General features: G+C 35.4%; 1 protein-coding gene across 1 annotated transcript; it reads left to right on the forward strand.

Annotated features, from left to right (window-relative positions):
- Positions 1–5,496: 5,496 nt before the first annotated feature.
- LOC149785113 (1,4-alpha-glucan-branching enzyme-like) lies at positions 5,497–72,098 on the forward strand. Its single transcript, XM_089978882.1, has 15 exons — positions 5,497–5,649; positions 10,380–10,549; positions 11,879–11,994; positions 17,894–18,010; positions 19,857–20,001; positions 23,858–23,948; positions 25,274–25,483; positions 29,938–30,053; positions 34,106–34,236; positions 44,261–44,359; positions 47,111–47,393; positions 50,312–50,496; positions 55,810–55,943; positions 59,962–60,079; positions 66,608–72,098. Exons 1-15 carry the CDS (start codon positions 5,564–5,566, stop codon positions 66,653–66,655), a joined length of 2,049 nt encoding a protein of 682 aa, XP_089835008.1. The 5' UTR covers positions 5,497–5,563; the 3' UTR covers positions 66,656–72,098.
- The last annotated feature ends 57,568 nt before the right edge of the window (positions 72,099–129,666 follow it).

Here is a 129,666-nt window from a genome sequence, read left to right on the forward strand (position 1 = left end):
AAGGGTTCGGAACTACAATTTTATAGTTCACTGACCATTCGTCATCACCAGGTACCTCGGGAGGTCTCCATTTTTCATAAGAATTCCATTTGTAATGAAATAACAGACATGAACTTCAGTAGTTTCAGTTTCAGTAATGGCCTTCTGAAACAAACAGGAGATCTAAGGATTTTTTTCCTGTTCAACGACAAGTGATTGTCGTTTATCACCCTGATTAGAATAAAGAGAATGAGTCGTTAAAAGATGATCACCGTGATCAATACCTTCTGATTGATCCAAACAAGGAGTGAAAGTGACCTTATCAAAATACTGACCAATACATGTGTCAGCTAAAGGAATACTTTCCTTATCAACATCAGTCTCAAGAGGTTTCTTTGCCATAGCTCTGGTAACTGCACAAGCTGGAAATACATCAGGGAATTAGTTACAAATGGATTAATCACAACCACAACCTTGTCTCCAGCTGGGTCGTTGCCTACTAATAAACGAATGCCCTCAACGGGTAAAACAGAGACCATTCCGAGTCCTGAAACTAAGTCTGATGACAAATGTACACAATGGTGAGGAACATTAACAAGGCCACACTCTACTCCCTGAATAGGAACACTCTCATTAGAAGAAGACTTCTCAGAAAAAGGCAAAGTACCTGACAATAAAAGACTCTTAGAAGCTTCTAATATATAGGGATAGGATTTGCCAAATCACACAAGAGTGATATAGAACCCTTCGATAAAAATGGTTCACAATCCTCCATAATCAAATCAGACTGGGGTTTAATAGACACAACAAATGTATTGCTTTCAATTCATGACCGTGACCTTGATCTCTTAGAAATAAGAGCATTTGGAATAGGTCTGTGTTGATTATGATGCCTATTTTTCAACTTGATGCAATCAGAAATAACGTGTCCTTTTTTCTTGCAATAGGTACACGTTGGAAGAGACAAGGATCTTGAATCAAGCTTCTCTAAAGTTTGATTTTTAGAAGTTGTGCCAGTTTGAGTTTTAGAAGGGCTTGTATTAGGCTGAAATAATTTTCAACAAAAAGACTGCTGAGTAGAAGTCTTATTTACAAAAGGAACTTTATAAGTTAAAGAATACTCATCAGCAGCTCGAGCAGCATTTTCCAAGTTTTCAATCTGGTGCTCGTCAAGTTAAGACTTAATGTCCCTATGGACACAGTTTTTGAAATCGTCAAGTAATATTAGTTGTTGGAGACTTTCAGAATCTCGTTCAACTTTCTTGGCTAAGCACCATCTATCAAATAATTGCTCTTTTTCTCTAGCAAATTCGATATGAGTTTGTCCAGCTTCTTTTCTATAGTTTCTGAAGTTTTGCCGATAAGCTTCGGGGCCTAACTCATAGGATGCATTCTTTAACCACATCATAGTTACCACTTTGGCGATCTGACAGTGAATTGTAAATATCACTGGCCATGCCAGTGAGTACACATTGTAATAACCGAGTCAAATGCTCTCTGCCATTTCCAATTTTCAGCAACTTTTTCAAAACGAGTACAATGTTTGTCTACTTATTTTTTTCTGAAAGGGGGCACTAATCTAATATGCTTTGCAAGATCAAAACTTAAGTTTCGATCTGAAGTATGAATGTGCTTTTCACTTGCCATTTCCATTTCTTTCATTTTACATTGATATTCCCACTCTTTTTCTTTTTCTTCCATATCTGTTTTTCTTGTAACTGTATTTGCATCTGCGTTTCGTGTAACTGCATTTGTCTTTCTTTCTCTTTTTCTTCTGCTTGTAAATGCGTTTGTTTTTCTTTCTCTGTTTCCTGTCTCTCTCTCTCTTTCTCAAATTGTAACTTTATTTGTTCTTTTTGTAATAACGTTTGTTCCTTTCTTTCTCCAATTTTATTTGTTCTTTCTCTTTCTCCAATTTCATTTTGTCTTTTTCTTTTTCCAACTGTAACTGATTTGCATTTGTTTTTCCCATTTTTCTTTCTGAAGCTCCAACTTCCTCAACTCCAATTCCATTTTGTATTTTAATTCTAATTCCTTCATTTTTGTGTCAGCGTCTGATACAGACTTACTGTCTGAAACCAAAGCACTTTTATGCAAAACATTCTTTCCTACCAAATCCTGAACCAAAATATTTCTTATTTCCTGTTTCGTTAAGGAAGCCTTTACTTCAGAAAGATCATATTTTCTGGGAAGATGAATCAATTCATCGTTTTTGAAAAAATCTATTTGTTCCTGAGTAGGATTTGAAAGAAAGATTTCAACTTCTGATGTCTTTTTAGAAAAAGCTTGCCGATTTAATAAACATCTAAAAAACTAGAGGAATTAAAATTTTTAAAAAAAGTCAAATTATCCCGGACAGGCCACCAATTTCTTATGTTTAGGCTCGAATAAACAGTAACACAAGAAAGAGTGAAAACAACAAGCTTTGAAAAAATACAATAATTTATTTCCCTGGAAAAATTATGTAAAAATGAAAAAATATGAACTTGCGGCTTTATAGAATCAAATCCAAAAATAATCCAAGAATAGTCCAAGAATACAATTTTAGTAGTCCTAATAACAAAATGTTCTACTGATTTCACGTTCGAATCCTGACGAAGAATCCAAGAAGGAAGACGAAGACGTATGATGCAATCTGTAGTGCTGAAGTGTACAGTTCATTGCAGAAACAAGAATTATCACTCTGATTTCTGATAGCTGAATTTTTTATTTTTAAAATCTGTCCTTGTTCCACAAAGTTACATGAGCACACGTATTTTCCAGAAAAATATCAGAATTAATCCTTTTGAATCCAAGTAATTTTAAATAACTCCTAACAGCACAACAAACAACTAACAGTTTAACAGCCCACCTTCTACCGATATTAATTCTCCAAAACATGGGTTATATGGTCTTTCTAAAACGTAAACAAGGGTCACATGATCATCATCTGGAAGATTATAGAAGCAAATACTTGGTTACAGATCACGTTTACCCAGTGTAACCCTGACGAAAACCAATCATTTCAACTCTAAAAAATAAAATAAAATATTGTTATATCTTAAAGACAAAGTCCCATCATGACCTTGGAAACAACCAATAATTTTATAATAAAATAGAATATGTTTACGAAGGTTGCTACAAATTCTGAAACAAGGCCAGGATTTAGATCAACACCTGGTGTTTATAAACTAACAGTGACGTTCAAACTATTTTCTTAAAAATGTATTATCTCTAGTGAATAAATTTACATTACAATATCATGTAATGAAAAATAAATTATATTAAAACTGACAAACAATTAAATTGAAATAAATATACATTAGATCAGTTATAATTAAATCAAATATACACAACACGAGGCAGACATAAAAACACAGAAGTTATTTATGTTACTCAGCGATATACACAAATACCAAAAGTGATCAGAGATAACTGCAATATTTTAGTTGTGTTTAATGGAGTTGATACACATATTCTGCTAATTATTCATCTGACTTGGTGTAGTGGGGATATGGACATGATTCGATTTAAAAACTTCTTTTCAAAAGCACAATCTACTCCACACGGATTTATAACAATAAATTTACATGATTATCGATTGCGATATTGTATAGGTATTGATACAATATTTGGTTGAGGGATTGATTTAATTACTCATACATTTATAGCAGTAGAGGAGGTACGACCTCAATGAAATGTCCGGCGGGTAAACAAAACACACTTACAAATTTAGAACAACACGAACGACAATGATAAAGTAACAAAAAAAAAAAACCACTAAACCAATTAGAGAAACTCTCGGTAAGTTAGAGGCTTCGGTTTCGTGTTATTGACCTTATTTTTTATAGGTTTTTTTTCGTATGAGGTTTTATTTTTTCAAAAGTGACGTTTCAGCAAAAGGTCTGTTCACCTCCTCTGCTGCTTAGGGTTAACACATTGGAACCATGGCTAGCGAAGACGAAGGCGCACAAACAAAAGAACGCCACCGTAACACGAAAGTTGTCGAAGCTAGAAGTGACGTCAATGCAAAAGAGCCGAGTATTTCCATTTCTTGCAGGATACGAGCGTTGTTGGCGGCAGCTGCTGCCGCTGTTGCAGCGCTGATATGAATCTGACCTGGTTTCGCAGCAAAGTCGATTTGATCGAGTTAATAAAATCTAGTTATTGTTGGCATCGACTCAAACGAGCTTGTGAATTTTCAAGCTCGAACTGGGAACTGCAAACGCTTAACGTGGACATCATTGACGAAAAAACCAGGCCGGAATCACTGACAGTCGAGGAATCAGAGATGCCGGTGTGTCGGTTGCCTTCATCAATGACTACATTGATGTTGCTAACGCTGGGATAAAACAATACGTGGATGTAAGAGTCGCTAAGGTGCGTTCACCACTACGCATAGTAACTTCACGGAGTGTAGTTAAAGGAATATTAAAAAGTGATGGAGAGGAATAAACTACTCGCATAACATCTGGTCGATGTTTTTTCACTGATGTGGATGATTTTGATATACCTCAACCTCATATCTTAAAAGTGCGTGTCGCGATCTTATTAATTCATTTTATCTGGATATACTGGTTAATAGGGTTCAATAAAAATATTAATAAACAATCTCCATGTGACACCAATAAGAAAACCTGTATGTAGTCTCGATATATACGGGCACGTGTCTAAAATGTCCGCTGGATTTATACATACATAACTTCATAAGTGTTTGCCCATTAATTTGAAAGGTGAGATCATTCCCCAATGCATCGGTCAGTATTAGTAGTTTTGGGACTGATTTATGAGACTAACATTGGTCGAGCCGAGACCATGCGGACACAAGTGAAGCGTGCATTCGACAACTTGGGGCCTCCTACTTGCAAAAGACAACATAATAACAGTTGTCGAAATTAAAGTAATATTAAAGGTAAAATAACAAAGATTAAAATACACCAACGAACAGTCATTTCAAAGCAATGAAAAAAAGAAGAAAAAAAAAAACAATCTTTTGTTCAAAGTAGTTTTACACTAACGTCAGCAGCCAAGGTGACCAAATCTAACCGGAGTAAATTTTAAAAGAAAATCCCTTGAAAGTAAATAAAAGTAAAACAAAAACAATGGCCACAGGGCTACAATTGTCTGATTCCGTCTGCTAGAACAAAGTAGGTCAAACCACAGGTGGTCGTATCGTTGCTTAAAATTGACCCGTCATACATGTACTATAAACATATACGACAGGTCAATTTTCAGCAACGATACGGGCCTTTGTAGGTCAAACTTTATAGGTTCCGGTGTTTTTCAAAACTATTACTTAGCAGATTGCGAGATATGTATGTTGAAAACATCCAAGGTGTTTTGCTATATGATACCGCAGCTGGCACTAAATATTCAAAGACAACAGCGTCAGCATTGCCGGGAGTTAACACTCAAATGAACCAGCGTGTGACCTTCAAGTTAATCGGAATATCTTTGGCCTTCTCCTTCGAGTGCTAGAAAAACGTTATTCGAATGGCATCAGAAAGATACGAGGGTAGTCCGAATGACCTTCCGGAACAAAATAAGGTCAAGATCACTGGTTGGGATATACGCGTGCAGTTAACAGTTACGTGAAGTGGAAGGAATGGCATCAGTACATGTTCCAAAGATTGAAAATTTATTCTCTGTCGATCACCATCTTCGATATTTCGAAGCAGAAATACGAAGGAGGTAAGTAATTAGAACTTTATGGTATGCTCATTGCAAGTTTCGCGGTTGACATTGACATTTCACGTGTGCTGTCATTGCTGTGATGTCTGGGATGGGATGTAAGATACAAATTCTTATAAACTTGGTTTAGAGAACAATTTAGAAAAGGAATATAAAAAAAGAAGAAGTTATTTAAAGTGTCGTCGTAAAATACAAAATGTTATGAACTAACCTTAAAAATGCAACACACTTTAAGTGACGAAAACAATACTGGGTGAAGGCCAACGAAGAAACCAAGAGGTAAAGACTGCCACTGCTCTGCCATGGCAAAAATAGCTTTTTAATTGTACTACACCTGAATAATAGTTGTTGAAATTAAGAAGACAAAGCCAAGCCTTCAAGTGGAAAGAGCTGTCTTTTAAGGAAGAATATCTTTATTCACTTGTTTTTTTCACTCGATCCAAATTGTTTGATGTGGATGTGCACCTTGGATTGGTTAAATACTTTAATACGTTGAAGCTGCCGAGTAAATCTGAGACAAATGTATTTTTTCGTCACAAATATGACACTTTCAGCTTAAAATGTAGTAGCTATAAATATACGTAACCACGTTACCCTGTTGAAGTTTTCACACGTGTTCTTTTGATCCCCCCCCCCTTCCATCCACAATACACAGCTTCCTTTCAGCCTGAACTTCAGGGTCTCATTTAGGCCTAACTTCAGCAGCATTCATTATTATCAGTTCCTCAAGATGAAACATATTACATAATTAAGGCTGCCAGAACTGACCCATGCATAGATAACTTTAACATATTTCTTGAACATTTAACAAAACAAATCTCTTCAATCACAGGCCATTGAAATTCTATCAGTTTTAAGAAAATGGCAGAATATCAGGGGTGGAGTGGGGTGTCATATTTTTTTTTATTATGCCGTTCAAAGTAGTTTTACACATCACACCTTGCCTAACAAATGAATGTAAATTGTTTGTGCACCATGATATCATGACTGTATGTTCAGTAGTTGCAAAATAATCCCGATTTTTTGTAAATTCAACATGACATGACTCCATTTCTAAGGTCAAGGATGCTTTTTATATGTCTTGGGATATACCATTAATATTTGAATTCAAAATGTTTTATGATCTATTATAAACAGTGCAGTCTTTATTTATTTATTAATATATAAATGTATCAGAAAATACAATGGAAACTTTTTAAATTTGTTTTGATGTATTTGTAAACTCAGTCATGCAAATAGCAAAGGAGAATTTGATGCAGCCATGTCCTTGGGAACACAACCATGACTTTAAAAATGGAGTTGCATATATATATATATATATATATATATATATATATATATATATATATATATATATACCTCTGATATTTAACCTTTTTTCTTACTACAGTAATTGAATTTCTTAGGCCTGTGATTCAATTTAAGCTCCCAGTTTTTTTTATACCAGCCTTTTTTTCTTGGATCATGTGACAGATGATTCATATTATGGAAGGTGCAGTTAAATGCTCTTGGTTGTTCAACTCAGATACAAACTAGAGCTACAGTACAGCTTGCATGATTTGTCCCCCCTTGCTTCTTGCAGTTGTAGCTGACAGTTATCATGGATTGGACATCCTGTCAGTAAAGTGGTCATGATTTACCATTTGTGACTGTCATTGGCCTAAATAATCATGCACAAAAAAAATGACTTTCTCTCTGTCTAGGTTGCATTATATCCTTGGTTGCCAGTGAAAATAGTACTTGCATGTTAACGTTTTAGTCTCATTTTGCAAATAAAGAGTTTTGGTTTCATTTCAGATGTTTGTTTTATTTTTGTTTGTAAAATGTTGAGAGGCTGTTTATCATGTACTTGTATTGCTGCTGGTGATAAGTATCTAGGCAGTAAACCCAGCTGTGGAATTAATATTGTTACATAATGTAATTAGTATCTTTGACAACATAATATGATTTGTGTGATTTGGATTTTTAACATGGCTTTAATAATTTTTCAGTTATATTGCCATGATGTTTGCATTGTGCCTATTTGTGTCAGTTTATAGTGATGTTTAACACTGGGGCATCATGCCACAGACATATAGCATGATGTCCCACCCAGCCACATTATCCTGACACCAGGCAACCAGTCTAATACTAACCTCCTAATGCTGAGCACCTGCAAGGCAGATGTAAGTGACATTTGTATAACCTGCAACCTTCTGTCTCTGGAGCAGTCCACAACATAATGTATCATATAATGTACATTTGTTGTGAAATCTGATTTTAATTAGAATATATATTTGAAGTGACCTTGACTCCAGATAATGACAATGATGACCATACATATATATAATGGAACATCACTTTGACTGGTTCAGGAATTGAATTGCACAATGCCATTATTTGTACTTCGATTATAGTTACGAAGAGTAAAATGAATACATCAAAAATGAGGTTATGATGGGGAACTATACCATTTAATAATACTGACACTACCAGAACTGGTTAAACTCCTGTGTTGGAGATGTTGACTGCTTTATTCTAAATAGATTTAAACCCAGTTTACTCAAGGGCACAACGTAGTACTCAACCCTAGCTAATCCACTGCTGCGATTTGCACTAACACCATTTTGATCACAAGTCACTCACTGAGCACACTGGAGGTCATAGGGCCTATTCTATAGCCTAAGCAATCAGATGGCTACTTTCCATATGTTTTTAATTATATATCTCTCACACACCGCCATTTTCATGCCCCCCATTTTATTTCTTGATAAATAAGAAACCACTTTGATTGCTTGGAACTGGTTGGTTGCATAGTGATTATGGAGAAGATGTTCATTTGCTGTTAGCATACAGAACATTTTTCAGAAAAGTTTCAAAGATTTATGGATGAAAGAAAGGGCAAACAAAAAATAAATGGATATAAGACAACGTTGACCAATATGAGAATTGTTTAACATTTAACAAAATGGACATTATTTTACTAAAACAGGTACAGAATTACAAGATGCAAATTATGACAGTGAAGGTTACTATTTTATTTATTTTTTAAATTTACAGCTATTGTTAGACTGAACAATAAAACAAGTAGCTGATAATTCACAAAATCTCCCCATGTTAGAGAACTTAAAGACTATAAATGAAGTGTTTTTTTTGTTTTATGTACTAAGTAAGTTTAATATTTTATTTTTTACTCTGTACAAATAGATATGAGCAAAGTAGCGTAGTTCATGGAGTGTAAGGTATATATCAGCATAACCATCATCTCGTGTAAAACCCAATTTTGTTCTGTTAGTACAAAAGCAAACTGCTGTTGCATCCCAGGTTTTGTCGGTAATATGGATATACATTCGGATATTTCACTTTTCAACAGAAACTATCATTTGACTGTTGGTTGTGGAATCTGCCAGCCTGCCCTATAGGAACATCTTTTAGTAGATGCATGGGTGTTGACTTTGGTAAATTGTGAATTCACAATCCCACATGGGACATACTGTTTCTTGTGTATTCTGTTGTTAGGTGTGCATGCAGTGTATGATAAAGAAAGAATTGCAATATTTATTTATCTTACCTTTGACTCCTTCCCAGGTACCCCAGGGGATAGGTTCATACTCCTTGTGCTAAATGCCAATCACATTTTTGGCACAATTCTTTTTCTTGTACTTCAAGTGTCAGATTGAATTAATTCCAGATAGAACAAAGGTTTTTTTGGCAGCCCATTTGACTTCTTCATCAGCAGATAAGCTAATTTGCTGTACATAGTTAATGGATTTATTGGCCAATTAGGAATCGAATCTAGACCAACCTGTGAGAGAAAATTAACATTGCTAAAAATTTGGAAATAATTCTCATTAAGTACAAGCCAGTACTTGATGCCTGTGATCGCATAAACATATAGGTGGCACTCTACAGTTTCGTATTTTGCATAAGGTTAGAATTTTACAGAAAAAGAATTTCCCCAGCTTTCTTCACTGGTTATACTGGCTATTTAAAAAGACCTTGTATATCTTAGGTATAATTCAAAGAACCTTTAATTCCCTTTATTTTGGTGTATGATTGATGGGTGTAATTTGGGTTATAGAGTATACAGCTTGGCCTTACTCCAGATGTGCACCTTTCAAAAAAGTGCTAGCTCCACTTGGTCATTTTCACTTCCTGAACTTTAGAGGTAAATTTTATAAAAAAGAGGCAATAACTTGTTTTTACATTTTATATATTTGGTAATTCATTCATTGCACTTTCAGAAGCTGGTATTGTCTAGTCTGGCAAAATTCACTTTCCCTATTTTAATAGCTGCTATGGGTAGTGTACTTTAAGACTAATTCAGGCTGATTTTTTTTAGCACAAGGGACAGTCGTTTTAGTTAGCATGTGTGCTTAGATCATGTACAATTTCCAAAAGTACAATATCCAAAGAAATATCCACATTACATTAATGTAGCATAGAGGTATGCCAACATTCTCTCTGTTTGTTGTGCGTGTTCTAAATGCAAACAACTTCCCCTTACATACGTCACTCTCTCAAAAGTACATACTAGCTGGTACACACCCCCATATATAATCATGGTGGGGTTGGCATATGAGACATAGTGTTCATTAAAACGGAAGTTTATATTTAAGATGAGAGAATAATAAGGAATATTCTCTACTTGTTGAAATAAATTTAAGTTACAACTTCCTGCACACACAATGGGATAACTTTGTAAATATAGCTTTTGAAGAAACCCTAACCATGTAATCTTTTATTTACAGATATGGCTGTTTTAAGGAGCTTCTAGACAAGATTGAGAAGAATGAAGGTGGCCTTGAAAAGTTTAGCAGAGGTTATGAAACTTTTGGCATCCACAAAACTCCAGATGGTGGTATCATTATGAAAGAATGGGCCCCAGGTGCAGAAGAAATATACCTACGTGGAGATTTCAGTATGTATTTTGAGAATATCCTCAGATGTATGGTTGCATCTTTATGATTATGTTGTGCATTTCAAAGCAAAATTCAATATCATGTATACTGTCAATCATGGTTTTAACCTTTTAGTTGTTATGGGATGTGATAATGGAAAAGGACATACACAATTACCTCATCTAAGGAAATGTTTTTTTTTCTTCTTCAAAATTAATCTTTGCATTTTCTTTACGAAAATTATTTATTTGCAGTTCTGTTTCAAATTCATTCTCTGGGCCCTGAGTGACCAAGTGGTCTAAAGTGCACACTGTTACGGATCACTGCCATCTCCCCTCTGTCTGCATGGGTTCGAGTTTTTAGCTCTGCCAATTTGGGTATGTGAGAAAGCTTGCCGGTAGATTCTCGTGTGTCAGTGGTTCTTTCTGGGATTTTCCCAGGTTCTTCCTCCACCATTTATACTGGCCACCATGTATAGCTTATCTTGAGTTGAAAAATGGCGTTAAACCCTATAACAAATTCATTCTTAGAGTCAAAGTTGCTAATTTTAACAGTTATTTTTAATGGCTTTATTGGCAATATGATGCTGAGGAAGCAGCAGTTAAGAGCCTTTCCCAAGGACAAGCAGAGGGGGCAAACCCAGGATGGTTATGTAGGGGTTTTGAATCTGGATTCATTGGATTACAAGTTTGACACACTACCAGCTAAGCTCTGGTGGCCTAGTGGTTAGAGCATCTGCCTCGGATGTGGGAGGTCATGGGTTTTGATCCCCTGCTGAGTCATATCAGAGACTTACAAAAATGGTACTAACAGCTGCCTCTCTTGGCGCTCAGCATTAAGAGGCTAGCATTAGGACTGGTCGGCCTGGTGTCAGGATAATGTGACTGGGTGGGACATCATGCGGCATGATGCCCCAGTACTAGACATCATTATAAACTGTCACACTGCAAACATCATAGTGATATGACTGAAAAATTGTTAAAGGTACGTTAAAAATCTAATTCACACACACTCACTAAGCTACCATGGCCCCCCCCCCCCAAAAGTTAACAGTGGAGTCCAAATCAGAAAATTACTTTATGTCAAGCACAGACATTAATGGCTAGACTTGTATATCAAACTCCAACATGATGGATGGGGAAACGATTTTTATGTCAAGCCATGACATAAAGGGCTAGAAAAGTTTTGTATGCAGAGTTCTGACATAAAAGGCTAGAAAAGGACTTGTATATTGAGTATTGACATAAAGGGCTAAAAAAAAACTTTAAAACTATGTAAATCATGAGGGAAATTTTTTATATATTGTTTGAAGTTGAATATTTAGGGTTGGTTTCTTTTTTTCTTTTTAGATAACTGGGAGATGACCCAATACAAGTTTAACAAGCTGGACTTTGGAAAATGGGAGTTGAAGATTCCACCTCGACCTGATGGCACCTGTCCCATTGTTCATTGTTCAAAACTTAAGGTTAAAAAATGCAGTTAAAATTTTTCATTCTGCCCTTTCAAAAAAACCATGAGCAAATTCTAATATCTGTACTAATTTACACAGCCAGTATAAAAGCTATCTTTGATTACCTCCCTTTTTAAGCTATCTGTAATGGGAATGTGTGCATGTGAGCATCATTTTATTTTTGCATCAGTCTTCTGGTTTCCTCTAGATTCGTGAAATTAATGTGTTCAGAAGAAAAAGATGAAAATCAATCTATCTTGTCAGTTTTAAATGGATCATGGTTCTGAATTCTCTTACCATTACCTCTGGATGGACTGTGAACCAAAAAAAATTGAAAAGTTTGCATTTTTTGCTTCAAGATCTCTGCATTTACACAAGATGTTAGCAATGAATTACTTAATGTTATTAACTTCCTAACTGCAGTTCTGTTGGCTTTTAAATGCATGAAAATTATTGTCATTATAACCAATTACAGAGGCGTACTTTAAAAAAAAAATGTTGTAAATGATAGAGTAATGAAATTAGGTACCCATGAATATGTACTTTATACCCAAACCATGAGATTTGATATCCATGAAAATAGTGTGCTTCACAAGGGTAACTTTCACTGCCTTATATGCATAATGTTTATTACCAGTATTGGTGATGCCAGATGTTTTTAATATATATATATATATATATATATATATATATATATATATATATATATATATATATATATTACAGATGATATGTATTTTTGGAACCCCATTTATTGTGGTGGGGGACTTAATTCTCTGTACCTTTACTCCACAATGGAGCAATAAAATACTTAAAAAATTACCGGCATGGTGATGGCATATCTACCATGAAGTGGCTGTTTGGCATTACTGATTGACATTTGAACAGCAGCCAATCAGTGAAGACTACCCATAGAAACACCAATATGTCATGAGCAATTAACAATCAAATACCATCAGAGCAATCTTTTATCTTTATTTCGATCATATATATGGATAATAGAAATTAATTTTAAAAGTCTTGTATATTCCTTACATCTAGAAAACTTAAACACTGACTTGATGATGCCCACCTTCTTGACATTTGAATAGTCAGTGAATTATGACAATCATATCTTTTCAAGAATCAAGCGATTTTAATTTCTGTAAAAAATATTGGGACAGTAAAAAAATAAAAAGTCTTATATATTCTGTATATTTAGGGAAGGTTATAGACTTCTTTTGCAATATATTTACACTTTCATTTTATTCAAAGAAATCTTAACAAATGTACACACTGACTTGATGCAAGGTTTACAGTACCTAAGGGAAGAGTAAGAGTGTAAATTTATTTTGCTGTTTAATCATGAAAAGTAATCGTCGGGCTTAGACAATGAAATTTAGTTGACAGTGACTTTATTTAAAAAAAAGTAAAATATACAACAAAAATGAAGAAATTTGGAATTTATGAATTACATAATGACCCAGTAACGAGGCTGAATATACATACTTGTTCAGTTTTAAATACATATGTGCTGCAAGGCCATTTAAATTTTGGGGCTATTTGGATCTTTCCGACCAGGATATTTTTTGTTATTTCATTCATCGCAAGATAAATGTATTTCAAATAAGTAAGGAATGTCATAGTGTCCTTTTTATAATACAGATCTGAAGTTGAAATATTATTATAAAAATTATAAATGGTCTCTCCCTAATAAATATTATAGAATACTGTGATAGGATGTCAGAAGAAATATTACAATATATTACTGAGAACTTGTAAGGGCTGGATCACCCCCACAAAAAAAAGAAATGTACACTCACAAAAACAGAGTTACTTGTCACTTGAAATTTGACCATTGTTTTTTTGTGTGCATGTTTTTAGGTATTGTCAGGGCTCATACAGTCTTTGACAGTTTGGGAAAAATGAGATAGCATTTTCAAGGAATTGAAAGTTTGGGGAAATTGAGCAGATTACCCTGAGGTCTTTAAAAGTCTTTGAAAATTGAAATAAACCCAAACATTTTAATTTCTTTCCATAATCACAAATAAAATTGTCCCAGGTTGTTAGATTTGGATTTAGTCGAGTTTTACTGGTTTCTTTCTTTTGATGACCCATTCAGTTTCATTTTGTCATTAAACAATATTGTAGTATTTTGCATATGTCGTTTACTCGTATAACATAACTTGTATACAAAATGTTAGTGAAAATAGGTTTTGGAAATCTATGTTTGTGGTCTTTGAAAGTTTGGAAAAAGTCATTGAGTTTATCATTCAGAATTCTGTATGAACCCAGTATAATTGTGCGTACTTTGAGTTAATAGACATGTACTTTTGCTTTGGTGCCAGTTAGGGCCCTTTGGAAATTTGGAACCACCCCCATCCCACCCTGCTGCCCAACCTGATTCGACCCAACTCATGCATGGGGTGAGACCCTACTCATGCATGGGGTGACTATCAGAACTTGTGCAATACTGTTTCACATTAGTCAAGTATTAATGCGATTTTTTTTGTACAGTGTTTATTGTCTATCATTCATGATTGTTCTTTCCACTGCAGGGAGTGCAGTATTACTGAATTTTGTATGCTACAATGTATATTGTGTAAAATGCAACAGAAATAAGGAACAGAATGTATCTGAACATTCTGAAAGCATAGTGTAGAGAAAATAATTTTTTTTTTTTAAAGACTCATTGCACTAAATGCACTCGAAATAGATCAATAGTACTTTGTTAAGTTTTTGATTTGTTTTAATTAGAGGATTCCATAATATGCAGTGGAAAGCACTAAACCAATTTGAGATCAATCTAGAGACCAAACTTGGTATTACTGCTACTGATAGGTCTTGTAAAAAGTCATTCAGTCATGTAAATTTAACAGCCATCATTTTATTGATTGATTGATCGATACAGAGATATGAGGAATCAATCCCATGTCTTCCACTTAATCCATTTAGCTGCAAAGCAAGATAATATTATGTATATTTAATTTACATTTTTTGTTTGTTAGTGGGGTTTTTTAATTTTTAAAATAAATGTATTAAATGCTATTGAATGCAACATTGTACATGTATGTTGGACTTGAATTATTGATTTTGGTTTTGTTGTAAACATATTTTTGCAATCTGAGTCGTGAAATTTGGAAATTCCCTAGGAATTGACAGGTCTTCTGGTTTTATATTATACTTTTAGTAACACACTTCTAATTATAAGTAAGATTTTATTTTGTAAGCATTGTGAGCCTTCCAAAAGGTTGTTTTCCATTAGGTAATGTTTTTTTTATTTAAAAAAATGCTAATTGTGACCTGAGGTCAAGTAGAAGACTGTATAATCTTGTTACTTGAAAAAAAATGTATTGATGATTTAAGATATTGGCAGAATCAGTTGTATTATGTTTGTGTCCAGTAATTCATTTGGGCTGGAATTTATTTTTTCAGATTATTTAATGCAAGTGATTCTTCTCTGAAATTGAAAGTGTACTTCAAAATTAATGTTCTTGGAAACAGATACTTCAATTTATACTGTAGTTTCAAATAAGGATTTAATTTTTTGAATGTATTATTGTGATCCAACAAAAGACTGCTGGCACATCAGCATTATATGTCCCACCACTGGCACATAAACACCTTCAGCGTTGGATTAAGGTTATATTATTTGAAACAAATTTATGTCGTGATGAATGAAAGAATAAAAAATACCCCCATGACAAAAATGATAAAGGCCAGTCCCATACAGTATCAATGCAGTTAGAATTGAACTTATGTTCATAACTTTGTACATGTATATTCAGCCTTGTGACTGGATGATTGCTTTTCAAGGACAAAAGATATTCACATTTTAGAGTAATTTCAGGGTTTTCTGTTGTTTGTTATTTTCAACAGAAGTGGCTGTCATCAGGAATTTAAATGTACATACCTCAGAGGATTACTTCTCAGGTTTAAACAGGAGGATGACTTTGCACTGTTCAGAAGATCAACAAGGTCTTGTCAAGTCAGAGCCTAAGTTTGTTCAATTTTCTTTGAATGAAGTAACAGCTTAAACTTATTGCAAAAGGTATCAATGAGCCTTTTCTAAATGAAAAATGTACAGTAGTATAAGTACAGTTTTTGAGGCATGGTGACTGTTTTAATGTTATCTGAAATTTGATTAGGCATTATATCTATTACTTAATCTTCATATAAACTAGGAAATGTGTATAATCATCTGATAATGAACTTGATAAATTGGTGCCTCCATCTCTCTCCATAAACCTCTAAAGAGCATGCTTGCATGGGTCATACACAGCACACCATACCCATTTGATAGAGACCACATCCACTCCACAGTGGAATTCCTTCCCATCATTTGTCTCGGCAGCCCTTGGATCTGAAGGCCTGGATAGTTGACATTCTTTCCATCGATTGGAATGGTTTGGACACTTATGCTCACCCTCCAGCACAACTGTTTCAGAAGATGATTCAAAAAGCAAGAGAATTTGACTGTTACCTCATCCTGATCGCTCCACTCAAGTGGGAGAAATTGTGGATCAGCTGGCCTCATCAACATGTGGCTGAAAACCCCAGGAAAAAGATATATTTCCTTGTCTATTTGAGCAACCACAACGGCAGGCATTCCATCCCAATTGATAACCTGCACATCTGGATCATATTAAACAAACCCTCATGAGTTTTCTCATCAAGTGGTGCAGAGGAAAAGGAGAATTTTAGCACAGTGATGTTGGTACCAGCACATTATGTTGTTGATCCTATCAATACCTCAATAGCTAACATCCTGCTTTGGCTCTTTGATGAGAAACAGTCTGCACCAGTCATGATAAAAGACTCCTGTTATATGATATCAGACATGCCAAGTCATCATAGGAGATGGATATCAAATACAATTATTGAATCTCAAATTTTTTAGCTGACATGGTGGATCTATCATGGGTTCTAACTTGGTTGAATGAACACTGAACTGTTCTCAAGGGCATCATTGGTTTTCCTCTCATATAGTACCTGATTCCTATTTGCACTAGTTATGGCAGGCAGAATTAGTGAGATGCATGCTTTATCATTTGACCTGAACTTTAAGTTCCAACAGGATTAGATAGTACAATTTGTGTTGGCCCTGCTTTCATTGCTAATAACAGGCTCCTCCTCATGGGGAATCAGGCTTTCATAATGAAATCCCTGTCTACTCTGGACAATTCATCTCAAGGTCATCTTCAGGACCAAGGCAAGCTATGAGGTAGTACTTTATAAGGACTGAACTGGTGTGTTGAGGGAGATCATATTGTGGCGTGGAGGTCATCAACCACTTTCTCCATCTTTGATCTCAGAAATCTTTCATTTCCAAAAGCTCAGCTCGACCTGGTATGACCTGTAGCCATGGCACGAGTTACCATCCTTGGTCATAAGGATGTGGCTTCACAACTTCTGCTGGACTTGCATGAGAAAAACATTTTGCCTTTTTTGAAGCTGCTCTGACCGATTGATTCTATTCTCCAGCCCGGTTATATAGAAGCTCTCTCACATATTGTAGGGGACCTGAGATGGCCTCACTGGGATGAGAGGATGTAACTCAATCCACCTTTTACCTATTTTTCTAAGGTATTGTTATCGAATAATGTATTTGAATAAGAAACCAATTTTTTTTGTAAAGTATGTTTCTTTCATAATACTTAACTGATCTTAATACACATACACCCTCCCAGTCAACCAGCAGTTATATCCATATGGAGAGTGTGACTTCATTTCCAGTAGCAAATGAAGAACTTGTGGGATTCTGTACCAATACCTGTATCAAGGGGAGATAACTAACTGCACATTTTAGCCTAGGAGGGCTGGATTGGGAGGATAAAAAAGGTACTAGAAAAATTTGTGTGTGTGTGTGCTGAAAGAGGCTTTTCCTTTTATAGTGACTTGAGCATTCAGTCAAGATTCTGAAATTTTATTTCAGCTGGTTGTGAAAACCAAATCTGGAGAGCTGGTAGATAGGCTAGATCCGTGGGCATCATATGTCAATCGCCCAGAGAAGATACCCATTTATGACCATATCTTCTGGGATCCACCACAGGTCAGTTTATATTGTACATGTACATTTTAGATTTCATGAACTAAAATATTTGGGATATTAAATTAATGACAGTAGCAATGTCTGCATTGCCATCTTTCTGTCATTTGTTGACTATATAAGTTGTAAAGTAGATTATAACAATGCAACTTAATTTCCTCAAGCCATTTCTCAAAATTTAAATTGCTGCTCATTCTCCATCACATAAGACTACTTTTACAAACCCTGAAACAAGTAATTTGACCAGTGAAAAAGAATGAATGAATGCGAATGAAATACAGAATAAACGCAAACAAAATGACGCAGCTTGAAGTGGATGAAGAGCTGCGCTCATATACAGAATGCAAAACAATGACAGTATTTTGTGAATGGATTTGAAAACCTTTTTACCTGCTGCCACTAGATTTCTACAATCAAAAGACCATGTGCATGATAGTCCATGATCAGATTCTTTATACTAGCACAAGTTTTCACTTAGTTATTAGACATGACATTGTTCTTATAACTGCCATTGATGTAATAACATCGTCACTGTTTGTTGTGTCTGCACAAGTTTTATTTGAAGAAAAAAAATTGTTGACAAATACTCTACAGCTGTAATTTTTATTTATTGTAGTTGCAGTTATATATATTTATTTATTGTAAATTCAGTGCTGTCTTTTGAATTGTAGTTACTTTTTGTAGCTCTTATTTTTGACTATACAAAGTTGAAATCCAGACTTGGTAAATGATTATCCAAATGAATGTAACCAGAAATTAATGAAGAATGGAAGGATAAACAAAGTATTTAAATGCATTTCTGAGATCATAATTCAAAAACAGTGAGATGATAACTCAGATGTAAATATGGATGGAATATAAACGGAATGTAGAAAGAACATGACTGAAGTCTAAACAAAATGCAGATCTGGCAAAATTGCCTGTTTTCGGGTCTGTATTCTAGTGTTGTCTTGTAATCAGGGGGTGGGGTGAATTCCCTCTTACATACCACACTCTTGTCAATATGAATGGATGAGTGGATTGTTAGAGCTCTTGTAATCAGGGGGTGGAGTGAATTCACTCTTTCATACCACACTCTTGTCAATATGAATGAATGAGTGGATTGTTAGAGCTCTTCTAATTGGGGGGTGGAGTGAATTCACTCTTACATACCACACTTTTGTCAATATGAATGAATGAGTGGATTGTTAGAGCTCTTCTAATCAGGGGGTGGAGTGAATTCACTCTTACATACCACACTCTTGTCAATATGAATGAATGAGTGGATTGTTAGAGCTCTTCTAATCGGGGGGTGGAGTGAATTCACTCTTACATACCACACTCTTGTCAGTATGAATGGATAAGTGGATTGTTAGAGCTCTTCTAATTTGGGGGTGGAGTGAATTCACTCTTACATATCAAACACTTGTCAATATGAATGGATGAGTGGATTGTTAGAGCTCTTCTAATCAGAAGGTGGGGTGAATTCACTCTTACATACCACACTCTTGTCAATATGAATGGATGAGTAGATTGTTAGAGCTCTTCTAATCGGAGGGTGGGGTGAATTAACTCTTACTTACCCCACTCTTGTCAATATGAATGGTTGAGTGGATTGTTAGAGCTCTTCTAATCAGAGGGTGGGGTGAATTCACTCTTACATACCACACTCTTGTCAATATGAGTGGATTGTTAGAACATTTAAAAATAAATATCTGAAAATGGCAATTGTGTATAATTTTGAAATGTTTTTCATTTGGACAAGTGACCATTATTGGCCCATGAAAACCCCCTAAACAAATACTTGTGTTTGTGTTAGTTTATTCCTAACTTGTATGTCACATTAAACTATATATTCAATTTTCTGCAGAAATACCAGTTCAAGCATGGTCACCCTCCAAAGCCAGCAAGTCTTAAGATATATGAATCTCACGTTGGCATTTGTTCCTGGGAAGGGAAAGTGGCCTCATACAAGGAATTCACACAGAATATCATACCAAGAGTTTCCAAGCTCGGTTTGTAATTTGTGAATGGAACATTAAAACACAATTTGTTTAACCTATACACATTTATTAATTTTAGGTGATGCCATGAAAACTGGTTGAATTTGAAGGAAAAATATTGGTTTTATGTCTGTAAAATTCTTGAATTTGTTGAAAACTCCTTGAATGTTGGCCAGAACTTGATGATTTTTTTTAGAAGGAATACAAGACATAATTGAACAAAATGTAACTATTTAAAATATAGAAATTTTAGGAGAAAAAAAAATAGGAAAAAAATAATAAACAAAACTTATATTACCAGATGTAGTAGTACCCCTTTGATATAGTGCTATGCTAATTGCAGGGGCCCGTATCTAGTATTTATGTTTTGTTTTCTTTATTGATATAGTGCTATGCTAATTGCAAGGGCCCGTATCTAGTATTTATGTTTTGTTTTCTTTATTGATATAGTGCTATGCTAATTGCAGGGGTCCGTATCTAGTATTTATGTTTTGTTTTCTTTATTGCCTATGGTTTACCACATAGTTGTTGGCATTTACTGTTGGAAGAGATTTTCTTTGCATGGGGAAATTGTGTTATTTCTTTTGTTTTGAAGATAAGATTATAATGCGAGACATGAAAGTGGTAATAAGATGTTTTTAAAGCATTCATGCATTGAAAAACAAGGGGCATGACGGCTAAAGTGAGTCCTGTATCTGATCAAATGGAGCCTGCCTTAAATGGCATAAAATGCTGAATAAAACTGACAATTAACAGTAGTCTCTTTAAGGGTATTATTGTTATCTTGTCATGAATGAAAATGGTATATAAATAGATGCCAAGTATATTCTGTCTGTAATCTACATACTGGAAATACAATCATTATGTCAACACACATAAAAGAGCACAGTCTATCACTAAATAACCTTCTAAAGATGGTAAAAGAGCATCAATTTCATATTTGTATCAATAATGTATCATATTATAGGCTGTGTATGTCTGAATCTATTTACATGTGGCACAGGTGTATAGTTTTCATTATTTCACTGCTACCTGCAAATAGCTTGTAAATACATATATCGTGTTAGATGAAATATTAGTAGTGTTGCATTGCTGCTCGTTACTCAGGTTCCTTTGTGCATTTTCTTTATACCTGAAAATCTTTGTACCAAAATTATAATTAAATTATTATTAAATTATAATTAAATGTTTAAAATATCGATTCACCTGTTATGCCCCACCATAAATGTAGTTGGGATATATAACAACACACTTTTACATCCAGCAAACCATTTGTCGGGTAATGAATTGCATTCAGGTCATTCACACAGGCACTCCTGTGGTGCATTTTACATAGGAGAGCTTTGTTTCAATCCTGACCATTAGATATAGGCAGTCAACATTTTGGTGGGTCAAGACTTACCACCACAAGTTTTATTCATGCATTCTTTTCATATAGATCATTTCAAACAGTAATTACTTGTTTTCCTCTAATTTTTGGAACACAATTTATTTTGCTTTTTAAAAATTAGACAGTTAAGAAGATCAAAGGTAATATTTCTGTTTGTACACCACTCCCTCGATAACTCGTGCACATTGGGGTCCAGAAACATCGACCGCACTATAAGTGAGGCGCGAGTTATCGAGGGACCTATAAAATAAGCCGAAAACCAATAAAGTGATTGATGACATAATGGAAAAATAAGGGGGGGGGGTAGGCAGATTATACTGTTGAATACTCACTTTATAGTCGTTCTGAGATCAATTGTTATTAAATATCTCTTCATAACGGTGTACTTTATTATTTTCTCATAGGACAACATTAATTTCAGGATAAATTACAGTATATTGAGGCGATCATCGAAAACATTATACCACGTGGTTTGCTTTCGCTTAACATGTGTACCACTTCACACATTGTGTACTACGTCACTAATTTTTATGTTGAATTGAATACATTCTAGTTTTATTGTTTGATCCAAATTAGACGTTTTTTTATATACAAAAGATCGAAACTTTTCGAGAAACAGTGTCAATCGAACGATAGATAGATAGATTTGAATGCGATAGAAGTAAAATGGAAAACAAAAAGAAAAAAGGGTTAATCAGTACTAACATATTTAATTGGTCTACAAATTTAAAACAACGTAAATTAGAACAAGTTAATACTTGCCGTTTGTACAACGCTTGACAAATATCAATTCACTTTTTGGAAAAATCAGTTAATTTTTTTGTGTGTGTTACTCCATGGTTTCTCTGCCGCCGAGCAAAATCCCTCAGATTTCTCAACTGCATGAGCTTTACGTAGTCAACATTTTGGGTCTCCAGCCACCTTATGGCAATATCAAAATATTTGATTGCTTCCTGTGCAGAGGGGTGGGGGTGCAACATCTGCGTCTGCATCACTTTCAACACTTGTGTTACTCCAGTTAGAATCGTCTTCTGCTGCAAATTTGTTCGCTATAGAAATAATTATAGTTTCATCTGACATGTATTCGGCTGTGGGGCAATCATTGTCAGCACAAATCCACTCCTCCAAATCATCAAGAGAAACGCCCATCTCAGGACCATGAGTCTGAACGAATTTCTCCCAAACAGCCTTGGCATTAATGACATCAGTTTCACTGAAACATTCAAAGTCACTATCATCGTCGTTGTCTGTTTCTGTTTTGCTTTACGTCAAAGGCAGCTCCAAGACCCTTAATCCAGCACCCGAGGTCTCTTGTAATCGTTTTTTTTTTTTTAATGCAACAAACACTTCCCCAAGTTGTTGATCAAAACAAAGCCGGCATGTACATGTAATTAGGTTCTCACAGAAGTACTCACGGGTTTCGATGTGACGGTCGATTGACTCTTTTCATGTTTTCAATGAACAGAATATGTTGTGATTATAATGTTTACACTGAAACAGAATTAAAAGATTAGAACGTGACTTTCACACACGAAGACATTTAATTGGTGTTTATTTCATTCTCTGTTGCCACCTGTTAGCATTTACTAGAAGTTTTCATTGATCGCTATTTCACCAGACTGTTTATTTACAGTATAATTACAACTATTTATCATAAAAACTTACATAATATATGATTTCTTTAAACAGAGGTCTCGCTAGGATTTTAAAACTGGGTCTTTCTGCCTCTGAATTCAATCACTAAATATCAGTACATTTTCTCACTCGGCTGCCAGTCAACGCTTTTGAACTAGCCGCCTAGCTGTTGCATCATGTTCTTTTTTTTTTTTAATGTACTCTTATAAAATGGCAACAGTACATCAAAGAGTCTTTCAGTCACTGAATTCTGTCATTGTAAATATCAGCACAGTTAAGTGATCAACACATTTTCCCACAAAGCAGGTGGCTGAAACAGGACTGGCAAATCTTTGAATTTTCCTATTACATGCGTACGGAGGACTCCCGCCTCAGTGATTTTCTGCGTCCCAGATCAAAAATTGGCATCCAAATACGCGTAATTAAGCGTTTTCGAGATCTCTGAAATTAATTCTTCTTTAGAACCTGCAAATTTCAAAATATGGATTATATTTTTACGGGCATTAATCACCATTTTCGATGATAAAACGAGCAATGTATCAAGGTTTAATTTATCAATTCTTATCGTAATTTTTTCATGTTCAGCATATTTTAAAGATATTTTAAATACATTTTCTCTGGAAAAAATCGGGAGCCAAGACAGACACCGTGTTATAAGCGGGATCGCGAGTTATCGAGGGAGCAGTGTACTATCAAAATATAAATTTTATCAAGTGTACCCAAAATTATAACATAATATGCTAGTTGAAACAAATTAATTTTTTTGAATTAGATTGATCTAACCTTTCACAAGGATGTAATTTTTATTTTAAAAATGACATTGCTGTGTCTAAACCATTACAGGGTATAATGCAATCCAGATGATGGCCATTATGGAACATGCCTACTATGCTAGCTTTGGTTACCAGGTTACCAGCTTCTTTGCAGCCAGCAGGTAAGGGCAGAGCAGTTGGGTGTTCCCCAAGTTACCCCTAACTATCACCAACTGTCCATCAGTTATTGTTGATTTGAAATCTGATTAGGCTCCTATCCAAACTTAACTCGGAACTGTTATTTACTGACCCATTTTCTTTCTTAAACCAGTCTGACAGAAGATGCTTGCTGTTTGAGTTTTAGACACTAGGACAGTTTACACTTTATAACATGTATTACGAGTCTGTGCTCTTAAAATAAGTAACAGAAAAGAGTGAAGACAACAAGCTTTGTAAAATTTAACAAATAGTTTATTTCCCTAGAATGCAAAGTGAAAAATGAGAAATAAAGAACTTATGTTATTGCGAATTAAATTCAAATATAATCCAAGAATTAAAGTCACAAGTCCTAGTAATACAAAGTCCTGAATGAAACTCAGTTCAAGTCCCAAAGAGATCCAAAACTGAAGGCAACGATGTGTCTGTTATAGTCTACAAAGTCCTTTTGTGTCAACAGTCTCTTGTTCAATCACAGAAATATTATTCCAGGGTTGAATTCATTATAAATTCAAGTGAATGTCTTTATCCAAGATTTTTGTCTGTACACTTTTGTATTTCCAGGGAAAATAATCACTTGAAATCAATAATTTGAAGAAAATAAAATTCAGCCCAAACGGGTCACAACATAATACAGCTTACAGTGTTAGATGTTAAAGTATAACTGGTAAAATCCTCAGTCATAAGATAATATAGTTCTCTGTTTGACCTTGGGTCACAATTTGCATTTTCTTAAAACAAGCATTACCTAATGGAAAATCTTTACTTCTAGAATGATCTAATGAGCCTTGTTTATTTACAACACACTAGCCTACAAAATTTACTTAGGAAACTCCAAATCATGACCATGATCAACATATTTATTCCTTTGTTTGCCTGAATAATAATCCTGATAATAAGCTCATACACATAGAGAATAATGAAGCTTTTATTAGTTGTTCACATAAATGAAATAAAAATAGTAACAAAAGTCAATCAGGTCAAGCAGAAATGAACTCAATTTTGGACAAGGTCAAGTCCAGCAAACAATATTACATTACAGTAACATGTAATGAAAAAAATTTTTTAAAACTAACAGGCAAACAATTAAATTAAATATACATAACACGTGTTATAAATTCAGTTTGTAATAACTTCATTTTTTCCCCCCTCTAATTGGTATGAAAGTTTCACTAAATACCAACCATTTTTTGAAAAATATGGTCATATGCTTCGCATGCAGGCCCAGGCCTTCTTGTTTATCACTGCATATCAAACTTGTGTATTTCAGTTTTAGTTATTTTCATTTCAGTCGTTACGGTTCTCCGGAAGATTTGAAGGAGTTGGTAGACACAGCACATGCCAATGGCATTGTAGTTCTGCTTGACGTGGTACATAGCCATGCTTCCAAGAATGTTGTAGATGGCCTGAATCAGTTTGATGGTACCAACACATGCTTCTTTCATGATGGAGGCAGGGGAACTCATGACTTGTGGGACTCTAGGCTCTTTAATTACACAGAGTATGTAACTTTTGATTCTTCATATTTCTACAATGTTAGACTTTTGAAGTCTATAATCAAGTTATGCCATTTGTCAATAATAGCACTGAGAACAATTTTTTATGTAACAAAGGCAACATGTGCTGAGTAATCTCTTGTCCTGTTTTATCTGTTAAATAGAGTTAGCTGCATTACATCCAGTACTAGACAAGTAAGATTTATTTATTGTTGGTGTTTATAACATTAACATAAGTTTGTACAGACTTGGGTTTTTTATTGTGCGATTATTAAGAGACAATAAGGTGGAAAACATGCAAACAAACCGTACACATGTACCACATACAAAGACTTCATCACATTATATATCTTGAGATGGGTAATTTTTCTAGTTAAAAAAACTGGAATGCAGAATGAACACAAATGAAATGATGAATGCAATTTGAAGGAAACAGTGCAAATGCAGAATGAACACAAATAAAATGATGAATGCAGTTTGAAGGAAATAATGCAAATGCAGAATGAACACAAATGAAATGATGAATGCAGTTTGAAGGAAACAGTGCAAATGCAGATTGAACACAGATGAAATGATGAATGCAGCTTGAAGGAAACCGTGCAGATGCAGAAGAAACAAAGATGTAATGATGAATGCAATTTGAAGGAAACAGTGCAAATGCAGAATGAACACAAATGAAATGATGAATGCAATTCGAAAGAAGTAGTGCAAATGCAGATTGAACACAGATGAAAAGATGAATTGCAATTTGAAGAAAACAGTTCAAGTGCAGAAGAAACACAGATGAAATGATGAATGCAATTCAAATGAAATGATGCAAATGCAGAATGAATGCAGATGAAATGATGAATGTAATTTGAAGGAAACTGAAAATGCAGATTGAACACAGATGAAATGATGAATGTAATTTGAAGGAAACAATGAAAATGCAGATTGAACACAGATCAAATGATGAATGTAATTTGAAGGAAACAGTGCAAATCCAAAATTATTACAATTGAAATGATAAATGCAGTTGGAAGGAAACAATACAAATGTAGAATGTACATAGATTAAATGATGAATACAATTTGAAGGAAACAGTGCAAATACAGAATGTACACAGATGAAATGTTGAATGCAATTTGACGGAAATAGTGCAAATGTGGAATGAAAAGAAGTGATGAATACAGTTTGAAGTAAACAATATAAAGCAAAATGAACACCAATGAACTGATTAATGCAATTTGCAGGAAACAATGCAAAATGAATACAAATGAAATGAATGCATTTTGAAGTAAACGATACAAATGCAGAATGAACACAAATGAAATGAACGCAGTTTGAAGGAACAGTACAAATGCAGAATGAACACAAATGAAATGATGTATGCAATTTGAAGGAACAGTGCAAATGCAGAATGAACACAGGTGAAATGATGAATGCAATTTGAAGGAAACAATGCAAATGCAGAATGAACACAAATGAATGATGAATGCAATTTGAAGAAAACTGCAAATGCAGATTGAACACAAATGAAATGATGAATGCAGTTGGAAGGAAACATAATATAATGCAGAACATTAAATGATAAATGAAGATGAAATGAAACATGAATGCTTTTTATAAATGGATTTGAAATCCTGTTACCTGCGTTTTTGACTGACACTCAGTTTCCATGGTGGAAGGCTATTTTGAATGGTTATGTGGGGTCAGATTCTTCACACTGTCAGACATATTTTCATTACTTACAAGCCATGAAATTGTTTCAGCTGTAACAATCACCATTGATTGTTATGACATCATTGGCCTACTGGTAACTGTACAATTTTTATTTGAATAAAGCATGGGAAATAAAATTTGCTGATAAATATTCTACACCTATTTAAATTTAATACAGTTATGGTTATATTTTATTTATCCTAAATTCAATATTCATTGTTCCCATATTACTGGGAAATCAATGAAAATTCAGGTGAAAGAAGAGGTTTGTTTCCAACAGGGAAAAGCCATTTAGTTCGCAAATGTTGTTCCAGTACGGGACTAAAATGGAATTTAAACCATTATCATACATAAAATGTATAATTGCGTCATAACTGCACTGATAGTGATTCAGTTATTGAGTTCTTACATGAATTTTCAAGTTTGTGGAACTGTTTTGTCATTTGAGGTCTGTATCATTTAGTTGCTTGCCTTAACCATATTTGTATAGCCAATCTTAAGTGCTCAAGTGATCTGATTGGTCAAGTAGACTGGTTATCCCATAGTCATCTACATACCTGTTACTTTTCTTATGTAGACCAGTCTAGCATCACATTATGCCATCTTGTTGATATGTGGAATACCAAGCCTTGATGTCCTGGGTAGTTCTGCTGTATTTTTACATAAAAAATATGGGTTTTGCTTAGTATGCATGAAATAATGTAAATAATTTTGAGATTTGCTATTTCTAATCTTGAAAACTACTAATGCATTTGACTTTTTGGCCTTATTTTCAGAGAAGGTAAATTAGATCTTGCTTGCAGATCTTCAGAACTTGTTTTGTCATCCTTAATAAACCTAATTGCTCTTTCTCCAGGATAACTTAATTTTCTACACATTATTCTCCCAGCAAAAAATGCATACTAAAGGACTGTAGTTAAAGATTGACATAATAAATAAACGGTAAATTGGTAGCTTTTTCCTAAATGTTAGTTTTACTACTTATCAGTAAGGAACATGGTCTTTTATTCCAATATTCATCACATGCCACTTATAGAAAAGTCAATATAAGAGCCAGCTAATAAAGGCAGGAGCTGTGGTTGCTAAGTGCTTTGGATGCCCCACTCATAACTGAAAGGGAGTGGATATTTGACTCCCAGCATTTTATCAGCTGGGGTTGTAACCTTGGACAAGGTACTTCATTCCTATTGCTTCAGCAATTAATATCCTACTTGTGTTTCTGTGCATACAATGCCAAAAAAAACCCCAAAACCAAATTGTTTCTTCTTGCAGTGATCCAGGCAAATTTGTCTGTCATTCTGCGTATTTTGTTGCATAGGTAGGCTAATTATTCTCATAACTGTTATGTTTCTGTTTTTTAATTACCTTTTTACCTATTTTATCTAGCTGTTTGAACATTTTAAAGTTTTTAAAAATAAATTCCAGTGACAAATGTAGTTCTGAAAACAATAAATTGTGTCATATACCAAAGTCACTTTATAATGATGTTGTTGGGAGCCAAGAAGCCAGTCTGCAAGTTATCCGAATGCTTGAAACCACATTATTTGATATTAAATGCAGTGAACTCCATATTTGGCTGTATTTTTTGTTTTCTAACCAGACCTTCTCACATCACCCCAATTATGGTCATATTTGATCCATAATTAAGGTTGGTTTTGATGATTCACCTATGTTTTGTTCCAACCATTTGGATGTAAATGCATAAAGTTTATAACAGCTTGTGTAAAATGAATTAAACATGATGCTTTGGTTGTTTTGGATGGTGTAAGTAAAAAAATGCATGTTTATGCTTAAGATCCTGATTCAAGTACTTGTATCTGTTATTTTGGACAAGGTAATGAAACTGAACTGATGTTTTGTTGATGTAACTTAAAGTAGCTTTAAATGTGTTTTAAGCTGAATCCAGGTTGCATTTTTGCTGCTGTACACCTGTCACATGACCATATCTATATCTACATTGCAATCTGACTGAAGTGTTTGTTAATTGTGGGCTTGTAATTTAAGTTCTTTGACCATATTGTTTTCATTGCATCTGATGATTTTTATCGGTGATTTGCTTGATCACAGTTCATTACATGTCATACTGTGTAACTTTGTATGGCAGAACTGCTATTCAAACAAGAGACAGAAGATGTGAGACCAAACATGACTTGAATAATCATTTTTAAGAGCAGTGTTGAAATTTTTCACCTGAAAGAATTTTATTGTTGTTTATACATACATGCCAACCATTACGCTTTTTGCATAATCATTACGCTTTTCTTCACTAAATTACAATGGACTATATGGAATACGCTTTTTTCGTACATTAAAAAAAAGTTGTTGTTGTCACTTTTATTATCATCTCGTTAATTCCACTCATATAAATTTGAGAATGTTCTTGAAAAGGTGACTGCTGCGTAAGAATAGCATAAGAGTACTTTCCTTATTAAGTGAAACGCTTTACGTTGTGAGTTGTGGATGTTATATGATGGAAAATGTTAAAGCAGATGGATCTTTTCAAATTTTAATAATTCTGTTATCAACAACTATAATAATTCTCATTCAGATTAGTGTAGAAAAATTCAGAACCCATGTTTATACAGCATTTATTTGGATACAGGGACCATGTTTCATAGACCACAGCCAAACCAAGTGGTATTTTTGCTCAAGCCTGTGTACATATACTTGTATTCTTATTTTTAATTTCTAATTTTGTTGTATGCCTTTCAGATTACATGTTGTCAGTAGTGTGAGTTTTTATACTCTATCTTTGCAGATGGGAAGTTCTGCGATTTCTCTTGTCCAATCTGAGATGGTGGATTGAGGAGTATGGCTTTGATGGCTTTCGATTTGATGGCGTCACTTCTATGCTGTATCATACACATGGCATGGGTAAGTTTAAAATGAAAATGTGTAGCCATTTAATAAACTAGCAGAAATGGATCTATAGTGTGCCTGAACTTTATGATGACTTCATATGATGCTGCACACACCAAAGCATTCATCACAGTAACACATGGATGTGTGTAAATTATTCTTTGTTTTGATTGACATCATTTTCTTTCTTTTTTTTAATTTGAACCCATTAGGAAGTTTTTTTATATACCAAAGCATGGTTATTCAAAGGAATCATTTTAAATGATTATGTCAGGTTGTTTTGTTACCTTGTGTATTTTGTCAGTGTTAGCTCTAATGGTCATAGACCAGATGAGCTTAAGGGTTGGCTTGTTGTCCATTGTCTGACATCTTTCTTTCAATTAACACAAGTTTGTTATCACTATTCCTTCTAAATTGCTTGAAGGATTGCCATGAAAATTTACATGCACATTCTAGTTGATCAAAAATGAAAATTGTGCTGCTCAGATTTTCATTATGGCTGCCACAGCATCTACCTTAAAAATGATATTGCTACTCCTTCTGAACAGAAAGTAATATTAATATGGGGTTTTCACCAGAGGACTTTTAATGATATCTAGAGGGTCCTAAATTAAAATAGTTCCAATTTGACATCCAATACAGCCATCATAGTGGTCATTTTGAAACTCTTTTCATTGCTCCTTATGAATCTGTTGTCATGTCAGCATGGACATTTCTTGAAAACACTTCTTAAGATGTCTCTTTGGTCTTAAATGAAAATAGTGTTAATCTCACATCTGATATGGCCACCACAGCAGCCATTTTGGATATCTTATATTAGCTGCTCTTTCTGAATGGAAAGTTGTATCAGTAGGGGGTTTAGACCAGAAGATTTCTTATGATGTCTAGTTGGTTCAAAATGAAATTGGTGCTGGACATTCAGTATTGCCACCATTGTAGCCATCTTGAAAATCTTTTATTGCTTCTTCTCCTATGTAGAAGGTCATAAAAACAAGCAGTTTTCACCAAAAGACTTGTGCTATCTAGTTGGTCCTGAATGAATATGGTGCCAGTCTGATGCACAAATATGATTGTCACTGTGAACATATTGCCAGTCTTAGCACTAATTCTCCTATGTGGATCTTCATGTTGACATGGGGTTTTCATGGAAAGACTTCCAGTGCCATTTAGGTTCTAAATGAAACTGGTAATGATCTTGTATTTAATATGGCTGCTTCAGTGTCTGATATGAAATTTTGTTGCTCAAGAATGTCAAAGATGGTATCAGGATTCAGCAGTTAAAAAGGAAATTATCTTATCTTGAATTTGGGGAAATTCTTTTCAGACAGTAGTGTGTCAGTCCCTTCATGGGACTCATTTTCTGGAGTTTTCTCTTTTTATTAGCTATTGGGCAATGCCATTCTGTTTACAGCATACAATTTTTTCAATACTAAAGCTTTCATGTTTTTTTAACTGGATAAGGTATAGCAATTGTGACATTTAGTGTTGTTCTGATTATCAATTATAATTGATCATCAGCTGGTTTAATGAACCAATAAGATAATTTATTATGAAACTCCAAAATCAGTTTTGTGGAAAGGGAGACTACTATTTAGTTGCATGAAAAAATAAAAAGTTAGGAAAACTTCTGAATAAAAGTTAAGCTTTATAGGACTTCTAATCCACTACAGTCAATCTGAATTGTTTAATTATTTATTCCCATCACAACGTATGAATATAAAACCATAAAATACTTCATTGGTGCAAACTTTCAGTAATTAGGAACATATAGTCCTGATTACATGACTTTGCTGTTACATTGTTGAGTTAATAAATTAAAACAAATTTTGATGATTTGTTTCTGACAGTTTAAATGTAAAATCCTTTGTAGTATTTGTAAATAATGAACAACAGGAAAACCATATCCTTCTGTACTTTAAATTATAGATACATCACATATGAATGAAATGATTTTGGGGGATTACAACAGTATATCAGTTACATAAGATTGATAGCCATAAAAAGTATCTTTCATTTAACAAAGTTGTAGAACAAAGATAACAATAGAAAAAAATGTAATATTATTATCAGGTTAAGGTATACATGTCATTAAAAGAGATTACTCCTGTACATTTATTAAAATTTACTCTTAGTGACCAGTTATAATTGATTATAAGTTGGTTAAGAAGAACTGATTATCAGTTATGAAATTCTGACTGATTCCCATCTCTAGTGATATTGGTTTTAAAATAATAGAAATTATTAACAAGTTTAGTTGACTTGCAGGATCTGTACATGCAATAACAATACCATGTCATTGTTAAAAGTAAATAACTTGCCCATGAGTTTAATTCTTGTGATTACATGCTATCCCAATCATTGTGCCAACTTAGGAAAAGAGAAAAATAAATGAAGTTTTATAAAGTAGATTTGACTATATTTTGTTGCCCTTATGACAGGAATGCCCCAAAATTTACCCTGGGCTAGATAAATCCAGAGATGCCCACGATTCCAGATTTTGTGGAATTGTTTCAAGTTGTTAATGATATTCTGTATTCCAAACTGTGTTTACAAAGTTCAGGAAAATAAAAATTGGGTGTTAAATTTTGAACAGGAGTTGTTATGTAGATACCAGTCAAGAGAAGTATGCTTTTGCATTATTGTTTCTGACTGCTACATATAATACAGTTTTAAGATGTAACAGTCAATGTAAACTAGAAGAAACCAGTAAATTTGACTGTAAATATAGGAAGAAAGGTAGCAGGGATGAGTAGAAAGGAAAGATGCATATAATTTATAAGGAAAAATGTTTGTGCTTATGGTTTATATTGTTTTGCCAAAATGTTGAAGGAATAAAACTGGTGGTGCACTGGAGTTGGAGGAATTGATTCTTTTTTTTTTATAACTTCATTGTTACTGACTGTGTATATGTATGTACGCCATCAAAGGAAGATACAACATGCTCATAAAAAAAGTTAGTTACTTTAAAGAATGTATTATACATTCCAGACATTTAAAAATTCACTTAGACTCCTGATTTGTATGCTGTAGGTTGGCTTTTCTTTAAATCTGTCTTACCCTTTGGGTTGATTGGATCACATTTGCCATGTGATAATTATGGTAATTATATTAGTTTATTGATGTGGTTATTGAATGAGCTGGTCACTTCTGTGTGATGTTTGTCTTGACATTTTTCGTGTCTAAGTATTGGGACACCAAAATGCTATATTTTTTTACATGCTTAGAAGTCTTGGAACATGAAGAATTTTTTTTTATAATCCCAAGATTTACAGTCAACAGAGTAAATGTAAGGTAAATACTGAACTGTGGCTGTTCGCCCTTCTCCTTTTTCCCTATTCTATTCCCCACTTATTTTGGTGATAATGGTGGAGCTGCCCCACTTAGATAATATCCTGGCAGCATCTGTGTAATGTACAGAGACATTTCACTGTGTGTGAAGCTAAAAATAACAGCAGTGGGAGAGAAATGTACAGCTCCCACATGAGGTTGAGCAGGTTAACGGAAATCCAACCCATATCGAATAGTCACATCATCACCCAACCCATACTCGCATGTGGACATTGGAAAGATTCTTTTCATCCTCATGTTTTTTTATGACTGTCTTTTATACTGCTAACCAGATTTCATATATTAGTTATCCATATTCTAAACTTATGCACAAGGGATATTATTTTGGCTATCCTCCCAGAGGCTCCTTTGAAGAATCCTGAGGTCAGAATATATTGAAACTTCCATGACAGTTACTTATTGAGTATTTTGTTTGTACAAAACTACATGTAGTTATAGCTGAAAGATTCCAAAAAGGTACATGTTATTTGGCATATTTTAGGTTACAAACCTGGTATGACAGTTTGGGATATATTGGGTTTGGGAGGGCTTTGGGTGAGCATTATCAAACAGACATGGGTATTTGTGATGCCAAATGATCACAGTTGCTTTGACTTTTATTGAAATAAACTGGCTAGCATGTATTTGGTTGTTGATATTACTATACTTTGTAAAATCCTGCATGTTACACTCCATTTGTATATATACTAATAAAACTTAATGTACCTTAATCTTTCCAGGCCATGGTTTCAGTGGGGACTATCATGAATACTTTGGTCTGAACACTGACACAGAATCTTTGGTTTACCTCATGTTAGCAAACTACATGCTACATACCCTGTATCCAGACTTCATGATCACTATTTCAGAGGTAGGGATTATAATGCATGGACATTTTCACTTAGTTAATTGCATTTTGCGGTGTATAATATTTTGAGGCATGCAGTTGCTATGTGCATATTAATTTCTGAAATATTTATGAAAATCAACCAAGTGCATGAAGATCATGTCATTTTCAGAACCCCTACCTTATCTTTCACGCAGCGGTTTAACTCCCTTGGATAGGATAACACCACCTCCACAGTGCTGTAAATTTGGTGGTAAAATGTGATTGGAGTAAACTCTATGCCTTTAATAACTGGAACAAACTAATTTTAGATTGCATTTGCAGTGGTCTTTTCTCTATAGTGGCCTTAAAGAGAATAGAAAGATTTTAGCAAATATGTGGAAGGAAAAAGCCATCAGTTTTGTACTTGCATTGAAGGAGTACAAAGCCGATAATGTTATATGATAGCATGCTTCAGACGTTATAATAAACTAATAATGTCACATTGAAGTGCATACATGGCCTGGTTCTTTGTTCCTTGTCTTTGAGTTGATTTCATTCTATCACTTGTGAAGACCTCGTCAACTTGCTCATGTACTAATGCATGGAGACTGTATAAAGGTTTAGATGACCCAAGGGATATAACTGTCTTATGGTAGCAATTTATTTCGAAATGGTATGAACTGGGAGGAGCATAGTTGTACCTTTATTTCTTCATTGAATTCATTCTACATTTAGAAAATTGCCCTCTTAAATGGAGATAATTATCCTTCCTCCAGATTTTGTTTTTTAAAAAATACCCTTTATTAGACCAAATAAGATGATTGAATAGTTGAGGGGTCTGTGCTTTTATTTGGTTTGGTTTAGTTTGGTTTGATGTTTTACAACACAGCAACACAGGTAAGTTATTTACTGGCAAGATGATTGGAGTAAAGTGCCATGACCATGGATACTATGGTAGCCAAACCGTGCTGATCGGATGTTAGGATTTGAACTTGCACCATTCCCATTTCAAGTCTAGTATGCTAACCATTGAGCCAGTGTGGCTTGTTGTTTTAGCTGGTAATCAAGGCTAGAACAAACTCTGCAGACCTGCATTTAATGGTGTATTTGTTATTGCAAACTTGATGTACACTGCTTGGACTAAGGTTTGCATTTGCAGAAAGAATTATGAGACCTCATTTTGCCAGTATGGACATGTTTATATCAGTCTTTGATCATGTTTCCCACAAAGAAGCCAGTAATGCGAAACTTAGCATTATTAGCAAACACACTGAGATACAGGTAATAAGCCATAAATCTTTACAAATTCTAGACATTTTAAAAAAATTGATCAGTCGAATTGTGCCTTTGTGAGGTAGACTAACAGTGTTTTTTGTGTTAAGATTCTTTGTTTTTGCACGTCATATACTTGCCGGGTATATCATACCATGTTATGCAGGTAAAGCACTATTTCTGCATCCAACACATTACCTGATTGCATTCAGAAGTTAAAAATAAACTCAGCAACCCAACAAACTTTCGCCAGTAACCTCCCTTTACTACCACTTGGTAGCTACTGATGTATTAGATGTTTACTTGTTAAAGCTGTTTACTATTTTAAGCATTTGCTGCAGTTTGTATGTTAAGTATTGCACAGCACTGCCTCTAGATTTTTATCATGTGCAGCTTGAATACCCATCAGTCTGATTTTGATTCTTAAGGTATTAGCCACATCTATTGGCAGCCATAGTTTTGTTTTTAGTTTATTATGATGTTAATTGTTTGCAGTTTGAGGACTTGATTTTCTGACCTTGTAGCTTTTGTATCATTGGTACGTGCTATTGTGTTTTTTTGCAAACACTGCTTGAATTTTTTCTCTTGTTATTAACAAGTTCATTATTGTCATGGTGAACATTTGACAGGTTATTTCCCATTGTTTTTGTCATTCTTGTTATTTCAGTTACACAATGATGACCCAGTGTTCTAAATGAAAGAAATTTAAGGTCAGGCAGGACATACACAAGGCATTCTGTGCTTGTATTTACTCATTAACCTCTGGAGGTTTTTGTCATTTTCACCTGAAATCAAGTAGGAAACACATTTTGTGGGCTATTTCTGAATACATCCTAATACATCGACTTCCAAGTGATTTTCCATTAACCTAATTTCTATTTGTGTTAGAAAAATCATTTTTCATTGGCTGTTTTGCTCACGAATGAGCAGAAGAATAAAAGGTGGAGTTCTTATTTTTTTATATTTTTTTTTCTTAACGGACCCATCATTTTTGTATTGAGACCACTCTTTATTCCAGATGCCCATCTTATCCTACTTTTTGCAAAGGCTCATCTGTCTGTGTGCAGTTCAGACTGCTCTGCTTTAGATCTGAGACCAAAAAGTCTAAAACCAGACACAAAATCGGATTCCAACCATGGTCGAATTTTGGGTGGAAAAAAATCGGGTCCAAAAAAATGAGGATTTTCCCTCTATATTTTGTGGTGCAACTAGAAGTTCCAGATAAGTTGGTTTCAAGGTAGAGCTACAGCTGTCTACCTTTCTATAATACCACCCACTTTAGTGTATCCTACATGACCTTGATGCTACAGAGCTCGGCAGTGGGCTACTACCTCCTGCCATGTAAATGCAGCGCCAGGGATTAATGAGTTAAATGTTCATTAGCTTTACCATGCAATGTTTGCACTAATTGATGTGAGGGATCGTAGTCCATTTTCCTGTGTACAAATTTGAAAGCAAGGAGAACTAGGTAAAGTCAAAGTTTGCTGACTGTGACATTGTTTAGTCTTCATTCTTAGACATCAGTAAATACCATAGTGAGGAATGCCACAATCTAAGATCATGAAAACCATGTCCACAATGACTTTTACATTCCACCAGCTTGATACTAAGCATCAGTATGAGTCAGAGATGTCCACTTGCTACAGGTACTGCTTGAGTCACAAAGGAGGAGATTAGAAGACTACATAGGAGTTGCTGACTTAGGGTAGTTTCTATCCTTCTGTTTTATCAAGTCTCTTGAAGACATGCTTGGAGTTGAGCAGAAATTGTTATCCTCATTTTTGGCAACCTAGTGGGTGTAATTCCTCCAGCAAGTCAAAGTAGGGCCTGAGTGCCTGTAAGTCTGGGCACGTATGAGGTATAACACTGACCTTTCTTGCATTTTTTATCAGTCATCTGTGCTATATGCTGCTACTTTGATTGCTGACTAGCCAGTCCAGCTGCCTAGATAGCATTTTGTTACAATTAGCAATCATATGACGGGTGAATTGGCAACTGGTGCAGAGCCATCAAACTGGTTCATCCTTTTTGCCATCCAGTCCATCCAGCCTGTGATTTGTCCAACCATCCAGCTGCTTGCCCCAGCAAGACAAGCCACATCAGTTTCCTGCTTGGCCGCATGTCCAAGCAGTGGGCCCAGTGTTCTTGTCACATGCTTTTTTTTCCAGGTACCGTGTTATGCACAGGAATGTCATGAACTTATCTATGTAACTGAAAAATCTTTTCTGCAGACATAGATGTCATGACTGGTGAGGACAACCCCCATAGTGAAGGCAGGGACATCTTTGATCATTTGTCCCATTGAATGTACAGAATTTAGTTTCATCCCATGGAATGAACAGAATTCAGTTTCAAAGAGGCGGTTGACAAAATTTGCACCCAGTTAGTGCTCACCACAGACCTATGCAAGTCAGACCTATAAGATTTTGTCTTTTGGTAGACAGGAATAAATGCCCTTCATTCTGTCTGCTTCCAATGTTAGTGAAGATTGAGACATAACAAGGGTTTTATTTCATGTACAAATGGGGGTAAATAGCCTATTGCAACTGAAATTCATGAAATACAATCTGGACCAGAAGGTCTAACTGTTGATCAAAAATGACTAGGTTCACTTCAGCATCAAAATGACCCCAAAAATTCAGCTTAATTTTTTTTCTCCCTAGATAAAATGTTACAATACTGTTAGGAGCTTAAATTGGTACCCCTTTGACATAATAGGCATGTGCAGACATGATGTCATGTGATGAACTGGTAGTGGAAAACTAAAAGGCACAATTATTGGGAGGATATCTGGACAATATCAGTTAGTAATTGGTGGCTAAGGCATAAAATAACATAAAGTATAAGAATTAAATCGAGTCACAAATGTAAGCTGTATTAAAATTAGAATGATTTTTCTTCCTGCTCTTCAAAAGATCATCCTGGGTTCACACAATTGACACAAATTTCAAAGGTTCTAAAACAAAATCGGGAAAAATTAATAAAATGTGAATATTTTCTTGATTATGAAAAGAAATATGAGAGACTTATATAATATGTTTGTCTCTAGAAATGTGACTACATTAGGCAAAAACAAAATATGTTTCCTATTGCACTGGTAGGCAGGTTGGATTGTTGTTTTTTTTAAAAAAAACTTTTTAAACATTGTATATGTGTTTAATGTAAAAAAAAATTAACCATAGGGGAAAAGTGTGCTGTGGTAGCCAATGAGAAATGGAGACTTTTGGCTAATTTGAAGCATACCTTTTTTGTGCCTGGTGTGGTTTTTGTGATTATCAACCATTTGGCACCTCAGCAGAGACTTAAAAACTTTAAGGCAAACTTTTGAAAGAAGTTTTTATCAGTTTGTGTTAAAAGATCAATTTTGTTAAATAAATGTTTTTTTTAAGTTAATAAATATTCAGATTTATATTCCCTAATGAAAATGCTGATTTTACCATGAAAAGCTGTTGCATTTAAGCATTGTTCTTTGCTTCTGTAGCCTGCATATAAGTGGTATGTATCAGCTTGTGTGAAGATGTGAAATATACATGTATGTTACAAACCATTATTTTTCCTCAAAATGATATGAAATTGTTCAGTTGTCAACTCATGTAGGGAATTTATAGACAGTGCAAGAGAGCAGTTCTGAGCAATATATGGTGAGATCAATGCTGTTTACTTGCCTGAAGCAAACTGAATACTGTTAGTCACATTTGAGTAAAACATGTAATAAATGACTCAAATGTAGTAAGAGCTGAGTTCAAAGCATTATTGAAAATAAAATTAGAACACACACACACACACATACTTTGCTAAACTGAAATTGTGTTGTAAAGTTACCAGTTCATATTTTGTATGCTGGGGTATCAGGATCAGAACATGATCACGTTTTATTTTCTTTTTAAGAAAAGAAGAAAAAATACTTGCACATGTATAATTCTATCCATGGAGAGTGTAGCAAAAGTAATATGTGCAAAATTCGAACAGCTGATACTTAAAGCCCCCCACCCACCCCCCCACTGCCATTGGGTTAGAATAATATATGACATAAACATTGTAACACTTAGATATTTTTCTAACATGGTTAAATGACCTTCAAAATCCTAAAAGAACACTAAAATTTCATTTTGACCTTAGAAACCTAAAAAGGCTCTAAAAACTACTGAAGGAAACCTAAATAAAAAACCTTATAAATTTTTAAAAAAGATGAATGGCTCCACCCTGACCCAGTAATTTTTTTCTTCACATATTTGTTTGGTAGGCTAGCCTAGCTATCAAGAAAGTGTGCAAATTAAAGACATCTGGTCCTTTTATTCTATAATTCATTTGATTGACCCATAATGGCATCTTGTTTTTTCGATCAAAGTATAAGCATTGTGTTTGCTTCAATTTTTGATCAGTTCAGAGTCTGTTTGCTTCCACCTCAAAAAAATTTAATGTTTTGCTCACCATGGAGATAATCTTTTAATGCTTTGCCTCTTAAAACTCAACAAATTTAAAACCTTTAAAAACTAAACAAAAACCCCTCAAATTTGTAACCTGTTTGAAAGTTACAAAAGCAAAACCTTGGACATTATAACACAATATGAATCTAATATGTAATATTCATGTATATATATCCCATGCAGTTGTAACCACAACAATGAGAATGTGATTGCAAAGAAGTAATTTGACTTTGTTGTATTGATTGCTTTGAAATAAAAGCAGAGTTGTTAATGATTATATCAATAATGCAAAACGAGTTCAGTTTTACTGCTAGTTGCCTTGGGGAGGGGGGTGCAAGGAGGAGAAGGAATTGGCATTAAATGAAAGAGGTGACTGAATGTGGGTACCAGTGGAAATATTACATTATATAGCCTTGGTGTTGTGTTTCTGATATAATGTGTACGTAAACTGACCTTATAGAAAACACTTTGTTAGGCATCACCATTTTTCCATTATTACTAACACCACCTGAAAAAAATGTAGAAGAATGAAAGGAATAAAGCACTATACTTCCATGAAGTGACAAAATTTTATTCAAGTTACAGAGGGCTCATGCCTATTTCAAAGTGATACAAATGTGTTATTTGTTCCAAGCAAGCAAAATCATGACAGCATACGACACAAAACTTTCCTGAAGAATTTCGTGATAAAAGTCTTTTGTGATGATATTCAATGCAACTAATGTGGGAAAATATACTATCAGACTGAAGACTCTTCTTGCACAAAAATTGATGATAATAAAAGGTCACATAGTGAGTACCTTTCACCAAGTCCAAAATGCAGCAAAATGAATTCAAATTCACTATCTGTGAACCTGTCAATACCAACCATCTCCAGTAGTCATGCTTACTGTTGCATCTGCAAAGCAAAAGGACCAATACTACTTTTTGTTCCAACTAATGCCAGATTTAGACTGTTTCCCCATAAGAACATCTTGGTTCCAGTGGGGTCAGATATTGTCCTGGTGACTTGAATGAAAATGGTTTTAAAGATAACGGTTTAGGAATCATTCTGGTGTCTTCTGAATAGAGCCACTCTCTCAGAGTTGATACAAAGTTTAAGATATACAGCTCTGAGAAGATAAGTGAAAAAACTTACTTGGATTTTGACAACGTGGATGTTCTCAGTATTTCTGACTATGTTACCTGATCAGTCTTCCAAAATCATACTTTAGCCATGTATGTACTTTAGTACTGAGTTTGAAAAAGATTCCTGTGGGAATATCTTGGTAGCAATATTTTTGTTCAAGCTTAAATCAGGGACATCAAAGAAAATACTTTTCACCATCTACAGTATTTTAAAATCAAGCGTTTGGCATGCAGTTGCTTCAGTAATGAAGGTCCTCTTTTTCCTCTACACATAGATGTTAACACATAACATGCCGTGAAGTTATTGCAAAATATACCAGACATCTTGCTAAGTATCTCTTTGGTAATAAACAAAATACTCATGTTTTACAAGTTATTGATGAGTCATAATTAATATCCAGAAGAGCAACAACTTCCAGTTTCAAAGGCATTCTTACAGTGTTCACAAAGTTTGGCCACTAGTAAAGCCCATGATCATTGTCACAACTATTGGATACTTTTTGACAATCTTAGGTCCATAACTGGCAGACACAAAATATAATGTTTTTTTAAAAAATAATTCTCCAATTCTTGCATGGCCTTGGCATGAAAACTGAAATTCCATCATAATAATTTGCGACTTGTTTCACTTTAATCTTATTTCAAGTTACATGATGAAGCATTTAAAGGATGGGGCTAATTATGATGCTCATCTGTATTAAGAAAAGGGTAATGTCATTCATTGTAAGATACAAGACAGCCATATATCAGCAAAGAAGCAATTATTAAGGATAAAATATGCCACATAATTCTGTAAGTTTGGAGTGGGTACGCAAGCTGTGGGAGTCCATTTCCATATAGTATCTTGTGAATGCAAGTTATTTACATTACAGTCTTGTGGTGTTAGGAACTAAGGAATATTTTTAAGAGATGCAGACAGAGTAAAATTACTGATGCATAGTTAGGACAGTATAACAGGAGAGTAAATATTTCCAAAATGAATGAATTGGCCAGAATTATTCCCACCCTCTTTCAGCCTCTAGAGCATTTTGTTGTGTTATATACATTTTAATTGGTCTCTTACTTGTTTGAATAAATACTGTTGAGATATTGGAAAGTCTACTTGTACTTGTGTCCAATTATTCATCGGACAATTTTGTTATCTGTACAAAACTCTGTTCACTTCTCTGTGCATTTTCCTGTTTAACCTTTTAATCTGACCATATCTTTGTCCATGTATGGACCAGTCCATTTAACAGTTCACCAATATCTCTGTATGTCCTTCCATCTTTCTACTCATCTATAAATTAATATGTCCGTCGGTTCCTTTTTTAATTCATTTGTCAATTGCCCGTTGACTGTTCACTGTTTGCCAATCCATCCCTGTGTCTGTTTATCTCTTCATGTGACTGTCCCTCAGTGTTTACAGCCATTGACCCATGTCCAAGCTGAGTGTTTTCCTTGCTCTTAATCCATTTTTCTATGTACAGGTTCATCCTATTTTTATCCGTCTTTGTGTTTTTCTGCCAATATAAACAAGCATCTGTCTAATAAAAAATTTGACTGTTTATGTCGTCATGTTTTTATCGTTCAAGCCTGAGATGTATTAAAAATGTAATACACCATGACAGAGTGCTTTTCTATATTTGTACCTCCTGTTTCGCAGTTTAAAAGAGGGTTGTTAATCAGACAAATGAAATTAATAGAAGAATCTATAGATTGGAAAAGTACAGTGTTATCCTCTATGATGTGCATAATGCTTACCTATTGAAGTACATACATACATACACTGTACATAATATATACAACAATATAATTTTTTCAAATAAATGAATTTGTTTCAAATGCTTTTCACTTAAAAAATACAACTTAAAACACAGGTGTTTAATTGTTGTATTGATAACTTTCCATCTGGTCATACAGGTACTACTTCATCTTCCATAGTAAACCTATGCAAACAGAATATTAATAAATCTGTAACTTTAAATGTCTGAATGCTTATCATCAAACCTATATTTATCAGCACAGACATATCCTTGGTGATGGATTCTGGGTAGAGAAAACTATTAGAGTCACATTATTTTCTGGATCTACATTTGTTTGAAACTTGTTTATGGCTTTGCTGGATTGACCTGGAATTTGGGTAAGAAAATGGCCCTTGTTTCCCATTTCTGGTATATTGACAATCAGTTGTGCTGCCTTCTCACAAGGGGATCATTGTATCTTTCATATAGGGACTCCCTCCATATTTCCCTTGATGGTTGACCCTGGTCAGGTTGGACACTCATGCATATGCATTTCCTCCTCCTGTTACCTATTCTCCTAATGTTAAAGTAATTTGACAAAGTGCAGTTCTTTAGTATATTATATGTCTCTTGAGAATACTTGCCTGATCACAGTGCTATTAAGCCCCTCCCCCCATCCACCTCCCTTCAAATGTGAGGATCCTCACTGGTGTATCACTCAGTTTAAATGGAAAACATCCAGTGATTGAATGTCCACCTAGCATTGGATGGGAAGTTAATTGGTGAGAGTTTCTCTTTTCCAGATGGTATATGCACTGGATATACTATGCCTTGTCTTTCCAGAAGGGCTGGATTTTAGGGGTGTCAGAATTCTGGAACAAAATATCTTTTACTTGTGTTTGTTTTATTTTAATCCTTTTGTAATTTATCAAAGAATTATAAATTACTTTATATTGTTCCAGTGCAAACACATGTATACAGTATCCATTAACTGTCAGTTTCACTCACTGCCTAAATCAGTATGTGTTATAATACAGTATAACCTGTCTTTAGGGACCACCCCTTCTGCCAAAAAAATAATTCTCTCAAAACAGGTGGTCTGTCATAACAGGTCACAAGATTATATAATCAATAAATCAGTACATTGCGATCCTGGTCCCTTAGGACATGTGGTCTCTCATAACAGTGGTCTCTCAAGACAGGTTTTACTGTAGCTGTAATATCTGTAAGGAAAGAGAGAAAAGAGAAAGTTTTTAAGTACTAGTATTATTGAAAATGAAAGAACAAATATTGGGTAAATATCATTTGAAATATCCCCTTCATTTTAGTCTGTCTATTCAGCTGTCTTTCCTTCTTTCAGTATATCTATGTAACTTGTGTTCATGAAAGAGCAATCATTCTATAAATGTCATAAATACCATTATTGGCTGGTCCTCTAATTGGAGTCTATGTGCAGATATAATTGTACTTTAACCATTCCTTCTAAGATGCACACTAATTTTTCTTGCTTATCAGGATGTATCGGGTATGCCAGCTCTAGGCCGACCAGTGGAGGAGGGAGGAGGAGGGTTTGACTACAGACTGGCCATGGCTATCCCCGATATATGGATTAAGGTTAGAACACTTCATTGGGGTGGATGGGCATGGTGTTGTTCTTCTTGCAGTAAACTTGCTAAAAATGCAATTGAAAATTTCCACTTTTCGGGTTCTCTAGAAAGTAATGACTTTGCAACAACAATTTTTATTACATTTTGTATTAAATGGATATTCATTACTTTTTATAGTAAAAAGATGTTCATTACATTTTATTAGAAGTCTCTTAAAATGATGTTATTTACTTTTTATATTAAAAAGATGTTATATTTAAAATATGTTAGTTACAATTTATATTAAAAAGATGTTGATTGCATTTTATATTAAAAAAGGTTTTAGTTGCATTATATTTTTAAAAAATGATATTTTTATTAAAAAATGTTCATTACATTTTATATTAGAATGATGTTATTTACTTTTTATATTAAAAATGTTTGTTACATTTTATTATAAAAAGATAAAATGTTCATTTCTTTTGCCAAAATAGCCAGTTTCAACTGGAAGTTGAGATTTTCTTTCTATCTGATATAAAGTGCATTGGATTTTGATAGAAATTACAGTAATTCTTGAAAATTCCCAAATTTTTTAAAATTTAAATGTCACAAATTTATAGACATGTATACTTTTGATGCTTACTGATCATGTACCTGAATTTATATGGGGTGAAATTTTTGAGATTTTGAACAAGGTTGTGGAGGTTCACAAAATCCATCCATGCAGAAATTTCAAGTTGTAAATTAATGGTAAGTTAAGTATCTCATTAACAATACACACCTGCAAGTGATGATATATAGGAGATGTTCAAAAAATTACTGTCTTTTAGTGACAACACTAATGGGGAAATCAGCCATGATACAAAAGAGAAAAATGTACAAGTCCTAACAACACGGCAAACTTGCCTTTTTCCCATGGTGTATGTGAGAATGGTATCGTAAAAAAATATGAAATATGGGGAAAATATCTAAGCAGACTGGCATTAAAAAAATATGAAAAGTGGCATGAACGATGTATTGGCACATGTAGTATTAACCTTGTTCCTCTGTCCGTTTATCGGGGCCCCGAGTGGCCGAGTGGTCTAAAGCGCTCTTCGTTACGGATCACTGCCATCTCACCTATGTCTGCGGCGGTTTGAGTCTAAGATTCAGCCAATGTGGGCATGTGAGAAAGCTTGCCAGTAGCTTCTCGTGGGTCGGTGGTTCTTTCCGGGGTTTTCCGGGTTCTTCCTCCACCATTAATACTGGCCGCCATGTATAGCCCTATCGCGCTGAAAAATGGCGTTAAACCCCACAACAACAACAACTGTCCGTTTATCAGGGGCCCCGAGTGGCCGAGTGGTCTAAAGCGCTTTCCGTTACGGATCACTGCCATTTCACCTCTGTCTGCGCCGGTTCGAGTCTCGGATTCAGCCAATGTGGGTATGTGAGAAAGCTTGCCAGTAGCTTCTCGTGGGTCAGTGGTTCTTTTCGGGTCTTCCCGGGTTCTTCCTCAACCAATAATACTGGCCGCCTTGTATAGCCTATCGTGTGCTGAAAAATGGCGTTAAACCCCACAACAACAACAACAACAACTGTCCCTTTCTCGGGGCACCGAGTGGCCATGTGGTCTAAAGCACTTACTGTTACGGATCACTGGCATCTCACTTCAATCTGCATGGATTTGATTCTCATGGTTGACCATTGTGAGTACGATAGAAAGCTTGCAAGTAGCTTCTCGTGGGCCAGTGGTTCTTTCAGGAGGTTTTCCCGGATTCTTCCTCCACCATTTATACTGGATGCCATCTCTAGCCTATCTTGTGCTGAAAAATGGCATTAAACCCTATAACAACAACTGGCCATTTATCCATCAAGCTTTGGTTATATTTTACGTTTAGGTTTGTTTCAGGCACATTTCAAGCTTTTTAGCTCCACTGATTATAGATCAGAAAAGCTGTTGCAATGACCTACCATCTGTTTGTCCAATGTCTGTCTGTTAGTACAAGTTTGTAGCTTCTCTTCCTAAACTTTTGTGAAGAATGCCATAAAACTTTACGTCCACTTTCATCCAAAGGTCAAGTTGGTTCCTAAAGGAAAAAGTGCCAGTCTGACATCCAACATGTTGGCTGCTTTGGAAATTTTCTTATTGCTGCTCTTATGAATAGATTGTAATATTAACATGGGATTCTGAATTAAAAACTGTTTTTGGAGGTATTAGGTCTTAAATGAAATTGATGCTGATCATGGAAATCCTCCATGCAGCTTAGGAGGAGTAGCATTAACAAACTTTTTTCCTGGTTGAAATTAATTTTTCAAGGTTCACTTATAACACTGAGTGGAATCAAGAACATTTTGGCTTTGAAAGGTACATTTTAAAAGTCAAAAGCTGTTTCCTTTTTGAGACTCTCCCGTCTGAATTAGACATATAACCAAGTGCTCAGCCATAGGATGTATCTGAAATGACTGCACTCGGACATCAGATATGGTTGCTACAGTGGCAGTCATGTTATCACTAATGCTTCTGAATGGACGGTCATATCAGCCTGGGTTTGCAGGGAAAGGTCGACATGGTGTTTGCACCAAAAGATGTTTTATGATGCTGAGTTGGTCCAAAATTAAATTAGTCTCCATCAACACTTAATCTTAATAAGGTACTTTCAATTCAGGGACTTAATTCTTTTTCCTAAACATGTGATTGGTCAGTTTTTCATGGATGATTATTTAACATTTTGCCCAATATTGATACTTCTTAAGCTTCCATGGCCTAGAATTCATAAATGTAGTTGTTTTTTTGTTGTAGACTTTGAAAGAATCATCAGATGAGGACTGGGATTTGGGAAAGCTGTGCCATACATTGACTAACCGTCGATATGGAGAGAAGGCCATTGCATATGCAGAGAGCCATGACCAGGCGTTAGTTGGGGACAAGACTATAGCTTTCTGGTTGATGGACAAAGAGATGTACACTCATATGTCAAACATGTCCCCACCAAACCTGATTATCGAGCGTGGTATCGCTTTGCATAAGATGATAAGACTCATCACCATTGGTCTAGGAGGAGAGGGGTACTTGACCTTCATGGGTAAAAACTTTTTGGAACCAAATTTCTTTTAAGTTTATTTAAAATGTATAAATATTAACAAGAATATTGCTGTCAGGTCTAAAAATTATTTTGTGATGCATCTGATTTGGGAATGTTAGAAAACATGGATAATGTGTATTATAGAAATTTGTGTCTGCTATTTAAAATTCTTATAAGCTTTTTGATTTACAAAATTGCACATATTACACACTATTTAAGCAATAAAAGCATACAGTAATTTGTTTTCTTTTTTTATGAACAAAAATAGGGAACCCAATAGCATTTTGAATTTAGTTAATTTACAAAGTCTTTTCATTGTGTGTTAAAAGTGGTCAAGGTAAGAAAAGATGGGAATTGACTGAAAACAGATGGTTTGGATGCCAAATCAATCAAATGCTGCTAAATTTAATGGCATTTAAAAAATTTCTGACATTAGATTAAGAAATAATTTACACATATTCATAAATACTGGATTAATGCAAAAGGATAATTCAAAGACTACATGGACATAAAGTTGTAAAAATATACATAGGATAGCATAAGGACATTAGAACACATCAATGAACAAATTTGGAAGGTACAAATGCATTTGAATGTTGTCGTTGTTTGCATTTCATAATGAATAGTATTTTGGTATGTGCATGTGTACATATCAGGGAAATGGTGAAGAAAATGCCCTATCTCTTGGTGGCTTTTGTGAATCTTTGAACTGCAAAAAACATAACCACACTTAAAGAATAGCAAGGGGTAATGACTGCTTTGGTAGCTCAAGTGGTTTGAGCATCCACCTTGGATGCGGAAGGTTGCAGGTTCAAACCCATGCCGAGTCATACCAAAGACTTACAAAAATGGCACTAGCAGGTGCCTCACTTGGTGCTCAACATGAAGAGGTTAGTATTAGGAGTGGTTGGCCTGGTGTTAGGATAATATGACTGGGTGGGACACGATGCTATATGTCTGCAGCATGATGCCCCAGTGGTAGAACAATATTCATATGCTGGTGAGGAACGGATTAAGGTCAGAAAAATCAACAGATTAAAGCATATACAACTAGAGGTAACATCTTTTAAACATTCTGATTTCATTAGGACTCCAACAGAGTGTAGCTGGAAGAAAGATAGATGGATATTGTAGTTTTAGGTGTATAGTGAACTATGGCCATTTCCTCCTCTCCCTCCTTTTTGTTACACTCCCCTCCCCCATATTTTCGTAACAAGTGGGTACCCCACCCCCCCATTAGATAAAATCCTGGCAACATGAAGTGAAAGCACTGGAGTTGCAGCTGGAGAAGAAAGTGTAGAAGCTAAAGGGCAATGGTTAACATCTGGGTTACAATGACTTTCTTTTTAAATATTATTTCCCTTTCATATTACATTTATTTGTTTCTGTATTGGTTTTGTATTTGTTTCGTGTATTTAAATTAGTAACTGAAGCGTAACACTTGATAGTGTGAATAGTCACTGAAAACTGGTCATTGAAAAGTCATTGAATTTCAGCTTTGATCTGTATTAACCCTGTTTCATGGAATATTTCGTTAATTACGTTTTGTGTTGTGCTAGTGAGTATTAATTTTAATTTCATTGGATTTTATTTGATTTGGCTTTCTTGGACCAATCTTTTCATATGCCTGTGTGGACGTGATATTTAAAGAATGCCTGGACATTGTGTTTATAACACTTGTGGGAAGAAGCTGATGACTTCAAAGCCTGGATAGGGCCTTCCAAACTTAAGAATAAAGTATCATGTTGGCTATGCGGGTCATTAAACTTGTCACAGGAACCCTGCTCATGGATTGAAACCTTTGTTGTCATCTACCCATCCTCATGATTCACTTGACCCAGTGTGATCTCATACTCTGAGTATTTTTAAATGGAGTTAAATTGCAAAGAGGAGATAAATGGATGGACATGTGAACTGATCTGTGGATGGACATGCTATTGAGCAATCACAATATATCCTCAAAATTTGGATATTATTATTTCTTTGGACAGTGTGTGTAATTTAGACAAGTCTCTGCATGCAGGAATGTACCATGTGAAGCAAAAATAGATTTACAAAGACGGAATGTTGTTTTTGATGATATGTGGTGAATATCAGTTATTGAGACCAGTCTCTGTACAATATAAGTTATTGAGGCAAGTCTCTGTACAATATCAGTTATTGAGTCAAATCTCTACACAGTTTCAATTATTGAGACAAGTCTCTGTATAATATCAGCTTTTGGGAGAAGTCTCTGTACAAAACAAGAATAGACATGGACTATTAGAAAGTGGTAATGGACAAAAATTGAGATATAAATGTACAGTGAAAACAATAGTCAACCTCACACTGTTGATTTGGTTTCTTCAGGAATTCATTTGATAAAATTGTAAGACTTGATAATATTCTGATTAATGCCAATTCAGTGTTGACTCCCTAATTTAAGCTTGCAAAGTATATGAGAGCAAACTGTATTTAAAATTGCATCAGTTAAATGCATGTTTCAGTATTTAAAATAATTGCTATGAAAATTCTTTGCAGCTTATGCAAGAATTTGACTACGGAAACCTTGATTTTGAGTGTTTGAGAGTAAAATAATTTGATTACAGTTGTGAAGATTTGATTATAGTTATGCAAACTGAGTTTTAATGGTGACACATTCATGGATGGGGTAAAATTGAAGTTTGTGAGAATAAAAGTAGCCTTTATGTTCTGCCCAGTCATCCTATTTTAGCACCTTTTCGAGAACTTCTCTGATACTGTTAAAAATGTCATTACTTATGGTCTTTTGTCCAAAGGCCATGATAAATGGTGTGGCATAATGCAAACCTTTATGTTATAAAAACGTGGATTTTTATGCCACAGATTTTGTGGTTAATCAAACCATATTGCACATTTACACTCCCAGATGTGTTCACCTTGTGATTTTATCATTTCAGGTAATGAGTTTGGGCATCCAGAATGGCTTGACTTCCCACGTATTGGTAATAATGAGAGTTTTCACTACTGTCGTCGACAGTATCATCTAGCTGATGATAATCTGTTGAAGTATAAATATCTGAACCGTTGGGATCAGGATATGATCCACCTGGAGACCCAGTACCAATGGCTTAGTCACCCCCAGGTATGTCCTCTCATCTGTTGTATACTTTCTGACTTTATACCTACACTCTTGTATGATCCGGTTTGTTTTTGCAGGTTTTACAGTGCGTTTTTTATGCAAGTTATATTCAGACATTTACATAGCGTTGTGTTTGCTGTTTTTTCCTTCAAAATACATCATTCCTAAACATGTATCATTTTCATAATTTATGTAAGACTAACAGTCATTCATGGTTTGTTATTACAAATATTTGTAAGAACAGTAACCCTTGTGCTTAAAATCTCCCATGTGCACCTGCAAAAATTTGAGTACACTTGTGAAGAGCTCAGAACCCACAGAAATTACCCTTGGTCTTGCCATCTCCTCTCGTATACTGGCAAAAATGTGCACATATCAAATCATCTATTATCTGTATGTATATATTAATTGGATTAGTGGTATATATTTACACAAGAATGGATTAATGTACCATATATTCTCTAATTAATGTCCCCAACTCTAATTAATGCCCCACTCTCGTTTTTTAAAAACAGAAAATTTAAAAGATGCAGTGTAACACCAATAAAAGGGTTCCTGAGGTTCAGGTTATGCATTACAGTTTCACTTGGAACAGAACACCAGTTTTGATCCATTGATCATTTTAACTGTGTTGTTATTTGCAATGACTGAATTCAGTGGTAGAAAGACCCACAGATTTACATGTGTGGGCGGGGCCCCGAGTGGCCGAGTGGTCTAAAGCGCTCTTCGTTACGGATCACTGCCATCTCACCTCTGTCTGCGGCGGTTCGAGTCTAAGATTCAGCCAATGTGGGCATGTGAGAAAGCTTGCCAGTAGCTTCTCGTGGGTCGGTGGTTCTTTCCGGGGTTTTCCGGGTTCTTCCTCCACCATTAATACTGGCCGCCATGTATAGCCTATCGTGCTGAAAAATGGCGTTAAACCCCACAACAACAACAACAACAACAACATGTGTGGGCATGACAAGAATACATCAGAAGAACAACTCTAGCTTTTTTTATTGTGCTCTAATACCCCCCCCCCCACACATCTGGAAAATGTAATGTCCCTGGGGGCATTGATTAGGGAATATATGGTATGTACATGCATAAAGGCATGGCTAGATGTATTAATCACTCAGTTACAGTGTCAAATAAACAGATTTTATTATCACAAATAAATTATTCTATACATTTGTCTTTTAAATACATTTCCTAATCACATTAACATTAAGGATATTATCATTTTTGTACAGTAATGAATTATTAAAATAATCAGTGAAGTAATTGATTACTTGAAATATAAAATTGTAATTGTAATCCATTCCTACACATAAAAGTAATTAGTAATTGTAATTGATTACAAATTCTGGAAATGTAATACAATGTTCTAATTACTTTAAATTACAATTACTATTTCTCATAGTTACAAATAGCAACCTAAAACATAACAGCATGATGAGAATAACATGTGATAAGCAACAAGATTATTCTTGTGAAATTAGTTCTGCAATATTGTATTCACTGTGTTACACTGAATTTTTAGTGTGAAGAATATTGTTCTATGCAAAATATGAATTAACCAGTGAGAACTGTGAGTTATGACAGTCTGAACAGAAGTAATATATTGTTCTTTAATTATCTGGGGGAAAAAAGTAATTGTAATTGGTTACATCAATGTGAGAGAGCAGTTGCAATTGCAATCAAGTACTTAAATTTTTGTATTGTAATTGTAATTTTAATTCATCATCTTTACAACAGTAATATATACAACACCAGATATAAGCCAACTACCTCCTGAATATAACCAAAATTTATATTTCAGCATATCTCATCTACGTAATGGGCAGTAACTCTTGCTCATGACCTGAGTTAAATACTTTATATATCTGTATTGTCCTTGTGAGATTTTCCACCCTTATCTTTTCTTTGTCCACTTCAGCAATAAAGAAGACCATATGTCCTTGGATCGAATGGTGAACACACTGTAAGATAAGGATGATGTTTAATTTAACCACTCTTGACACAACTCACCTGTGTCTTCATTGTTCCACTGAAAGAACAACACAAAAAATACAAAAAAATGCATAAATCAACAATGCAGCATAGTATCAAGTCACTAAAACATCACCTGTTACTGAGTGAGCAAACAATAGGCAGTGTATGCTAAGACATGAGTGACAACATTGATCTATGATAGGATGTTGTACCAAGCAGTCTAATTAGACAATCTCTGAGAATGTGGAAAGTTCACGAAAATGTGGTAAAAAAAACTAAAAAAATAATGCACATCATCTTTAGAGGAATGGTTAAAACATAAATCCAGATTTCTACATGGAAGGTTAAAATTCACATTGATGTTTGCATGGACGGAGAAGAGGTTTTTCATATGATGTTGACCATGACAACAAAGCTTAACCAACCCCATGCTTTTTCTTCCTCGCCCCTTCCCATGGACCTACCATCAGAGGGGGAGAATCTCGATATTCTACAGCACTGGATATGGTCACTCATTGACAGAGGGCAGTGGAGATTGTGATAAAACCACAATCTATGTAGTTTTATTCAAGGCTTTCCTCATACAAAAAGCTAATAGCACATTGATTCTGATCTTTGACCAGAGTAAGCTTAATCTGCCAAAGTTCAAGGTGAAGACAGTGAGGTCAGTATGACTCTTCATCAGAAGGGATGAATATGTCTTCAGTCTCGATCTAATCAATGTATATTTCATGTCCCTGCCTACCCAATTTAAAAAAAAAATTATTTTTTACTTACTGCAACAAGGTTTATCAGGTTCTAGTTCTTTTGTTTGATCAGAACAAAATGAACAAAATCATGGTTTGGATTGTCACCCTGTTCCAGCCAATTTCATCTACAGCGATGACAACATACTTGGATGACAGCCTTCAGAATATACATTAATTTCTATTCTTCTCAAGGGCAGAAATGTCCATCTATCCCATTTGAATAATCTCAGTTTTCTCATGAACTAGGAGAAGTCTGACTTTCATCGATCCCAGTGTTTTGTCCACCTGGGTATGGAGTTTATCATGAATCTCGACCTGGTTTGACTCCCTCATATTCACATAGAGATCATTGAACTTGTCAAGTTCATATCCATTGTTACTTTTAGCGAGAGAATTCTTGCAACTATTCAGATTATTCAGTGCAGCAGCAGAATTGATCCCACTGAGTCATCTTTTTTATGCACCCCTTACAGATGACCTTGCTGGCTCATTGGTGCCAATTGTCAGTCCACTCAATCAAAAGGTTAAGATCACAAATGATGTACAATCATTCCTGGGTCAGTTTTGCAAATCCCGGTTTGTTCATGACATGAATTCCTTTAGAGAAGTTCCTTTCAGAAGTGAAAGTATGTGCATATGCCAGTACAAACAGTTGGAGAGCTTACCTGTTGCCAGGCTTCAGTATAGTTGATGACATGTGGGAACCAGGGGGACTGCCTATCTATATCAGGTTTCTTGAAATTAAGGCTGTCATCAGTTTCTTTCAGTTCTGGAAGGACAAACTTTAGGAAAACAGTCCTGATTATGTTGGACAATTATAAAGTGGTAACCTACCTACTCAAGTGGGGCATCAGATCACACAACCTATGTATTCTGGTTTGGAGTTTCTACATTGGTGTAACCAGCTCCATATCAACATACAAATCAAGCACATTCCTTGTAGATTTGATGTCCTAACTGATCCAGAAAGGGTTATGTTATTTATATGTAATGGTCCATCCATCATTTGTATTTCATTGGATTTGCGCATGTTGGAGACGTCCGAATATAAAACCTTTTGCGACAAGTTTCAATCACATGTTGCTCACTTTTGTCTTCAGTTCCAGACTCAGAATCTTGGGCTGTGAACATGCTTTAGTTGAGAAGGATTGTGAGCCTTTGCCTGCTCACCCACAGTTTTGGAACCAAAATTAATACACAAGTTGTGGGGTCAGACATGCAAGATGATTCTGATAGTCCCTCTCAGATGGGACAAGTTCTGGGTGAATGAGCTATTCAGTCTCGCAGTAGATTTGCCCAGGAAGATTCTGGTTAAACTGTTCTGCCCCAGCTCAAACTGTCATCTCCTTCACACCTAGCTCTTTTTAGGACAGCCTTGGAAAGAGAAGGAATTTAAACCTTTGATTGTAGAGAGATTCTTGAAAGCAAGAAGGCCCTCCACTCTGAACGCTTATGAGGAAACGCAACATATTTTCACGAACTAATGCTAAGTCAGTAATATCGTGCCTCCATCCTTTAATAGGTAAACTTTTTTCTCTCTACAAGGAGAAAATGTTGGCCCCAGTTTATATCAAAGGCTACAGCTCCATGGTGTCAGATACATTCAGGCATCATGGCAGAAGAGATATCACTAGTGATAAAGTTTTATCAGACCTTATTTGCCAAGTTTGATTTGAATTGATCAAAATCTCTCGCCTTATTTTCAAATTGGAATTGGTGCTTGATTTTATCAATTTTTTTATTCTGATAAATTCAAGCCATTTGCCCAAACTTCACTGAGGCTTCTATCATTCAAAAAAAAAGTTTCTTGGTAGCCTCAGCTTCCTCGTGCCAAGTGCATTATGTGCCCTTTCAGTTGGCCCAACCTATCTTCAGTTTATATCAGATTGTTCAGTGGTCCTCTTGTCACAACCAAGCTTTGTGGCAAAAAAATGAGATGCTGTCAGTGGGCAATCAGAGTGTCATCTGACAATCCTGCTCATCTATAGATGTGTCAAGAGCAGCAACCATGCAAGATCCTGTCCATGCCCACAAGCACAACTTGAAGCAAAGAGAGGCAAGTCATGGAACATGCAAATGACTTTTCTCTTTGTGAAGGGTGGGAAGCCTCAAGCCCTATCTTTTTGGCTGTAATGGGTTGTATGCTTGGTATACTCAGAAGTCTTAAAAGATCCGAGTTGCCTCATAAGGATTTCAGCTTTAGAGGGATTTTTTTGACCCTCACCTTCGAACACGACATTTCAATACCAGACAGCATAGACACTGATGATTGCATTTAGGGTAAACATTCTTGAGTTCTGTCTCAGAGATTTAGCTGTGCTGAGACAAATTCAGAATCTGGTGGGTCTTGTGAGTGGCAGCCCAAATAATAATATTACCTTTCATGTTTATGATACAGACAAAACTTTAATTTTTAATAGGCCTGGATTCAGGGAGTAGTAGGCTTACACCCATAGTGTTAATATTATCAGGCAAGTATTCTCAGAGAAACACAATTTATTTAAAAATTTGCTTTTTTCATAAAAAGGATTGTTTTGTAATTATTATCGGTGGACCTGAGTTTGATTTTATTAATTTTTATAATATCTTTCAGAACTTTATAAGTCGTAAGCACGACTCCGACAGAGTAATTGTATTTGACAGAGCAGACAAGCTGGTCTTTGTGTTCAACTTTCATCCAAACAAGAGTTACACTGACTACAAAATTGGAGTGAATATGCCAGGAAAGTATCCTTTTGTTTTAACACTGAAGGTTATAGCGGGTACAGAGTCAAACATTTTCAGATTGCTTTTCTAAAAGAGTTACAAGATGGCCGCTATCACTTAACTATCTTGAAGCAGCTGTTCCGTTTTTTTGTGCCATTTTCATGATATTTATGCTTGTTGCCTGTCTTTATCTATGTTATTGTGTTCATTATGTATTGACTGTTCAATTCGTACATGTTTCTTCATCTCCTTGTTGTGGAAATGAGAACAATTAGACTTTTTCTCAGCTGTCTTGCTCCACTGTTTTTGAACAAACCGCCATCACGTGATACTCGCCAGTCAACCCATTTATGCTATGATGGACCCTCATTAATTGCTTTAAATGATCACTCCTTGGCTCTCCACACTACATTGTACTCTAGACTAAATGAACTGGGACTGCATTCATCATTAACTCAAAGTAAACAGAAGTGGAAAAAAAACGTCGTTTCAAAGCTGGCCGGCGTAGAACAGGAAGAATTCCAGTTATCTCCCTTATTTTGGCTCAACAATTTAAAAAAATTTGACCATTAATTTAGATAACCTAATTCAAATCCCTATTAATTCATCAAACTTTGTGTCAACTATCCAAGAGATACCTCGGCGTATTGCATTATTCAATGCCCAATACAGTAGGACCACCGGAAAAGCACACAGAAATAGTTAATTTCATCAACGACCAGAATATTTACGTCTTTTTCCTGACAGAAACATGGCTAAAAACATCAGGCGATGAGCCCAAGTGTGCGGATCTAACACATACTGGTTACTCCATCAAGTCGTTCCCCCATAACTCTTGCGGAGGTGGAATTGCTGTCATCACAAAGAACTCCATGTCTTAACCACACCACAACATTCAATTTCAACCACACATCGTTTGAATTAGTCCAAACCACACTCACACTGGAGCAAAGGTCAGTCCATTTTTTCCGCCTATACCGCCTTCCTCCTAGTAGAAAAAACAAGCTGACTGAATCTCTCTTTTTGGAGCAGTTTCCGAATCTCCTGGAGTATGGAAACCTGATTATTCTTGGAGATTTCAACTTTCACTTTGACTGTCCCGGAAACCCAAACACATCAAAAGTCATAGATTCCATTAATGTTTTCAACCTCAAACAGTCAGTTAACCAACCCACCCATAAACATGGTCACATTTTAGACTGGATTCTTCATAGACCTGATGATAACATTCTACGATCCTCCCTGGTATCCCATGACCTTGCATCAGATCACCTCTGCATTATATGCCATCTTGACGTATCAGTCCCTAACCCTCCACCTTTATTTGCTACTAAGAGAAACCTCTGTATGATAAATAGAACCAAACTAATGCATAACATCCAGGCAAACCTAACAACTTGCTTACCTCCTACACCAGAACAACTCGATAACTGCCTGCGTTCATTGCTCAACAAATATGCCCCAGCTACCAAGTGCAGAGTATCAATTCAAAAGTGTTCTCCATGGTATAGCAGTGTTAGGGACCAGCTTCGCACTGCTAAAAGAGACCGCCGTAAAGCTGAGAGGCTTTGGCTTTCGACCAGACTCACTATTCATAAGCAAATCTATGAAGTCGCTAAAAAGAATGTCACAAATAAAATCCATGCAGCGAAATCAGCCCACTACATTACTAAGATCATGGAAAGTTGCAGAGAACTCTTCAAGATTACTAACAAGCTAATGTCAAGGAACAAATCTACACCACTTCCAACTACCTTCTCTCCAGTCGACCTTCCAGACACATTTGCAAATTTCTTCCATGACAAAGTACAAACCATTTGAGATAAGCTTGACACCACAACATCAATTGACTCATCATCACCATACAGTTGGGATACAGAATTTGAGCGGCAACCATTAGCAGCGTTTGAACCTGTCTCTGGATTTCATACGTACAATCCTGATGAAGAGTGCACCAAAGTCATGTGAACTTGATCCAATTCCAGCATCACTGCTGCTTGAGTGCTTAGATCCAGTATTGCCTTCACTAACTGATGTTATTAATACCTCTCTGTCATCAGGGGAATACCCATCATTTTTCAAAACTGACATTGTAAAGCCTCTGCTGAAGAAACCAACACTAGACCATAACGATTTAAAGAACTACTGCCCAGTTTCTAATCTCAAATTCATATAAAAAATCTTAAAAAAGGTTGTTCTATCCCAGCTTGTATCTCATCTGAATTCAAACAGTCTTTTTAGCAATATACAGTCTGCATATCACCTTTGCCACAGTACTGAAACTACTCTTCTAAAAGTAGTTAATGACATTCTCTCTGCATTGGATAGATTACAGTCCTCACCCTCCTTGATTTGTCTGCAGCATTTGACACAATAGACCATGATATATTACTTCACCGTCTCCAGCATGTATTTGGCGTTCATGATACAGCCTTACTGTGGTTCAAGTCCTACTTGGTCAACAGGACACAAATTGTATCTGCAAATGGAATGCACTCCAGCCCAGTTGATCTATGTTGTGGTGTTCCACAAGGGTCTGTTCTTGGACCTGTTCTCTTCATTCTATACACTCAAGTGTCATAGATCATCATCCAGTGTCTCACCAGTGGTATGCTGATGACACCCAAATATACAAATCTAGCCATCCAACTGAAGTTGATGCTACCATCCAGGGTGTAGAGAGGTGCATTTCTGATGTGAAATCATGGATGACATGTAACAAGCTGCAGATGAATGATGATAAAACTGAGGCCATTCTGATCACAACACAAAGACTTTCTCAGTCACATCCTTTACCTCAAACAATAAATATCAGCAACACCAACATTAAATTCACACAATCAGTATGAAACCTAGGTGTTACTCTGGACAGTACTCTCACATTGCACCAACATGTCATGAACATATGCAAGGCCGCATATCTTGAGCTGAGACGCATCGGCTCCATTCGCAAGTATCTTTCAGTTGATGCCACTAAAACACTTGTGTGTTCATTAGTACCTTCAAGACTGGACTATTGTAACTCAATTATGTCTGGTTCATCTCAATATCTGCTCCAGAAACTTCAAAAAGTTCAAAACACAGCTGCTCGGATCATACTAAGAGTACCACGATCAGAGCACATCTCCCCACTGCTCTGTACCCTACACTGGCTATCCATTCGATCCAGAATCAAACACAAAATTTGTTCTCTGTGCTACATTTCACTGTTGGACTCTAGTCCAACATACCTATCCGACTTCACCCATGTGTACACACCAGCAAGATACTTACGCTCCTCTTCTGACAATCGTATACTCATTATTCCGACTATGAAAATAAAGTCATATGGACAGTTCTTTTGCATACCAGGGCCCAGCAACGTGGAATGAATTGCCCACTGAACGTAGACACAAAGATACAGTGATCCCATTCAAGAGTGCTCTCAAAACTCACTTATTTTGACTGCAAGAACAAACTTAAAGACCTAATAATGTTTCCTACCTTAAATATTCTCAGCATGTTTTTTTATGTTTTCTAATTTCATGGTGTTTGTTTTTGTAATCATATCATTATATTATGTTATAGGTGTTGTCTAATGTTGTAAAGCACTTAGAGCTTCTAAAGATTAGGCACTATACAAAGTCCTCATTATTATTGTTATTATTATTATTATTATTACAACTGAGAAAATGTTTTCTCGATGCATTTATGAATAAAAGATGAATAATTGTGCAAATCATTGCATGTTTTAATTTAGTTGAATTTGATATTTTTATGTGTAGATGTTGAAATGCTATGCAACTGCATGTATGTAGTTAGAGATGATTTCGTACATTTGACTGCCCTCACACAGCACCCAATCCTACATATGACATTAAAATTGTTTGATACACGTTGATTGAATTATATGTATTTAAATCAACATTATGTAAATCTGATTGTTCACATTCATTCCTTTTCCTTACAAAAAAGGAAGCAAGGTTAATACATGATGCAGACTACAGGCTGTGCATGTGTGAAACGTTATACCATTCATTGTGACCTTAACAAACCTTAGATACAAGATGGTGTTAGACAGTGATGCAGAAGAATATGGTGGGCACAAGAGACTCGACCACAGCGTTGATTACTATACCAAAAATGAACCGTGGGACAACAGGCAGTGTTCCATGATGGTAAATACTAGGCTCCTTATTCTCATAACATGTTAGCACAGACCTTGAACTTTAGCTCCAAATCCACATGTTTTATTTATGCCAATAAATTGCAAATATAAGAACCAAATATTTGCAAAATCCCCAAATGTTAAAAAAAATTAATTTTATTCTGCATACAATTTCAGGTGAACTTTGCATGTCATTGACTATACATTATATATCATAGGATTATATGATCAGGGTATCTATTGATGTGTTAATTTTACCTAATTTTACCTAATCACTCACAAAGTAAATAAAGTCTGAAGGACTCATGTTAACTTTGTTACTGAGTAGGTATCAATTTACAAATTAGTAAATACCCAACCATAATCATTTAACATTTAAAATTCCAATTATCTTCCTTTCTGTCATCATATTAGCAGAATTTATGAACAAAGCATTCGAATGTAGATAGCTCATAGTTTTATTTCATTGCCCACTTCATACTGTACCAGAATACGCAGCTCCGTCTTTGCTAGCCAAGAGTCATCGACTCATGTAGTATTACAGGGTAGAGTATCAGAGTAGGTCATGGCAGTAATCTAAGGAACTTGGTATGGTCATTTTATTAAAATTTTGTTTGGTTGTTGTTGTTTAAACCAGGCTATTTTTTTTCTCAATATTATGTTTGTGTATGGCACATGTTTTTTTATCATTCATTGTTTTTGCTTTCTATGTATTTTGATCTTTCAAGAAGCAAAAATTATGTCCAATTTTAGTGAGATTCTCTACTCGTTGTACTACCCTGATCCGTAACAACAGCTGGTGGAGCATATTGTCAAAGCAAAATGTAATAATTTTTTAATGTAGTTTGGCTTGTAAAGCCTTGGTCTCTTTTGGCAAAATGGGTGAGTGTTGGAGTTCAGGAAGGACTGTGCAATTTCATTGTTTTAATTTCTTATGGGAGATTTTAATCAGGAGGTTGCAAATTTTGATAGGAAATCATGGGTCGGTGGATGGGGCTTATTATTAATATGGTGTAAGGCATTGGCATAGATAAAGCTTCACATAAAATGACCTGGAAACTGGGAACCAAAAGTCTGCAGAATTTACCAGTGTACATAGTTCCAGATCAGTGATCATTTATATCCATTCAGATTGCACAATACTCAGTCAGTTCATAACAGTTCGACTTATTGGGATATGTTATCTTCCACAGGCTAACTGTGTACTGTAGTTGATGAGTGGTCTCATTGCTACATGCTTTTTTATGTGAGACCTCTCCTGTAGTTGTTAATTAAAATAATTATTGATGCATGAACTTGCATATGGTGGAGAGGTCCCAAGTGGTCTAAAGCGCTCTCCATTAACGGATCACTGCAATCTCACCTCTGTCTGCGTGGATTCGAGTCTAGGATTCAGCCAATGTGGGTATGTGAGAAAGCTTGCCAGTAGTTTCTTGTGGGTTGGTCGTTCTTCCCAGGGTTTTCCAAGGTTCTTCCTCCACCATTAATACTGGCCACCATGCATAGCCTATTGTGTGCTGAAAAATGGTGTTAAGCCCCACAACATTATCCATCCTCCATTTAATAGTTCTTTTGTTAATCAGAACTACAGGTGTAAACAAAAGGCTTATGTTTGAGCTTTAACATAAAATGCATGAAAATAATGTTTTCCATTCATTAGTTAGATACTATAATCTCAAACCCAAACCTAATTGTTGACGGAAGCATGTAGCTGTTATGGCAGTCCTAAACTAACCTTGATGTCTGATTGCTGGAGGATATTGACTTTCTTATTTACCTTTTTTCTGCTAGGAGTGAAAAAATGTTCACATGTTAAGAAAGAGCAGAAGCTATTTTAAAGCATGAAATCCTGAGTATGAAAATTATTTTGTTCTTTTTCTTTAAACAGCTTAATTGCTTGCTCTGTTTCTTAAAATTAAACAACTATGTTGATGTGCCTTTTGCAAAGGTGTAGTATAGTAACAGATTTATTCATACTATTTTGATCTTACTGTCATACAACCAAAACAAGCTCCGGAATGTTTTTTTTGTTCATTCTCCATCTGTCTACATTTGCTCATTACAACTCTGGATGGCATATTTTGTATACAACTTTAATAAAAGCAAATTCATGCATATTACTAAAGTGGTCTTGTCACTGATTGGCTGAGTTTTACAACTCTGGAGGCCATATTACAGTTTGATTTTTATCAAACTTGAGATATGGGCTTACATCATCAAGATCTCGGATGAGATTGATTATAAGCGAGATGTTTGATAATGAGTGAGATCACACAACAGCACTTCAGGTTGTGATTAAAACAATCCTTTTTGTGACTAAAATTCAGAATTAGTGAGTGGGAATGGTCAAATGGATGCCCTTGGGTGACCTTCAGAATCATAACCAAGCATCTGGAAAATGACATCTTCACTACCTAATTAAAGTTGGTACCATGTTTTATACTACAGACATTTGGCATATGCAAACTAATTTACAGTATAATCCCTTTCAGATGTGGAGAATCGGGTTCCTATAGTAAGTTACCACCTCTGCATATGACTAGTTGAGTATTCAATAATGTTAAAGTGACCAGTCTAATACTTTACCTGTAGAATCGGCCTAAATTAATTGCAAGGATCTGGAAAAGTGAAGACATGGAGACAAAACCAGGAAATTTAGTCTGCAGTAAAATTACTGTCAGTCCTACTTCACAACTGTAGATTTGGGTAATCCTTTTTAAAATAAGCTATCATCAGAAGAAATTGAGTCACTAAGACCCTGTAGTGGTGAATTTGATGCCAGACAACATGTAGAGAGATGGTTTAGACAAAAACAGCTAATAATTAATTTTATTGGCTGGTCTGTGGCTGAAGAAGGTGGTGATTCATGTCAGTTTTGTCCGACAAATCTAGGTATACTGTTAAAAATAAACTTGTGCCTGTTTATAATTAGTCATTAATTTCTTTGACTAATCTGATTTTGATCAGACTTGGCATATGGGGTTGTATAATTAAGAGTGTTATTAAGTGAGGGTTTGGTTTGATATCGATTTTGGATGAGTTTGATTCTGAGCACAATGAATCATCAGGTATGTTTCAGTCGAAAAACACTGGCCAATACAGAAGCATATTTTTTTTACATAATTTCTGGCTATGGGTTGGTTGTTAATAAAACAATGTCTCTGACTCTTTTTCAGTTGCAAGTAGGACCAGCTCTCAAAATGAATCTTTTTACTAAAATCTTGTTTTCATTATCAACCAATCTGTGACAGTCAAACCCATGAATACTCTTTTTTTGTCTCTTTTATGTTATGGTTTACAAAAACTCTCAATGGCTGTATGCCTTTTTTGACCATTCTGACTGGACACTGTAAAATACTCTTCAAGTAACAGAAATACCATGGGATAACCAGAGACCAATAAAATAAAATAAAATGGCCAAGTTTTATCCACTGCAGGGATGCGGCCAGGATTTCAGGATTTAATTTAAGTTTTGTGTGTGTGTGATCTCCAATGAGGAGGTGGTGGCAGGAGGAAAAGCCATTGTTCCATATCTTCATAACACTTAAATATCTGTAACACTTTCTTACTGTTCCACTCTGTTAAGGCTTGACTGATATTCAAAATACTCAAAAAGATATCATCTCTAGTCGTATAGCAATTATTACTGTGTTGTAATTGAGCATGGTCATGTGATTGTAGTGGGGTCTTGGTCAGGATGATAGAAAGACCACAGGCTTACTCCATATTTGACAGCTAATTACAATTTTGTCAAAAGGATTAAAACTTATAACAATTCAGTTGGACTTGAGATTATATACTTGATTCAGAATCAATGAACAGGTTCTAAAATTGATGTGTTTATTTTGGAGCCATGTTTCTCCATCACAGTCAAGATCTGAATATACCAAAGGTGAAATTAGTACAGTTGCAACCTAAATTACTATCATGTTGACTTCAAATGTTATTTAATGTGAGACTTTAATGACAGAACTCATAGTTATGATTAATGATACTGTGAGAATTCTTGATGTCTAAAAATTGCACAAGAAAAAAACAACATCATATCAGGAAATAAATACCACGGGGAACATACTGATAGGAATACGCAGAAATAATGATATTTAATGGAATATGTAGTGACAATTTGAGTGCTGGTTCTACAACTTTGTGAAATACATCTTGTACAACTAATCTGTTGTTTCTAACAACACTCTGTAATATGACAATACTTACTGCTCACATGAAGTTGACGCACTTAGTCCCTTGTTAATTAATAGTTTTAGATTTTACAACACAGCTACGCACATTTTACCTGTTGACAATAATAATACATGATCCCAAATATTGAGATAGCAAGAAAACAAGTTAAAATGTTATTAAAAGTATTGATATCAGTAAAACTAAAGGAGATGGTAAAAAAGAACCAGGACAAACAGATTATGAATGCAGTAAAGAATCCATATATCAGAATGACATCAAGTATTTTTTCATCAATTTCATCATTAGTTAATGACACTGCTTCACAATGTTGTGTACTAGATAATAGTAATCCAATTTGTAATAGAAACAACAAATGATGGCTTGGAACTAACTGCCAAAAGGTCCTCAGAAAATATCACCATGCTCAGAATATTCATATAAATAACCAAACATAAACAGGACAAATTTTGTCCCTCTTGCTTTGAGTTTACACAGATCAATCGGTCCCTTATGTTTAATGTCATTTAGTTGTTTGCACATAGAGAGTGTGTACTTCATTTGGTAATACATCTGCAAGTTAGTCCCATCATTCTTTTGTTGCCATATTGGTTCTGCCAACAAGAGATCTACATACACTTAATTATGTTGTATGGAGATTCTCTGATGAGTCCTATGAACATTAATCTGTTGATTGTTTCTGAATTTAATATGTTCCTCCTTCTCTGTGTAAAATTATTATTCTGTGCTGAGAACTCCCTTTCATTGTCTGCTGTCTGAAAAGGCAAATGCATAACTAGCTTGAAAAAGTTACTGTTCTTTATGTTTGTGCAATTTTCAACATCTCACTGGTATTCTCTTGGATATCTCTGTTCCAAAAAGAAAAGACTTAACAAACATGAACTCTGCCAAAGATTCACTTCCTTGAATCAGTGCTTTGCTGCCTCTTATGCCAGATTTTTCTCTTCCATAATGCTGTATTAGGGTTTTAAGTCCAACATTCCCATAGATTGCTTGTTCAGACATGAATATCTTGAATATGCTCTTTTTAATTTGTTATTTCCTTATTTATTCAGTTTATCTGAACACTCAACTTAATTTAGCATAAAATCTCTCGGTACTAAATGTGTGGAGAAAGGAACTAAAATTACACATAACTTTTAAATTGCTTGTATTTAGGATCGGTAGTTTCAAAATAACACTGCATAGTAGGTTAGGCCTAACAGGCATCCTGTCCATCCAACATGTACATCAGACTCACACTCTACATTAATTTCAGGCTCAAAATCACACACTGGTAATTCCAGTGGCATTTTCCCAATGTCCAGCAGACTGATATACATGAAATTCATTGTCATCATAGCTATCACCAGCCAGTATTTGCCGATTGAAAACATGCTCTGAAAACAAACCCTGTTGTGATTCAGCCATTTTGTTGTCCTGTGTAGCCTTTATTTAAAACACGCATTTGTAAAACTTCCATGATGAAAGTAAGGTTACAACGACCATAAATGGCTTGTTTCAGGGTCTAATGAACCAATCAAATTTATTCTAACTGCCATTCACGTTGAACCGAAGTATCCAGCTATTTTAACGTTTGCACATTAAGCACTGTGAGACTGCTACTGGCAGCATGAGTTACATTGCAACAAGCACTTTTAAAGTTGAATAAAAATTGCATACTGCGCAAAGCACATAATTTATATCCACGTCATTGACATAATTTGTGAAATGTGTATAACTGCTTTAAAAGTATACAAATTTGTACAAATTTGGTGCACTCGCATGTATTGGCATCATTTCTGACCCAATGTTTTATTCACCTGAGTTAGACTACTAGGAGTGCATTAGATGTGCAATTTTCAATATATATTCTTTTTCTTTCTGACAACCCCACCAGCGATTTCTCATTTTGTTAACACAACCCACAACAGAAGTGATTTTCCTAACCAACCTTCCACTGTCAGAATCAAAATAGTTTGAAACACAACCACCTACAGCAGTTTTTTTGAAGTGTCTTCACTGGGGGGGAGGGGGATATATGTTTTACTGGAACAGTCCTTACTGAAATGGCCAGCTGTTAATTTATATAAGGCACTTGAGTGATATCAGGCCAAGTTGGACCTCTTTTTTAAATTCAAATTTTTTGTATTCATATTCTGGAAAATCTATCTTACATGCCCTATGTGTCTGTATGTATGTATGTATGTATATATATATATATATATATATATATATATATATATATATATATATATATATATATATATATAAACTTAAGTTAACTGCGGTCTTAAGAGTTGCATACATTGATACTTATAAATGTAGATCTTTGCAGAAATTTGAATTATATTTTCAGATCTACATACCCAGCAGAGTGGCCCTTGTGTTTGCCAAAGTTGACTGATGATGGTGGAGTCTAGAACACAAGTCAATCGAGCTGATTATGGCAGATGATTTGGATATATTTTTTTTAATGGACAGGAATATATTCTTTTGAGTTGTGTTGCTTGTCCTGTCAAGACTGTATTAAGTTGTTCATGTATAAGTCAAATTTGAACAGCACATACCTTGATCTGCCATCACTTTATAAGATGTCAGATTGGGATCTATGTTGTTTTTTGCTCTGCCAATTACTTCATGCAAACTGCATAGACCAAGATCTGCTGGTACATGATGCATTGGCAGATCTTGGCCTGTGCAGTTTACAGTTGGACTCAACTTACAAGCGAGTATATATGATACTGGAGGCATTTAATGCAGAAACACGGGCAGTGAACTGTGGTCCAGTCATCAGTTTGCAGGATACTATCTTTTTGTTGTAACAGAAGCATTTTCACGCCAGTGATACATTACAGGTACTACTTTTTTGTTGTAGAGTTGGACATAAATGCATTGTTTTTTTTTTCTTTGTAAAAGAAAAGAGAAACTCATAAATTTGTATGAATTTTTAGATTTGCTAACATGAGGGACTTTCATGCTCAGTAGATTGAGGCAGAATGGAGGATTTTAAGTCCAGAGGCTAGGGCATTAGAGATGCAGAGAATTACCAACAGTGTATTTCTATCTAGCTGTAGGACTGGGTAGTGAATGTTCCTCAATAAGACCTCAGTAATTAGAGGTTGTTTTTTTGTAGGTGCAGGGGACACCAAATGTCACTAATTGCATGTGGATATATATATATATATGTTTGTTTAACCATTTAACGGCACATGTTGGAGTGTGATTCATAGTATATAGTCACTCTATTGATATTGTAATTTGACCAATGGTATTAATATTCTTCAGGCTCAGGAGATAAATAAACACATCTGTGCATCTGTTTAGCAAGCTTGCTAGACCAAATAAATAGTCTGATGAGGGGGCAAACTGTAAGGTAACTTAAGTCGGTATCTGATACAGTTATAAGAGTTATCTAGACAGCATATGTAAAATTAGGAACATAAAATCTTGTGAGGCAAATGTTTCCAGTGTAAGGATTGATAATGAGATAGAAACGGGTATAGTAGAAGTTTCCTGCTTCTTTAAAAGTTATGAATCTAAAATCTGCTACCCACTACTGTGAAGGAAGTCATGAAAATGTTTCAGAAAATTCCAGACTGAAAGTTTAATAGTTTATCTTGAATTCAAGGCAGGAGCAAGAAAAAATATTTTTTTCCCACCACTACCATGAAAATTCATGCCTGAATAACCAATTTTTAACATTGGGTGATGCTTGAATACCTTTTTTTTTTAACTAGAAAATATCCCTATATTGGCTTCTGTTTTTTAGCATGAAGAAAATCTTGATCAAAACCGGTAAATGAAACCTTGGTACATTGCTTGTTGTATCATTAAAAATGGCATTATCTAGAAATTTGAATGAACATCATGGAATAATCAACTTCTATTATATTTTATAGTCTCTTTCCAAAAACATTCTCAGAACACTAAATATAACAATATTCAATTAAACTTTGATGAAAATATCAATAATTCCATCTGGTGGCTATACTTTAATAATTAAATACCAATTAAGTAAGTTTTGTCAAGTGAAATTTGTCTATTTGTTCTGTTTTAATTTGGTTTCATTGTAATTTTCATAAACTCAATATGCCATCTTGGATTCAAACATTAAAAATGTCAATCTGCTATTACAGCTATGTGTACAAGTGTTTCTTTGAGAACCTAATTAAGTTCCAGCCATGTTTTGGTCTCTGACTTGTAAAAGTGTTTGTTATATTGTTACACACTTGGAAGCAGACCTGCTTTGTATTATCACTTTTATTATGTCTTTTGTGTCAAATCAAATCAGAGGGGTGGAATAAAAGAAAAGTTACAAGGCATGCAAATTCCTCCAGTGTTCAGAGTTTGCTGTCATGATCATGTGTAAGATTTGCTTTTTTCAATTGATGAATCAATCACTTATATTGTTATGTAAGAAATATACATAAAGCACCTTAAATTTAACTTCATTCACAAAGTTGATCAAATGTGATAAGAGATAAAAATGAGTACTTGGTGAATAATAAACATTGTTAACAGATCAAGATTCCTGAATCGGTACTCTGCAACTCCTCAAGGATTATAAGAAGTCTTTCACTTGCGGTGGAAATACGGCATCAGTATTTTACTAATAGAACAGTAATAAAGAGTTTTAACATGGATGGTTGTTTCACAAAATAAATGTCCCCCGTTTTTATCAAAAAAGGAATCTTTTGTTGTCAGTCAACAACAACAAATAGCATCGATGTAATACACAATGTTTACACAATGGTTATTGGAGTAAAAATTTTCACAATCTTTCAGATATTGAGTATCTTGAAAGTAAAGGTAATTTATACAAAAACGTGAACAACTTCATTAGAAGAGCTCATTATTGTCAATTATTCCCAATCCAATTATAAAATAAGTATTCATCCTTTAAACACATATAATTCCAGATTTTCTCGATGTCCAATGGTGATTGCATCCCTTTGTAATTTTTGGGAGTTGTACCACATTTAAATGTATGGATTGCAGATGTTTATGAATGTAAAAGTACATCTTGTCCATAATGTTGTTAATGTCAAGTCATTTAGGATTTCATTAAGTTTACATTTAGTATGATTCAGTAGCCTTGTACTGCATAATGAGAGTGGTAGCTGTATTAAGAATTTCATTAAGTTTACATTTAGTATGATTCAGCAGCCTTGTACTGCATAATGAGAGTGGAAGCTGTATTAAGAATTTCATTAAGTTTACATTTAGTATGATTCAGCAGCCTTGTACTGCATAATGAGAGTGGTAGCTGTATTAAGAATTTCATTAAGTTTACATTTAGTATGATTCAGCAGCCTTGTACTGCATAATGAGAGTGGTAGCTGTATTAAGAATTTCATTAAGCTTACATTTAGTATGATTCAGCATCCTTGTACTGCATAATGAGTGTGGTAGCTGTATTAAGACTTTCATTTAGTCTTCATTTATTATGAATTAACATGCTTGTACTGCATATTTTAACGACTGTGGTAACTGTATTAAGAATTTCATTTATTATGAATTAACATGCTTGTACTGCATATTTTAATGACTATGGTAATTTTGTTAAGAATTTCATTTAGTCTACATTTAGTATTCATAAATGAAATGGGTAATTGAACATTTAAAATAGTGTAATATTACAGTCCAAGATCAGTATCCCATTGCACTGGCATCCATTAGAAACGTGTATGATCTATTCATGAAGTTTATTTAACTTTCGTCTTTATTTAACTTTTGTCTTGCCTGTGAAGCAGTGGTGACTCACTGGGGTTATCTTTGTGATAACAATGACATCCTTGTTGTTCTATTTTCATTGTAAAGGTGACCTTACCCCTTGCAGTGTCTGTACTTACCAGGGACAGAAAACTAGGTCACAGTGATTTGTATTGTCATGGCAGAGCTGGCAAGACACCCCACTCTGCATCAATCTTGTCCAAGTTGCATGATTGAAGAGAATAAATGCAGGAGTGATAACTATTGTTACTGTTCAAAAAGTAGTAAGTTAGGAACAGCCATAGATGGATGCCATGTTAATTTTTGCACACAATTTTAATTTATAATTCAATTTTTGAAAGCTAATTAGTTACAGAAAGGTCCTACAGTTCCACTTGATAATTTTTTAAATTTTTTTTAGATATTTTGGAGGAAGTTTTGTAATTTTACTGGTTTGTTTTTTTGATTACTGTTGATTCTTATTTAATTGAATTCCCAGTTGCATGCATAAGTAATGTAAAAGTAGTATTTTCAGAAAGATTCTTTTGTTGATACACGAGGATTTTTTTTATTTAACCAGTGTTTAAAGTCACTATTGAATTAAGATGGGATTTCACAGAGTAAATCTGTTTTGGTTTTAACAGATGTTAGACTAGGCAGCTGTAGCTTCTCAGTCCATTATATATGGTCATCAGATGCTTCAGGCTTGTTTTGTAATTGTATGTGAATTATTCTCCAGGTTGCAAATTGATTCCATCTGCAGGATTAATGATGTTTGTCTCTGCAACCATTCCAGCATCCACACACTAGTTAAGTTCGTGTTAACTCTTTTTCTTAGACAGAGACTGGGAGTGGCAGAGCGGTATTAGGTGTTGCCATTACAAATCAATCACACCTTGCCTCTGTCCATGTGAGTTAAGTCTTGGCTCTGCCAGTGTGGATTTGTGAGAAAGCTTTCCTACAGCTTCCTGTGGATTTGTGGTTCTCCACAAAATATACTGTCCACCTTGTATAGCCTATCATGTGCTGAAAAATGGCATTAAACCCCACAAAACTAAACCAAACTATTTTAGACATTATTTCCCCCAGACTCATTTAGCTTGATATATAGATAACATGATGGGTAGTAATGCATGCTTCAGTAAAAACTTAGTTACTGTGACCTATATTTCTATTTATCAGTTATCTGCATCAGGTTGTTTGTATAGTTCAATTTTGTCTTTTATACTTTAGTCACTAGTCAGATAAACAATTATTCCGACTACACCATTTAATACAGATGACATCATTTAATAACTCTGACCACACCATTTAATGGTACTAAGGTGTCAGTTTTCTTATATGTATGCTGACCATTGGATAATTGCTGAATAGTTTGTTGTCATTCAAATTGATGAAGAAAATTAAAGTATAACGTATGTGTGTTCATATTGTATTGTGCCACTGCTTCAAAGAGTGGACATTTAGAAAACAGTCAATTCACTAGAAAATTCACTAGAAAAGAGATGATTATTGCAAATACAGATACACTCTACAATATCATCATCATCATCATTTCATTTTAGTGTTAGATATACATGTAAATCAATGTGACGGTGTTCATGAAGTATAAACAAAAAAAGTTTTCAAGCTTTTGAAAACATTATCTAAACTGGAAGACTTAATTAGCATTTATGAGTCAACCATGTTTCTGGCTCAAACATGATTGTTAGAGGAGTTTGTTAAGAAACATGATGCATTTAGATATGATATGCAACAACAATTTGGGCCGTGAACATAGTGAGACCTGAGGAGTACTGTACTTAAATTTGCTTCCCTTTCTGTGAAATGGACCTGATTGGCACAAGCTCCTGACTAAAGGAAGTCTCACATACTACAGTAAAATCCAGGTAAAAAAATAGCCGCCATGAAATTTGTTTCACATTTTATCCATGCAGAAAGTTTGTTAGTAAGACGTGGAGGGCATCATTATGATAATATTTTATAGGCTGTTTTTGTAAATGTTCACCTTTGATCATGAGTATTTGTGATGTGGCTGTGCATGTGTTCAGCATGTGTGTAGTGGGTCTTTATTTTAAACTATAGTATATCTCGCAATAATATTTCATATAATAAAGAAGGCAAGAAAAACCTAAGTGTCATGAATACTTGTCTATTTAGTAGCTGTTGTTGAACTTGATAAAAGTGAGTTGACAAGACCAATAATAATATATCAGCATGTTGCAAAAGAACAAACATGTTCATTTCTTAGGATGAATGTTTGGTCATACTAACAACATGTATTAAAAATCTGCATGTATGTTGCCATTTCATTTCCCCCCTGATCGTTGTATTCACAATTTTTTTGGTATAAGTTTTTTTTTTATTACAAAAGATACATGATAATGATAGGAATATGAAAAGGACATGAGTGATATTGATTACAACTGGACTGTGTTCTTGTCCTTTTTCTATGTTTTGCTTTGTGTTTCATTACACATTATTACTTGATGGTTGTATCATGTTGAGGCAGTTGTAGTGGTCACACCGCGGCAGTTGACCCAGGCTGTGGTGATATTGCTGTTGGTGTACACAAATGGGCCTCATGGAAATCCTTTGCTTGAAATGTTTATGGGTTTAATATAATATTAATCCTGAATCACAATTTAAAAACGGGCATCATCTTCAAACTTTATATAGACTTGCCATTGTATTACTTTTGAAAGGTAAATTATTTAGGAAAGAGAAGAAAGCTTGGGATACAAATAAGGGTATTTTCTTTCCTTTTGTTCAGATTGCTTTCCATTTTGTTTTGCACTTGGGGAAAGGAAGAATATGGTTGAGTTTACAGTCAAAAGGTCAGAGATCAAGGTCACTGTGCCTAAAAGAAGAAACATAGTTTCCACACAGTAAATTAGTTCTACATCACATACCTGGACAAACTTTGTTGATGGCTTGCTCTTAAGGTAAGGAAGAAGTCCATCGATTTTGGGATCAAATGGTGAAAGTTAGTTTTTACAAAAAGACCTGAACCAAACCTTGATGATACATGTATTTGGCATTTTGAATACGGAAAAGCCTGTCCGTTCTGGGGACTATCAAACACGAGTCAGGAATGTAATGTGCTGTTTAACAGTACTCTCATTTTGTGTCCTGTTCTTGTTTCTTCTTGAAAACCAAAGGATTATCAAACCACTTGTACTCTTTATGGCCCCAAAGTCAGGAAACTGTTGGAGCACAAGAAGTTGTGCTCAAATTTCAAAGCCTTTGATCTCCTATAAAATGCCTCCAAGTGGGTTGAGAATTAAAAGAAAATTGGCTTTATACAGTAATTGATAGTGTTATTGCATACAGAATTTCGGTATTACTGAAATGCTGAATGAAATTTAATTTGTGACGTTTTTATTAAAAGATTTTGTGCTCAGTCAATTCCTTAACTGCAGGGACTAGTTAGGGTCATGGTTGCAACACATGGTGGTTGAGAATATATTTGCCGCTAGAAGGGTGCTTTGATGTCAGTGTCATCTGAACCTTTGTAGGTGTACGTTGACTTTGCTGATTGATACATGTGCACATTAATTGGATTCTACCTCGTATATATTATCACTGATTTAAATCCAAATAAAAACAAGCCCAACGAACTAGACTGTTTGGAGTCTCAGACACTCTTAATTGTAATGTGATTGATATGTTACAATGCCAGCCTCATGCTACCTTGTAACGTATTCAAATTTTCACTTCCAGTTTTACTTTTTCATCATGTGTGTTATGCAAAATCTTTGAGTTCTGTACAAATGCCATTGTAGAGAAAAGATTGAAGGAAATTGAATGTGATGCAGTTGCCAAAGCGTATGGTTTTCTCCAGTGGCATTTTACCATCAAATTTACGTCATTGCGACAGTGATGTTATTGTATTCAAGAGAGGTAACCCACTGTTTGGAGTATAATATTCCACATTAGGAATGTGGGATGGGATCAAAGAATTTTTCTCCAAGTTGATTGTTCATGATCATGTAGTTCATAGTACACCATAAGATAACATCAGTTTCTTCAGTTGGTGTGTGTGTGTTGTCTTACTGGGACAAACTCTTAAGCAGAAGACTGTCTTCCTCAATACATTTAATCACTCAGCAGCTAGCACGTGTTCTCTCTGTTATCATATTCTAACAGAGTACATACATTAGAATTGTACCGCTCCGGTGGCCTAGTGGTTAGAGCGTCCGCCTCGGATGCGGGAGGTCGTGGGTTCGATCCCCGACCGAGTCAAACCAAAGACTTACAAAAATGGTACTAACAGCTGCCTCGCTTGGTTAAGAGGTTAGTGTTAGGACTGGTTGGCCTGGTGTCAGAATACTCTGACTGGGTGGGCCATCATGCTACATGTCTGCGGCATGATGCCCCAGTGCTAGACATCGCTATGCTGCCACATTACAGACAACGTAGCGATATGACTGAAAAATTGTTAAAGCTACGTTAAAAATCCAAACCACATCACAACACGTTCGAACAGTGCACGGGGATAACTTGTACATCCTTTGAATTGGACAAATATAGGACTTGCAATACTGATTATATGGAGTCTTAAAGTGGGTGAAGATGATGTAGAATATATATGGGTTTGGTGGTCCATAATTGGTTAATAATGAAAAGCAAAATTTTAGCTACAGATTAGTTTAAGTGCTTTTCCTGTCTAACTGAACAAAGATCAAGACGTTCTGTATAATATTTTTATCGACGACTTTGGAACAGTCGGTAATGACTGTAGCACCTGATTCATTTGGTGCAGAATGGACAAGATTTCTTGCATATGCTTATAAAAAGAGTGGCTCGTGGTATTTCCTCAACACAGAAGTTTGCATCAAGGATGAGTTGATACTGATAAATATAGGTTTAGTCGTGAACATTTAGAAATTCAAAATTAATTTTTTTTTATATCACGGTGTTTCCATTGGTTTATTATGGGAATTGACTTGGGACTCGTAGAATATGATCTTGAATTGCTTTCGGACAATAAATCCCTTCCATTACTTCATTTTTAAAAAAGAAAAATCCACCACATTAATCATTCTTAATCTGTTCAGGTCTTGTATATTGTCTTTTAATGCTGGATTTATGTAATGGTTTCTTTGCGAAACTTCACTTCAAGATTGCGGGTCAGAGCACAGCCTTATTTTCTTGTTGTTCATCATATCCACCACCGCGCTAGAAATCAAGTCTATTTTTCTTTTTATGGTGTAAAATTCCAAGTTTCACCAGCTGTTGGATTCTTGACATTTGAACAGGTAATGAAATTTCCTTACTGGCAGTTTGACTGGCGGAGCTTGTTCTGCCAGTTTAAGGTGTAGTTCTTTCAGAAAAGCCTTCTTCATTAAATGTATTCATATTCGGATACGAGGTTTTGTGTTGTCTATATTTTGCTTATTTACAGTAGTAAGTCTCTTTGACTTCACTGCTTGGATTCCAAGCATGATCTTGCTTTCAGTTGAACAGTTACGAAGCTTAAAGTTTAAACCTTCTTTGGATTTGTAGTGTATAATTGTCTTTTACATTAGACTCTTGTTTCACTGTTATAATTGTATATAACAAGATTCACTTGGCTTTTGTCCAGTTGCCTCAGTTTGTTCATTATGGCATACTGTCTTATGATTAGTTTTAGAAACTTAACTGTTGAATAACAAACTGAAATTTGACCTGACTATCGCCTAATGTCATTTTGTCACACAATTTATATCGGTATGGTTCTTTCCCAATTCACTTCGACTTAAACACAACTTCATCTTCATCAGTACCACTGTCAAAACCTGTATCATTTAAAACTTGTACCCCTTCTTTCTGTATTTCTTTTCATGTGCTTTCCTCACTTGAAGTTTTCTGCTTGCACTTCACTGCAAAAGGATTCCTTAAGGCCCACTTTGCACATATTTTCCGCCAGCCGGGCAAGCCTTCTTCGTTTTTTCAATACACACAGTTCTCTCTGGCTCTATGTGCAGTTAATTCGGAACTTTTATATCTTCCTTTGAGCTACATACAGCTCTCTCCTATAATTCATAGTTTACATCTGTTGTTGAGATTGTTTTTTTGTTTGGTTTGCGCGATAGATATCAATACAAGTTCGCCAAGTTAACTTCTTGTCTTGGAACTGTTTTCTTCTGGTGCTGTTGTCGCTGATGCAATTGGTTATTCTTTCTCTCTACAGAATCATCAAATTCAGTATAGTTACATATTTTTACTAGTGACCTTTGTGCCGAGACGGAGGCATCAATATTCTCTCCTGCTTCCTGATTTAGACTGATATTGTATGATCATAGATTTCATTCGTTTCTCACACTACTTTTCAGATTCGTCTGATACTTTTTCAGGTTTCTCTTTATCTTCAACACTTGAAATGTAAGGGTATGAAATAGTTATAAGACGTCTGGTCCTAAACATGAAAGAAGCGCTTTGGTGTTTTTCTGCCAGCTCCGTAGCTAGCTCGTAGTTTAACGAAATTCTATTGAAATTGTTCCGTGTTCGCTGACAGATTTACCAACAGCTCCACTGTCAGCGGGAAAGAAATTGACCATGAAAATGCAGTTGCCCTGCATCTGACACCATGTATCGTCTTGCTGGGACAAATTCAGTACGAAGACAGTCCTGTGCTCAGTACATTTAGGACTCACAGTACTAATTCATCTCCCATAATAGACCCATATAATCATATTAAAAATTCAATAACTTTTCATTTCGGTGTGTAATTGATCAAATCTATATTTTATTCAATTATGAAACATTATTGGATAGTATATGAATCGTGTCTTGTACTATGTGCTGTACTGTATACGTCAAAAATATAAATTCAAAAATTCTGTATATTCTGTTCTTGATGCCAGCTTTTCTGTACAGAAAACAATATGACCTGCGGCATTTTCTGCAACTAAATGTGTTGAAACGTGTACAGTTCTACACAAAGATATCGGGTATTACGTTCAGTAATAAGTTTTCCAAACTCAAGTCTAAAATTACAGAAATTCTCTGTGACACATTATATCTATTTTTGACAGTTACAAGTAGGAAAAGTTCTCGAGGGTTCTCTTTACTTAAATATTACTTTCATTATCAGCCAATACTGGACAGCCAAAGCCATGTATACTCGGTTTTATATTCGCCCATTTCTAGACTGGTTTGCAGTCTTCCATGTCATTAGTATAGTCGAGTCCTGTTCAAAGTTACCGAATTTTTAATATGATGTTTGCATAGTTTTACTATTGGAGCTGAATTAGTACAGTGAGTTCTAGAATCAATCGGGCCATGATGTGACTTTCTGAGATATTGTTTAATAATTATAGATAATGGATATATTTGTGAATCGGGTGTTGCAGGCTAGCGGTGTTCTTTAAATTGATGTGAGGTATGAACACTTTCCATCGTCACTTCACAGCAGTGGCGTACTAAGGGTAAATGGCGTCCGGGGCGACAATAATGACCCAAAGTGGTTTTTGAGCCCCAAGACATCTGGTGCCCGGCAACAGCCCAGTCCGCGGCCCCCCACTCCACCCCATCCCGTTAATATGCTTTTGCTTTATTGTATCGAGCCAGTGAACCACTATTGGTCGCCTGCGAAACAGAGTTAGCCACCCATAGCGGTAGTCATGTGGTTTCAATAGTAGAATGTCGCACAAACTGCGAGGATGACAACCGTTCTGAATTGCATCAAGGTATTAAGTACACACTGTTTTTCATAATCATCACCGATCGCTCCGGTGGCCTTGTGGTGAGAGCGTCCGCTTCGGATGCGGGAGGTCGTGGGTTCGATCCCCGGCCGAGTCATACCAAAGACTTACAAAAATGGTACTAACAGCTGCCTCGCTTGGCGCTCAGCATTAAGAGGTTAGTGTTAGGACTGGTCGGCCTGGTGTCAGAATAATGTGACTAGGTGGGACATGATGCTATATGTCTGCGGTATGATGCCCCAGTGCTAGACATCACTATAAACTGTCACACTGCAGACATCGTAGCGATATGACTAACAATTATTAAAGCTACGTTAAAAATCCAAATCACACACACACACACACTCATAACCATCACCCAGGGAAAGGGCTTGCGTTTGCACTGTGAGCATCACGTGCTGTCAAAAATAGCTTTCGGACGCGAAAAATGCATGTATACATTTGGAGTTGGGATGCATCAACTTTTTATTCTATTGACCTTTCTATGAACTGGTCTAATACATGTAAATACGCATTACTATATATTAGGGTTGTTTAAAACAGGTGGCTACGTAAGAGAGGTTTGTTTAAAACAGGTGGCTTCGTAATAGCGGTGATGATTAGGACATCTTCGAAACTCTATCAACATAGCATTGTAAGGTCATATGTGCCCTGATTCTAGCTAGGCATGTCTGAAATTGCAGGAAGACATTTTTTTATGTTATTGCAAGTTTTCTTTTTCGAAGAAATTAAGAATATGAGTCATTCACTGTTTATTATAATTGTCATTTTCGACTGTCAGAAACTAGTCTTGCGATTTCTAAGAAATTAAACGCTGATATAACAATTGTAGTCCTCGCTGATAATGAATTTACTATTGTTCAGTTTTTGTTTAATCTGTGTTTTCTGTAAAATTCCCCAAGGCGATCGGTTCTATGACTGCATCCAGGAGTCGCAATTGTGAAAATCCCACTAAAATAGAAAATCTCAGGCAAATATTTCGAATATATGCAGGCTTAATCATGTAAAATACAAAGATCAGGTGCTAATTTTCATGAATCTTGTGAGCTTTATTTTAAATATATGCAGAAATTACCAGTCGTGCGGCAGTACAGTGTTTCTATTCAGGACCGCTGAAAATACAGTGGTTCCTGTGTGTCACACTGAACTCTGATTGGTTATTGCATGGCTTAGAGTGTAACGGTTTAATTCACGCAGTACTTTGATTCCATTTTTCACCGTTTCTTTTGAATGAATAGTCATAGTAGGAGAGGAATGCCATATTCGGTTGAATAAACGATGAGTTTCTTTAAGAAATCAGATATCTCTAAGCACATTCAGCTAATTTTGTTTGGTTAAGATACACCCTAATTCAACCATCTTCGGGATTTCTCGGCTACCATTGCTCTTGAACCGAGAAAAATAGTTGTAAGGGGCCGTCCATTTAGTACGTACGTATGGAGGGGGGATGGATTAACCCAGATGCATACGCTTGCGTGTGTGTGTGTGTGTGGTTGTGGTGGTGGTGGGGTGTCTACTGATAATGTACGTACGCATAGGAAACGGGGGGGGGGGGGGGCTCGATAATAATTTGTCTAATATTTAACCTGTTCGACTGGGTTCAGTTGGCGTTTGAATTTTAGCAGACACTAGACAAAAGTTTTAAAGTTACGCAGCTTATTTCTTTGATGCAGCAGACATTCAGCTTCGGTGTACTATCCGTTTGATTAAACAAGTTAATATTATTAATCCTTGATCGTTTCTGCGTGGATCAAAAATAGGCCGTTTTATATAATGGGGGTGGGGTGGGGGTGCGTCAAGCGTACGTACGCAGGTGGGTGGGTGTGTAAAAAAGTACGCATGTGTAGAGGGAGGGGGATGGGTTAAACTTTGCCAGATTTTTGCGTACGTACTAAATGGATGGCACCTAAACAGTTTGACAAAAGAAACTACTTGATTGTGGCATAATTTATATTGATAAGAAAAAGGCGCCACTGTAGGTTTAGAATGCATGAAACAATTAGACTCGACGCCGTGAGACAATTAATCTTTGTGAGATATTCCTGAAAATGTGGTTTTCATTTTCACTGTCAATAATGATGGAAGAGAAGTAAAAATATGCTTGCAATATAGTAGACATAAAGAAGTTATGCTTTGCAGCATTGTCAATATAGGCTGTCAACTATGCGAGATAATCTTGAAAATTTGTCATCCTGTTTCCCTGATTATTATGACAGTAAGATGTCAACATTAGACACCCCCTCCACCACCAGGCACATCAATGTCGACATTCTTACACGGAAGGACTATGATCAACATATACCATAATGATAGTAATGATGACGTATAATGTAACACAGAGCTGTTCCTCTTCTTTAAAGATTGGGAACACATTGAACCCTGTCTTGGATGAACGGTTTGTTATTGAGTATTGATATGCTTCCATTTTTCAATATTACGAGTATGTGACTGTGTGTGTGGATACGTGTATCTGTAAGAAAGACGGACAAATACATGAAGGGTTGAAAATTATGTAACATTGTCTACTGTTTTATCTTTCTGCAATTTGGCCAGTGTTTCTTTATAAAAGCTTCATTTATTTTTTAAACATCTTGAGAGGTTTTATATTTAGATAGTTATCATCACTTTGTGTGGCTTTTGTATGGGCACATATCTTAACCTCATCTGACTAAGTCAAGGTAAATGTTAACAATATTTGGATGTTTTAAAATGTGCCTTGTAAACATATATTAGGCAGGTTAGACATATATTAGACAGGTTAGACATATTTGTATTAGGCAGGTTATATATATATATATATATATATATATATATATATTAGACAGGCTATACATGCTTATAGTAAGCAGGTTAGAATACTTCTATCAGGCAGGTTAGATATACTTATATTAGGCGGGTTAGACATACTTATACAGGTTAGACATACTTGTATTAGGCAGGTTAGACATTTATATTAGGCTATACATACTTATATTAAGCAGGTTAGACATTTATATCAGGCAGGCTATACATAGGTTAGAATACTTATATTAGGCAGGTTAGACATTTATATTAGACAGATTAGACACACGTGTATTAGGTTAGACATTTATATTAGACAGGCTAGACATACTTATATTAAGCAGGTTAGACATACTTTTCCTCAAAACGTTTTGTAAAATGGTATGATACTGCATTTTGTTCAGGGTTGTATTGCCCCAGTGATTGTTTCAGAGGTAACTGATAAAACATTATGTACTGTAGCACTCACTGTTGTTCAGCTTTCCTTTTCAGACACATTTTAATGCCATATTGAGAGGCTCCAGCAATGACCAGATCGATCGTGCCCTCGCTTCTTTCTTTTTCAACTTGAAGAGTTGCTGGTGTCCACCTTTACTGAATCCTCGACCCAACACTGTAGTTTCTGAAAATGTGATTTTTATGTCAGCTAAAAAACTGCTTTAACAGATGACACTTCTGAGTAACTAAGATTGACGGATTATGTAGGGTGTTATTCATTGTAATAAAGGAAATCTGCAGTTAAATAAGACCATAATGTGCTTGCACCCATCCGAGGTTGGAAATATTACGTTATAACATTGTCTGTATCTTCGTCAATCTAGCCATTACGCATGCTTGTCTCGCCCATAACTTTGTAATGGTTGTGGAGATTTCACGAAACCTTGCCCAAGCATATATTACGATTAGATAGTATGTCGTGTATCATAAATACACCTTCTACCTCAGGTTCAAGGTCAGGGCAAAGGAAAATGTAATTCTGTTACTTGTATTATTGTCCGGCTTATCACTTTTGAACCAATGAAGATAATTTAATGAAATGTTTTACTAATTTATGTAGATTAGTCATGCTTGTTGTCTTAAGGTGAAGGTCATATCAAGGGAAATTTAATTCTTTGACTTGTATACTTGTTCAGAGTATGGATTTTGAACCACTGATATGATGCATAGATGGTGCGTCAAATGCCATAGCCACATCACGTGCCTCAGGTGAGGGTCAAAGCAAGAAAAGATGTAATTACCTGTATCCTTGTTGGAGTATAGTTTTTGAAACTGTGAAGATATCATAAAGGAACTTGAAACAAAACAGATGAATATATACTGTGTGTTGATAAGGCCATAATGAAATATGAATTCATTGCCTCACAGCTTTTTCAGAGAATGGTGACGTAGCTATGAGGCTAATGTTTTTGGCCCTAACATTACACCATAAGAAGACCATGTGTTTGTTATACGTGCAAGGTTTCTTAATATCTTTGAATGCTGGCATTCACGCCAATGGAAAACGTGTTAGTGCTCATATTCTTCTCACGTAGTTATTCTCCAATATTTGTTATTGAGCACTTGGATAATGATGCGGAGTTCTCTTGCGCATTTATTACAAATGGTGGAATAGAACCCACCCACTCACCCCTCTCTCTCTCACTCTGAAGATTATGCTGTTTAGAGCACTAATGATGAATCCCTTTTGGGTGTTTTGCATCTCTTTTGGGTGTTTTGCTTTTATCTTGAGATTTTTCTACATTTGCTAATTGAGGTGTATTTCGCGGCCAATTCGTTTCCAGAACCTAGTACATCATGATACTTAACCTCTTTACAAAAAGCATCTTGTCTGGAAGAATACGCTGACAATGTATATACCAGTATGTTGTCCAATACAATTTCATTAACTGGTTCTCTGCTGTGTTTGAAGGGCACTGCCAGCCTCACCTTTAGGAATTGTCTGACTTTCGTGTATAACAATTCACGCACCAATAATATTATTGATTGAAAATATTTGCCGAGTATTTTGTTCCCTCAAAGTTAATCATAATAACCCTAATTTATCACACTCAGGCAGATATGTCTGTGTGTCGGACCAATGGAATATCGGTCTGTATGTGTAAACTTTTGACTGACTTTAAATGCCCATGCAACAAAAACAAAGAAAATTACAAGAAATTCGTAAACTTTTACGTTGAATGTATAGATACTGGATTATGGATTTTGATTTTGTTTATTTTTTATTAGTTTAAAAACAATCAACCTGACTGGAACAATGCATGTGTTGTTTATCTCTAATACAACTTTATAAAGAGCTCAAGTTTTGTAGCCCTTTTATGACACAGATTTATGTAATGCAGGCTGATAACGTTATGATTTCAAGTCGCCCTTATCATGAGTACATTAACATTAATTATGATGTCTAGCTGCCCCTTAATGAAAACGGTGCTGATCCGGTATCCGGTGTTGCCAATACTGCCACCATCTTGAAAATGTTGTAATCGTTTCTCCAGATGAACGAACGTCATTTCAATACGGGGTTTTCACCAAAAGATTTCTTATGTTGTCTAGTTGGTCCTAAATGAAATTGGTGCTGGTCAAAACACCCAGTATGGCTAACATAGCAGTGATCTTGAAAATCTTGTTCTTGCTACTCCTGAATAAACACGAGGCTGTATTGAATGACTTATTATGATGTCTAGTTGGTCGCAAATGAAAATGATGCTGATCTGAAGCCCAATATGTCCACTATGGTCAATATGGCCACGATGACCAATATATCCGCTATGGACCGCTATCTTGAAAATCATAGTACTCCTTAAAAAAGTCATGTCGATATGAGCTTTTCACCGGAAGACTTCTGATGATTGTCTAGTTGTGTTCCAAATGAAAATGATCTGACTTCCAACATTGTCGCAGGATTCATCTTGAAAATCTTGTTATTGCTAGTTTTAGATGGCTGGGTCATATCAGCATGATTTTTTCACCAAAGGTCTTTGTGTTGTATCTAATTGATCTAAATGAAAGCGTAGTTGATCTGACATCCAATATGGCTGCCAAAGCTGCTATATTGAAAATCTTGAGATTGCTACTCCTTAGTAGATACTCATGTGGAGATGCATTTTCACCAGAACACATGTTGTTGATTGTAAATCCAAAAGGTGCTGATCTAACCTTGAATATGGCACAATGGTGTCCATTTTTCAAATCATATTTGTTCTCCCCGGAGACAGATGTTCATATCGACATTCCTTATTATTGTTCCTAAATGAAAATGGTGCTTATCTACACCCAAATGGCAACCATGTTGAAATATTTTGTCATCCCTATTTTTCCTGAATGGATGATCATGTTCATATTGCGTTTTCACAAAGATGCGTTTAATGTTTCTTAGTTGGTCGAAAACGAAAATGGTGTCAATCCTAACCAATTATTGCTGTCACAGTGGCTGTGTTAAAATGGTTTCTATTGCATAAAATATAAACAATGGTTTCAGCAAATGGAAATTAAAAAGAATAAATGGGGTTTTATCGTGAATTCCAGGAAATGCGTTAAGCCATTTGAGTATTAATACCATTGTTTGAGTTTTGTTTCATTTCTGTTATGCCAAGTGAAATTTTTAGCAAGTTTGAAATATTAGGTCAATAGGAGTTACATATCCAACCTTGTTAAGTTTCATCTTGTGGAGTTCGCTTTGTTGAAACCCAATGAGGATTCTATTTATAAAAGTAACAATCTTTGTGTCAAGAGACCGAGTTTACTTGTTACAAGCTTCTACAGGATAAAGTGTGGTCAAAGATTGTTGTGATGCAAAACAACATTACAAAGAATACAAAATGCTGATTTACAGATTTCAAACTTAAGAGAATGTGACACTGTTTCAAAAAAGGTGCAGATTTAAATATTGTCTTTAGTGATAATATTATTGAAATAAGCAGCATCAACCCTGATAGAAAGATGATGAAAACCGTGCATAATAAAGAGGCTTAGTTACGTACAGAGTTTAGACAAATACACAAATCTGCATTCTGCTAAATTTAACTAGAAGTTAATTTGACGATACAAGGACAAAGTAATTAGCTAAAAGCAAGTTTTGAAAAACAATTTGGATTCAGAACATCACATGGTGACAGTGCATGATGTAGTTAGGTGTGAATAAGCTAATGAAGATATCAATACTTGACATTGATCTGAAATCATTCCTATCTGTGAAAGTATTGAAAAACTGATGCAAATTGTGAAGAATAGAAGTACTTTCTGAATATACAGTGAGCGGTATTGTAAATGCCAATATAAAGTACAGTCGCTTTCACAAACATCAAATCTGGAAACAAATTAAAAGGGGAAAATTAAGAACAAATATGATGAATGGAAAATAATAGTTGATAAAACAATGTGCACGCACATTGCACAACCAAACTAAAAACAAATTCCCTACAAAAGAGTTCATGTTAATCAAATGGATGACGTGTGGCAACATGTATTATCAACGTGCAAGTATCAATCATATAAGAATGGATACAAATCCATTTTGACATTAATGGATGTGTTTTCAAAATATGCGAGGGTCAAGAAAGTAAACAACAGAAGGGAAGATGACGTACACGATTCACACGAGAATGGGTGTATTTACAGTAGAGAATGCTGGGCAGTTTATCCTAGATAAACGGACTTCAGGTTGAAGAAACAACCAGTACAGTACCTTACCTTCATACCAAAACTGAATTTAACGCATTAAATTGGTTCACATACCTTAATCAAGTTAATATACCAATGAGTTTAAGAGGATACAAGTTTACTGTACTGAAAAAGAACATAAATTTGAAAGCAATTTAATTTGATGATATGCAGCAAGTTTAAAATTACACAATGGCATAACTGGAAACACATGATGGGCTATAACAAGTACTTCTTTGATAATGGGCAAAAAGAACATAAATCTTTTTATAGAGATTTTGAGGAATCCATATAAGTTGATACAGCTAAAAGCTAACGTAAACATAACTATAGGGCAGGTACTGTGGAGTACTGGAGAACATTACCAACTGATCAATTGTATGGTAGACAAAGATCCAGCAGGATGGACATACTTCTTTTTGCAAGACAGTAATGGACTGACAGATGAGGGAATATCTTGGTTGACTCAAGGTATACTTAATCTGTTGATGTTCAAAATAGAACATTATTATTAAGTCATCGGCGACGGTATCAGACATTGTTTATAAGTCGATGGAGTTATACTTTTAGGACAGTCAAGTTAAGACACAGAATAGAACATAAAGGTACAATCCCAACAGTACATAATAGATTCAAAATTGAAACTGGACTAATGCTGTTGGAGGTGATAGTATCTCTTTGTTGGCTTGTGACATGGGTAAGAACAGGAATAGTATCATCGGTTACAGAACAGTTCGCAGCAAAACAGTAACTTGTTTAAGCGGGGGTAAAACCAATGGTGAGGTAACCAAAAGGGTATTCCAAAAGTTGATTAACAGTCAATGACAGTAAGACAAGAAAACTGCAGAGGGTAAGGGCAAACATGAAGACAAAGTTTAGTACTAATTATATACATAGGAAGGACATCGATGTTGTGCAAATCACATTTCCTATTTCCATAAGATCATCTAACGTTCAAAAGACCCATGATAATTTAGAAAAAAAAATGACCATGTAATTAATAATTTATTTCATATTTATGGTTGTGTCGGCTGCGTTGGATTACTTTTTGAAATTAGGTACGAACATTGATTCCTTTAGTTTTTTTGTTTTATACATCTGACCAAAATACAAGTAAGAAACCAAAACATTTTCTAGCGCTATTTAGTAACCATCCTCTCACATTACCAATAATGTCGGGTGCGGCTGCTGCTGCTTTTTTGTTTAGGCCAGATGAAATAAATGGCTAATTTATTAAACCTGTTGTAAGTGAAGTTTCGGAGTAGGAAACTATATCCTACTTAATTTGACATAGACTGCAGCTGTTGATATTGTCCTTTCAATTACTGTAACCATTGCTACTGTTGTTACACCCTTTTATATGAACAGCTGTTTTCTTCCTTTCACCAACTTTTAAACTGAATTTTTCTCAGTTGTTATTCAGAATCTGTTTTATTTGTCCAAATGCTTTGACGATTATATCTATCTGTTCTAGTACTGTAAGTTTTTCACTGATGTCCCTTTTCAGCTCTTTGTTTCAGACATTTCAAGATTAGGTCCCATGATTTGTCCAATTTTACAATCTCTGCTGAGGTTACATATCACCCTAATTCTCATTCCTTTTGTGTAATAAATACTCTTTCTACGTCAGTTTGAAGTTCTTCATTTTGAATATCTTCTGGTATAGCCTCAGTTTCTCTTGCGTGCTGGTGAAGGGTTCATTTGTGTCTTCTGTGTGCATCTCTGTGTCCTCTGAACTTATGTTATTCTGATAGCAATTGATTGTTGCATTGAATATTCTCTTTTAATATTGGTTGCACAATTGACTTTCTAAGATTCTCCAATGTCTTCTGTGCCGCTAAGCCCATCTAATATATCACTGAATTCTGATGTCACAATGGCAGGAGGAACAGTTCAACTTTTCCAAGGACTTCATGTTTTTTTTTTCTCGGTATCTCTAACTCTGTTATTTATTCTCTTAAATCCATTTGTGACAGAATATCTTGTTTGTTTGCTTCATTTTAATTCGTTAACAAAATGATAACGCTCAGGCTTCTTTGTATATTGTACTACGTTCGAACATTTGTATACCATCAAATTGATGACTTTTACTCTGTAATTCACCCATATATAATTCCTTCCGTTTAAATACATACCTACCGTATATTTCATGACCAAACTGGACACAACTTTGTATACATATCGCCTCAATAGTAACTCTATCTTGACTCTATTTTCTGATACAAAAGTTAGCAAAAATTTAAGAAAATGCACTTTCAGGGTGATCTATTTATTTCAGTTTAAAATCTTCACCACCTTTATCCATTAGCACGATTTCAATGGCGAATACAGTAAATAAGTCTCTTGTGAAGAAAAAAAAATGATTGTGAGTCAGTTTAATCTGTCGGTTCTGGACAAGGCTCTCCCCATCGAGGCTATGACACTTCGTAATTTATCTCAGACTGAAATAGATCCATTTATCCCGAAACAGTATCTGACACCGAAGAGTACAAACAATAACTGAACATACAAATATCAAATGGAAAACACACAGAGATAATCGGCAAACGTATGACAGAAAAATAATTTTAAAATCTCTAAATCAATGATTTTGACATTTACAATACCTACAAATGTATTCATAACTAAATCCGGTAAATTGACATTGGTGGCATTGTTAGATTTAACAGTAAACGTAAAATAAACAAAATGACACTGGCGTTAAATGGTACCACTAAGAGAGTTAGCATTGAAATAAAAGCAATCATAGAATCATTAAAACTAATCCAAAAACGAATATTGGTGCTAAGAGCATTGGACTTTTGAGTTAGAATGGATAAACTGAGCAAATAAATCAACAAACACCCAGTCGTTATGAATATTAAACAAGGACGGGGTTGTTACAACATTTTAATACTAAAACTACACCTCAAAGATTGCTTGAAGCATCTGAATTTATATAAGCTTACTTACGTTGTGATGAATACTTTATACACACAACAGATAGTTCACAATACTACGTAATTAAAATTAAAAAGCCAGGAATTTATATAATTTGTGCAAACATATGTATTGAACCTAGACCTAATAAACTTATTTTGTCTTATATTACCGGAATAGAAACAGATAATCAATGTTTCGTGTGAACAACCATTATAAAAAATAGCATAATCTGTACAATATAAGATAATATCTGATTATTTATTTTGGAGTAAAATAATATTATATTTTTAGAAAATGTATAAATAATGCAAAGCTGCCGTTTTAGGACACTTTAGATTCAGGCGTTGCTCACATCAAGAAAAATGCTCGGTACATTATCAAATACTGACACTCTTAAATACACAAATAGTTACTGCAACAGCTATGATTTTGAGGAGCTCTTTTATGCAATGGAATAGATTAGAAACACAAAAAAAACCACCAACAACACTTTTGTGGAGAATTATTAGATACAACCTGAAAATAAGATAAATTTGGTCATTTAGTACTAGAGAAACCTGGATCATGCATTTAGCTTATAGGCTTGGACGCATAGTGGTGATGGTAGATATGGTTCCAGTTCAGTTTCAGTTTTGCCCGTCACCCCTGCTGGGGTATAGACCACCCACAAAAGATCGCCAGAGACTTCTGTCCTGTGACATCCCCTCGAGCTGACTCCAAGTGTGACTCAACTTAGTGATGTCCGCCTCAAGGACACGTGGCCAGGTGTTTGTTGGTCGGCCCCAGACAGGCCGATCAAGATATGGTTTAAATGATCCAAAAAGTTGATAGAAAAAATAAAATAAAATGATTAATTAATTAATTAAGTTTGGCAATCTACAGATGGACAAGTCAAATATGAATACAACTGCTTTGCAATTGTGATGGGTATGAGCATGTACGATGCTTATAGTTTTATGTACGCTTTATAAGACAGTAAATATGGAAGATGTAGACATAGGGTATATACATAACTTCGTGTAATTAACAAGCAGGAGAAAATGCCGCGGGGAATTAAATATCTAAATTGAGCACTTCGCTGTATCACCCATACAACCAGCAGCATTAAACGAGAACAAATTTTTCAATTTTTGTACCAATATATTTGTTAATTTTCACGAATGTTAAAGAGGATTTTAACATTAGAGGGGTAAAAAAAAACAACTAAAGACTATTTGTAAAAGACGTATCCATATCTTACAAAAGCTACGATATTTCAAAAAGTTCTAAGATATTAAAAGGAATATACAAACACGTGTGGTTACCTGTATCCATTAGAACAGAGCATGGAACAAAGTATCGTCAGTAAACACAGAGAAAACTGAGATATAGAGCTGCCATCACCCAAAGGCTCTAGTACTGAATCTATACATTTTAAAGTCTATTATTAAAAGGTGGTTATGATACCACTTGACTTTCAGATGCTAACAGACACAGAGAGAGAGAGAGAGAGAGAGAGAGAGAGAGAGAATACTAGACATTAAAACATTTTCTTGATGGTTAGGTTATTTAATATTCTCTGCTATTTTTATTTGTCTCCATTGACTTCATTTTTCAAACTTATCTCTTGATTCTCCTCGCAACATTTTATGATATATTATTATATATCTGTGGCTACACTGTTAGTTCAATTTATAGTATCCATATGATAGAGCCCTTATGTCATCTCACTAAATATAATTTATCGTCATAAAAAGTGACGGAGCAATTTGTTGTTTGATGTGGTACTTTTTGTTATTTTATGACCTGAGTAAATCATTTCCTGGTAGTTTGTTGTATGTTCACAAAAAAATCTCTGTACATGTCTTCAGTGCTAACATGTTTTTAGGAGGGTCACGACAGGATTTTCGTTGAACACGATTTCGTTTCTCGTGTCACTGTACAAATTTGTCATAACATTAGTGCACCACGAATCTGTGCTAATCATGAAAACTTCATCCTATTCCCATAACGCGTTGCACATTGTTATAGTAGAATTCATAGACTAAATATTTTGATAATTCTAGTGAGTAAATCCACCACATACAGGTACCTGTCTAGCACTCAGTCATCATCTATTAATGTCATCCTTGTCAACGATATATCTTGTTGACATTTATAAGTTTTCATCTGGACGTGTTTAAGCTGGTGTTCTTTTCCTGAGTTTTTTCTTGTGTATAGCGAAGATTGTTTTTTTTATCAATCTGACACAGTCTTGATCAAAATCAGTGTCTACTTTGGGTCTCAAACGTTTAATGAACACAAATTTAAAAAAAATACAACTCTGTTTATCAATGTTATACCCATGTGCAGGTAAATCTGAAACATATATTTATTTTTGTAGTATAATGTACACTTTAGACAGTTTATCCTATACCATTGCAATCATTTATCAGTTTGTTTTATAAGGGGGAAAGGGGGAAACTCAATTTTTTCTGGATTTAATTTTTCTGAAGCAGTGAAGTAGTCATTGAAATGTTAGTGTCGATGTATTGGTATCTCCAAATCCACTTCTAAGATCCACCATGTGTCGCTAACATCAGGAATGCTTTTGCAGATTTTCCTCTAATTTGTCCATTTTTACATCCGAAATGTTAACTGGCCAGTCATTAAAGTCACCATCATATTTTAGTTTTCAATGATCAACAACATAATATGTTTTTATTTGCATTTACTATTTATATAAATAACATATCTAATACCTGTATCAATCTTAAAAAACATAATGTACCTAAACTGTTTTAGTGTTTCTGTAATTTGACATCAGTTATAATTTAGCCAACTGCTTATTCCTGCCCAAATTTAAATTACATTTGGTAAAATACCAAACAAACGATCATTTACATCATTTGATTCACTAAGTTTCAATTGTTTATAAGTCTTTTCTGTGGTAAAATTCTCTCTATTCAAGCTTTCTTCATCCTGTGTTGGCGTCTTCATAACCCTGACAGTCGATACATGATGATACTTTACAGAACCAAATTGACGATTTTTCAAAATATGACTTTTTCAGCTATAGTTTAGTGTTAATGAAAACGTGATATCAATCTTGGCTATTACCATCAGAAAATCATATCTCTTGAAAGAATCTCTAAGCCTTCTATAAATGATGTTTGCAATTTTCTTCTTCATACCTCTCAATTCGCATTAGAGGCTCTGTTTATAATTTTAATGACACTTTGTATTAGGACGATCATACAAAGTAGCAGTCCTCTCTGGTATATTTACTTCGCAAACTTTCAACGTATTTTCTTAGCAAAAATATTTTACTATAAGCTTTTTTTTTTTTTTACAAATGCTTTTTGCAAAATCCCACCCCATTTGGTAGTACAATCGAAAGCAAAATTATTAGTGAAGCCGTATTTTCATTTACAGATACCCCCATTTTGCAATCAAATTTTGAGATCCTTTTTAACTGATTGTTTATTTTTGTATATATCGTTTTAGCATACAGTACACAAGATCCCGTGTCATGAAATATCGTACGTTAGCGGTATGATTTTTTTTTATTCGCATTGGTGCTTTTCAAACACGTTGATATTCTATGATCTGATTTTCATGTGGCCAACTTTTAGTACTAAGGTAAACCCAGTTATATAAGCAAAATATTTGGGAGTAAACGAAATTCGGTTAAACAGCCATATGTTAAGATATATAACCAACATACCACTTTGCTATTTCAGTCACTTCCTATTACTATAATTTCTTGTCTATGTGAAGATTAGTTTTCGCGGCTTGTCTGTGGTACAGTATCTCTGTTCATCAGAACCAAGTCTGACAGACATAAATGTTTATTCTGTTATGAATACTGCGTGTCTGTGTAGTTTTATCACATACCAGTGTTTCTTATATTAAGAATACTGACTGGACTGTGTGTCGGGTATAAAACAGCGTGTATTTCAGTATCTTGTCACTTTGTGTTTCATGATCAAAGAACGACGCATTTAAAACATTCTCACCAGAGTCACGCAAAACTTTCTATTACAGTGACTACTGTAATATACACACGTCCTACCCACAGCAACGTCAATATTAATTTTCAGAAAGAGTCTTGCACATAGAGCTCGTTGAGTAGCAAATTGATGCACTGAACCAACTTGACTTGGTGCAAATCAATATATATATAGAGGGGGGGGGGTAGGGAGGGGGGAAAGGTTTACATAATATTCAACCAGATGGGGATAACTATAATATGATTTTAATCGGTCAGTCTGAACACGGACTATTATTATACATTTGTACGACTCACTGTTCTTTTTTCGGGTTATCAAATACACCGCATTTTCTCGTTATTTTGGATATCATTCGCTCTAACAGGTTTTACATGACGAGGCAGACGGGCAGGTGGGGGTGTGACCCCATAGGCCTAGCCGAGTAAAGGATGGATTCGAAGTGCAGGAATGGTGTGTGTGAGACCCCACTGACCTCTCCAAGCATTTTGGCCAGTGAAGGTAAATTGGAAGTGTGAGTGTGCATCTCCATCAGCGCCTCACCAAGCGCCCTGACCACTGAAGAGAAGATTCTAGGTATGAATAGGTAAGCAAAGACACAGTGTCGAATTCTGGAATAGTGATTCGTGACGCCGCGTTTGGTGGGTACTTATTGTGGTATAATGATAGAACTGTACAAAAGAGAGCTGAATAACAGGACATGAATAAGTTCAGTTATTCTTATTTCATTTAACATTTTATCATCACGACAGGTAGTGTTAGGGGGAATTTATGACTGTGCATTATTAGGGTTATATATCAATCAATATAATATGTTCTGTATTTTCCGGTGATTGTCTTCGTTCTTTGAGTAATTATCACCTGTTCCAAACATTCTTTCCCCCATCTTAAGTATTTTATTAAGTGTAGGGGAGCTCGTGGCAAAGATAATAATTGTGTTCATTATGCAGAGGGAACATGTGTGATGGTTTTCAACACCAATGTCCTGTATATTGAAAATATATCTGAATGCAGTTGGAATGCATGTTCCTCATAGGATGCCTTTGAAGAATACTAGATCAAATATTAATACTAATTTTCTTCACATGGGCAACCTGAGTAAACTTAAAAAGAAACGAAGAGTACCCGTAACATTTCAAAGGATTGCCGAAATGTGCCGAAATGTGCCTGACGATATTTTTTCAATCAACACTTGTCCAGTATGTGTTATCTCTTCAGGTTTGTGGCAAATTAAAGACCTACTTGTCGTTTTTAACGTAGTGGTTGGTGATGCTCGGCAACTGTTCAATTACAAATATAACATTAACTCAGAATAAGTGAGAGAATTTTTTTTTATGCATGTAATTTTTAAGTCGATTCAAGAAAACCTGTATATTACCATAAGACAATATCCAAGTAAGAGCTCAAATTATGATTCCTTAGAAGTTCCAAACAATCGATCAAACACTGGAAATTCATTTTGAAGCGTCACTTCTGAGACACACTCGTTACTATAATGGTACGATTGTTCGTAAACTTTTACATGACGTGGTAACACATCAGTGTATTTGAGAGTATGTTTGATGCATGAAATATTACATTATACGTTATTTCAAGGTTTTCTGAAAAAGTTTAACGAACTGGCTTTGTTTAAATAAATTGCAGAAGTGAAAATATGAACGTGTAGTTCTTTTTTATTGTTGATTGTGATATGTTGGTCATTGTATAAACTGTTCACCGTTTTGATTCCAGATGATTTTAAAAGTTTGCACTAACACAGAACCTGTTATAGATGTCAAAGGGACTACCATAGCTGCTTAGCAGATGTGTCTCACTTGACCTTGTACTGTCAAGGTTAGAAATATTTGTTTTGTTTCATTGACGTTTGTTCAGTATTGGCCTGTTAAGTCAATGTGTGTTGGTAGAAAACATGGGTACTGGTCAAGAACACTACGCATTGGTTGTTAAGCATAGGTGCTGGAATGTTAGTGTGGATGATGGACATAACTGTATGTGCTAGTAAGTAAATGAGTAGGTCTTGGTCAGTCCAACGGCGTATTGGTTAGTAAATGTCGTACTCATATTACAATATTTGTAGTGAAACCAAAAACAATTTTAGGAACAAATGGAAATGTTCAATTCCCATCGTCCCCCGATTTTCAATCACATGTTAATCCTTCGGACATTTTAACAACAAATTCATACTGTTCACAGACTCTCATCATTTCACGATGGGGCCCTAATGCTAATTTCCATTGTCTTTAAGTAAGATCATCTGTCCCCAGGGTGGCCACTTAGACTACAAACGTGCAAAATAAAATCAGTTGTTAATGATTTGAAATTGTATTACAACTTGTTTTATTAATTGTAAATAAAAGAATGCTACTTTTCAAGTCATGTGATCTTACGAACAGGAAATGTTCAATGCAGATATCAACAAGCTATGACGCAAATAATCATTTATCAAAGTTGAAACTTTACCTGACGGTTATATTAAAGAATATAAAGTATTTAGGAAAACATTTTGACATCTGAAAATAAATATATATAACTGTGAATGATCACACCTGACTTTGAGAATGCTGGACTTCTTTAATTTCACAGTCACATGATTATTTGTTTGACGTTGATAAGTGGATTTGTCTGAAAGTTAGTGAAGTGTGCATGGATAAATTGAGACACGCTTTAATGAGGAATTGCATTTTTTTATAACAGCTGTAGCTGAATGAAAAATCAGTTTGAATAAGTATTGAGTCTAATTTTCATGTGCTAGTATAAATTTTTTCTTTCTTTCATTTTATGTAATACTGGCATTTGAACATCTTGTTCTTATTTTCTCATTTCTCTCTATCCTTATTTATGTCACAATATATCAGTTTAAGGCGTTAAGTGGAAATAACAGCTACCAGATATCATATAGATATTTATGCGTTGAAACAATATAAAATACTTGGTAATTATTTTTTACAGGATTAAAGATAGCAAACAGGTACAAAGTACTATTGGATTACCTGATTATAGAAATGATATTGATTTTTCAAACAGTTTTGTTGATCTCTAGGAATGAGACACAGTGACAAAATGTGCGAGTGCGTGTGTGTGTGTGTGTGTGTGCGCGCGCGCGCGTGTGTGTGTAGTCTTCCTTATCAGGTATGGCTAAGGCTTCATTGGGTCTTAAATTTTTTTGTTGGGGTAACAACGAAATCCACGAAATATGCGACCCAGTACTACTACAGTACTACTATTACTATTACTGCTACTGCTACTACTACTAATGCTAATAATAACAATAATAATAATAATAATAGTAATAATGTTATGACTAAAGGTCTTAAAACAAGTTAAAGGAAGTGAAACTAACAATTTAAGTACAGTCAACAAGTTATTTTTTTTTTAAGTTTCAAGTGTAAATTTAACAAACATTTATGGTATTGTGAATTAAATTCAAATAATCCTAAATCTCCTAAACAAATCGAAAAGTATTGAATGTTTTGAATGAATTCTAATAGTCTTCTGAATGTCCTGATGTACAAATGATACAATCCAGAATGTCTTTGAATGAATTCACAATAGTTCCAAAATAATGTGTTAATCCAGAAGTCCAAAGACTAATTTAAATGATTTATTTCAAATTATACCAGAACACAAATGATTTCACAGACTGGTCACACAACAGGAATGACACAGGAGTGAATACTTGTTTAGAAAGCTTCTGTTTACACATACTTCACTTGACCTAAGACACACTAGAATGTTCTGGAATTCCATCAAAGCCAATTGGAACATTCCATCAAATTATTTCTAGAATAATATGAACTCAAGAAAGCTATATCTTCTTATTTACAGCTTGAGATCATGGACAAAAGTTAGCTTTGCAAACACGTTGTTTACAAATAAACATTATCGTAAAGTACAATCTACAGTCATTGAAAACAATTAGCAAAAATATTGATATACATAATAATAACAACAACAAATACTACTACTACTAATATTAATGATATTTGGTGCATGGTATTTGTTTCTAAAAACAATTTTTAAAGGTGAACCTGTACACAGAGATCACCTATGTATAAATGTCAGTTTTGACATTTCTCACGGGTAGCTACCGTTGACAGGGATTTGAGGAGACAAATACTCACACACAGCCAACATTAACCCTTACAGCCAGTGTGAAAAAAAATGTGTATTAAAATACAGACTTCAAGTTTGTAAATTTTTGTCAAGACAAAAATTGCTAAGAATGTCTTATTTTGGATGACTTTTTTCTTCTCAAAAATTATTTGTATTCGTTTCGAAAATGTTTGGTCTTTCTTTATCTTAAGTAAAGTTTAGATATTGATATAACTTTTAAGACGAATAGTGAAATAATTCTCTACAACAGACTTTGTCAGGGACCTAAATTGCATGGACAGGGCTGGAAGGTTTTAATCATATTATGATAGTCTTCGTTGGAACAAAACATCTATCTTGTCTGATGATAAAAGCCAGATGCATCAGTTTAGAGAATTTACTTTGCATATTTTTCTCCAGTTCCTTTGACTCTTTTGCTTATTTATGATTTTGTGATTTAAATTTAGAAATATGACTGAATGCTTGTTCTGGTAAGTGACAGTGCGTATTCTTATGCATCTAATTTGTAATATTCATATATGTTGTGAAAACAAACCAAGCAATTGTTGCGTTTCACCTTCAAAATGACTCGTACTTATTTTACCAATATTATTTCCACATTTCTTTAAACTAGTAGGGAGGGATGTAGAACAGTAAAGGTCAAAGCACTTCATAAAGGTCATACAAAGGTCAGAGCCTCTTATGAGCATGAGGGAGTGATTCTGGACTCAGTATTAACAATAGCAGCTTATGAGCCTCTTCATGTGTTGTTCGTCCGTTGAGTCGACGAGGACCAACCTAGTCATCCGAGGGTTGGAGGGGTATGTTCTGTTATGTGAGTACGCAGGTGGCTGATGAGGCCAATCTTTGCATGGAATGTTGGTTTGCATAAGGGACAAGGGATGAGTGGGACGTCTTCAGAAGGTTGATGGCACGTGCTTTTATGGCTTGCCTCTTCAGCTCTGCAGCTGCTGTCCTGCTAGATTCTCACAACTTGGAGCCTTTGGTCACGGTGGAACGCCGTGTGACTCGATCGCTTGCTGTTTGCTCCCATGAATCAGGGTTTATGTTGAACGCTTTCGGTGCAGCTTTCATATTGTCCTCGGCCGCTCCAAAAGAAAGTGTATCCGCAGCCACTTTCATTGAGTTCGCCTTCTCCTGCAAGCCGGATCTCGTTCAAGACCTCTTCAAGTAATGCACATTTTATATACATGTTTTACTCTACCCTATACATTTCCTTTTAAGTCGAGTACAACTGCAAGCATTGCATACCCAGGTGTGACATTGAATAATGTACAAGCAGATCTGGGTCTGTGCAATTTGTTAGGAGTAACAAATACCTTAGGTACTCGCTTATTAGATGAGTTCAACTGCAAACTGCACATACCCAGATCTGCTGTGCATAATGAGCTGGCAGATCTGAATCTGTGCAATTTGTTAGGAGTAATCAATAGAACAAACAACATAAACCACTAGTATGCATTATGTGATCACTGTTTAGGGTCTGTGTTGTTTTCGGTTGAACCTGACTTAAGAGTCTATGTGGTACATCCACAAGCAAATCCTGCGTCACATGACCTTTCATTCAGCTTGAATTGCACTTCATGACTATACACATCACCCTACTTATAATGTCAGTGACATCTACTTTGCTTCTGGCAGTGGTAATAATAAAATATAGATTTTACTATCATATGAATAACAATTCATTAGAACGTTTTATTTAATGGGGTTTTTTTGGTACATTTTAAAGGCGGTGGGGAGGGGGTTACATCCAGGATACAAATCTTGTGTTGTACTCATTATGCTACATTATCAATCCAGATATGACCAATATCCCTCAGTTTCCCAGGTTACAAGAATAACAGTGATGAATTCATAGATACACTGGCCAACAGAGGGACAGATTGTGGACATAACCTGTATCTGCAGAATGTGGATATAAGTAGTGTTGATATGAAAACAACCATGACTCCGTAACACAGAAAATTCCAAACTTTGGAACATAATTCATTGTTATTCTAGCCAGCAGTATGCACAGTCTGACACAGCTTCCTATGGGAAACAACAGGATATTAAATGAGGCCTAAAGTAGGGACACGCGTTGTAGAATAGTTGAAGATCATTTGCAATGGTTCATACATTCTGGCTTTTTATACCTTAAACTGGTGTAAATAAAATGAGCATTTTAAGTTATGGCATTGTCAGTCTATTTGTCTGTCTGTATATCCATCTGTCTGTTAACATTTGCTTGTCTGGCTCATAACTTTATAACAGTTTTGCGTGATAATAGTAGGCATATATAATATTTAATACAAATAATACTATCATACAGGTCAATTTTTAAAAAAAATTTGTACTCTATGGAGATTCGAACCCGCAGGTAACGGCACCCGTCGCCTTGCGTGCACACACCAGCCCATTTTCCATCACGACCAAGCACACGTCACCAAAAATTGATGCTATTTAACCGGTGTTATATGCACTCGAGTGATGCAGACACACTAGCATGACTGTAGATAGATGAAAATTAATTATTAGGTCGTACATTCTCTTTTTCAATCCATAGATCAAGAGAAAAAGGCTATTGTGACGGTTGGAGCATTAAAGGAGGTTATTTTTTGTGGTGGACCTCAGCCCCTGGGTTCTGGATTCATCAAAGTATTTTCATATAACTAAGTTCTTATGTATGGATAAATTATGCTAATCAATAAATGTATTGGAACCCAACATTGAAATTGTGGCACATAGCGTTTTGTGTGTTTTGTGCCGCCATTTGATAGACCTGCCAACCCTTACAATTATGCCACAAGTCTTACTGAAGAGACTCTTAAAATGCAGATTTATATAATAAAAGCATAAATTATGGAAATACAATTGTTTGCAGTAAATTCTGGATACTGGCTTGTCTGTGTTTGATTCGGATCGGAGTTTCATATTAGATTCAGTGGAGTTGGCTGGGGAACCAGACTACAGCAGTGCCTCGGATGCTTGAAACTGCATTTATTTTGTGATGCAAAATCTATGCATAACCAAGCTGTTGCTTATTTTATTTTTAAAACCGGTGTCCATCAAATAATTCATTTTCAGGATAAAAGGTACAATAAACCTCTTAAAAAGTTTTTGTATTTTTGTAATACGGAAGAATAAAATAGAATATTCAAATTCTTGTGGGGAAATACAGGAAGGGCAACAGTTATGTTTAGTGGACACGATGTGTTGATTTGAATGTGTCACATGGTGGAAAATGTGATTACTGTTGTCCCGGCCCACAAGAAATTGATTTTTTTAAAAAAAGGATTACGTCAAGTTGAGAGATATCAAGAAACCAATGAGCTCAGTAGGGTTTGGAACTGCAGTTCGTGAAACGGTACCTTAAGTAATTAAAGTTCAAGTAAATTGTACACACTTAGTTAAATATTTTTTACCATTGCTGCATTAGTCTTGAATCACACCTATGGACTTTTCAATGCAGGTTTTCTAGCTTGACAATAAGAGTACATAATATTATCTTTTACCTTACTGAAAACTGGTCTAATTTTAACTTACGGAAAAAATCAGCTTCCTTACCGAGAAGGCCATGTTTGGGCCTGGAACCAGCATAGCTAAGTAGAGATGTATATTTTATAACATGGATACAAATATAAGATGATAATTTTTCTGTTTATATTGATGTCATAATATTATGATGCTGTCCATCTGTTTGTCTACCTGTTGTCAGATTTGCTTGTGGACAATGGCTTGAGTGTTCCACTTCAATAGTTATCAAGCTTTGTGGATGACTTGCACTTGGGGTGAGAAAGAAGCCTGTTGATGTTGAAGACAAAAGGTCAAAGTAATTAAAAATAATCCACACAATAACTGGGGTCCGCCACCATGTTCAGTTACCAGTGTTTTGGATGGTTTGCAGTATGAACGAGGATTGTGGGATAAAAAGGTCAACAGTCAAGATCACTCAGACTAAAAGAAGAAAAATGGTTTCTGCACAACAACTCATTCTCCAATATCTGCATTAACGAAACTTTCTGGCTGGCCAATTAACTTTGGGGTCAAAAAGTCAAAGGTCAAGTTTACTGTGAAGGAAATAGTAATGTCCTTTTTCTTGATACCAATTTTACTACCTTCACCAAAGTTTGTTGAGAACTTGCAATTTTGTTCTAGATGATGCCTATTGGTGTTGAAGTCAAAAGGTCAAAGGTCAAGGTAGTTATATATCAGAAAAATGAGTTTTGCCTAAAAGCTTTTGTTCTCGAGTAAGTTTCTTGACCAAGTTTTGTAGATGGTCTGCACATAAGGTAATAAATAATCCTATAGATTTTCTGATCTAAATGTCAGCTGTTAAGTCCAATAAAAAAAATGCTTGTTGCATATTCAGTTTTGTTCAAGAATGCATAGGTTGAGGTGACTGAGACAGTAATCTTACAAGTCAACATTACCATACTAGTGTCAACATAGAACTATTAAACATGTAATGGGTGTAAAATGTTCTGTTCTTGCTTTGTATTATTTTGACAGTTTTAATCAAATCTGGATTTTGTTTTGTTTTTGGCAGCTGTGAACATTGGTGGAAGCATAGTACACTTCTGAAGTTTATATATGTCATTAAACTGAGATCATCAAAATGACAAACTTCATCATCAGCCAGACTTTAATATTTCCAAGTAGTTGTAAATTTCTTAGTACACATACATCGTCATTTTACTTGTCTTCATTTAAATCGGTATATTTAGTACAAGAAAATAATAAGCTTGTACAACAATAAGCTTCACTGTAAGTAAATAAATCCTAGCTAGTAATTTTGCATTCAGATTTGATAGCTGGCAGTATGATGTCTGCAGAAAATTTCATTCCATTTTGATGGCAAGATAGGTTTGTTTGTTTAGGTTTCAGAAATATGCCTAGTTTTTCATTCCATAATGATAGTAAGTTAGGTTGGATTGTTTTTTATTCAGAAATATGTCTAATTTTTCAGTACATAAAGATGGCAAGACAGGTAAGTTTTCACCACATAAAACATGGCTTGCTACCTTTTTGTGTTATAAGCTTCATTTGTTCAAAGTGGGTAATATTTAGAGCCATTTTATTGAAACATATATGGTACCAAGGGAAGGCACTTTTTAAAAGATATATGCTAGGGTACTCAGATTACCTGAAGAGTTTATATGAAAATAATAAAATATTCTACATGCATCTATGAGTGACTGTTCTATAGTAAAAGTACCTTCCCTGGGTCACGTGAATGCTTTACTGGAACAAGCCTCAGCCGGTAGCTCGATAAGCAGCGCAGTAATTTTGGATGCGTTTTTTGTCTCCTCCTGGCCATGACGAAGGTGAGCTAGGGCCATTCATGTGTCTATAATTGGTTCATTGTCCATCCAAATTTAAAATATTTTGTTTCTTTATTTTTTGGAAAATCTTAACGGTTTCAATAATATATTCTCAGAATCAAAATCATTAAATCATTAACCCGAGTATACAAAATGTAGCCCTATTCGGAGTCGAGCTCTGAATCTCGGAGTTCCGATTCAGACAGTGACCGGAATGTTATACCAGAAGGGGTCGGGGCGGAGATTGTTCGACCCCGTGAACACTCCACACGGACCACCTCTGATAGTAGATCTCTATTATCGATCCCCATGTTAGCCAGCTTCTTGAAAGCGTAACCTTTCAAAATAGTGGGTCTAGGCAGTATGAAGTCGTTTAAACGAACCAATAACTTATTTATCCACCCCTCACGTGCCTCGCATGAGAGCACTCAGCTCTGGTACCCAAAGGTGTCTACCGAAAGGTCAGTTCAAATCCCGACCGTATTAGAAGGAGACAAGAACGTCAGTCCATTAGATTAATCCAGAGCCCACCAGCACTACAGGTGTCGCGGCAAGACTCAGGCCAGCAACCGGTAAGGCATTCTACCAGAGACCGAAATCCACCAGACCGGCAAGGCTAGTAGGTGAATTCACATACGATTTACTACGTGTGAGTTACAGAGATTTATCTTATCTTTCAGACGTAATCTTTTTTTTTTAAGTAGACAGGAGTGATTCTAAATATCCTATTTATTGTCAATCTAACAAAGAATTTAAATATAAGGAGACAATTTAACATCATTATGTAAGTAATTGTAGTTTCAATTAAAGTGGTTTTAAATATTTAAATTTTTGCCTGGCAGGTTAACTTAAGCTCTGCAGTTCCTTTTATTTTTTACTTGTCTTCTATGTTATGAACTAATACTACTGCGGAATAATGGAAACATGTGGGGGTAGTGGTTTTCTGGGGAGAATCGGGTGGGTTCGAATCCCACTGGGGCTGACCTACTAGGTTAGTCACGCTAGTACCACTACGGAAGAGAAAGAAAGGGAATAGGTGGTAATAGAAAACCGTTCTTGTATGGTTGTCATTTTAAAATGAAAGCGGATGAACTTTCATATTTGTTTAAAGTTGTTTTTAAATCTTGATATATGTGAATAACTGTCGTGTATTAATGTTTATTTATTTCTGAAGACACGATATAGTACTGATTGATTGTCCTGTAAATTTCTATTTCTATATTATTTTTTTTGGTCTGCAGGCACAAATTTGTTAAATGTCAGACATTTACACTAAGGGAAGGAGTATGTGACCCAGGTGCGTGTTTGTCATGAGTGAGCGCGTGAGTGAGTGATCGATCAGTGCACGAGGCGCATGAAGCGGATGATAACGTCGAGCGTCATGTGCTTAATAAATGCCCTATGTAGTCGTCGTATCGTCTCTGGCTAAAGACACTTTTTCATTGTGTCTACGCCTAATATGACGAATGCAGTTCCCGAGAATTGTGGTATCTGGATGTTTATGGTCTTTGTGACTGGTAAGTTGTGATTTTTATATTATCGTGTTGCCACATACTGAAATACAGGCGTGCGGGTTGTGTACAGTATTTGTTCCGTTCTGTATTAGTATCGTATATTAAGTATTTGTTCTGTTTTGTTGTAGTGTTTTTCCCCCAGTGTTTCTGTTGTCTTGTATAGTTGACGCTAAATATACCTCACGACCAGTGGGTGTTGTGTTCATTTCTTCTGTACAGCGCCAGGCTCACAGTTATCTACCTGATTTCTTTTGTCTTATAACTTAAATTGTATACATGTTTTATATATGCTTGTGGTTCGTTAGAATCAGGCAATTACAGGCCACCCCACTGATGGAAAAGCACCCATATTCTCTAATAAACACTCTTTTAAAAGTTTCATTGTCCCTGGATTCTGTTTTTGTGGGTTTGCATGTGTGCATTCAGTCGGGTACACTGACACGTGATTAAATGAAAATTCGTGTTTTGCATGAACTCCATATTGATGCACGTATTAAACATTTTGGACATTTTTCACACCAGAACTTTGCTGATTTCCCTGTTTATTTGTTCTAATATTAATATAAACCTGGTGTATCTACTGTCAAGTTTAGTTCGATGTTTACACGCTTGCAAGAAGACAATTGTTAGCATGTCAACTTGAAACTGTGCTATATGCCCTAGCTTATTTTAAGTTCACGTGTTCAGGAATACAAACTTCATAACGATACAATTCTATGGTGCATATTTATTTATTGTAAAATTTAAAAACTCGGGAGACATAAATGCAATAATATGGCACAATTTCCATCAAAAGCGAAATCTAGAGCCATTTTCTGATAGTATTAATTACTTAATATACAGGAGCTTAAGGGATAAATATTATTTTTTTAAAAAGTGTGATAATGTTGAGTTCCAACTGGGTATGACACAGTAATGATGTTGATGAGATCCCGGGTAGGGGGAGCATTGCACACTAGGACAAATACATTTGTATTAATCTGTCATACTGTCATTTCTTTTATTAATCTGCCATGCTGTCATTTTTTTTCTCGTACCATCCATATTACAGAAACCCATGTGATAATAGACTATTGCCATCTCACTCGTCGTATTGACAATAAATGCATCAAAACTGATACCCTCAGTCGGTGAAGCAATAAAACCATGCTATATATGTTGAACAAATCAGTCACACGTTGTATAGTTTACAGCTATTTACAGAGGGATCTGTCTTATAAAATTGATTGAAATATATAAAAAATGTATTATCAATCATCTTCATAAGAAACATTTTTGTCCAAATTATTAATAATGGACTAATATTTTCCTCCAAATGATGCATAAACAAAACAATGTGAACAATTTTAATTCATCTCACTACACGCTATAAACTTTTGACCATTATTAAGGTACAATATATATTGACCCAATTTTTCGGAAAAATTATTAACAAATACATAGTCTTTTCCTGGGGTGATTCTGGCAATAATTTGACAAGTCTGCGCTAAACATACGCAAAGTGTTTTAAATGAAAATGAAAAAGGTGTTAGAGGTAATCAACCAAATCAAATGGAAATATATGCATCATTTATACATTGCTTCACAAACAAAAGTTCTTAAAGTCTTATCATTGACTGTTATGCATATTGCATTCAAATATGTAATTAAGGATATATAATTGTTGCCATTATGTGATAGGAGCTTTTCAACTACATTTATAATCTATGAATTAGAGGTTCCACAAAGGAAAAAGGTTCCAAAAGGAAAACCATTGGCAACTTAATTGTTAATTTCCTTTATTAAAAGTGGTCCTGGATATATAAAAACTATTATACATATTTAAGGGATAGAGAGGGGTATATTTTGCCCATACAAGTTACATCTGGATCTGAGTACAAGGTGAAAATGATTCGTACAGTACCTACCCCTTTGGATTATAAAATTTTGAACAATCGTCAGACTACTAAGAAAACCTGTTGAATAAGCTATTGATCTAACGATAATCTCATACCTATATTTATTTACTGAAGATATTGTTTGAAGTCAACCTAATATTTTCTAAAAATGTGTGCAAACTGATCCTTCAAACTTACCAGTGGGGAAAAATCTTCTAAAATTAGCGTTAGCATGTCTGATCAGTTTTTGCATATGTCTATGTATGTATATATGTATGCATGTGTAAGTATATGTATGTATGTGTATGCATATGTATATATAAATATATATGTCTGTGTATATATGTGTTTATATATAAATATGTATGTGTATATATGTGTATATATTATGTGTGTGTGCAGGGCCGGCGCTACCATATAGGCAAACTAGGCAGCCGCCTAGGGCGCTGATTTCAGAGGGCTCATATTTAATTTTTTTTTATTGTTTATAAATTTGGAAATTGATATTTTCCGGGGGGGGGGGCGCCAGAATCTAACCTTGCCTAGGGCGCCAGATAATCTGGCCGGGTCTGGCGCCGGCCCTGTGTGTGTGTGTGTATATATATATATATAATGCTAGGACACTTCCTTGTCTGCCATAAATCCAATATGTCCTAGCTTTGTTGGAGGTGATCAACTGTCTGATTGGTTGATGAAGCGTCTAACACAATACAATTTGAAATCTGATTTACAGCCTTTGTTTACAAGGGTATCCTTTTATAACACTAACTTCTATCTGATTGGCTAAGGCACTTAATTAGCTGAACACGGTGTCCCTATTTGATATGCTTGAGGAAATCGCTATCTTGGTTTGCTTGTTCAGACATTTTGATTAAATAAATACCCTTACTCTTTAATTTCTTTTTTAGATTCTTAACTATTTAATTTATCTTAATCTATAAAGTACTAGATAGTTTTGTAGCACAAGGTCGTGTTTGATCCCCGACCGAGTCATGCCAAAACTTATAAAAATGATCCTAACAGCTGCCTCGCTTGGTGTTCAGCATTAAGAGGTTAGTGTTTGGACTGGTCGGCCTGGTGTCTGGATAATGTGACTGGGTGGGACATCATGCTACACGTCTGCGGCATGATGCCCCAGTTCTAGACATCACTTTAAACGGCCACATTGCAGACATCGTAGCGATATGACTGAAATTTGTTAAGTTACGTTGAAAATCCAAATCACATCACATCACATTTAATTATCTTAATCCATAAAGTTCTAGTTGCTTTTGTAGCACCAGATTCAGTACAGAATATTTTGGAAAAGGAAATGAAGTTTACACTTTGAAGTTTGAAATGCCCTAAATTTTAGTTAATTATGGTATTTTGCATTTTCAAAATTTTATTTGAAAACACCACCAAATAGGCAGATGACTGGTAGGCCATTTGTTTGTATTCGTACTGCTTGTACTTCAAATTTGTATTCAACATCATTTTCGGGTTTAAAATTATTTTTAAAACACTTTTCCAGCTCCAATATCTGATATGCTTCAGAATCATAAAATTCATTGAGATCAATATCTTTGACCAGTACGTATTCTATATTTCCCAACTGTAAGCATGATCTTAAGATTACCAATGTTGGGACTGAGACATTTTGGGTGTTCTAGGTATCCTGTATTTTAAACATGCATTTGTGCAACTTTCTTGATGAATACAAGGCCAAAACTAGAATAAACGCTTGTTCCAGGGCCCAGTGTACCAATAAAATTTAGTTTCACATCCATTTGTGAAACCAAAGTACCCACATGTGTAAACAGCTGCATACCTGAACAAAGACGTGTTGCGATCAGAAACAAGACACACGTGAAAAGCACAAGACCATTATTTATTAATGGTGCAAATTATGTTGCAGGAAGCGATTAGGTTGAATACAAATTATATACTGTACAAAATACATTTTTGCATGAGCGACTTACAACTAGTTGCGGGTGTTCTTGATCGTCACTGCTCTCCAGATGCACTAATTCGTAAACATTTTGTGCAGTTCTCAGATCATGTACCCTTGCAGCATCTTAATCGCTAGTCGTTTTGGTGGTTGTAGGCAACTGAACATTAAGTTTACTTTACCTGTAATGGAATCGATCCCTACAAGTACAGTAGCGATGGGAACAAGTTTGCTGAAACTAAGTTACTTACATCTTGGCTAGCCAAGGTTCTGAAACGTTAACCCTATCTACACCTTGGCATATCGAGCCGATATTGCTATGCGTTACGTCTGTGAATTTCATTGGATGCGGCAGCAAGCCATTGCATGCAGTCAAAACGAAGTTCAAATTTGAACTGTTCCTACATGATCCAGACAAGGGGAACACATAACTTGCATAGACTGAACAATGATAAGCACTTTTTGTTCCACTGCCTGTCCATGTTTGTAGAAAGTCTTTCACTATAATGGCTTATCTCTGGTATGTAGTCCTACTTTCGATGTGAAACTTACAAATTATCCTACAATATCTGTTCGATACACAAAGTTGATGATCGGGTTAACATATAAGAACCTTGGTTAGCGAAGATGAGTCACCTGATCGAATCATTCCATTCATTAAAGTGAGAAGGCGTTTCTACCAATGCATACGCACATGCAGTCGATGTATGATTATCGTTTGGTTGTCATAACTTTAATTTCTATCACGACCTGCATTTACACACTACTTTACTTCTTCCATTGATGTTTGAGACATTTTGTGCTATACTGACATGTATGTAGTCTTGTACCTTTTTCCACCGGGAATGACAGTGGATGTTAAGCCATTTTCTTAAATGGCTCTAATATAGTAATTTGGTTCTTGATAACTTGTGTGTAAATTAATTTAAGCACTAAATTGTACACATAATATATTAACAATACAAATATCAACAATACAGCAGCAATCTATCTCTCTCTCTCATTTGTCCTTAAAGATTAGTTGAGAACATCGCAAAATAAAACTTTAATATTTAGAAATAATGAACGCAACAAATTAATATTTATAGTACTGCAACAAGAGTATTCATGTCTTTGTGTCACTAGATCGGATGGCTGAGCAGCAGGGAAGTCGTACAGACCAGGTGGCTCAGATAAATTTAAGCCTCTCACCGAACATTTCTCCGTAGAACCCTCAGATTGCAAAAATAACGCCTCCTACGCAAATTAATCCGCAAAATTTCAACCCAAAGTGCATTTTCAGGCATAAAAAAAATAGCAATTTTTTTGGGGGGGGTATTGTAAAATTTGTTTGCCATTGCAAATTTGGGTTGTAATTTTATGAGTAAATTTGATCAAGACCGACTCGGTACCTACTACGCGGATCATGGAGATTAATCGTGACAAAACCGTGCGGTGTTGCCTGAGCGTGACTGAAGAAATTTTTAAACTTATTTATATCCATATCGCCATTGCACCAAGTTTGATGAATATTCCTCAGCGTGTGAGTATCAACGCCATTGAAAACTGATAAAATATTACAATTATCTCTAATTACCTTCGGAATTTGCGTATATCGCTGCGTCACGTAAATCACATCGGTGTTCTTGTGTCGGCCACGCGAGAATATCCTAGCTGGGTTAGTTTGCTTATCCAGCATCACATCGTCGAAAACAACAAGATTATTAGTATCACCATCTAAACTTTCCACTGATGGAGATTCATTGATGTCCGTTATAAATTCTATTGTGCCATCCTCAGTTTTATCACTAAATTCCTTTAGTACTTTATAACATCTCTGATCATCAACGGATGGCGCAATCAAATACAATTTATCCCATTTTAACCATCTCATTATCAAATTTAGCAACAATTGCGTTTTTCCAGAACCAGATGGTCCAATGATTATCATTCTAATCGAATTTGGTAATGCCTCGATATGTTTCATTTTCTCGCGTTTCTTTGTGGCTGAAAAATCAATTACATTCATGTTATTAGAATATTATGGATTCATATTGTGTTAAGTGTCGCACTCGAACTGCCACGCTAAATCCAATCGAAGTTGTCACGCGCAACAACAGGAATGCAATCAAGGGAGAATGTGCAGTTTGCAAGACAATCAAGTTTAGATTTGTAAAAAAAAAAGTAGAACCGGAGGAGACATCGCAACCTCCTTAACAAATCTACCTGGAACTCCCTGGGCGAAATATCCCGGAGAGAAACATTTACCAGGATATAATTACTGCGGACCTGGTACAAGGCTAGATATAAGACTTAACGATAATAATCAACCAAATCCTGGCGAGGATCCAGTAAACGCCATCGATAACGCATGCTACTATCACGATCTTGCATATCGCAGCGGAGATTTACAACAAAGACATCTCGCTGATATTAAATTAATTCACGCAATAGATGCTATTCCTGATAAAAATTTCAAAGAGAAATTGGCAACTTGGTTGATAAAAGGAGCAATGAAAGGTAAATTAGTACTAGGTGCTGGTAATTTATAATGGAGCAAATATATTATTCTCCGCGAGGATTTTGGCGAGGAAAATCAGCAATAGCCAAACTTGCTAAGGCAGCAAAAGTAAAGCAATCTATCGCTGAATCGTGGCTATCGAGGCAAGCAATTTGGCAAATTTATCTTCCTCCGCCTAAGAAAATATCATATGCGAGTTTCTCTGTCAGTGTCCCTAATGAAGTCCATCAGGCTGATCTTATGTTTCTTCCTTACGATACCGTTGACGGAGTTACATACAAATATGTTCTGACGGTTGTTGATATTGCTAGCAGATACAAGGAAGCGGAACCGTTATCGAATAAAACAGCAACAGATATTGCTAAGGCGTTTAGCGAAATTTATTCACGATCTCCATTAACATGGCCGAAGCTTCTCCAGGTTGATCCAGGTCGAGAATTTCTTGGCGCGGTTACTTCACTGATGAAAAAGAATAATGTTAAAATCCGTCGCGGTATTGTAGGTGTTCATCACAATCAAGCTATCGTTGAGAGATTCAATAAAACTCTTGCAGAACGATTATTCGGATATCAGTACGCGAGAGAATTTATTCAAGATAAACGATCTCGCGATTGGGTAACAAGATTACCTCACGTGATTAACGCACTAAATAATGAAGTAACACGAACAATATCAATGAAACCCGCAATTGCAATTACAAAGACAAAAATACCACTAAAGCGAGATTCTACTATTCCACCTGTGCTAGGTAGCGTTATTGTAAGGTATTTGTATAAGGAAGGAGAAGCCGAGGGTGGCAGAAAAAGAGCAACTGATCCAAACTGGAGTGTTACGACACATAAAATATCAGCTGTAACAAGATCATCAGGAAGGCCAGCGATTTATTTTCTAGATTCACTAGCACCGCAACGAGGATTTACCAAAGAAGAACTACAAGTAATTCCAAAAGATACTCAATTACCACCATCGTCGTTAATGTGAAATTTAATCCTACCCAATTGAGATAATTTTCTTACTCGAGACACAGCTAGATAAACTAAATTTGACCAGGAAATTCTATCATCGACAATCCAGACTTGACTATCTACTGTTAATCCCTGTGACGAGTGTATCGTTGCTGCGTATCCGAGTTTCCATGGCGATCTTTCTGCGTTTATTGCATCATTGACAAGATTAATATCAACGAAAATAATATCATTTAAAACTAATATTTTTTCTTCTCCACATGGCAAAATAACATTGATATTTTGTTTCCTAGTATCAGTTGGCCTATAACACAACGGCACCTGCAACGTTGGAAATTTCTCACAGTGAAGCTTAAATAGTATTTCTTGAATATTATCACGAATAATTTTTCTGCTAGCAACGATCAAATGATCTGGACGCCACAAATTTAGAAAATTATCCATCGAAGTTTCGTCAATTATTTTTCTCATCACATCACATTGAAATTTATTAGGTTGCAATCGAATCATTTTTTTAAACTCAGTTAGTAAATTATCATTAGATCTATAATCAGCATCAATCTCTTCATAATAATCCACAAATTTTCTAAGCCACCTGTGAGGAGATTCACCATCAATAGGATCAGGTTGGCCGTGATCTCCGCACATTATTACTGCAGTATTTTTTTCTTCCAACCAACTTAGGAATGATTTTAGTATAACTAAATTTACTGTGCAAATTTCATCAAATATTATAATCTTGTTGATATATTTATTTCCCATTCGAGCCGGATCCCACAATCCACCACTATATTTGAAATAACTGTGATACGTACAAGAATTAACGCCACGTTGTTTTATTTCTCGCGCTAATCTATGAGTTGGAGTCAACACGATCATATCAGATTTTGAAAATAAGTTTATCGCTCGTGTTGTTTTACCGCTACCGCCAGGACCATTTAGGTAAACGAATTTGTTTCGTGAAATTGGATCGAACACTGATACTGCTGTTGATACTTCATCGCATTTATCTTTATGAAATTTATCGCAATCTTCCACATTCGCGTCCTCACAATAATCTAGAATATCTTCGTTCTTTATTCTCCAGGTTCCCCAGGAACCATTGGTGATTAAATTTTCTAGCCTGCACTGATATTTCTTATCGATATAAAATGAATCCGTTGCAACTCTTACCGCGATATCAGAAAATTTATTTATCATTGACAACAAATTAATACTCACATAAGCGAGCATTGATGATCTTAAATGAGTATACTGCGCGGATTCTCCATCGAGATAAGTGATCACTGTACCTAACTTCGTTCCATCAATAATAATATTTTCTCTGTTGCAAAATATTCCACGCGATACTGTATCAGCAATAATAAAATCCATCTCGGCATCATTGATAAATAACCTAGCGTGGCGATGTTTATGATCAACTGATCCTCCTTGAGTAAATTTACCAATAATTTTTCTTCCAATATCTTTCGCGTTCTCACAATCTGTCGGCAACCACACCTCGGTCTGCTTTCTATACGATATAATTGCTTCACTTACCGTCAATGATATTAACATCGATGAATCTAGCATATATCTCAACAATACCGTAGGGACCCATCTGCGTTGAGATAAATGCCGACCAAACCAAATATAACAAATTTTATGCAAATTCTCAGCAAGTTCGAATGAAGTAACATTAGCGAATCCGGTTATGACAAAATCAGGTAACGGTCCGTTAATTGCCACTCTTGTCATCTCGCTAGTAGGGTGACCAAATTTAGCAAAGTAATCTGCACAATCGCCATACCCAAGGAAACTTCCAGGATAGCATGCGCTCATATCAACGGAAATCATATCTTCGAAATAATACTTGGTATTCCATAATCCTCCATGGCCGTATTCGATACAACTAAGTTGAATATCATTGAGAAATTCATTTCTTGTAGGTTTCCACGAATTTCTTTCTCTGGCAGCATGAGCAGCAACAGACGGAACAGTAAAGCAATTTGTCAGTAACTGATCTGGATTAGACGAATACTTCTCCGCGATATTTTTCATCGCTTCGTGTAATATTTCATCTCGGTAAATATCTCCGCGTGGTAAGATAAATTGATCGTATCTTTCTTCGCTAGAAAATAACCAAATCGATATTGGATCGGACTTGGCTAATAGTTTGATATATCTAAACATTGCATCGGAACTATCTTTCCCAGATTCCACGGGATAAAACTTAACAACACGATCTCGCGGAAATATCATTACCGACTGACTCCACGCATGTGAATTATGATCAACAATTTCGATTGGTGTTCCTCGAGAATTATACGGCGATGAATATAATATTTCACCCGATAGTGTTTTAACCGTAATAGGAAATTTAAGTTTCTTACTTAACGCAGCAACATCATCGATTGATGCGCCATCAGCAACTGTCTTTGCCCATGAATTAATTTTATCCAATCTCAATTGAGTCAGACCAGATCCGCGACGGGCATTCCTCATATGTTCGATAACTCGCTCAGCTACACAATTTATTATCGGAGATTCCCTCATCGCAGGTAGATTTTTCATATCAGGATTATTATTCAACCGATAAATTCCATAGACAACAGCACTAGAAGGATACGCCCTAGCATAATAAGGACCATCAATCCCCAGCAGCAATCCCGGTTTCGAATTTTTATCAAGAACAACATTTTTCTTACCGCCGCGTACCGGATCTCGTTTATCACGAATAATCCAAATGTCATCGGGCATTTGTGCAATAAATTTTATTCCGAAAATAAATCTCTCTTCTTTGTGTGAGTTTTTTATATGTTCGATTATCTTCTTCGCTCGCTCCAAATTCATCGTAGCATCAACAAAGTTAGTTTTCCATGTCGACCAAACATGAATCGCTCCATCATCAAAAAATTCCTTCTTCGCACTATCAACTTCAGGAATGATATATTCTGCCTCATCGAGATCAAATAAATCCATTATTATATTTTAGACAAATATCTAAATATAATGAAGCAATGCGCGTGGATAATAGTCGGATCAACAAAGTCATGTGACAAATCCTGCAGAGGCGAATACTGTGGTGCTCACATATACGAAATTCGACGAGGCAACAAAGGACCACAGCGATGTTTAGTTTGCCAAGTTGGTATTCGAGGAAAGACAAGATTGTGTTTCTCCTGTGGAGGAAAGAAATATCGTGAGTTACGGAGATATTATGAAAAAAGATCCTCCTCGGTAATAAAATGTGAAGAAGATTATATTAATCGTTTCAAAGCAAATTTCGATTTAAACAAAGAGAATATCATATATGGAAATGAAATCAACGATTCCCATGAGTGAGTATAAATCGCATCCCATCATCGAAGGTTACGAAGCATCTGAGGATGGTAATGTCAGAAACATCAAAACAAAGAAACGTGTTGGTAGTATTTGTAATTCGGGATATCTCAAATTTACAGTCCATAAAAGAAATGAAAGAACAGAATGTTATTCGAATCATAGATTTATATTCGAATGCTACAAAGGACCAATAGAGAGAGGACTTGTTATCGACCACATTGACGGTAATAAACTTAACAATAAACTTTCCAATCTGCGCGCGGTAACCCAGAGTGAAAATTCAAGATTTGGTAATAACCGTGGATTTCCTAATTATTCGAGGACTGTTAAATCAGTGAATCAGGCAACAGGTGAGGAAATCGCGTTTACATCGATGAGTGCAGCAGCAAAACATTTCTTTATTGAACCACGATCAGTACAATTTGTGGCAGAAGGAAAATATAACGCAACATTTTCTTATGATGCTGATTCATGGATCAAATTCTCCTACGTACCAATAATATTTGATTCAGAGAGTGACGAAGAATAATTGAATATCTCCGCAAAACAAAAAAAAAAGATTAATTTTGAAAATTTCCCTGGATTTTATTTATTTTTTTCCCCCAGAAATATTTCTGGGATACAGATTTGGAAAATCTCACTTGCGATTTAAAAATCAGAGATTCTCACGATTTCACCAAAAGATTGATACTTACAGTTTCTCCTCGTATATCAAGTAAATTTTCTTTCTGATCCGTTAGTTTGAAATTTATTCTTGATAAAAATCGATTATGACATCGCAGGTAAAACGGATTCATTGGCTCCTTGATTATCAAATAACCGGGAGATGCGCTAGGTGAAAATGAATATAAAATAAAACCCTGATGAGCTTGATTTGATTCTGACGCATCAACATTATAACTACCCTCGACAACATCCGCGTGAAGATAAATCGCGATAACTTCCGTTATATTAACGATACCCGGCGATATGTGCCGTCCACTTTTGTCAGGATCATTGTTGTGTTTAAGAATCAATTCTGAATGTACTTTTTTGGTCCATGAAGCATGTAATTTCGGAAATAAATCATCGATGGTATCAGTGACGGATTTTCTCATCGCATCAAAATCAGAATTGGGAAATTTGAAATTTGGCAGTGTTTCCTCGGTTAATTCAAATACTCTCATGAATTTTTGTTTCTCACCCGAGTTCTTGATCAACTCGAATTTGCTAATAGGAAGAACATAGTCGGCAATTGATATATCGTCGACTATCGCCCGAATAAACATATCATGATAATATTCAATATCATTCGCAAGTTGATTTAAAATTTTCACGTGCTTTATAATTTCGCTACATGAACCAGATTTATTTAGGATGCATTCATGAAATGATCCTCGCAATAAATTTAATTGTAATTCGTGTTCTTGAATAAACTCGTCTAGAGTTCTTCTTACCAAGATACCGTCTATGGGGGCTATTATCCTGTTAATGTGGGTAGCGTCGAAGATTTTCACATCTGGGGGGATTTTAGGAAGAGGTAACCACGAGAGAATTCTTTCGTTAATAAAAGTGAAAGCGAACATTACCAGGTTAAATTTGTGGTTATTCATGAGATTGATGGCGCTGTGGATCAAAGGTTTGTGTTTGATATCTCCATACCATCCTTCGTCGGTTGTAAAATCTTCCTTTTTTGGTTCCGGTAGTTCTGGAAGGGTTTCATCATACCAACCTGGAATAATAACATCCGATTTCTTTGGTTTTATCAGAGGTGCGACCTCGGGCCAACCTAATATATTTCTAATCGATGATTGGTAAATATCTACCACGTACGGTGATTTCACTTCTATCATTGACGATAGTGTTGGATCATGTGAAGATATCTTTATGCCCGGTTTAGCATCGCCGGTTAAATTTGATATTCTGGTAGTAAACTCATTATTCAGCTGATCAATTTCATAACTGCCCGTTGGTATACCAACAACGATCCAATCGGGTGTTCCATCGGGTTTATTTTTATTTGCAAAAACAAGTGAATTATTTGGCATCAAATTACCAAATGATTTCGATCTAACATTAGGCCAGCTGTTGTAGACGCGCAATTGTGTTAATGCAATTTCGTTAACGTTAATTGGTGTTGAGAAATTAATACTAAACTCGGGTTTCGTTGAACTTAACGATATTAACGTTGTTGTCGGCGGCGTCGTGTTTGTCACGATCTGGGTTAACTCGGACATTATTAATATTCATTTGTTCAATCTCCGAGTAAATACTGATCATTGCAGAAAATTCTAAATCGGATATAATACCATCGTTGAGACTTTCAGAAAGTAGCGATGATAACTTCGAGTACGCGTCACTAACTTTAGCAAGTTTATTTTTGTACGAAGATAACTTTTCACTTGTGCACGAGGATATCTTTTTTGCGATGATATTAAGAACACCCGCGATTGCTGTTGTTGACGAGATTATTATTGTTGCAACGATTGGCGCTATCATTGTTACCGCGGATAGAATTATTCCTGCACCAGCGACCACAGCTGATACCGCGTACACTGCAACATCAATGATAACTAATTTGCGCTGGTATTTATTTATTTTTGTTTGATAATCGTCAAGTTGTTTTCGCAACGAATCCTGCCATGATCGCGCAAGATTATATCGATAATCCGATGCTGTCATTTATTAATCTACGATAACAATTGCATGATTTAATCCTGAATATATTCGGATAAATATTCGAAAACTATACTATAACCAAATGGTCCCATCTTGGTTCTATCTGGTGGTTCCAACACAAATATCTTCTCGTAACCATCCGACATAAAATAATTAAAATTTTCTCCGTAGGTGCCACGATTAGTATTTACCTTAAAATTTACCGAAGATTGAATGAATATTCGATATATTCCAGTAATTGGCGGTTTAAATTTAAATGTGTTATTCTCGGGTGTCCACCATGCCTCTTTTCGCATTTCTACAACAAAGGGCACTTTACATTGTAGATTTTTTGTTTCTACCTCCGCTGGTATCGAAATTCGCGATAATCTTCCAAGGTTCATTGACGATATTTTTGTGTTGATTTCGTTGGCGTTTGTTGTTACAGCAAGAAATTTATCATTGATAGTTTTTATTTCTGTGTCGTGTACTGATTTATCGAGTTTTTTACGTATAAATTCAAATATTTTATTGATATTTTGGCTAACTTCATCAATGACATTGTCGAGTTTTTTCGTTATTGCATCATGTGATATTTTATCGACTTTTTGACTCACTAATTCACGTACCACGTTAATTTCATCGTTGATGGATTTTATTTGTCCTTGCATCACGTTAATCCCCTTGGTAAATTCAGGAACAACAACATTACCGAGTTTAATAATTTCCTCGTTGATTTTTTTGTTGAGATCGTCGATCGATGGTTTCTGACCCATCGAGATATTTACTTCGTTAATTTTGGCAAGAATACCAGTAATTTCCTCGTTGATTTTTTTTATTTTCTCGCTAAGATCGTCATCGGCTTTCTTATTTGCTAGTTCGTTTGCGGCGGAGGAAGTATCACTGGATGTTTTTATATTCTCGTCAAATTTTTTGCTAAATTTAGCTAAAATATCGTCAAGTTTTTTAAGATCGTTATTTAGTTTGTTAAGTCTTTTTGTCATTCTATCTTGAAGTTCGTCGTGTAATGTTTTATCAGCCTTCAGGGGTAACTTTGCTATAATATCGGCGATATCAGCAACAGATTTTAATACCATCTCCGATTGGCGAGTAAATTGACTAATGTGATCGCGGTATTCGTCTCGCTTGATTATGTCAGTTATTTTAACGTTACTAGTTTGTAATCGCCCTTCGGTATTTTGAAAAACAGCAACTTCACCAGGATCAACTTCTGACAGCGATAAAAGATTGTTAATATCATCCCTCGTGGCAAACTTTGATGTATCGATGTCGACTGCTCCCTTTTTTTCTTTTCTGAAGAGAGATCTACCGTAAATGTCAACCATGATATTTATCTACGGTATATTCAAATAAAATTTTGCGATAAGGATTGGATGATTTTGAAATTGCATCAAGGACATTAATTGACTCCGGTCCGCATATTGGTGGATCTGCTAATGTTTGTGTTGGAAGCGTTGAATACCAAACCGGAAGTTTTAGTTTTGACACGTATTTGATAAATTCATTTGGCGGTGCTAATCCATATGAGTCGAAGTAAATAACTTCGCGAGGATTAATCGCGTAAGCAACCCAGTGAGTGCCAGGGCCGGAATTTTTATCGAGGTTTATTATTCCTGTCTCGGTGGGATTTGGTTTATCTGGTAGTTGATCTCGCATAAATACGCCTCTAAAAAATTTTATTTTCTTTTTTTTTGCTTCACTGATTAAATCTAAATTTGAGGCTGGTAGGCTCGACTTAGACCGGATCCGTACGGGGGTCGTCTTAGGTAAAGTCCTGATCCTTGTTGCGGCTGCAACAATTTTGCGAGAAGAGAGGGGAAGAGAAATCCTCCCTTTTTTTTGCGATATCTTCCTCCGACGATCTTTTTTCCTAATACGTTACCTATCCCTCCAAGTGCACCTAATCCTACTGCCTTTGCAATCATGGGGGCCGCCGCAGCTATTAATCCTGGAATAGCGGCGAATAAAGGAAAAATACCACCTACTTTGATCATATCTCTGATTGCGCCTATCGAGAGATTCAGACGAATACCAGTATTTGCTGATCTGGCTTTGGTGAAATGTCCGTGTTGATTTTTAGTTAACGATAGTTTGTTAGGTCCACCGTGAAGTTGATTACTTTTTAAGGTTAAACTTAAACCTCGTCGCGCTGTTGTTGCTGATTGAAGTTTTTTCACCTGACCGGGAGTCAGAGTTACGCTGACGTGATCGTATGGCATATTAATAATCACTTAATCTAAATTTAGAATTTATCACATATTCTCTACGGGTGCGTCGATAACTCTCATTCTACCACTGATACCCTCCAGGATCATCGTTCTATCACTAAGAATAACCGCGATTGCTCTTGCTGGTCCTCCCGTGTTAATTCTGGCTTTGAAATGAATATCGACAACCGACTGCTTTACTAAATCGAGATGTTCCAGGGAAAAGTAATAGATGGGATAGAGAGTATTAAAATCTAACTGTGATATTTGCAATCCGGTATCAATATTTTGATCACGACCCATATAACTTAGTAATTGATGATATGCACGTGCCGTCGAATTGTTCTCAAAATCGATGGCTATTTCCTCGGATGGCTCCTGTTGGCCATTTATTCTCAACGATACATTTGTTGCCTCTAATCGATCGAATATCATGTTACTATGTAATTGATCGTCTCTGATCATGCTTTGTAGGGCAACAAAGATATGTCTAGGTGCGGAAGAGCCTTGCTGTGACGCAATTCGCCAAGTAAATATTCCGTCCAAATTAACATTTTCGTTGGAGTCAGTCATTGTTGTCAACCAAGACATGATGGATTTTCCTCCTTGATTCATAAACGACAGTAATTTTTCTTCTATGATCATCGATGGAACTATTGCTGGCATCCACAAGGTAATTTTTTCAAGGACAACTTTACCAGGATCACCAGGATCTCGCCAAATGGCTCTGTCATCATTGGCATCTCGAACGAAAGATATCGTATGCTTCGCTCCGTAAATAACTTTTCTGAAATGTCTGCAAAATCCAAAAATATGAGATAATGGAATTGCACAGGAGAATTTTCGTTCAGCTCCCTTCAACATATTTTTTCTTATGGCAAATCCAAGATTGTAATTGCCATTGGGGGCAATCATCGCTGAACGAACATTAGCGGGTTGGCCAGCGGGGTCTACCGGTCTACCAATATCAAATGGTAAATGTTCAGGGTAGTTGGAATTATCCTTGGCAAACATCATACTAGGACCGGCTGATCTGGTAAAATCATCCGAGTATCTTGCTAGACCTATGATAGTCGTTGCTATATCAACGTTGTTCGTAATTGATTCAATCTCTCTTCCATCAATCATGTAAATGGCATTCTTGAATAATGCCATGATACCATTATTGACAAACCCAACACCAAAATCCGCATCGTAGTTGGTACCATCAGCTGCCTTTACAATTTTACCAACAAATTCGATATACGCCTCAGATGGAAGAAAATATCTTGTTGTATCGTGGACTTGAATTTCCTTTCGATTTCTTGAATCTGGCTCAACTACATCGTACGAGAAATATTGAAAATCTCGCATTGATATGTCTCTACTTACTGGCTCGTCCATGTCAAATACTTCATTTGACACTTGTTTGAACATTTATTACTAATAATATCGTTTAAAACGAAGACCACTACCTGAAACAAAACTTGTATTTGCTAAATTTGTATTAGCAACTTCCTGCGCTAGATTTGTTATAGCAGCTTCCTGTGCTAGATCATTTATTTTTTTATTTGCCGCATCATTTATGGCCTTACTGACTTCAGGTGGCATTTCGCTGGTAATGGGTAATTTGACGGGTTGCTTTTTACGTACTAAACTTAATATTTTATCTTTGATAGCGTTGAAGCCTTTACTGGCCAAATTACCGATACCAGAAATGGCAGTCTCGCCGATCTTTCCTATCGCTTTCAACCCAAATTGCTTAATCACGGGTCCAATTTTAGGTATTACTCGCGTGACAAGACTTCCAACGATATCGCCGAATCCATTACCGTGAACATATTTATATACTGGCAATCTAGAGTTTACTACGCGGACCTGTCTTGGTCTGCGTTGATTTTTGTGAATAATCATATTATTTCAATTATGTTGTTTTAATCGATGAGTTCATCGACAAACTCCTTATAAATGTGAGAATTAATGATACCACCACGGAATAATCGCTGACAAATATCTGATGCTTCGTTGACTATCTCACGGGAATTATTTCCGGCTCGCTTTCCTCCGATTAATACTTCGAGGCGAGATACGTCGTTGACAACACTGTCAGGGCAAACTGAATATCCGCTTCCATATCCTTTTCCTGATTTTTTTTCTGGATCCTCAAATACTTCTCCTGACGAACTAGACGACGACGTCAGTGGTAAATATATTTCTGGTGGAGATGGGGGAGTCCCAGCCGGGTGTCTTTCTAGTTTTTTACCCTCAGGATCGTATAATAAATATTTCTCAGTGGGACCCCTGTAGTTTGAAGCTGTTGGTTCCGGAGGTGGGTCTTTCCACCAGGGGCGTTCTGTGTGAGGATAAAACTTTTCACGTATTTCAGGAAATTCAATGGAGTGGCGAATATCAAAGGAGGATGAATCAGAACTTTCATCTTTAGGTGACGAACTTTTACTTTTAGGTGATGAACTTTTACTTTTGGGTGGCGAACCCTCAAATTTGGGTAGCGAACCCTCAAATTTGGGTGTTGAAATTTTTACATCTTTCCTTACTTGATAATTAACAATATCCGACAAAAATTTTGAAAAATCATCATCTTTATAATTTACTGGTTTTCCTAAACTACCAAAATAAACTATCGCATACCAAACAAGATCGTTGATTTTATCAACATTAATATCTTTTTTCAAATAAATTTTTTTAGTTTTCAAATCAGCTTTTGAAGCAATTACAACTCTCGCAACATCATCTTCACGAATTGCATGTATGTTATCTTCATCCAAATAATTATCAGCAGGTAAACTAGGATCAGGAATAAACCAACCAGATTCATCGTATATGTATTTAGGTACAATTATCGGTTCATCACTCTGATCTTTTTTCTTTTTCGATTTTCTCTCTTTTTTCTGTGGTAGAGTTCTCTCTTTTGGTCTAGCTCCTAATTCCTCTGGTTGAAATATTGGCTCCTGTGGTTGAATATCTTCCTGTGGTACTGCTTTTCTTCCTCGTTTTTTAGGTGTTGGTCTAACTTCTAATTCCTCTGGTTGAAATATTGACTCCTGTGGTTGAATATCTTCCTGTAGTGTTTCTTTTCTCCCTCGTTTTTTAGTTTTTTCCTTCTTCTCCTGTTGTTTTCTTTCTTTCTCCTCTTGTTTTCTTTCGTCCGCTACTTGCTTATTAAATCTTTGTGTATCTCTTGCCGCTTCTAAAAATCTTCTGTAACGCGGATCCGTTACTACACTCACATGTGTTTTTCCCGTATAAACTTTATATACCATGCTGTACCAATTATCACGAGTTCCATATCTTTTTTTTCCTATTGGAGTTAAATATTCATTTCGATCACTAAAATAATTTTCCGCAAAATCACCAATTTGTTCTATAGTATACAATGCCGAAAGAGGTCGTGATATCATATTCCATCCCTCCTCGGTAAAATTTTCTCTTAAATTCTCAATATTAAATTTTCCTTTTATCATCAAAGGTTTTCCTCCAGGTTTTTTTCCTCCAGGTTGTCCTCCATCAGTAATTGCAAGTTGTTGCGCCGCTGCTGCTATTGCTAATCGCTCGGGTAATGTTCGTGATTGATCCTCAATACCTTTCAACATAGGAAAGATTCCACGTTTCTTGATATCTGGATCTTTTTCGTCGCCATATACAACCTGCTCAATTGTTCCGGTCACTGGCTTCAACCATTTTGCCGAAGTTTCTGAAATTCCATGTTGCATATCTTCGTAACCACGAACATTTCTCTTAAATAATTGTTTTGTCGGAATGAACTTCTTTAATGCCGCTAATTGCTCTCGCGCTAATCTAGCAGATTGAGGTTCTCCAACTGTGCTAGTTTTCCGACTCATCTTATTTTCAACAATATTGTTTTATTGTGAAATAAAATTAGTATCCGCAGCCCACCATAATTCAATTATGGCACAAACAAATTTTACAATACCCCCCCCAAAAAAATTGCTATTTTTTTTATGCCTGAAAATGCACTTTGGGTTGAAATTTTGCGGATTAATTTGCGTAGGAGGCGTTATTTTTGCAATCTGAGGGTTCTACGGAGAAATGTTCGGTGAGAGGCTTAAATTTATCTGAGCCACCTGGTCTGTACGACTTCCCTGCTGCTGATGGCTGGTAGATAATGTCTGGCACTGGGCGAGTGTTCATGATGTGTTGCATTTGTTGGCAACCACTTCACTGCCTGTTATGCCACCAAAGTTTCCAAATTTAGTTTATCCAGTGATTCTTTTCCTTGCATATTACAAATATCCCAGATACAATCAGGATAGTAAAACACATTAAGTGTATAGTTATACATTCTTTCCAAAAATAAGCGATCTAATCTATATTTTAAATTTTTCAAAATATTAACATTTTTAAGTCTTTTTAGGCAAATCCTTGACATGAGCCCTCCGTGTGGCATCACAAGAAAATAAAGCTAAGAACTTATGTTGGAATACCTCTTGAATATCTTTTTTGGACAGCAGCAGTTTATGATGGTTATTTTAATTTGTTTGTATTATGAGTATTGACTGTTTTGTCTTGGTTATAGGTCACTAACATCTAATGGTTGTGTTAATAATGCTCACATTAGCAAAAGCGCAGAAAATGGAATTTTAAGAAAAGCATAGCTGGGTCTCCAAAAAAACTGTCATTGAACCCTGCTTGCTGGGAGGAAATTAATGATGAGAAAGACCAGTGATTATCCCTCCTTATAAGTGTTCACATTAAATCAGTCTGTTCTGTTCATTTAATGGTGTGTGCAAAAACCCTATTGTCCAATCCTAAGGCTGAACATATGGCCCCCTAAAGGAACTGTTATTAAACCCAGGCTTGGTATGTAAATGTTAAAGATGAAAGCTATGGATTAGACATCATGAGAAGTGTTCACATAAATTTAATGGTATATTCTAGTCAATTGCCAACATACTTTAATTAACTTGTCTCCTTTTGTAGCCTTAATTGGTTATGTAGTAGTCTTTAAATGGATTAACATTTTACATGCAATGTACTGGATTTGTTGCAAATTTGAAATGATTTTTTTTTTCGAAGACTTTATTTAATGAATTATTTTAATTATTTTGGCGTTATGAGTATTGATTGTTTTTTTATTATCTGTTAAAGGTCACTAGCCAAAAAATTGGACCAGTCCTACAGTGCTTTAATTTCTAAATTTAGAATGTGATCAATCCTCCTTTAGATTTAGAACAATTATATATATATATATAGTATAGTATCATCATAAAATAGTCTACATGAAGATTGTACACCATTTACGATATCATTTATGTATAATCAGAATAATAATGGTCTAAGGATCAGACCTTGAGGGCTTCTTGCATTCATAAATTGAAAATCCGAGAGTCGGGAATTCAGGGCAAAAGTATTTTTAATGACAGTAATGTTCTAACGAGAACATTAAACTACCTTGACATTTAAAAGGTAATCTGGAATGCCAAACACAAGCAAATAGTTTACTTGTCTCAAAAAAGTTCTAAAATCCTTTCTGTGGTCTAGAGTTAAACAAATCGTATCAGAAAAATCTAATAACTGTTTTGTTGTAAAGTCACCAGGTGCAAATAAGTTACTTTGAAGAATATATGTATCCATATATCTGTGTAAACATTTTTCCAACATGTATATATATTTTTACCCAATGAGATCTATACCTACAGCGTATCCAAGCAAAGAAATTAGTTCCTGTTTGCAAAATACATTTAAATTTATGTTCTTGGAAAGAGGATGAATATTTGTAAACGCTGTTGCTGTCCAGTATCATAATATAGATCATGATTCAGAATCCTAAATTATCATCTGAATGGAAGAAATAAAATTGTTTACCAGTACTTGTATACTTTGAAAATCCTATAACATCAGAAACACACTTTAAAAGCTTTCTTTTTTAATTATAACACTGGAGGAAATAATAATAATAATAATAATAATAATAATAATAATAATAATAATATAAACAGTTGTAGTGTGCATTTCTTGCTATACATCGTTTACAATTTCCCATTCACCAGTATGTACCTCAGAACCTTCTTCAATATATGACAATTTAATGGAAAATAAAGATTCTATGAAAAATTGAAGAAAAAAATTAGAACATCATATTAGTAGGATCGAGTGAAAATATTTTAGCTACAGCTTGTATTGTTTATAGTTATACAAGTGTACTTGGTATTGACATTTTTAAAAAATGTCTTGTTGATGTAATAATGTAATAATGTGTAATTTTTAGTTATATTTTATTCTATTGCACAAGAAGCTGTTTCATAAAAGGTGTACTTTGTCAGCTAATTCGAGATTTTTCTAAAAGCTGAGATTGTTTGAAATCTTTTATCCTCATGCATCTTTCAGAAAGATGCGGTTTGTCTTCCTGTGTCTTTCTGTCCCTCCTTTAGTAATGTAGTGTTATCTCCTTTAACATTAAAGACACCGACTTGAAACTTTAAAATATGATTGGGGATAGTCTTTATGTTTACTTACACATTAGCTTGAAATGGATGGCTAACGTTTCTACAAAAGTCTAAATATTTGAAGTATTGAAATCTAATAGCTGGTTTCTGTCGTCTTCAGTGCCAGGGCTGCAATATATACATTGGGATTTTGGGTTACATTCTATGGTCTTCACAGGAATGGTCCCTGTGGATTTGCTTCAACTGGCTCATATAGGGTTGAAAGGAAATATGAAATAAAGTGATACACAAGTCCAACATAGACTCTCACTTTTGCCCCCGTGATTGGGAACTTGTCATGCATGAACTAGGAAGTGACAAAATTTCAGTTTTCATAACTGAATACAAATATACACTTGACATCTGAATAAATAGCTATATTTGGATAGACATTTGACGATTGTGTAGGGAAATATTTTTGACAGCTTCTGTAGCAACTATAAAAATTTCATAGCAGCCAGGCAGAACATGTGCTTTCACATTTGTTAGAAAAATACACAGGTAACATTTGTATTGAAGTATTGGATGAAATATTTATTATGTAATGATTTGCAAACAAATGTACGAGTCTTGGTCACCATGGTAGTCAGGTGAGAAACCAGTTTCACATCATCACACCCACTTAATTCTGTCAGACTGTCAATAAATTTATTGAAGTAATGTTTTAGTTCATTTTGTTTTTGTATGCCTCTTTAGCAACCAAGCATTTTTAAATTGGCCAGGCAAAAACTCGTCAAAAATTTTATCTAATCTATAATGGCAGCTTAAGTCAAACTTTAGAAATAAAACATATTTTACCTTTATACAACTGTTGTATGTACTACTTTGACTAAGAGGTGGCGTGGTTTTTTTATGCAAAAATGTTCTCTTTCAACAGACTAGAGCGAGTTTTGTTGAAAGCTGTATGAAAGCTAGAAATTTAAAGTTTGTGTTAATATATTTCACCTCGACCCCCAACATACCCCCACCTCCAAAATAAATGGGCAGTCATGGAGTTTAATTAAAACAGAAGAATTTGTGAACCAGCAGAATCTGCTTATTACTAATATTTTTTACTGTTATTTCAATCTAAGCTTAGCAATGTATACTAGGATTTGTGGCTCTTATAAGTATATTTTGTTTAATCCGTTTTATTTCTTGGAAAAGTGAAATGTTATGACGTGTTCAAAATATTTGTTTCTAATATCATGCCATTTTATTGGCGGTATAAGGGATTTACTTTGTCCATCAGTGTCCATGCATAGCCTATCTTGTGCTGAAAAATGGCGTTAAAACCTACAATAACAACCAATTGCGTCGCCAGTCGCCCATCGCCGTAGGACTTTGGTAGGTGCAGATAAGGAACAATGAGTGGTGATGATGAATGATAATTGCACAACATAACCTGTGCGTGAAGGAGATGAAGCATCCTTTGCACAGAGACAGCCTCACTCTCTCTCCCCTTGTAGTTGGAATTCAGTGGTACGAAGATTCGTCACGGCTGCGAACTACGTCCGCTGCATTGGCTGGCCATGACTTCAGTGTCTTGTCATGCCCCATGCTCTCCACAAAGCGTTTACAGTATTAGCTTCGCGGCCGCTGGATCGCTCAGTTGATCTCTTCCACCTAGTCTGTCGAAGCTGGCTTTGCATGCAAGGATAGGCAATCTCCTAAGTTGGAGGGTTTTATGCCCGTTGGCTACCTTTCTGGTTTAGCCCGCCAGTCGAAGCTGTTGCCCGTGGTGTGGCCGCTGCGCCATCTACAGCTGATTGGAGCCACGGGTGAGAGCTGAGCACCTAGTGGGGACCAAAGGTAGACGAGCTACTCCCAAAGGAGCACTACGTGCCCCCAACAAAGATACCAACCCTTCCAGAGAATCCCGAACACAAAGTTAAAAATATTACCTGTTAAAGACTGAATCTGGTTGAGAAAAGCCAAAGTAATGTACAGGATATCCAATAACAGTACTCCTGAATATTTACAATCACTATTCCATTATAGGCTACCTGGTAATAGGCTACCTGGTAATACTCCCTACCTGCGCTATATATATATATATATATATATATATATATATATATATATATATATATATATATATATATATATATATATATATATATATATTGCTCTGGAATAATCAAGTTGACTTCAGAAATTCCAACACTATTTCCTTCTTCCAAACTCGGTATTTACAGTGGTTTCAGAGATGCAGTTAAAATAAATTCCTTTGTATGAGGGTCTCAAGGTAGATTAGTTCTACAGCTAATTGTTACCCTCTTTAAATAAGTCATTATCTATTTTGTCTTCGTCAGTCACTGTACCTAATTATGTAGGGCTATTGGTTTAGGAGTTAAAGCAACCCTATGTAGCAAAATACGTTTAGTGATGTAAATAAATGCTTGTGGTACAATTAAAATCCTGTGGCAAAATATAAACTAGCTAAAACCATTTCATATGTAGGTAGAATTGATCTACACTAGTGGAATACAAATATTCAATGCTAGCTCTTTTTCGTTTTAAGTAATAAATTTATCATTTAAAAAAATAAAATGGTAACAAAGTTAATGCGATCTTTCTTTAGAGTGCAGTGATTAGACCAGACTAGATTGCAGGTTTTAAAAAATTATACATGTTCATATGTCCATTAAGTCTTGTAAAGTAAATACTTTTATTCTTCTGTTTTGAATATAATGCATGCCTTAAGGTGTATTTCTAAAGCCCCAATATGTTAAGATAATACTATATATGCATTATCATGATAAACATAATGGCTTAATAATTCTAAAAGGTTTTTTGTCTAGCATTTAGACTGACACGAAGGCTTGCAAGAAACTGGATTTATTTCATATTTGATATTTTGGCCAATAATTTTAAGTGCCCAGTCTGCTTGGCATTCAATTTCTCCACCTCTGAACTGGTAATTGCTGCAAATGACTTCTGGAATAAAACAAATTACGTAATGTAATGGCAATTTTGAAACCTTTTTCTTTAAATAATTTTCATGTCTTCCTTGAGCATGTTATTGCCAAAGCTATCAATTTTTATGTATAAAATATCACAAAAAGGTAGAATAACTTGACAGGGTATGTGGGCTACATTACAGAAAACTTCTTTCTGTATACAGGATATGTGTATCAGCTGCCTATGAATGTGTAATTTGCACGTTGTACCGATAAAATACAAATACTGCATCCATTTACACACCGAATTGAAACTGTCATACGGATGTGTAGTTCCACCATAACCTTTGACTATAATGTATTGGAGCCAGGTTCAAGGCAGTGTGGTGGTTATCCCCCAACTCTCAACACAGGATTACCAGATTGGTGTGTGGAAAATGTATGGAGATGCCCACAAACCTGGAATTCCGGTAATTAGCCTATCAATTTTAGAATGCTCACTGTTGCTTAATGCATTATACTTGATATGCTTAAGAGTTTAACACATGTAGTTTCAAGACATTTAGAGTGACAGCTAATCAAATGAGACACGTACTTAGATTATTTCTTTGCAACCACTGCAAATGAATATTAAAAGTAAGCCATCCAAAATCAGACACGCATACATATGCAGATGATGACTCTTTTAAACAATTGATACCCATAGAGATTTGTTTCATTACCTGGTTTCAATGTGGGTACCTCACGATGCTAAACAAATCTAATCTGATGATGATACAAGGATAACATTATTGTGTAAATATTATCTTCATCTGCAATCAGCCATTCCTGTTTGATCCCAGTGCAGAAGTCTGACTTCTAGAAATGATCCCCAAAAACTTTGAGCTGTCCATCTTAATATAAACTACAATTATTCAGTTCTAGTTGTGATGGAACTCTCCGTGCTCATGTCAAAATAAAAACTGGACAGTATTGATGCATGCTTATTTAAGTAGTGTGCTGATGGAAGATGAAGAACATTTGAATAAGTGCATGTTCCTATTTTTTAAAATATATTTACATGTTAAAAATAGCATATTACAAATTGGAATAATTTTTCAGGATTTTCAAATTCTAATCTTTGATGAGGCTGTACTTGCCTTGGTCAGGATGTACAGACGGGATGTTATTGTCATCATCAATGAAGTTGACTTGATGAGCGCCAACATACATGCTGCTTATAGGCTGTTCATACTACGGTAACATGGATGGATGGGGTCAGGACGTGTAATTCCCTCTTGCTGTTTCTGGCAGGCATATATCTGAACGGACACAATACACTGGCTTCATCCACTCTAGGCTTGCATGAACGCTTTATTGCATGTACTAATTTGTATATAAATGAATACAACTGACTTCATTCTTTGTCTTGCTGCAACTGCACATAATATTGCATCAAACGATAATGCTTTCATAGATTTGTTTTCAACGCTAGTCTATTTCTGCTTATATACAGTGTGGGCAAGGTCATACATAATCAATATACAAAAGTCTTAAGCAGTTGCAGATACCATGTATACATTATTTTCAAATACTGATATTTACATATTATAGTGTAACCTGACTCAGCAGACACCTCCATATATCAGACTGTTTCATATTTTACATAACTAAAATTGAGATCTTCTCCTTCACCAAAACTAAGTGATGGTCCTTGAGGCGCCCAATTTCTACAAATTCTCTTAAGGTCATCTTTAGTTCTCTTCATCTCCTCTTACCTGCTTTCCCTGAAGTCGACAGATGAGGGCTTTCTGTATAAGCTCCTTGATGTGGGGATGTTTTCTTTTCCTTGCCGAGTGGGCGAGTGGACTAAAGTGCTCTCCTTTACGGATCACTGCCATCTCACCTGTCTAAGTGGGTTCGAGTCTCCGATTCGGCTAATATGGCTGTGAGAAAGCTTGCCGGTAGCTTCTCGTGGGTCGGTGGTTCT

This window comes from Sinohyriopsis cumingii, chromosome 13 (assembly GCF_028554795.1).
Source record: "Sinohyriopsis cumingii isolate HCF-2022 chromosome 13, ASM2855479v2, whole genome shotgun sequence".
In the NCBI taxonomy this organism is placed as follows: domain Eukaryota; kingdom Metazoa; phylum Mollusca; class Bivalvia; order Unionida; family Unionidae; genus Sinohyriopsis; species Sinohyriopsis cumingii.

Bases quoted from the DNA above. Each gene is read 5' to 3' on its own strand.
- LOC149785113 (XM_089978882.1), top strand. From the start codon at position 5,564: ATGGCATCAGTACATGTTCCAAAGATTGAAAATTTATTCTCTGTCGAT. The intron at 10,550-11,878 runs GTATGTATTTTG...TTTTCTTTTTAG, and splicing joins ATACCTACGTGGAGATTTCA to ATAACTGGGAGATGACCCAA. The intron at 47,394-50,311 runs GTAAAAACTTTT...TTATCATTTCAG, and splicing joins GGGGTACTTGACCTTCATGG to GTAATGAGTTTGGGCATCCA.